The sequence below is a fragment of the Periplaneta americana genome, chromosome 8, assembly GCF_040183065.1.
Source record: "Periplaneta americana isolate PAMFEO1 chromosome 8, P.americana_PAMFEO1_priV1, whole genome shotgun sequence".
NCBI lineage: Eukaryota > Metazoa > Arthropoda > Insecta > Blattodea > Blattidae > Periplaneta > Periplaneta americana.
In genome coordinates, this window is record NC_091124.1 from 105810872 (window position 1) to 105955050 (window position 144179).

Genomic DNA, 144179 nt, shown 5'->3' on the forward strand with positions numbered 1-144179 from the left:
AGCTGTCCAGAATCAAGTTTACTATTTTACGGTGTTTGTTTCCTTGTATGAATTATATTACGTATTTTCTTTTTCTATTTCCAATAACATCCACTTTCTTTGGATATCAGTCTGATTAATTACACCATCGGTTTTTTACTGATTTGTGTTTTTATCTTATCAGCATTCAACTTTCAATTTTTGTGATACTTAAAATACGTATGCAGTTTAAACAGTTTCTTGTGTTTTCAAGACAGTAAAAACTTTTCTTACCAAAGATCGTATTGCCTGATAATGTCCTTTAGGGGAGACCCGGGCAAAGAGAATAATGCATATTTCTTAGAAACGCCAACAGTTAGCGCTTTCTGCTATGTTGGGGAAGAATCCCTATCAGAATTTGCTGCTGGAACTGTCTTGTCATTCTAGCTAGTGAGAGAAGAAGTCTGCGTGTGTTTGAAGAAAATTGACTGTTTTATTAAAATATTTCAAGGTAAGAGAAACAAATGCACAACACACAATACTGCAGAAACTTTTTGTTGTGTGATAGTAATATATAGGCGATACGATTACTTCTAAAGTGCCGTATACGAAGAAGATTATTGACGTTTATGTTTGTATAACCTTAAATGAAAAGCGAAATGGCGTCTGCGGGCAAAGTGAATAGGGAAAGGTGGATAACTTATCCGCTTTGCCCTGCCACCTTTACAGTATTTGACTATATAAGTGTTAGCTGTATTTTTGTATGTATTTGTCTATTGTAATAAAGCGTGTTAGATCATTTTACATAGCTGAGGCATTAAGTCACACTAATTAAATTATAAATCAGTAACACTGATCTTAATTTTTACTTAAAAAGGTCGTAATGTGTTTTCAGATGGTTTAATTTTTCAAGAGGAAGACGGAACAAGCCAAATGGTCTGAAGAAGCCATGAAGAAAGCACTTGAAGAAATAAAATCTTCCAATCATTGGTTCTGCTATCTGGCCATACAACCATAATGTGTTTGTTGATGAAGATTTTGCTCTAGATCAACTTACAGATCGCCCACTTGAGATAGAAATCAGCGAAACGACAGCTGGCTCAGATTTAACAAATTCTGCGGTGCCAGCTTATTCAGCGGCTGAAGAAACAGTTAATGCTCACTCAGAATCAACCACCTCTGTGATGTCGTTATCTTCAGAGATTGAAGGAATATTCAATACATCAATTACACTCAGATTTTCAGTTCCGTTTACACCAAAACCCTCAACATCGTCAGCAAGGGAATCCAAGTCAGTCCTTTTGATTTAGACCAGTGCCAAAAGTGGATGCCCGAAAGATACGAGGTAAACGAAGAAAATGTCAGCGCTCTGAAGTTCTTACATCTATACCGATTAAAAACGTTGAAAGAGAAGTAACTTATAGGCAGGAGCAAAAGCAGAAGAAATCCAAGTCTTCAGTGCTAGTGAAACGTCGACTTGTTCAAATTTGTATTTTGTACTAATCTAACGTGCTGTAACGGGCTGTAAATAACATTTCCTATCGTCTAATATAACTCATTAACATCGTCTTTATGTGTTGATTTAATTTTATTATCAGTGAATAAAAATTAAATAGAAATGTGAAAATGTTATAGGGATATTCATTTTGCCCGGGTTAATTATTCGCGTTGCCCGTGTACCCGGGCAAAGCGAATAATTAACTATATTTTCCTTCTCAAATCATATCACTCTCCTTAGGTACGAGAAACGAATTGCTGTTTTTTATATATGTGGACAACATGTGTCACAACCAATGTCATGAAAATTTTATTTCGGGAGCACCAAAAAATAGCCTGTGGCATTGTTTGTTCTTAGCTTATCCGCTTTGCCCGGGTTTTCCCTATACTTTATTATGCATTGCGATACTCAGCGTTCATTGATGTTTCAGCCAGTGGAAAGGGGTAATATCTGTCAAGGTTGTAGTCAGTGAAACGTATCGGCTTACGACAGTTACAAGAAAATAAGCGCGGTTCCAACGCGTTACTTAAAGAAGAGGCTAGTTAGTATTCTTCACTTAGAAGTTGAAATTGAATTGTGTGTTGAGCTTAGTTAGCCAGTTCTAATCATGTGGCGAACTTGGGTATTCCTCGGCATATCTCAGTTGGTAAGACCATTGAGCTCGTAGAGTTGAAGACTTGGATTCGATCCCCGACGTCGGAGGGAAAATTTTCCTAAAATAACATATGATACGGTAACAGAAAAAATTTGTAGGGATATGATATATTATATGGCTAATAGAAATATTTAGTCGTGCAACAGTATAAACTGCTAAACAATACGAAAAATTTTGGAATATCTCGGCCATCAAAGTCATTTATATAAATAATGCTCTCCAGTGTGGTGACGTCTAAAGGCGTACTATGACATAATGTCATAACATGGAGTAAGACCAAGGGGAAACAGAGGAAAAATTCGAGCAGGTACTGTGGACGGGCCCCCGGAATTTCTCATTTTATAAGAACATTCAGCGCGTAGAGCTGAAGTTATGGGTTCGGTCCTCGGTGCCGGAGCGAAAATTTTCTCGCTAAATAACATAAACATATGTTAACATGACTGAAAATTTCTGAAAAGTAAATTGATTTCTGTTTATGTTCAGTTTAATGACATAATATACTACAGAAGATTATAGAACACAAAACAATTCGCAATTGTTACACGAATTCATGATGTCTCTTAGTTAATATGGGTTATCATTACACAAAATCCTATTACAACTCTCTATATAAGGGTTCAATACATAGATTTTATTGTTCTCTTTTATAATTAATTTTCTGACATTTGGGAGATCTCGAGCCCACTGTTTTTCACTTGTTATTGACTTGGCGTCGTTCTCCATTGTCGAGTGTTTACCATTCTTATCATTGTAACCCAAGTTTGTGTATTCAAAATAGGTCGTGGGCGATAGATTTTAAAGGAGGTATAGGCCTAAATCCTTTACATGTTTTCCTTCACAAAGAAGCAAACATGGGGTTTCATGATTTATGGGGAAAAAAACCTCTTATAGGCGACTTCAGTAAAAATTTACCGGCCGCTTCTCGCCCACGTGAAATTGAAAGTTGCATAATGAGCCGATCAGTGGCTTAATTATTCGTGAGCTTATCTCACTTTCCAAGTACAATCCATATTAAATACATCATAAACCTGACTCATATCTTTACATAATACTTCTGACACAATTATATAGGCTATTTTTTGCAGTTGGTAAATCCTTGTGCTCCAGAATAGGCCTGTAGGAAGGGAATCAATTTCCTTTACTTCACTTTCAAACATAGGCCTATGATAATTATTGCTTTATGTCTTATACAATGAAAATGTGTCTAGAACATGATGTAATATACAGGGACATTATTTTATTTTTACTTCAATTTTTATTGTACCTAAGTTTTTTAATGTACTTCACTCCCACCCCTTCTACTAATGAAGTTCAACCGTCCTCCACACAGATCCAAGACCGCATATATAGTCATAGTAGCCTTACGGTCATAGTAAACAGTACGTTCCAAAAATATGTTCGCGTTTTCCAGTGACGAAAGAGCTTTCAACATTGCATCATTTTCCATTTGCCTACATCGCATCCCGGTTTCCCCCACCTGCTTCTATTCGCCTCTTTGTAAATGCTAGTGGCTGGGCTGTCGTAGCTCTTTTCTGGGAACATTAATTTCTGTAGGAATTGGACGCCTACGTAATAATATACCCATTCAATTGTTTAAAATAACTTAAATAAAAGGGCCTCGTTAAGTAATTAACTGTCACGTGATTTCCTCCCTTTCTACGACGCTACGATGTAACCACTTGGACGGACAGTAGATAGCATGTCTGAGTAATTTTATCTTTTCGGATCGGGCAGAAGTGAAGACTGAATTTACAGTACGTAAGGTCTCTTTTGTAGAGTATGTACACAATTATTTCAACATGAGTTACTGATACGAAGTACGAACCTGGTAATTGGAATTACATAAAATAGTCTATAGTGCGATAATATGCACATTAGAACTGAAGCCTGTATCGAAATGAACGGCCACCATTTTAAAAAATGTGTTTAAATATCCATATTATGATTATTTTTCAATTTAACTTCATTCTCTAAATGGTACGCTAATGTGTTGTAGACAGCATAATGTATATTGCATAATGAATACGTCCGCATGGAAAGCTCAGTTCGTGAGTAAAACACTCATTGTTAATACTGTACTGTATTTTGATTAAACAAAAACCTAATGAAAATTATCAAACTCAAAATCGCGATATTTCCTCGTTTACGTAAATGGATGAACTACTTTTCTTCCCTTCTATACCTAATAAAGTGATTTGTTTGTATATTACGCCAGTATCATCGAACTCCAGTCGTGGAAGGAGGTAGTAAACGGTGTTTCCGGTTCTTAATCGTTGATCCAAAGGTATAGCCAGGTTAATATTAGAAATGTTAGTAAAAATAAAATGATGTCCCTGTATAATTTTCATATTGTCCTGACAATCGAAAGGTTAGTTTACGACACAATTTTCAATTTGCGTGAAAATGTGACGATAGTGTCGAATCCTACTAAGATACAATATATATATATATATATATATATATATATATATATATATATATATATATATATATATTCATTTATTCTGGTGTAGTTAAGGCCATGAGGCCTACATAGTATGTATACATGAATTATACATGTTAGTTTGTATTTATATTTCGGTTTCGAGGAACATGCAAGCCTTGTACATAGTTGATGGGATTCTTACCATTCATACTTGTACATCTATGTACTTTTAAAATATAAAAATTGAGCGCAGGAAAATCTAATGTTTTAGATTCTACTATCAAGTATATAATGATATTCAATTTTCTTTCAGCCATTTTATCCTTAAGTTGGAAAATGAAATGATAAAGAGAGACAAATTTGAAGCGTTATTCAAAAATGAGAAGCTTGAAGTAAATGAAAATCTCATAAAAGAATTAATGAAGAACTTTGCAGGACCAAACAAACGAGTAAATCTAATAACCATGAAGGAATATTACCTCAAATTATATCCTGGCACTACATTTCCTCTTCAAAGGAAGGATATGATGAAAGATAAAAAAGGAAACAAAACAAAGTTGGAAGACGTATATCCAGAGATTTCGCCGTCTGCGGTTACAAGGCGGAAGTCACTGCCATCTCTACCGCAAACAGCCTCGAAAAAAAATCTGCAAGCAGCATCTCAGCTTCTGTGAGCTCATGCTCCATTACTCCACCACTCCACCTGTCTCATCAGGTGCGCCACCATATGAATCTGATTCAGCTTCACGCCCACACTTAACATCATTGTCAAAGTAGTTCGACAAACCAACTTCTTTAACATTATCATCAGAAACTTTGAGATATTAGATTAGAATGTCGACATAATTGAGATAAAGGTTCGTTCGTGATTATAAAATAAAGAAATACTGTACTTTAATATTATATAAAATTTACATACAACTAACACTGTATATTTCTGTTAGTATAATTTGAAAAAATATTTAATTTTATTTAATAAATTATGATAATTATTTTCAGTTTATACTAGTCACTTGTGTTGCTGGAGCTGCAATGTTATACACTCCCTTGACGTAGGTAAATTACTTTATACTATATTTACTTTTTATCTTAAAAAAATCCACTACAGTAACATTATGTAAATTTTTCCTTAATTTGATTATTGTGCTGCGAAATGCCTTATATGCAAGAGGCCGTGAATATTGAAACATAGATTATTATCATACACCGCAGTGAATTTTCCTTTCGTTACCTCAGAAAGTGGAAACTGCATTAGCAACATGGTTTACATACTTTACTGTACACAATGCTTTTATTTCATAGTATGTCTCATTTCACTAATTTATGGTCTCACAAAATGGCCGACAAACATAACATTAATTCACAACGGGACGTCGCTATCGCCAACATATGAATAAAGTCAATAAACCATGGCAAACTTCATTAATAATTTCAAAACTAAATAAGTAAGGTATCAATAAAAAATATACAGACAAATCCTTCTTATTTACCACAGTATAATACCAAGACCATCTCCAATACTCAGACCTTAATACAGAAACAAATATGGCCGCCGCTGCGGTCCAAACATTTCTTCATTTCCATATAATTATATAGAGTGAGTCGGGGGGAGATGACTATAGGGGGAAAATGCTTATTTCTTTGTAGTTTCACATTCTTTCAAGAAAGAACGCTGCCCGCATGTCTTCATGATCACTGAGACAGTTGAATGTCTCTAGAGTGGAAGCTAACTTATTTTGTCACGTGTTATGAGAAGAAGAAAAGGGAGAAAACAGCTCATTTTTCTGGTATAAAATAATTTCAAAGGCGTGTTAAAAGTTTAATACATCCTTGAATTCGTAATAACTGTCAAACCTTTGTTATGAATATTGTAGTAAAGGTTCTAAAGTTTGTATTGTTAACAACCAACTACCTTGTTCCGCCATCTTAGGTTGCGTCATAACACTAGGCATCTTACCCCGATATTTGGGGAAGATGATCACTTTTTTCGGGGTAAAATGACAACTTGTTGCAAGAGTTTTATTTTTTGTTTTATTGCAGGGAATGTGTAAATATTAAGTAAGATCCTTTGATAGAAGTCAGTGGATTGAGGAAAGTCTTCAACTTGCGATGGAACATGTTATAACAAAGGGTATGAACTGTTTTAGAACATCACAATCATACGGGATTCCTTACCGTACCCTTAAACGCCGCCTAAAAAAGAATGATGACAAAAAAATTACTGGACTGAATTCATTGTGTGCAAGAAGTGATTTCACGTGTCTTGCATACGGCGATAAAATATGTGCACTGACTGTGTTGATAAGTAGTAATAAGCGAGTGAGAAAGTGTCCATGAGCTTCTGATTAAGTCATTTTATTATATACATGTATCAAGCCATGTTCAGGTAAAATACATATATCAGTAAATGTGTTAATTGCATTTGCCATCTTACCCGACTATCGGGGAAAGATGCCTACAGTGCAGGCAAGAAGAAAATCTGTATCTATAAAGAAGGTAATTAATGTTTCCTGTTTTGTACCAAAAATATAGTTTCAAAATAGCTTCCAGACATTGATATTTCAACATGAAATTCAAAACTAAATGAACAGTATCTTAAATTTTGAATCAAAGAAAAAGTCGGCATCTTCCCCCCCCCCCCGATCCACTCTAGACGGTTTCGCCATATCCTTATGTCAAAATTGTTATATTTTTCATATTTATTAAGTCGAATTACTAAATTTTGTCTTAAATAGACGTCCAGCGATAATTTATGAGCAATGTTAGGTTCAATTTCAAAGGCGAGACAACAAGATAAGTACGGTACGAGTAGAAACACATTGCTATAAAGTTATGAACTTGACAGTGCAAACACAGCCTGAAAATAGTTTTCAATAAGTTGAAAATCTTACCCTGAACTCCGTATAAATTTCTGCAGTAAATGCAAACGTTCACTAATAGTGTTGTTGGGCATACAAAAGGATAACACATACTACCCAAAATCAATAACACAATTAAACAAGGTCAGCCAATATTAGGCCCACTAGGTCTATTAATACGAGCCTTACCACGCCGTAGCGGAGAATTGAGAAATGTGTTCCCAAATTCAAGCAGCGGAAAACCGCCATTTGTTTGGAATAAAACGCGCGGGATTTCGAAACCGCTATTTGAATAACTTTATAGCAATGTGTTTCTACTCGTACCGTACTTATCTTGTTGTCTCGCCTTTGAAATTGAACCTAACATTGCTCATAAATTAACGCTGAACGTCTATTTAAGACAAAATTTAGTAATTCGACTTAATAAATATGAAAAATATAACTATTTTGACATAAGGATATGGCGAAACCGTCTAGAGTGGATCGGGGGGGGGGGGTGGGGAAGATGCCGACTTTTTCTTTGATTCAAAATTTAAGATACTGTTCATTTAGTTTTGAATTTCATGTTGAAATATCAATGTCTGTGTATCCGAAAGCTAAGTGTTTTTGATACTTCCTTTGCGAGATACCTTTAATACCGTTTTTCTGCTGTCAGCAGAGTTGCTAGGTTTTCTGCGAGGGAAATCGGGATATCAGAAGCTAAGTTAAGACATTAGACCTATCAAGACTTTAACATAAGATTTATAGTCGTTTTCTTCAAAGTAGTGTTCACGTGCTTTTTAATGTAATATTAGCTTCCGTGAGAAACACTAAAATACGAAGGACACACAATACAGTGAATACAGTAATCTTTTTCTTTTATTAACCACGAATATTTTTTAATTATTCGCTACTAAATTAACTTTGCAACTTTTCTTTTTCGGAACCGGTGCGGCAACAGTTTCACTATCTGACGGTGAATCCTTGTTTAAACGTAGTTCACTAAACTATAAAACACAGTAGCTACTTGTGCACGCGGTATAGACTGTATGAGAAGGGGGCGTGCAAAGGCTGGAGTATGCCTCTGATGTAAACACTGAGCAGTATACTGCGATTACAATAAAACCTTTATCCTGCATTCAAGAAATATAATGAATGATCATTGAGGTAGCAAATGTCTAAACATTTAAGTACACAATTATTTTATAGTGAGATATATTAACTCTTAAAATTTAATGTAAAATACTCACATAATCCTTGAATATGTACATTACAATGAAGAGCTACGTACATTTTGATCGACTGCAAAGTAACCTCCTCCGACGGTTATTTAAACAGTTTTTATATTGGGAAAATGTACGTTCAACATCACACGATGTAATACGTGCATATTTGAAGAACGGAAAGTCACTGCTTTTTAGTACACCAAATTCAGATGTCTTGTCGTGACCTGATAGTACATCATTTATAATACGAGATTGTGAACAGACAGAATTTTTAGCAATAATGTTTCTCAACTTACATTTCACTTTTTCTGAAATTAGTGAATTGTTATTTTGGATAATGGTTTGTGATACTTAATCCACTATATTAAGGGCTTGTGAGAGTTGTAGTTCAGATGATTCTAACAATATGATGCTTTAGGACACGATTTTAAAATTAGAATTAATGAACAGAATATCTTCCAATAGCTGTTCAGAAGGTAATGATTTTACAGCTGCAACAGCGGAACTGTCTGTGCTATACAATGCATCAGTTACCTCTATTATTTTGCCGTAATGATCTGCATAATAATTAACAGCATCCAACTACGTTCCCCAACGGGTCAAGACTGGCTGCGGGGGTAAGGGTATTTCAAGGGCAATTATTTGGAACAGTAACATTCTCATTGTAGTATGTTTGATTAAATTCTTGTCTGCACTGAACGAATGTTAAGCTTTGACTATTCCAACCACAGTAATGCAAAAACAAGTGCCTACATAGGTAGAGCATTAGCTATAGCTGCTTCGTCTATTTGGACCGGTCACAACTCTTAACATGAACTGCTGCTACTACGAGACCGGGAGGTCCCTCACCTCCTCTATACTACCGTACATCGGCAACCTGATTGCATGTTGCGTGTGGCAATTCAACGAAGTCTAGTTATTAGTGTAAAATAGTGAAGTGCCACTTCGCCTATTTACGTGTAAAACACGATTTTATCTCTTATTAATCATTAATTCTAGTTAACTTATTCCCGGTACCGTATTTCTAAAATTAAAAAAAGTTTTCTTTTCAGTCGTTATGAACAATGTTTAGTTCTATAAACAGTACCTGTAACCGTCCGCTGGATAGAATAATGTCAACTGTTACGAGCGCTGAGCGGTGTCTATTGGAACTTACAATATTGTAGAGGTGAAATTATTTGGGCTCCCATTCTCATACAGCACTTGGTTTCCATGATAACGTGACGTCACGCACTAAAGAAAGATTGTATGAGTGAAGTACGTTTCTGAGTCTTACAGTTACAGAGAAATGCAAAAGAGAAGGGTTGAAGCTGGTCTCCAAGGCCGGGGGCTATTATTTAAGGGCTGTGAATTTTGCAGTACTACAGTATGTACTACCTGACTAGAGAATAATATCCTCATTCCTTCTGTCCAAGCAGCCACCCCTGCAATGGTAAATTAGCTGACTCTATGTTATTTTGTCAGGAATACACCCCACATACATTCGTGACATGTATTATTTCTTCTCATGAGTTCATGAACTTGCCAATTTTGTTCCAGGTCTTGTATTTGAAAGTTTAACGCGCATTAAAAGCACACATGTAGTTTAATACCGTGTACGTATGTAGCCTATCAAATTATTATTTAATGTATTTAGAGTGTATTAGTGATAAGTGTATATAGTGTATTAATCCTACATCATAGTGTATATTATATGTTCAATCACTATAGTGCTCTCAATCTAATGTCTGTCCTCTCAGCCCACTCTCTGTCGTCTCATTTCACTCTCTGTCCTCTCAGTCCAATTTCTGTCCTCTCAGTACATTTTCTGTCTTCTCAGTCCAATCTCTGTACTCTCAGTCTACTCTGTGTCCTGTCACTACACTCTCTGTCCTACCAGTCCACTCTCTGTCCTCTCAGTCCACTCTCTGTCCTCTCAGTCCACTCTCTATCTTCTCAGTCCACTCTATGCACTCTCAGTCCAATCTCTTCATTTCAATCCACTCTTTGTCGGCTCAGTCCACCCTCTGTCCTCTCAGTCCAATCTCTGTACCCTCAGTCTACTCTCTGTCCTCTCAATCCAATTTCTGCCCTCCGAGTCTAATCTCTGTCCTCCCAGTCCACTCTCTATCTTCTCAGTCCACTCTATGCACTCTCAGTCCAATCTCTTCATCTCAATCCACTCTTTGTCGGCTCAGTCCACCCTCTGTCCTCTCAGTCCAATCTCTGTACCCTCAGTCTACTCTCTGTCCTCTCAGTCCAATTTCTGCCCTCTGAGTCTAATCTCTGTCCTCTCAGTCCACCCTCTGTCCTCTCAGTCCAATCTCTGTACCCTCAGTCTACTCTCTGTCCTCTCAGTCCAATTTCTGCCCTCTGAGTCTAATCTCTGTCCTCTCAATCCACTCTCTGTCCTCTCAATCCACTCTCTGTCCTCTCAGTCCACTCTCTGTCCTCTCAGTCCAATCTCTGCACTCTCAGTCTACTCTCTGTCCTCTCAATCCACTCTCTGTCCAGTCCAGTGTTTGGTCGTAGGTACGAAAGTACTCCCCCCATCGAGGCTACTATATATATACGAGCTCGCAGACTATTTCCTTATCCAACTGCTCTGAAGATGACCACAACACAGCGGTCGAAACGTCAGCCACCAAGACAACGCGGTTGAAGTCCCGAAGCTTATCCACAGACCAAAACTTATCTTGCTTTCGTCTTTCAGTTCTTGTTTGCTTATCATCAAATCTAATCAAGGACAGAAGTTCTCCAAATCGAATACGACTCATTGGGCCATGTGAATAAAAAGTAGCTTTTGCTTTTGGTAACAGTTTTCAAGCTAATGCTAGTATTTTTGTGAATAAAAATTAAGCTTAAGCTTTTGCTGGAAAGCTTTAGTTGTTTGCTCTAGCCAAAGACTAAATTTTCCAGTGTTTACTTTAAATTCTGTGAATAAAAACTAGCTTTGGCTAAATTTTACTAGCTTTAACTTCTAATTTTTCAAGTGTTCTTCTGACCACACTAGAAATCCACTTTATTACTGAATGTCAAATGAAATGGCTGCATTTATTAATCTACGTGCTCGTAAATGTTATCGGAAACGAATTACAACACGTGAAGAAGATTATCACAGTTTATTTAGGTTCAGAGAAGAAAATGTTGAGTGGTTAGCTGAACATTTCCTTGACGAAACAACTGAAACAAGAGGCGGAGATGTAAGTTCTAAACGAAGAATGGAAATATATTTACGTTTTGGAAATGATCCTGGTTTTCAGACAGACATTGGAAAAGAGTTAGGTGTTCATTGTTCAACCGTCTGCAAGACCATAAAAACAGTATCAGCGAAAATACTTGACAAAGCACATTTGTGGATTAAATTTTCAATGTCCTTTGATGAAATAAACGCAGCAAAATTGCAATGAAATAAGGGCTATAATTTTTCCTTTGCAATTGGTGTCATAGATTGTACGCATGTGCCAATTGCGAAGCCCCAACTATATGGTGATGAATATGTCAACAGAAAAGGCACGTGCTCAGTAAATGTGCAGTGTACCTGCAATGCTAAAGAGGAATTTACAAGCACTGATGCCCAATAGCCAGGGTCTGTCCATGACAACAGAATTTTGAGAAGATCAGATTTATTTCTCCAGATGAACCGGTAGAGAAGTGATACTATATTACTTTGGGACAGTGGATATGGTATTACCTCCTGGCTACTCGCTCCTTATAGGAATCCTCATGTCCTCGAGGAAAGAGAATACAACATCTTGCTTAAGAAGGAACGAGTGATAATCGAGAGATGCTTCGGTCAGCTTAAGCGGAGATTTCCTTGCCTCAACTATCTCAGAGTGGATTTGACAAAAGTGCCTTCTGTGATAATTAGTTGTGTTGTTCTCCATAATGTTGCCAAATACTTAAAAGACCCATTACATGAAGAGAAGTATGAAGGATATGAGGATGATTACCTGGAAGTGGAAGATGGACAGGATGTTGATGCAGCAGAAATGAGATGCAGAGGTCTTCAGAGACGGGAGGAAATAATGAATATAATTCATGCAGGGTATAATGTTCAAATGTCCAAGCGATGTTTTTTCAGATACTTTATTTGAACTTGAATATACAGTTGCGCGCTTTTTAAAGTCTTCAGAAAAAGGTATATATTGGCATTTCTTCATTTTCCTGGTTATTTTTGTCACCAGAACTAGACTGAAGGCGTCTTATTATTAGTTCTTCCTTCTCCATCTGAACTCTTATTAATTTTAATTGCTCCAAAAGAACCAGTCTCTGCAGTTCAGAAGTAGATAGGTTTTTGGTTTCATCTGGCTCTGGAAGTAATTACTTAATTCTTTTTGGTGGCGGTGGCGGTGGTAATTGTGACTGATTTGGACTCTCAGCAGGATGGCCTGATGTTCCAACAATTAAGGCTGCTATGAAAAAAAGTATTGTGAACTAAAGTAAATTTAAGTTTGACCCTATTTCACTTTTATTTCTATTTTATATATTCTAGATAGGCATTAGCTTAAAATGGGAACTTACGAAAATATTTCGTTAATTTTTTTGTTTTGGAAAAAGTAATTAATTTCAAATGGTTAATTTCGCCTTGTTAACCTTTGTGAATTTTTAAAACTGTAACTCCTAACTATTATACTCTTGGTGACTTACCTGGATCTTTACAGAATACCGGGTTTTCTTCTGCTGATAGATGTTCCATGAAATGTTTTTCCCACTCCTTGAGCATAATTTTTTTGTTACCTGTCGCATTTTTATGTCTTCCATTTTAAATAATTTTCCATATTTTGAATTTTTTCCTCAGTTGTTTTTCACTTATTTCTTTACCGAAAGTTCTTAAGTACTCACTCTTCAAAACCAACAGAAATTTTTCTTTCGAATGTTTAATGTTAGGCACCTGTGATTTATTAAACAAAAGTTTGAAATTTTGTAGCAGTGACACAAATTTAAATTGCACATCATTTGTTACATCGCGTTCATGATCTGACTCGTGTTCGAACTCTGAATCAGACGTCTGTTTCTTTTTAAGTACACTCACAAACGTTACAATTCCTTGCTTGCTCCTTTTCATCTAACAACAAATCTGATATGAAATCAATTCAGTTGTTGAAAATAACATTTTAAGTCAAAAATGAAGGAGATTCATAAAACACTTGTTCTAACAATGAAATATTATATTAATAGGCATACAGGTGTTCACTAATCTCAAGCGAAAGCTGGAATTTTCCAGCTTTAGCTTTCTAGCAAGAGCAATATTTTATTCACACAATTGCTAGCTAAAGCTAGTGCTAATACTGAAGACTAGACAGCTAAAGCTAGTGCTAATACTGAAGACTAAAAAGCTAAAGCTAGTTTTTATTCACATGGGCCATTGGGCCATGTGAATAAAAACTAGCTTTTGCTTTTGGTAACAGTTTTCAAGCTAATGCTAGTATTTTTGTGAATAAAAATTATGCTTAAGCTTTTGCTGGAAAGCTTTAGCTGTTTGCTCTAGTCAAAGACTAAATTTTCCAATGTTTACTTTAAATTCTGTGAATAAAAACTAGCTTTGGCTAAATGTTACTAGCTTTAGCTTATAATTTTTCAAGTGTTCTTCTGACCACACAAGAAATCCAGTTTATTGCTGAATGTCAAATGAAATGGCTGCATTTATTAATGTACGTGTTCGTAAAATATGTTATCGGAAACGAATTACAACACGTGAAGAAGATTATCACAGTTTATTTAGGTTCAGAGAAGAAAATGTTGAGTGGTTAGCTGAACATTTCCTTGGCGAATCAACTGAAACAAGAGGCAGAGCTATAACTTCTAAACGAAGAATGGAAATATATTTACGTTTTGTAAATGATCCTGGTTTTCAGACAGACATTGGAAAGGATTTAGGTGTTCATTGTTCAACCGACTGCAAGACCATAAAAACAGTAGCAGCGAAAATACTTGACAAAGCACATTTGTGGATTAAATTTCCAATGTCCTTTGATGAATTAAATGCAGCAAAATTGCAATGGAATGAGGGCTATAATTTTTCCTGTGCAATTGGTGTCATAGACTGTACACATGTGCCAATTACTAAGCTCCAACTATATGGTGATGAAAAGGCACGTGCTTGCAATGCTAAAGAGAAATTTACAAGCACTGATGCCCAATGGCCAGGGTCTGTCCATGACCACAGAATTTTGAGAAGATCAGATTTATTTCTCCAGATGAACCGGTAGAGAAGTGATACTATATTACTTGGGGACAGTGGATATGGCATTACCCTCTAGCTACTCACTACTTATAGGAATCCTCATGGCCCCGAGGAAAGAAAATACAACATTTTGCTTAAGAAGGAACGAGTGATAATCGAGATATGCTTTGGTCAGCTTAAGCGGAGATTTCCTTGCCTCAACTATCTCAGAGTGGATTTGACAAAAGTGCCTTCTGTGATAATTAGTTGTGTTGTTCTCCATAATGTTGCCAAATACTTAAAAGACCCATTACATGAAGAGAAGTATGAAGGATATGAGGATGATTACCTGGAAGTGGAAGATGGACAGGATGTTGATGCAGCAGAAATGAGATGCAGAGGTCTTCAGAGACGGGAGGAAATAATGAATATAATTCATGCAGGGTATAATGTTCAAATGTCCAAGCGATGTTTTTTCAGATACTTTATTTGAACTTGAATATACAGTTGTGTGCTTTTTAATGTCTTCAGAAAACGGTAAATATTGGCATTTCTTCATTTTCCTGGTTATTTTTGTCCCCAGAACTAGACTGAAGGCGTCTTATTATTAGGTCTTCCTTCTCCATCTGAACTCTTTTTAATTTTAATTGCTCCAAAAGAACCAGTCTCTGCAGTTCAGAAGTAGATAGGTTTTTGGTTTTATCTGGCTCTGGAAGTAATGACTTAATTCTTTTTGGTGGCGGTGGCGGTGGTAATTGTGACTGATTTGGACTCTCAGCAGGATGGCCTGATGTTCCAACAATTAAGGCTGCTATGAAAAAAAAGTATTGTGAAGTAAAGTAAATGTAAGTTTATCCCTATTTCACATTTATTTCTATGTTATATGTTCTAGATAGGCACTAGCTTAAAATGGGAAATTACGAAAATATTTCGTTAATATTTTTGTTTTGGAAAAAGTAATTAATTTCAAATGGTTAATTTCACCTTGTTACTTTTGTGAATTTTTAAAACTGTAACTACTAACTATTATACTCTTGGTCGACTTACCTGGATCTTTACAGAATACCGGATTTTCTTCTGCTGATAGATGTTCCATGAACTGTTTTTCCCACTCCTTGAGCATAATTTTTTTGTTACCTGTCGCATTTTTGTGTCTTCCTTTTTAAATCATTTTTCATATTTTGAATTTTTTCCTCAGTTGTTTTTCACTTATTTCTTTACCGAAAGTTCTTAAGTACCTGCTCTTGAAAACGAACAGTGATTTTTTTCGCATGTTTAATGTTAGGCACCTGTGATTTATTAAACAAAATTTTGAAATTTTGTAGCAGTGACACAAATTTAAATTGTTACATCGCGTTCATGATCTGACTCGTGTTCGAACTCGGAACCAGACGTCTCTTTCTTTTTAAGTACACTCACAAACGTTACAACTCCTTGCTTGCTCCTTTTCATCTAACAACAAATCTGGTATGAAATCAATTCAGTTGTTGAGAATAACATTTTAAGTCAAAAATGAAGAAGATTCATAAAACACTTGTTCTAACAATGAAATATTATATTAATAGGCATACAGGTGTTCACTAATCTCAAGCGAAAGCTGGAATTTTCCAGCTTTAGCTTTCTAGCAAGATAATTCTTCTGTGTTTGTAAGTTTTAGATTCCTAATACTAGCTTCTCCGTTAGTATGATGCACAATAATGTTCATTATTTCAGGAGTTATATACTTTTTGAAAGAATCTAACGCATTGGAGGTCAAACCTTCATTTATCAAACCTTCATGATAACTCACTATATTCTGTACTCATTTGCGGACTTGCCTTGGAGGTACAGTAGTATATTCTCCACCGCTTCTTGCTATAACAGCGATGTTAGAAGTAGACGCGTGCTGCTCATCAGGTGATGAACTTCGCGAACTTGAGTCACTTTCAATTTCTCTGTGATATTCAGTGTCACTGTCGTATGTCACAACATTATCATCTTCTTCTGGATCACTTGCATTATCTACATTATCTTCGTTTACCATAGCTGTCACCTCTTTTTCTGTGAGAAAACTCTGAGACATTTTGACACTCTGATTATTACGAGACATTTTCACACAACTAATTTCCAACTGTTCCGGTTTGAATAACAAGACAGTTATTATTTTAAAAGCAACAATGCCAACATAATTTGAATTAAATTTGTATATCCAGTGGTACCAACAATCAAACAATGTATCTTTTTTCTTCTGATTATTGATAAATATTTTCAGACAGAAAAATTGTCACACCCATGTCTAAGGGGAGGAGGCAAAAATTGCCCTCACTAAAAATAAAGATTGTAGGCAGATTTAAATAATCCATAAAAATAATAAATCTATGTCAATACTTGAGATATTAATCTACAACTACCTAAAATCTTGCTTCTTCAGTTCAACAATTACATATATTACACAAATAAAACCAATAGTGCGGGCAATTTTGCCCCCCTTAGCAGTGCTAGGGGTAACGACCGGCAGATCAAAGAAAAGGTTAACAACAATAACAGACCTGTCGATTGCATACTGTTCTAAAGCGATGTTGTCGCGTCTTTTTCAAACTCCAGGGCGTACAAACGAGAAACACGATTATTTTATAACTAATATTATATAATAATAATAATAATAATAATAATAATAATACTTTTATGCTATCTAACTGCATTAATTAAATAAATATGTAAATTACAGTTATTAATTACCTGACATCCTAGCTCTCATCCGAACTGTCACTGTCACTGTCACCTACCCTTATAATGAACGAGTCACTGTCACTGTCAACTACGCTTATAATGAACGAGTCTCTGTCGTTTTCAGAATCGCGAACAATATATTGGCGTTCTATGTCTCTTGTCCTGTTAACACACTTTGTCCACAATTCCGACTTTATAAGTTCAACACATTCTCGTATAGTTCTGCATACACTGTCACTACGTGATTGAGTCTCAGTTCGTTTTCGAACTTCATATTTTAAGCGCACTCAAATAAGTTCAATAGCATTTAAATTACAGTGATATGGGGGCAACCGCAATTTTGTCAATGACAAACTCTCTACTGATGTCAGCTTCTTTTATAAGTTCAAGCAATCCAGATATAGTGGGGAGTGGATTGGGTACTTCTAGATTGTGTTGCACCATGAAGCTAATAATATCATAGGCCTACTTTCTTGTGGATCTATTTGGTAGCCTAAACTGTGGCCTGGAATGATAAGCAGCGTTATCCGTTACAATTATACATGGAGGGCTCGTTGGAAGATTTTTCATTAATTTGTTTGTAAACAACTGCTGAGCCATTTATACCCGAACCCACGATTTCAGAAGTCGAAATTGCGATAGAAAATCTGAAAAAGTACAAGTCTCCAGGTATCGATCAAATTCCAGCAGAATTAATACAAGAGGGTGGAAGTGCATTATATAGCGAAATTTATAAACTTGTACTTGCTATTTGGGAAAAGCAAATTGTACCAGAACAATGGAAGGAGTCCATAATTGTACCTATTTTTAAAAAGGGGGACAAAACCAACTGTGGTAACTTTCGAGGAATATCACTTTTGTTGACGTCGTACAAAATTTTGTCCAATATTCTTTTGAGGAGATTAACTCCGTACGTAGATGAAATTATTGGGGATCATCAGTGCGGTTTTCGGCGTAATAGATCGACTATTGATCAGATTTTTTGTATTCGGCAGATAATGGAGAAAAAATGGGAGTATAAGGGTACAGTACATCAGTTATTCATAGATTTCAAAAAGGCATATGACTCGGTTAAGAGGGAAGTATTATATGATATTCTTATTGAATTTGGTATTCCCAAGAAACTAGTTCGATTAATTAAAATGTGTCTCAGTGAAACATACAGCAGAGTCCGTATAGGTCAGTTTCTATCTGATGCTTTTCCAATTCACTGCGGGCTAAAGCAGGGAGATGCACTATCACCTTTACTTTTTAACTTCGCTTTAGAATATGCCATTAGGAAAGTTCAGGATAACAGGCAGGGTTTGGAATTGAACGGGCTACATCAGCTTCTTGTCTATGCAGATGACGTGAATATGTTAGGAGAAAATACACAAACGGTTAGGGAAAACACGGAAATTTTACTTGAAGCAAGTAAAGCGATCGGTTTGGAAGTAAATCCCGAAAAGACAAAGTATATGATTATGTCTCGTGACGGGAATATTGTACGAAATGGAAATATAAATATTGGAGATTTATCCTTCGAAGAGGTGGAAAAATTCAAATATCTTGGAGCAACAGTAACAAATGTAAATGACACTCGGGAGGAAATTAAACGCAGAATAAATATGGGAAATGCGTGTTATTATTCGGTTGAGAAGCTCTTGTCATCCAGTCTGCTGTCCAAAAATCTGAAAGTTAGAATTTATAAAACAGTTATATTACCGGTTCTTCTATATGGCTGTGAAACTTGGACTCTCACTCTGAGAGAGGAACATAGGTTAAGGGTGTTTGAGAATAAGGTGCTTAGGAAAATATTTGGGGCTAAGCGGGATGAAGTTACAGGAGAATGGAGAAAGTTACACAACACAGAACTGCACGCATTGTATTCTTCACCTGACATAATTAGGAACTTGAAATCCAGACGTTTGAGATGGGCAGGGCATGTAGCACGTATGGGCGAATCCAGAAATGCATATAGAGTGTTAGTTGGGAGACCGGAGGGAAAAAGACCTTTAGGAAGGCCGAGACGTAGATGGGAGGATAATATTAAAATGGATTTGAGGGACGTGGGTTATGATGATAGAGACTGGCTTAATCTTGCACAGGATAGGGACCGATGGCGGGCTTATGTGAGGGCGGCAATGAACCTTCGGGTTCCTTAAAAGCCATTTGTAAGTAAGTAAGTATTTGTTTGTAAACCAGTCCTCGAAAATTGCAGAATTCATTTCATCGTGTGAATCTGCTTTGGAGTCACCTATACTTCCAGCTGAAAGGAACAACACTTTGGAACCCAGCCATCACTACTACCTGCGTGCTAAACCATAATTCGTTTCCCGCGAGATCAGGGGCATTGAAGGCACATGAGCAAATCCCATCATTCCAACCTTTTTTTAGGAACATCATGGGTGTCATACCATGTCTCGTCCAAAAATATAATTTTATGGCCTGCCGATCTTTTAGAACGAAGTGTGTTCAAATATATGTACCTCCACGTTACTATTCTCGATGACTCCATTATCACGCGTCTTTTGTTAAGAATTCGGAACCTGAATTCTAACTTTTTCAATAATTCTCTCAGTGTTGTTTCTTTGTAGGGAAATTCACACTTGTTTTAAAGTTCTATTAATATTTCACTAACTGTTGGCGACTGTCCATTTTTTTTTTTAAATCTTACACCGTTCGACGAACCAGATCGCAGGTGAAGTTATCAGCTTTTTCAAATTTCTGTTTTTTATTTTTACATTTTTTGGGTGTTTTAGGACCTCTTTCTACAACTTTGCTTACGGCTTGCCTACTTAATCCAACAGCATTTGCGGTCTCTGTATTCGGTCCCTTGCCCAATTTATTACTTCTGACGTAGGCATACACATTACAAATTATTTTTGAGACTGTTTATTCAATGTCCCCATATATTTGCTTCATGTAATTATCTTACTTCTACTAGTTGAAGTAACACACGCATTTACATTACTTTCAACTTCATCATCGCCTTCCCACGGCCTCCACATCTTAAAATACAAACTTATAACTCCCACTTGAAATGCTTTACTAAACTGAACGAACATTTGTTATTAAAAGTGGCAACCTTGGTTCTTACTCCACGTGGATTTGATATGTACACGTCAAAATTCAATCCTGGATTGCCATTGGCGGCAACAGTTTTTTTTTTTTTTTGTAGGATATGATTGGAGCGGTGGGACTAAAAGAACCACAATCACAAGCGACAAACAATGACTTATAAATATGAAAGCCTCGTCGGTCATTACTCCGGCTGGCGCAGCGATTATACAACTTATTGGCTTTTCAAATATATGATAGCAGCCTTTCTTTCATCGCTAAGTGGTGTAATGTTGGCTGCCATCAACGAGCTAGAAATAAGAATATAGAGAGGCGTTCAGTCCGCATCAACGAGTTAGATACTATAGAGAGGCTGAAGACCTCTGATAAGCGCTCCCTGCGGAGGCCAACAGTACTATGGATCGTTCCCTAAAAAACATGGCGGTCTATAGTACCGCCAGCCTCCGCAAGGAGTGCTTATCAAAGGTACACTGCAATTAAAACTTTAAAATGTCCAAAAATGTCTCATTCCCTCGGATTTAAATGAAATGTACCGTAAATCATAATATTCGTTGCTGGATAATTAAACTCTCTCAATACAGGTACCATTGCCGCAGAGAATTATTAGATAAGACGGACTGAGCATAAGCGAAATATCTGTATTAATAAGTTTGTACCATCAAGAGTTTAGTATTTATTGTGTTTATAGGGCCTACTCCAATTTTCTTTTTATTAATGCGTAGGGCTCTTTTTGTTAACAAAGAGGAAAGTTAGCACTTGCATCACACACAATTTGTCATTATTGTTCAAAATAATGTAAGAACAGTTTTATTCTGAAAAAGCCTCTGCCTAGTTGCGAGACACGTGTGAGATCAATGTTTGTTTCAAATTATATTAGACTACACGATGTCTCCATCACGCGACAATATTTGTTTCAAATTATATTAGACTACACGATGTCTCCATCACGCGAAAAGAAGTGTAGCTAGCTGTGGCTCCTGTTGTTTCTGATAACAATGTTAATCGTAAGTATCTTATCGTTTCAATAAATGTGGTGAGTTATGATCATGAGTAACTTTCTATTAGTGTCATTCTTTAATTATCATGTTGCATGCTAAGAGGTTATTTGTAGTTTTAATAATTGCAGTTTTCAAAAGTTCTCTGTATTAATTCCAATTTCAAATTAATTTTTCTCAATAACTTAATTACTGGATATATTTTTTTTTTTAATTTTCGCCACTACTTTTCCTATATTTTACTCCTATTAGTTACATACATCATCTCTCTTGAAATCACCTGGTGAGCACTGAATTACATGATTTCACATTAGGTTAGATTAGCTGTAAGGTAATTAAATTTGTGACGAAGTCAAAAAATTATTTATTTTTCTTCTGCCGATTAAATTCATCCATCTTTAGGTGCTTTGCTTTGGTTGCATCGAGTATAGCTTGTCGTTTAATATCTGGCCTATATTTAGTGAAACTAATAAAACATAGGCCTACAGCTGTTATAAAACGTAAAGTTTTGTGTGTATTTCACTTTTTACTTATTAACATAGTCTTAATATGTAACTCAATTCACAATAATACTAACTTCATCACAGTCATTTCCTACAACATCCGAGCCACGCCCCTTTATTTTGACTAACCGAAACATGGCGGACCAATGTTCAATTGTCTTCAACTTTCTGAGGTCTTTGGCCTCTCTATAGTATCTAACTCGTTGGTCCGCATCAACGCTCTTCGTGGTACTAGCTTGAACTACCGGCCGCCATGTTTTAACTGGTTAGCTCGCTTTAGCAGAAGGAGACGTATAAGCACGTGGAGATTTTTAAATCTCGTAATTAAGATGCCTCTTTTGTGCTCTGCTTATAACTGTAGCTCATTGGCTGCCATGCATACATGCATAATTTCATTCACGTAATAGCCTTGCGCTCGTCCGCCATCTCGCCGCGTATAGAGTGAGATTCGGCAATATCGAGTTAGAAAGAGAATCTCTTTCTAACTTGTTGTCAACGAGTTAGATACTATAGAGAGGCTAAAGACCTCTGATAAGCGCTCCCTGCGGAGGCCAACAGTACTATGGATCGTTCCCTAAAAAACATGGCGTCTTTAGTACCGCCAGCCTCCGCAAGGAGTGCTTATCAAAGGTACACTGTAACGAGTTGGTACATGTATTATATTTTTCATATACATCAATATTTAATTTAAACATTTCGCTATAGGTTTTGTAAAAAGCTGATTTATAAATGAAAAAGTAATAATTAAGACTTTAAAATTTCCAAAAATGTCTCATTCCCTCGGATTTAAATGAAATGTACCGTAAATCATAATATTCGTTACTGGATAATTAAACCCTCTCAATACAGGTACCATTGCCGCAGAGAATTATAAGATAAGACGGACTGAGCATAAGCGAAATATCTGTATTAATAAGTTTGTACCATCAAGAGTTTAGTATTTATTGTGTTTATAGGGCCTACTCCAATTTTCTTTTTATTAATGCGTTAGGGCTCTTTTTGTTACCAAAGAGGAAAGTTAGCACTTGCATCGCACACAATTTGTCATTATTGTTCAAAATAATGTAAGAACAGTTTTATTCTGCAAAAGCCTCTGCTTAGTTGCGAGACACGTGTGAGATCAATGCTTGTTTCAAATTATATTAGATTACACGATGTCTCCATCACGCGAAAAGAAGTGTACCTAGCTGTGGCTCCTGATGTTTCTGATAACAATGTTAATCGTAAGTATCTTATCGTTTCAATAAATGTGGTGAGTTATGATCATGAGTAACTTTCTATTAGTGTCATTCTTTAATTATTATGTTGCATGCTAAGAGATTACCGGTATTTGTAGTTTTAATAATTTCAGTTTTCAAAAGTTCTCTGTGTTAATTCCAATTTCAAATGAATTTTTCTCAATAACTTAATTACTGGATATTTTTTTTAATTTTCGCCACTACCTTTCCTATATTTTACTCCTATTAGTTACATACGTCGTCTCTCTTGAAATCACCTGGTGAGCACTGAATTACATGATTTCATATTAGGTTAGACTAGCTGTAAGGTAATTAAATTTGTGACGAAGTCAAAAAATTATTTATTTTTCTTCTGCCGATTAAATTCATCCGTCTTTAGGTGCTTTGCTTTGGTTGCATCGAGTATAGCTTGTCATTTAATATCTGGGCTATATTTAGTGAAACTAATAAAACATAGGCCTACAGCTGTTATAAAACGTAAAGTTTTGTGTGTATTTTACTTTTTACTTATTAACATAGTCTTAATATGTAACTCAATTCACAATAATACTAACTTCATCACAGTCATTTCCTACAACATCCGAGCCACGTCCCTTTGTTTTGACTAACCGAAACATGGCGGACCAATGTTCAATTGTCTTCAACTTTCTGAGATCTTTGTCCTCTCTATAGTATCTAACTCGTTGCTTTTGTTCGGCAATCTCCAACGAGCACAGAATACATATAGTAGACAAAAACAACTTGGAAATGAAGCCAAGATTGCGGAAATAGCCATCACGATGCTACCAAAAATTACCTCCCGCTTAGCATATGGATAGTTGATTATGGTGTTAAATTGTCGTTTTTATTCATAAATTAACTAATTTCAAGATGCCTACATATACTGCGTATGACTGCACAAACAGATTTCCAAAGAAAATTACTGCAATAACTTTTCACAGCTAAATATGCTTGTGTGGAATGTACTTATTTACAATGATTTAGCCTAGGTTAGATTCGTATTGTTCATGTATTAATCTAATTAAAAGAAAGGATTAGTGTACTGATATTATTGTAATCATTTTTATAATCACGACACCACAAAATCGAACTTAAGCTTTGCAGACTTTAGCATTTACGAGCGAAGCTAACCTAACTTAACCCAAGTTGAAAGTAAGCCAGCATTGGGTGTACCGAGGTTTTCCTTCAATCGAATGCAATAAAAATATAAATAATAAAGGTGAAACTACCGTATCTCCTCACACTACACAATTCCTGAGCCTCATATCGATTAAATAATCCCCTCAACTAATCCATTAACCTTGTCACATACTTGGCTTAATGTCACTTAACTATCACCTCATATAACAAATGAAGAAACTTAAATCAGACTTCAGTCCGGTGTGTGGTGTGCCAGAATAAGTAATCATATTACAAACACTCGAGATGATATTGTTTTACATAAATAAATCATTCAAAAGTCATTAGCATCATACTTGTGATATTCATTAATGAGTATTACATTACATATACAGTACCGTGGAACTGTTATTAAACTGGAAACGATTATATTATTAAATAATAAATAACAGTCAAAATCAAGTAACTGAAGATGACGACATACTTCCGTCAAAACGATCCTCCTACCCATACAGGTAGGTGTGTTATATTCGATTTTAGTTATTTCTATATAATATATTTTATTTTACATAGATACTAATAGAAAGAATTGCAACCAGCAGTAGAAATTAATTTCAATATTTGTGAAAGCTTTTATTTCATACGTTATTTTCATTCGCAAACATCAATAATAATGCAATAATTATGGTAACATTTTGTATTTTGTACATAATGAAGTTGACAATAAAAAAATGTTATAGCAAAACAATTTTAACGAAGATCCTATCAATTTTTATATGGTAAAGGAGATTCTATTTTCTCTATACAAAACCGGGACATCTACATGAAATACTGGCAAAAGGAAAAGAATGATAATCTGCATTAAGGAACCAGTTGCATTATTAACTCAAAACAAATGGATCAACCTATGAAAGTAATTATTGTAGGGTTAGCATTTTATTTGACTAATGGTAAAATAAGGTCATAGTGTTTTTTTTTTCTTTCCAAACTATTTAATACCATACTGCATTTTGAAGAGCTATCAATTTAAATAGGTTGTATGTATGTGATTTATCAATGACAGTTTCCAACTTTTGCTAAAAATACGTGCCTAGCGATTCTGTGTTACGATAGAAAAAAGAAACTGTGATTTCTCCAGAAAATTAGGGACATATGGGGTTCCTATTATCATAAGATCCTCTATAACGTAGTAGCTACTTTGAAATATTTTGGTAGCAACAAGATGGCGTCAAATTCATCAGAGCGGCTTCACTCCGTCCAATGGTATTAAGATGTTACCACAGTCTAGTATATACAGTCACGAAGCTCAATACGTAGGAAATATGCATCCATAGATAGTTGCTAAACATTAGGATCGCTACAATCGCCTCATTACAGACAATGCGAAATAGTACCGGCACACAGTTACCACAGTCTAGTATATACAGTCACGAAGCTCAATACCAGGAAATATGCAATCATAGATAGTTGCTAACCATTAGGATCGATACTATCGCCTCATTACAGACAATGCGAAATAATACCGGCACAGTCTACTGTTCCTAGTACCCTCACAACTCAAGCTTCGTGATTGTATATACTAGACTGTGATGCTACTGTCTACTCTATGTATTCTGTGCTCGTTGGCAATCTCATCCAAAGAGTTTGTAATACTTACCAGAGAGACATACGCGTGAGTGGCAGGCGAGAAAAATGTCACATATTGAACCGGCTAGCATCCGTCATCAAAGGGAGTGTTTGCGGCGCGTCATTTGAAAACAGTACCGTCATTTCCCATAACTATGGTTCAAGCACCCAACCATGGTCCAAAATGCATTACATAATACTTAGTCCCTCAGTAGTTCGGTGTTTGCCATTTGAGGCGCCACTGTAATGGGATTATGTCCCCCATAGATGCTTCCTTCTACCATTACACGTGGCAATGATATGGATGCTTAGCAAGGTCAGTGTGCATCGTTCTATTGAATGTGTGAAGACACGAAATCATTCAGTTTGTGTTTGTCTGTTTTATTAAGCTCTCTTCTGTAGAACCGGTAAGTTATAGATATGTGATTGTTTGTACAATTAAACCTGACTATATAGTGTTTACTTTCACGTAATAATTAGACTGGCAGAGGTTAAGGACTCTGCGAGAAAAATGTTTAACCTCAAGGCTAGAAGTCAGTCCTCAACACTATGTACCACAATTTTTCGTGGACCATACTTGTATTTCATTTTGAAATATTTGTTTTAATAAAATGTGATCAATGTGATTATTTACTTCTACAAATACGGTATCTCAGTATATTCTAAAACACCATTTAATATTATAGTCCAGTAAATAAAGAAACAGGCTGTTCCAGCATCAATGGTACTAGCACGAATGATGGTCCGGTAAAACGAAAACTTCAGTGTAGAAGGAAAACAACCGTCCCTGTAAGTGACTATGAGAGCGATGAAATTGAATTGGATACAGATTATGATGTTTCCGGTGTTCTCTCCTTATTTACAGACAGTGAGTCAGATGTGGAAAAGAAGACGAAATCTGTTAAATTAATGCTAAAGGCACATAGTTATATGGTAGTTAATTATAAGGAGGAATTGTGGCCAGGGAAAATTTTGGAAGTGAAGAACAATGGAGTTGTTGTTTCATGTATAGTAAGAAGCGGCAATTACTGAGGTGGCGAGAAATTGAAGACATTTTATTCTATAGAAAGGAAAACATAATAAAACAAATTGAAGATCCCAAATGCGTCCAGAAAAAAGAGAGATCTATTTTCAATTTCAGAATTGCAAGAGGAGTGGAGATTCAAAAATTCGAAATAAGCCTACTGAATGTAGTTCTCAGTATGGTAAATAAACATTATCAGTGAATTTATTTGCATAATATTTTGCTAAGAATGTTTTAGTTTATTTTGATACCGTACTTTTGTTCTTTAATATACACTCACGGGCAAAAAAAAAAACCGGGCCAACTACATTTTCTTTAAAATGTATGAAAATTGTGGGATTTTTTAAATAATTGTAGGTGTGCTGAGGTTCATTTAGTTATTCATTTATTTTGTGATACGTAACAATGTAATACTGAATACGGGTAATATCCTAGAAGACGGGCAAAATCCAACATGGCTGACGAAAACTATCAAAAACATTCTACCAACTATGAAGTTCAAATGTCACCAAACATCACAAAATCAAAGGTGGAAAATCACATATTTATATTTTAAAAAACAACAAGCCCTCCAAAAAATGAAAATATATTTAATATTTCACCTTCGTTTTTTTGGCGTTTGGTGGCATTCGAACTTCATAGTTGGCAGTACATTTCTGGCAGTTTTCGTCCGCACTTTATCCCCAAAAGTCAATAAAACACAAAACAAAACATAATAATTTATCACCTTATCAAATAAAATTCAATTCTCATCGACGTTTTCAACGACAACCACTTCACTTCCAGTTATATGACACAGGCTTTAAAGCAATGTAAACTTAAACCATGCAGGCAACGAAGAACTAAACCAACACTTTGTCGTACAATCAACTTTGCATAAATAAAGTGTATATTTACACTAAATGAAATTCTCTTGGAACACTTGTTACACCGTCACTTATACAGAAAATTCAGTAAATAATTCCTTTAAACCACAGAAAACAGTTTTTTCCTCAACATTCAACACAATTCTTATCCACCAGCGAAAGAACTAAACCAAAATCGACACAAAATTTAATAGATAAATTTCAGAACACGGATTCCTTCCTTTCCCTCGTACTTCAAAATTCCAACCTTGTGCACACAAAATAAATTATTGGCACTGAAAAGTGCTTTTCGTAAGCATGATGATGCGCATTCGACAAATGCAGACAAATCTACAATATACCACCACTCACTTCAAACAACCAAGAACAACTGACAACGTCATTATCCATTCAAAATTAACGAAAATTCTATAACAAATGACAACTATAACCAATCACATCCAAAGAAAATCACAAAAATAATAAAATCACAAATTTTCAATAGCTTTAGCCATCAGACACAACATAACACCACTCACGTCAAACAACCAAGAACAACTGACAACGTCATTATCCATTTAAAATTAATGAAAATTCTAGAACAAATGACAACTATAACCAATAAAATTAAAAGAAAATCACGGCGACACCTAGTATAAAAACTTAGAACTAACATATAAAATTCACTAAAAGATCACTAACATTTAACTCTGAAATAAAAAAGTTGGTAATACTTACTACATTCAACCAATTCTATGAATTTACCGAATATGTAATAGCCAACAATGATCTGAATAGAAGATTCATTCTTCTTGCAATATTGTGTCTAAACTTCTCGAACTCATTTCAAGCTAAGCTAAGAAGTCTACAGACTGGTAAGCTCTTTTGAAGCAGTATTGGAGTACTTCATTGTATACAGCACTGGTTGCGTACTTCAGCAGCAAAAGTAAGCTCCGTATTTGTTAAACAATTCAGAGGTAAAACGGTATTTTAATTGGAAAATATTAATATAAACTAAATATTTAACTTTTTTCCTACAGTTACATATATAAATTTCATAAATACGTAAAAACTAAAATAGTTATAATTGAATATTAGTTACTGGACTCCCAATCAGCTGATCCGGCCGCCATATTGAAATTGAATAGTATCTGACCAGTGCAAAAGCCACTCTGACTCATTGTCACAATAGTAATTAATTGTATTTTTGCTGTACACATTTATATTTTATAATATTGAACTGCTGTGAAACTACTTGTAAAGAGCAAAATATATTAGGTAAGCGGCGAAGTTAAATGTAAGAATAATTTCGTGTGTTATTATAGTCTAGGCCTAATTTAGTTTAGTATAGTAAAGCTTAGAAGTGTTTGTGATAGTATCGTGTGCCGTGTGAATAATAAAAGTAAAGTGAAGTGATATATTAAGAGGTAAGGTTAAATATAAGAATAATACAACTTCGTGTCTTGTTATAGTTTAGGTCTAATTTAGTTTAGTATAGTAAAGTCAAAAAGTGTATGTGCTAGTGTGAGTAATAGAACATTAATGAAGTGAAGTGAGTGAAGTGAAAATGTGCATTATGTCAGATAAGTGTGGTGCATGTCGAAGGAAAGTGTGTCAAGGTGTAAACTGTATACAATATAATATATGGTTTCATTGGGACTGTGCAAATACTAATGCTGAAGATGTAAATAGTCAATGGAAATGTAAATATTGTATACAATTAGATATTGTAAAGGAACAGGCGGAAACCATCACCCATTTACGCAGACAATTAGAGCTTGCTAATGAGGAAATTGCAGCCTTGAAATCTATAAAGCCTAAAGTTAGAAGTAAATCACCAGAGTTTAAGGTGGTCTTTAATCAGAAGCGTAAAGGGAAGAGTTCCAGTGTCCCTAGTACTGCCACTGCTACCTCTAGCACTGAAGTGGAACTGAGCAACAGATTCTCTTTTCTGGATTCTCTAGAACCTGAATCTGATGCTCCTTCCAACTCAGTATCGGAGCCCAAGCGTAGGAAGAAGATACTTTTGTTAGGTAGCAGCCATGGTAGAAAAATAAGTCAACGGCTCCAGGCTTCATTGGGTGAGAAATATGCTGTTACCAGCTTTTTCAAACCCAACGCTTCTCTGTCCAATGTTGTCGGGGATCTATCTGCGCTTGCTAAAGATCTTGATAAAGAAGATCATGTAATTATAGTGGGGGGGGTGCAGGAAACAGCCTAGACAGGAACCTCAATTATTCATTTGATGGAGATATACACAACAATGCACGGAAGAGTGGCCATACGAATGTGGGTTTTGTAAACCTTTTCCGGAGGCATGACAAGCCGTGGATGAATAGGAGGGTTGAGAGTGTAAATCTGCGGATTGACTTGGCTCAGTTGGAGAGGGACATGGCCCACATTAATATTATAGACACATCCTCCATTGTAAGAAAGGAATACACTAATCATGGACTGCATTTGAATTCTCGAGGCAAGGACTCGCTAACGCGTCTCATTGCTGACAGTCTTCAATGTGACCATGGCAAGTGTGAAATTAAATTCCTGTTGTAATCCGTCATAGGTCTTGTCCTTTTTTTAGGGTAAATAAAAAAAGTCAAAATAACAATAATAATAATAATAATAATAATAATAATAATAATAATAATAAACAGAATCAACAAATCGTAATACAATCAACATTCAGTGTATTCCATCAGAATATAAGAAGTATAATAAATAAGACTGATGAACTCCTTGCATCCTTAGTTTCCGAACATTTAAATCCGAATGTGCTATGTATTACCGAACACCATATGAAACAGCAGGAAATACTGTCTCTCTCACCGGAAGGATATCAATTGGGTGCTAGTTACTGCAGACAAACTCTTGAGGATGGAGGCGTGAGTGTATTTCTCAAATCTGACCTTAATTTCAAAAATATTGATCTTTCACATTTTTGCTAAGACAGGGATTTAGAAATTTGTGCTGTTGAATTAGAAAATGAAACATATAATTTCATTATAATATATCTAAATAGAGCACCATCTGGAGACTACGAAAATTTTATTCATTTATTGGAAAAGGCATTAGAATACTTACAGAAACTGAAACGTGAATGCATTATTTGCGGAGACATCAATGCCGATTATCTAACAGAAAGCAATAGGAAAGATCAACTAAATTCATTGCTAGCTTCTTTCAATTTAATTTACACAGTAAACTTTCCGACCAGAATACAAGGGGATTCAGCTACTGCAATAGACAACATATTCATCGGAAAAGAAAAAATAGGAATATCTTAAACAACCCCAATAATTAATGGTCTTTCGGATCACGATGCTCAACTCCTAAGTATAAATATTAACATATCATCCAAAAAAAAAAACAACTAAAGTGAGATTCAGAAATATACACAGGGAATCATTAAATAATTTTTTTAATAAATCTTAAAAATGAAACATGGGAATCAGTATATACAGTCAAAGTGATATGAACAGTAAATTCAACGAGTTTCATAAAACATTTCTAAATAATATTTTTGAATCCAGTTTTCCTGTAAAGTATAAAAATGAAACAATATGTAACAATAAATGGATTACACAAGGTATTAAAATCTCATGCAAAACCAAGAGATCATTATACATACAGAGCAGAAATAGTAATGATACAAACTTAAAACAACACTATAAAAATTATTTAAAAATATTACACAAAGTAATTCAAAAAGCTGAAGAATTACACTATAATACAACAATACAAAACTCTGATAATAAAATCAAAACAACTTTGAACATAATTAAAAAAGAAAGTCGACGATCAAAAAGTAAAGTAACAAACTATACCCTTATATCTAACAATACAAAAACGTCAGACCCAAATGAAATTGCAAACATATTTAACAAATATTTTCTTAGAATAACTGATAACTTCAACATCCTCCAAGATAATGTCACTAACAGTTTAGATTCTTTAACACAATATTTTCCGACAAAATTCCCAAATATTCAAATATTTCCAACAAACAAACAAGAAATAATTGCAATTATTAAACATCTAAAATAAAAAAACTCCTCAGGGTATGATGAAATAACAAGCAAAATATTAAAAGCGAGTTCACGTATTAGCTGGACCATTAAGTTATTTATGTAACTATTTAATGTTCAATGGTATATATCCCGAGAGACTAAAATGTTCAGTGGTTATTCCTATCTTCAAAAAGGGAGAAGTAATGTATAAAAGATTATATCATCATCTAGAAAGGTACAACAGTTTAGTCCCAGAACAATTTGGATTTAGGAAAAATAAAGGCACAGAAAATGCAACATTTAGTTTAACTGACAAACTTCTGGAGGCAGTTAATAAAAAATCACAAGTTGGAGGGATTTTCTGTGATTTATCCAAAGCATTTGACTATATAAATCATAAAATGCTGCTAGATAAATTAGATTACTATGGAATTAAAGATTTCGCACACCAATGGTTCCACTCATATCTCATAGATAGGAAACAGAAAGTTGAAATGAATACAACTATGAAATTCGCATCGACATGGGGAACTATTAGTAATGGAATTCCTCAAGGATCAATATTAGGTCCTCTACTTTTTCTAGTGTTTATAAATGATCTTGCCGTCCTAATAAAAGATGTAGGTCATCCCATATTATTTGCAGATGACACAAGTATAGTAATTACAGCCAATAACTCCAAAACATTCCAATCTTCAACAGAGGAAATTCTCTTCAAAATATGTGACTGGTTCTCAGCCAATAAATTAGTATTAAATTGTAACAAAACTAACATAATTCAATTTAAAACCTGTCCAAATTCAACGTCGCAAATTTATAGCGCCATAATTAATAATAGATCCCTATTAGAAACAACAACAAAAAAATTTCTTGGCTTAAAAATCGATAATGTGTTAAATTGGAAACATCATATTAAAGAAATTACCCTCAAACTAAATTCAGCTTGTTTTGCTATTAGATCTATGCAAAGGATAGTAAATATCAATACCTTAAAAACAATATACTTTGCATACTTTCACTCGGTAATGAGTTTTGGAATAATATTCTGGGGAAATTCCACAGATAGTAACAATATATTTCTATTATGAAATAGAGTAATTAGAAAAATAGTAAGTGCCAAATCTAGGGAATCGTGTGTAGGACTGTTTTCAAAAAACTACAAATAATGCCCATGGCTTGTCAGTATATCTTTTCATTAATAATCTTCCTCATATGTAATCGTGAAAACTTTGTAAATAATTCAACTGTTCATAGCATAAATACACGTCAAAAATGACTTTCATACTCCATCGGCAAGTCTATCGTGCTATGGAAAAGGAGTGTGTTATATGGCAGTAAAAATTTTAATAGCCTCCCTATCGATATAAAAAATGAAACTCAAAACATAAAATTATTTAGGGCCAAATTAAAGAAGTATCTAATTTCTCACGCCTTCTATTCTGTAGGTGAATTCATGACATTCAATAACACTTCATGAAATTGATACTAAAACTATGTGTTGTACTAGTAGACTATAATGTAAATCTCGTCTATATATATATATATATATATATTTCATCTAGACTGTGACTATAAATTAAGATTTTATAATAGTATTAAGTTTTTTGACTTGTACCATATTCTAGCTCTAAACATGTATGAATACCATGGAATGTTAATAAATATAATACAATACAATAAAAATGTCACTAAGTCCTACCGATTCAGCAAAAGTGGTTGCATTGAAAGAAGATGGGAATAGTCAGCGTTATGTGCCTGCAGTTCTTGGGATTCCTCGATCGACCGTACAACGAGTGTACCATCGCTTTAGAGAGACAGGAGGTTATGCCAGGAGACCCGTTCAGGGAGAAAACGAGTAACTTCGGCTCGTGACGACCATTTTATTGTCCTAAACACATTAAGAGATCGCCATTCCACAGCTATTGAGACCAGAAGAGCCTTCCAGAAAATAAGGCAAGTTAACGTGAGTGAGAGAACTGTAAGAAGACGTCTGGATGAATGTGAACTGAATTCCAGAAGATCTGCTAAAGGCCCAGAATTTCTCCAGCAACATCATGTTGAACGATTACGTTTTGCTCACGTCATGCTAATTGGAACCTGGGGGAGTGGCGACGAGTGCTGTTTACAGATGAATCGAGATTTAGTTTACAGATGGACGTGAAAGAGTGTGGAGAAGAGAAGGAGAACGTTTTTCTTCATGTACCTTCAGTTCACGTGTCAGTTTCCGAAGTGGATCAGTAATGGTATGGGGTGGCATTTCGTATGAAGGTCACACAGAACTTGTTTTCATTAATGGAGGTGCTTTGACTGCTCCAAGATACATCGAAGAAAGTCTAATTTAACATGTGGTATCATAAGCCCCACTTATTGGTGAACCGTTCCTGTTAATGCATAACAATGCTTGCCCTCATGCTACAAGAATCGTGGATGAGTTCCTCCACGACGTTGGATTGAATAGGATGGCATGGCCAGCAAGAAGTCCTGATTTAAACCCTATTGAACATGTGTGGGGAATGCTAGGGAAGTGAGTTAGAAGTCGTCTAACTCCTCACAGCAACTTATAGCAGCTCCGAAATGCTCTAAGTAAAGAATGGAATAGAATCGACCAGACTGACATCCAGAATCTGATCGAAGGGTTGAATCGGCGAATGGTAGCAGTCATACAGTCACGGGGAGGCAATACCCGCTATTAGCAACAACTGGGTGGCCACAAAATCAGTTGAACATTTGGAAGAAAATTGATACAATTTGTAAGTTGTTACACCTTTTAATTATATCCATTGTTTGGCGTTGAAAATAATAGCGCAATTGACAATAAAAAGGGTTTTTTTTCTGGGAAGCAATGTTTTCTTCATTTCTTAATGGGTTTTCTGATTCTCACCTCATAAAAAATTGAGAAACTTTTGGTGGCCCGGGTTTTTTGCCGAGTGTAGTTGTTCATTATTGCAGAAAAATGACTTTCAGATTTCACTTGTTTATTGTGTGTTTATGCAATGTGTACTAATAAAAAGAATCCATATACTTTTAATTTACTTTTAATATTTCTGTGCTAGATTATGTATCTACCTTTAAATTAGAAACTCAATGTATTGATTTACGAATAATTACAGCTCCAGCTATAGTCCATTCATGCTTTCAAGCATGAATATATAAGTGGACCATAAGTTGGGCAACTCAGAATACAACTATGTACCAATGCTTATTATTTTTTTAACACTTGAAATTAAATAAATTCAAACACATATGTCAATATTTATTTAATATACCTACACTTACAAGAGTCCGAAGCCAAAATTTCACTTAATCTGGATGAATAGTACTGAATATACAAAGAAAAATGTGAAAAATGTGGACCATAGTTAGGGAAAACTACGGTACCACACTACATTGATATAGTCTGGTGACAGATACTATTTTAAACTTCTTTTACCAAAGATGGGTCGTGATGAAATAAATATGAATGGCTGAGGAGTGCTATATTTGTTGAAGTATTATATGACTCATCTTTGGCAATAATATAAAATAAATAAAATCATCCATATATATACTTGGGATAAGTAAGTGAAATACTAAATAATGGCAATGCCAACTGAATTTTCAGTATTACCGGTATTGTTTTAAGGGCATAATATTATATGTACTGTAATAAGGGGAAGAGGAAGAGAAGAAACCAAAGGTAGGAAAGTATGAGAATTACATAACTAAAAGTGAATATTAGGGATATTGAGAGCAGAATACAAAGTGTTTTTGATAGGGAAATGGAAGAAATGTGAAGAATTTTGAGAACATAATACTTAGTGCTGTGGAAGTAGCGATGAAGGAAAGTGAGAAAAACTGAGTACAAATAAGACAGGGGTGAAAAAAAGGTGATAGAATAATCACAGAGGCGGTGACAAAGAGAGAAGTAACTGTAAGTAGTGAAGTGAGATTGATGTGGAAACAAGATAGAGGATAAGTGATGAAGTATAAAAAAAATGAATAAATATGGATAAAAGGTTAGGATGGAGAATGTAATAAAAGTGGTTGTTAAGAGAAATAGTGATATACCTCGATACTGAATAGGAATGATAGAAAGTAGTAGGCAAATTGTAGTAAAGTAGAAATATAGAATAATATTAGAACAAGTACTAAAGTAGAGACTAGAGTGTAGATAAGGTATCAGGGGCGTATTTTGCGGACTACCGGGGCTACCGGCGGTAGCCCAAGGAAATTACAAAAGAAAAAGTTTATAATATAACATAATGTAATAATTTTGTATTATTAGTTTTACCATAGTAATTAAAATTAAAGTAATTGTTAGATTTATATGCGCTCTCTGCTCTCGAAAAGAAACAAGTTGTCAAGGCGGCATCGCTGGAGAAACCGCTTGCTACGTGAGGTAGCCTGTGACCGTACCGCGCACGCTGTCCTGTCGCACAACTGCCCGTCCCCCCCGCTCCCTTCCGTTTCTATCGTGCAGTGTAGGCGGGTGAGTTGCCGCTCTCGTGATCGGTTTCTTCGAAGGCGCAAAGCAGCAATACGCTTAATACGCTAGCAATTGAATGTGATTGTGTTCTTGCAGTGCATTATTTTAAATCTGTGATTTGTTCGAGTGTCTAAGAGTTATATTAATTGTGAATTATTAAGTTTTTAATTTCCCAATTAAGTGATATTGTGAAAAATATGGCAGAACAAGTTTCTGGAGAGGTTTGTGTTGAAAATGACTGTGTAATAGAAGGTTTATTAAAAGTGTCTTTTAACCGTCGTACATAACAACGAGAAAGTTGAAATTGTGAAAATGGAAAGACCAACTCCTGAGTTAAATTTGTCCATGGACGTAAAAGAAAAACAGCGTGAGTACACACGCCATTTCACTTCAACATCATATGGTAAGTGGAATTGGTTGTGTGGTACTTCTAAACTGTCTAAACTATTTTGCTGGCCATGTTTGTTATTTAGCCGCGAAACTAATGTGTGGTCAAAAGAGGGGTTTTCTAATATGAACTCCCTTCGAACGGCGGTCCTAGAATACGACAAATCAAAAGCTCATATTTGTAGTAGCATGAACTTTGCAAACTTTGGGAAGACAAGAATTGATTTACAGCTAGATAAGCAAAAAGCTCTACACATCAACCAACACAATGCTCTTGTGAAAAAAAAATCGAGAGATTTTACTGCGTCTTATTAACGCAGTCTGCTTTCTAGGAAAACAAGAATTGGTTTTCGGGGTCATAACGAGAGTGTGGAATCAGACAATATATGAAATTATATTGAATATTTAAGTTCCTTAAGTGAATTTGACCATTTACTGGCCAATCATCTTGAGAGTTCAACAGTATTTCGTGGTACTTCTCTCGCAATTCAGAATGACTTAATATTTGCTATAAGTGGGGTTATGATAAAGAACATAAAACCTTTTGTGGCCATTGTTGTTGATGAAACAAGTTACTGCTCTAATCAGAGTCAATTGTCCACTGTTTTAAGATACGTCGACAGTACTGCCAATGTTCAAGAACGGTTTATAGGATTTACAAATGTCAGTTCGGACAAAACTGCTGCTGCTTTGTTTCAGCATGTGGAAGGTGTTATAGCAGAATACAATGTCGGCAATAAGTTAATTGCACAGACATACGATGGTGCTTCAGTTATGGCGGGAAATATTAATGGCTTAAAAACAAAAGTTCAAGAAAAGTATCCTCAAGCACTATTTGTCCATTGTTACAGCCATGTTCTCAATTTAGTTTTGCAACAAACTACTTCATCCATTCCAGAATGCCGCATTTTTTTCAAAACACTGTCGGGTTTAGCTGCATTTTTCTCATCATCTCCTAAAAGATCAGAAAACTCAAGGAATTTATGAACAAGAAACTCCCAAAAATAGCACCAACTAGATTGAATTTTACATCTCGGCTTGTAAATACAGTAAAGGAATACAGAGAAAAACGGACTGCTTTCTTTAAAAATATCATTTGTAATGACTCTGAAGAAAACTGGGATGATGCTGTAAATGTGTAGGCTCAAGGATATTTGAATTTTTTCACACAGTTTCAGAATATATTTCTTCTTGAAGTCTATGCTAGAGTGTTCGCACATACAGATGTGCTGTACAATATTCTTCAGACAAAAAGTCTAGACATAGCATACGACTTGCAAGAGATATCAAAGTTAAAAAAAAAAATACTATATCCGAGTTCAGACGTAGTGGGTTTCCGTCCATATGGAATAATATGGAAAATGAAAAGTCTTTAGCCAATACAATGGAACCACAATTAAAGCGAAGAAAAGGAGATGATGAATTGAAATACAGGCAGCTGTACTACAGCATACTAGATCGTATGCACATGGAAATTACTGACAGATTTTCTGATTATGGAAAGCTTCAGTTCACACATCTTCTAGATTCTCAAAAATTTTCTGCTTATAGAGAAAACTTCCCGAATGAGGCACTAAACAAATTATTTCAGTCCTATAACAGTCACTTTGATCAAGTACGTTTGAAAAATGAATTAAGTGTAATATATTCAGCAGAAGTCTTTGATTTTTCGAACAAACCTATCCATGAAATATTATCAGCCATATATGAAAACCAGCTGAACCAAGTTATTCCTGAAGTCCTTAAATTGGCAACATTAATTGTGACAATACCAGTTACGTCAGCATCGGTAGAAAGAACATTTTCTGCGTTGAAGAGAATAAAATCCTACTGTAGATCAACTCATACACAAGAACGTTTATCCGGCTTGGCACTAATATCCATTGAAAAGTCATTTCTACAGAAACTTTGCAAGTGGCCCAACTGTAATTTCAAGGACGAAGTCATCAACGTATTTTCGTCCCAATCAAGACGTCTGTAATTCACATAAATATGTTAGGAATTTTATTATAGGGATTTTAAAATATATTTTGTGTAATAATAGGGTCAGTGGTAGCCCAAACCCTTTAACCAGTATACGCCACTGTAAGGTATAAAGGTTAAAGGATATGAGTACAGAATCTGAGATGGGGTTGAAGTTGAGAAACTAGAAGGGAAGAGGATATAAATTTAATGGGTGAAATACAAATGAAATGTTAAAATGATAGTAATACAAATGCAAACAATAAATTGTGTTGATCAGGGTGCGAATTAACGGGGGGATGGGGAATTCCTCCCCTTGTTGGAAAGTTATCCCCCTCTCATAAATTCATATTAACATCCCTGCCAGGGATAACTTCTATTCCCCCCTCAGAAAATATAATTTAATTGTTTTAATACGAAAGTATAAAGTACTCAAAGCCTGGTTCAGACGGAGCGTGTTTCTGTGATGGATTCCAAGGTGGCTGCACGGATGGGTCGCCTGCGTGCTGACTGGCTGGCTCCCTTGTTGCCTACGGTGATGGTAGTTGTTCACACGGAGCTGGCTCTTTTCACAGTTCAAATTGAAAAAACATCTGCTGTTTCATCTGTTGCCAACACTCATGGTCAAAAAGAAACTAAACCGTGAGTGGAAAAAACTAAAGTCCTACATTAACAGCAGTATATGTCGTAATAAAGTAATTAAGCCATAAGTGCAAAACAGCTAAAGTCCGATATTTAATTGTTGTTTCTTAGAAACTAAGAATATAGAAAAAAAATAGGTTTAGTTGGAAAACAACGAACATGGCGACATGGTTTCAGTGGTGATATTATATGATCATCTTTGATTTCCAGTCTGCAAACCATCACGAAATATAGCAAGGAACCTACCCTCGAAATCCAGCAAACTAGCCATCCACGGAGCCACCAGATGGCATTTCTTCCGGTGAGTGACCACGCAGGCGACCCATCCGCGCAGCCACCTTGGAATCCATCACAGAAACACGCAACGTCTGAACCGGGCTTTAATATTGATGTATTATCATCACCTGCAAGCTGAAAACAATCAATAACTTAGGAATTACACATCTTATCTTAAGCCTGTTCATGGATATAATTATTATTATTATTATTATTATTATTATTATTATTATTATTAAGATGCAAAACAAGCAACTCAGTGCGACCAAGCATTGAACTGTATCGAATGAGGATAATAATAATTTTATATACGGTATTCTCTATCTAGGATTCTATCCCCCCCTCGCAGAAATCTTAATTCGCACCCTGGTGATGATGACACCAAATATAGAACTGTGAGGGCCACCACTACATGTAGATATATGAAACAGCTGTTGACATTCATATGTACTGTGATATATATTTAAAGTAATATATAATTCAGTCCTTTCATGCAAGGGAAGAGGAAAATATATGATTTTAGGAAATGTTTACTGGTGAATTATGAGATTATCAAAATTCGAGAAACACTGAAAATAAATTTAGCTAATCATAAAAAATCTATTCATTGTACAGTTGATGACCACTAGGTTAGAGGTTAGTTCAGGCTTTTTAATGCAGTAGTAGTAGTAGTAGTAGTAGTAGTAGTAGTAGTAGTAGTAGTAGTAGTGACAAAGAGTAAATTGGTGGGCGTCAGCTATATTTTCACTAATTTGTTTGCATGTAATACAACCAAAAACCAGAAGTAATGTACAAAACGGAAATTACTTAATCAATTCACTGATTCTGAAACATAGTCTTATACAGATGCTGTCTAACTTTTGGTGCACTTTACTATTATAATCCACTGCAATATGATGACACCTAACCGTTACATACATTGTTGAAATCAGCCATATAAACTTGATTAAATTGTTTTCTGGAAAAAACTTTATCCGAGAAATGATCTGATATTTCTGTAAACACATTCAAATGAGAAATTGCATTAAGAACACTCTTCCAAATATTAAGAGATGCATGCTTTTCTGGTTCCGGTAATCTTATAATAATGAGCTATGTTCGAACAATTTGGTGCGGCGCAGTATTTCACCATTGTTTTACTATTTCCCTTCAAGTGTACATATATTTATTCATATGCCTCTAATAAGTAGGAACTGCTCGCACTCCCGGCGAAGCATAACTCTCTTTAATGTCGGCCAAACAGTGGTTCAATTTTGTACGCTACACTAGCGCCGTTGGTGTCCCTACTGTGTAACCACCAGCTCAGCGTCCCTGGCTGGAATGCGGCGACTACCTGCTAGTAAGACAAGGACAGAGGTTTGTTGAGGTGAAACATGCGTGCTACTACCAAAATAGAAAATATTACTCACATTATATTGCTCATGGCGAAAGTGGTGTTGCTAGATCCGATAGGTCCGACATGCGCAGATGTGAAGAAGTTTGATCGTCACTTGTATCATAGTTATCATTATAGTCACTATCACTGTTATTCTCACTATCACTATCAGTGCTGAAACCGTCTCCAGAAATGATAATGCTGTCGATAACATCAGGTAGTCTTCCATCTGTTTCCCAGTATGAGTCCTCCAGTTTCTTCACGTGGTCACAGCAGCGTTTCCAATCGTCTTTCGTTATGGACGCTATTGCATATTTTGCAATATTATTCAGCGCCTGTAACGACAAGTCGCCTGTAACATTATTTTCTCGCACTATGCGCTTCATTTGTGCCCAAATGAGTTCAATTGCACTAAGTTCACACATCGTCTCTCCTGTGGCAAACTAGCGAAAGAGAAAATAAGCGCCCCTGCACTTAAGATCTATATTGTACTTAGTACAATATAGACCTTAAGTGCAGGGGCGCTTACTTTCACTTTCGCTAGTTTGCCAGAGGAGGGACGATCATGTAAGGGGGTAGTCGCAATACAGTATGACCATGTGAAGCAAGCATGGTGTCTATTTTATAGGATTTCTGCGCTGGTTTGTTTGCAAGAACTAACTTGTAAAGGTCTTCCTTCCGCATGGATGTCACAGTGCACATTTTTGTTCTACAGCCATGTTATAATATCCTGTTTCACAGCACACCGTGATGGAACTTTGTCAATTTGGATACTGTGATATGGAGCGTTATCCATAATCACTACAGCTTGGGAAGGGAGATTTGGAATTAGTTTTTCCGTAACCCACTTCTCGAAATTAACATGGTTCATTTAACCATGATAGTCACCAGTAGACATACCTGCCTTATAAATCAACTCAGCATTTTGAATGAAACCGTTGCTACTGCCCGCATGAACAACGATTAACCTGTTTTTGGCATTTACGTCCATATGAATACCTATATCACTATCATCTTGCCAACATTTCCTGAAAGTCAAGTTACTATCGATCCAACTTTCGTCCAAGTAAACCAGCTCACGACCAACTTCCCTATAGCCCCGAATTTGAACTAAATATTCTTGCCACCAACTCAGAATATCAGGTCTCTCTAATAACACTTTACGTTGACTTCGACATTTTTTTCCACTTAAATCCCATCCTCTTCATAAGAGTTTGGAGAGATGATTTACCCCCTTGGAAAGTGTATTTTCTGTCGAATAATGGGCAGCAGTTTCGGCACGGTTGGAACTTTCTTCTCTTTTAAGTAGGTGTCGTGTACAGTCCTGCGAATGACACATTGATCGAAGTCATCTACTTGCATTGTCGTATGAGGTGGTCTAGTTTTGCGTTTCTTTCCTGGAGTAGACAGAGGTTCATTAGGAGAATTTATTTCTCGTAATTTATTCTCTTTACGTATATTTTAAATTATAGTTTCCGATTTATTGCAATATAATGCTGCCCTTTTTGTTGCCTGATTTATAGGAAATGAAAGAGCATTATTCCTAGCTTCTTCATCGCACTGCTTAATAACGAAACTAATAATTTCGCGGCCTTCGGAATGGATCACTTTACGCTTCTTTTCTGGCGGCATTTTAACATTACACCCTTTCAATATAGCTTACTATTTTATTTATAAGTCACAATCACAAATAAACACAAGAAGAGAAAAGAGAAAATGAAAATACACACACTAAGAACAACACTATCGCTATACAGCACGCTGGCCTACTGGTTGAGCAAGTGTTTTTGCACGAATACTACAGTCACCCCTACCCCAGCTAACGGGACTGATAATCTACCCCTTACTTCCCCAGCTCTCAGAGGTGTCGAGATGCTGGCCAGACAGTAGTTATATACAAGTCCCTACAGTCTCGGCTGCGCGGAACGGGAAACCGGGGCAAATTGAACGTTGCGCTTGCCGCCATGATGATGGAGAGCAGACGCATAATAGCAGTAAGTAAATCACACAATTTAACGCTGTGATGATCTAAAATTGATAGATTATGTCCATTTTCGACGTTTAACGTAAAATTAGGACGAAATAAATATATTCAAAGTTTCATTAATATGCATCAGAGCATTAAAGGAAAGAAAATACGTACGTAGCAATTGACAGAAAACATACTCATAGATCCATAAATAAGCCTACACAATACACATTATAGAATGTATAATTTTACGTTAATCAGCATATTGTTAGGTTTCAGAGAATCGAAAATTACATTAACATAATTATATTATTTTTAGATCACAGGACATAAATATATGCATCTTTATTACACAAGTTCTTATTCTAATCAAATTCTTAAGTGAAATAAATATGTGATAATCAGTATAGACCTGTTGTTAAGTTTTATGTATTCATTTCCTTACATCTGAAACATAGCGTGTTCTCCAACAAGATGAAACTCACGGCTGGCTAATTTATTAATCTAGTTAGGCCTAGGCCTTTTGATCATGAACCCTGAACCATAAGTTCACAAAGTAGGCTTAGCTATTATAGCCATTTATTTATTTATTTATTTATTTATTTATTTATTTATTTATTTATTTATTTATTTATCCACATAGAGATTTTGAATCGATGTTTATTATCCTGCAGATAAATTATTTTACATAATAAAAACAAAAAGTTATCTTTCCACTAATTGTGTTGAATATCTAATGTGTAAGTAAGTCTAAATAATTCACTCAGTGGGATTTCTCTACAGTCTGATATACTTGCACTAACAATTAAGTATTCTTTATTGTCGTAAACTACTGATTGATTTTTAATGATATTGATAGTGTAACAACAGAGATAATATATCGTTCCTGTTGCAAATGGCTTAGAAAATTAAACAGGGATGGTACAGCATCATCTTTCAAAATTCTATTGTCATTACTTTTCCAAAAATCTATGTCTTTAAGGGGGAATGGAAGGCAAAATTAAAAAAAAAAAATTCTTTCAGTTTTTATGGCATTAAATACTACATTCTTTTCTGTTTAATTTTATATATATATATGAAGACCTCCCACAAAGAAGATTGTAAATCATATGAAAAAGTAGGCCTATATGATATACAACCTTCATATATATCATTATTCTATCTTCTTTCTAATCATTTCTAAAACATGTGTCAATAAGGTCTTGGAATGTACTAATAAGTTTAGTGTATTCTTTAAAGCTTATTTTCTGAAATCAAATTAATTTATTAGTACATCAATATTATTATTATAATTGTACATATAAGTAGATATTAATTTCTTTAAGATTTGTTGTTTTTTATATATTATTAAAGTGATCACGTAGGATTAAAAATATTATTTTGGACTTAAACCACTAGTATAAACAAAATGATGAGCATGCTTTCTTTAATTGAAATTAGTTTTGTAGAAAAAATATTGTTATTTAATTGTTTTCGGCCAAATTTTGATTATATAGATAGATCATTTAACACAGCGTCATGGAGTAGAGAAATATATAAATTAGGTACCCATATGAAAGAAAATAGTGTATATAGAACAACAAATTTGCAACATTTCTGCAACTTATATCGCCTGCACATAGTACGCGTAGACTGACATTCACTATATATATATACAATCTGTGCATAATAGAAGTTAGAGCAAAACCGGGGTATGGCCAGACCTCGGTCGCCTACTTGTGGCTCATATGGCGAGCCTGCGGGTGTCTGTAGTTCGCTCTTGAAGGGTTAGCATCTAACCAGTGACATGGAGTGGGTTTGATCACTGGTTCCTCTCTGTTCTCTTAGTTCCTTCTCTATATCCTTAGTGCTCCATCTATCTCAGTCTACTCTCTCTCCACTCTCTGTTCCTTCAGTTCACTCACTGTCCTCTCAGACTACTTGCTGTTCTCTCAGTCCACACCTTGTCTTCTCAGTCCACTCTCTGTACTCATAGTCCACTATCTGTCCTCTCATTCCGCTTTGTCATCAGTCCACTCTCAGTCAAATCTGTCACCTCTCTTCCACTCAGTCCACTCTGTTCTCTCAGTCCACTCCCAGTTCCTTACTCCACTCTTTATCCTCTCAGTCCACTCTATGTCCTTTCAGTACACTCGTTCCTCTCAGTCTCCTCTCTGTCGTCTCAGTCCACTCTCTGTCTTCATTGTGTCCTCTAAGTCCACTCTCTGTCTTCTCACTCCATTCTCTGTCCTCTTAGTCCACTCTCGGTTTTCTCACTCCAATTTCTGTCCTCTCAGTTGATACTCTGTCCTTTCAGACCACTCTCTGTCCTCACTCCACTCTCAGTCCAATCTCTGTCACCTCTCCGTTCATTCAGTCCACTCTCTGTCCTCTCAGTCAACTCTCAGTTTCTCACTCCATACTCTGTCCTCTCAGTCCACTCTCTATCCACTCAGTCCACTGTCCTCTCAGTTCTCTCTGTCTCCTATCAGTCCACTCTCTGTCCAATCTCTGGTCTCTCAATCTACTCTCTGTTCACTCAATCTACTTTCTCTACTCTCTGTCCTATCAGTTCACTCTCTGTCCACTCTCTGGACTCTCAATCTACTCTCTGTCCACTCAATCCACTCTGTGTCCTTTCAATCTACTCTTTGTCTCCTCTCTGTTCTCTCAGTGCGCTCAGTTTATTTTCTATCTACTCAGTACGCTCTCTGACCTCTCAGTCAACTCTCTGTCCTATCAGTCCACTCTTTGTCTTCTCAGTCCATTCTGTTCTCTCAGCCCACTGTCTGTCTTCACTCTGTCCTCTGAGTCCACACTCTGTGCTCTCAGTACATACTCTGTTCTCTCAGTCAACTCTCTATCGTCTCTGTCCACTCTCTCCTCTCTCAGTTTACTCACTGATTCCTCTCTGTTCTCTTAGTTCCCTCTCTATCCTCTCAATTCTCCATCTATCCTCTCAGTCTACTCTCTCTCCACTCTATATTCCTTCATTTCACTTTCTGTCCTCTCAGTGCTCTCTCTGACCTCTCAGACTACTTTCTGTTCTCTCAGTCCACTCCCTGTTCTCTTAGTCCACTCTCTGTACTCACGGTCCACTCTCTGTACTCTCAGTCAACTCTCTGTACTCTTAGTCCACTCTGTGTACACTCAGTCCACTCTCTGCACTCTCAGTTCATTCTGTCTTTTTTGTGCCTTCTCTGCCCTCTGCCTTCCCTCTGTCCATTCTCTCTCGTCTCAATCTTCAGTTCATGAAAGGATAGAGAAGACTGAGAATGAAACAATGACTGAGAAGATAGTTATGACTAAAATTTAGTGGAAGGGGTTTATTATGCAAGGTTTTTCCAGCATATCCTTCATACCCACATTAATGTATTTTAATTGTAAAGGGTTCGAACTATGGAGATAACACGCTCACTAGGTTCAAGCTACAGTCCTATATTTAATGGAGGAAGTTCATTATGTGTACAAGTTTAATTTTTTCCTGCAATTTTTTATTCCTACAATAAACAATTATACATTTTCGCGGCTCGAACTCAGGAAGTAATTCCGTCATTGGGTTGAAACTACAGACTGTAATTTGGCGGAAGATGTGCATTATGTATACAAGTTTTAAATTTTTCTTGCAATTTTTTTATGCCTCTAATAAAGAATTATGAATTTTCGGGGCTCAAACTCAGGAAATAATGCCGTCACTGGGTTCAAACCACAGACTGTATTTTGGCAAAAGATGTGAATTGTCTTTACAAGTTTATAGATTTTTCCTGCAATTTTTTATGCCCCTAAGAAAGAATTATACATTTTCGGTGCTCGAACTCAGGAAATAATACCGTAACTGAGTCCAAACTACATATTGTAATTTCGCGGAAGTCTAGCATTGCAGTGTATATGTTTTTGGACTTCTTCTGTAATTTTTTATACTTATAATGATGAATTATATATTTTCGGGGCTCGAACTCAGCCTTAATTGGTTTCTATGTTGGCGGTTCCATAGATGAACCGTTCCTACTACAAACACAATATTTGTAATAAGACAGCAGTCTTTTATACTCTTTGCGCGTCTTGTACTCTCTGCTCGACCTGAATTGGTTTTTATCGAGTGGAAGATTGGCATAAGTAACAACTTTCGTTACAGTGGAGGCAGATGAGTTAAGGTTGGTAGCGCAAAAAGCGCAAGAATTATGTTGGCACTCCTTCAGATGTTAGAGCGGGACAAATACTGCAGTTGAGCCGATGACAGCAGTGCTAATTCAAATAATGTGAACGAAAATTACGTTCAAGGCTCACAAAAACGTACTGTGTTTCGTAAATATGAAGTGATGAATACTTGCAATATGGCTTTACGCGGCGTGTAGATGAATATAAACAAAATCCCGAGTGTCTTATATGCGGAAATGTTTTATCAAATCAGTCCTTGGTGTCAAATAAACTAAAAAAAACATTTAGAAAGTAATCATTCTCCTGTAGCTTTCTAGGTGTAAATCAATGATGCGAATGGTAGAGCTTCAAGACTAGCTTTTTTATTGAGGATGAAAAGCCAGAGTATGTTATACTTTTGGAAGATAATTTTTTGTATGCGAGACTAGCATATCTTGTCAAAACTTTCGAGAGACTGAATTCTTTAAATACAAGCATGCAACACAAAACAGAAACTATTATTTCACCCACAAACAAAATTAAAGTATTTTACAAAGAAAAATTGAAGTTTTAGGAGTCTTCGATTATTGCGGGTAAATTATTGGCCTTTTCTTTAGTTGAGAGTTGAAAATCGACTTGCTGAAAATGAAAAGGAATATATGAAGAAGTTAATAGCAGAACACCTAAATGTGTTACAAAGTTCCGGGACCTTTTTAGTGCATTTTTCTTCATGGAACCCAAATATATGTGAATAACTATGTTTTAATATATTTTTTTAAATTCCACTTAGACCTTGAAAGACTTAGTTGGGCGAAAAGGAGGTTAAAAACGACAAAATTCTCGTGCAGTGAATAGTAATTATCTTCTCGAACGCTATAAAATAACCTACACAGAATTTCACCACATTTTCTCTTAAATAAAAGCACTGGTTGTTATTATTAACAGGAACAATAAGTGTGTCGCAATATCGTGGGCGTTCAGTAAAGTGTGTCGTCAGTCAAAAAAGGTTGGAAACCATTGTTTAACCTTCAGTAAATATAGCTAAAAGTTCCATGTTTATGCTGTAACTTTAAAAGGAATATGAGTGGATTCTGATAACATCTATTTAAAACTTGTTGAGCATTGAAGAGTTATTACGGAACAACAGTATATGTTGAAAAAGATTTTGAAAAAGCAAATCCTTTTGGATGTCTCTGTAGCAAGTCAATTTTACATACATACGAATAGCCACTTAAACCACATTATGAAATCAATGAGTTACTAATAAATGCTAATGACAATTCTTCTCTTGACATGGTGCAGATACCCGAATAAATCTGACCACTGTTTGATCTCGTTTCATTGCTCTTCAGTTGATGCTCGGTTGAAACCGGAACTCTTCAGGTGTTGTTTCTCTAGCATATATTTACAAAGTCTTCTTTCTTTATAACAGAAGAAAAGACTTTACCATCTTGTCAGCCTCTTGTTTGCTTTTCAATGCTTCCTCTAAGATCTGTAGGACAGGATCATGCCCAAGAAGTAGAGAACTGAAATTATGGTTCCAAGGATCTGGAAATAATAGAAACTGAAATAAACAAAGTAAATGTTATATTCTTCCTTTAAACAAACATACTGGGTTGCTATTGAACAAACAATACTTCATTGCACTGGAAGCAAAAAACTTTAGTCACGCTGACGCCTGCTCAACACTGAATATTGCTTGTGCCGAGTGCGAAACCTTGAAAGTGCTGGCGTATGTGATCACGTTTACAGACGACGCAAACGATGCTATCACCGCACTTCACTTTGTAAGCAGGCACTCTATATTTACGCACCTTCTGTGTCTATCACTGAAATGTTTTGCGCAGTGAAATTTTCATTACAAAATGTTACCGGCACCACATATTACAGGGAAGGAAAATAAACTGTTTCAATGGGATAACCTTTTTTTGTCTCCAAAGATATGATTTATATTTTCTTATACCGACTCTTCTGAGCAAATAATTTCTAAAAATGGGTAAACAAAAATAAACAACACTAAAATGATTTATTTAACTTACTGATAATGACACTCCTACTCTGTTTATTACGGAATAAAATAACGTATAGTAGTAGGTGAAAGACTATTCTAAGTTTCAACCCGGTCTACACAAAATATATGGTTGCTAGGTTTTTAAAGCAAAAACAGGAATACTTACAAACAAAACAATGCTTCCATTAATAAATTCAGTTACATATTTTCCCTTGTATTCATGCGCGAAGAGAACAGTCTCTGAACACAAACATTCGACTCTATAATAATCATGACAACGCACAAAACAAGTTCCTAAATTTGGTAAATTGATTCCTTCAGCAATACGTTCAGGAAATATTCGAACCCATTTTTATAAAAATTATCAGAAAAATGAACGTTACAAAATAATCTTCATACAACGGAACTGATTACAAAAATTATCCCCATTTAATTCTAGTTCAAACAACTGAATAATATTTCATTAATAGTATATTATGAAACAAGTTTATAATGTTGTAGTTTATTAACTGAGTAAATGTTATGAAAGTAAGTTCATTTCATAACTTTTACTAATGTAATAATTGTACAACTTCATAAATGAGTTTCATACACTATTTTTGTATGACAGCATTATAAAACAATTAATAAAATATAAGAAAGAAACAACATGAGATTTGTAATGGTGGGAAGTTGCTATGACAAATTGGCAAATCGTTTCATAATGTTAATTTTATGATATAAGCTACGCCTTCTTAATAGCAGTCATAATGTTTTAGTTGTCATGGTAATTTTATGGCACTAATTCGATATATAGCATATTATGTACGCTTGTAACTAACGATAATACAGGGCGGTCTATGACATTCTCTACGGCACTCGGCGACAAGCGGGCACGGCATCAGCGCTTGTCATTCCCTGTAAACGGGGTCCGCTGCAGTCTATCTCTCTCTTTCCCTGTCTTCAAGGACACAACACATGGTCACATTGCAACTGATAGCTGCTATTCAGTAGCCTATGAGCTCTGTTGACTTTTGTATTGATGTACGTACCCCTTAGTTTGAAGATCGTGGCTTAATTTGACAGCACAGAAGTTTAAATTACAACAAAGGATTTATCTTGTCGTGTGTTACTTGATAACGAAGAATTGTGGAACAGTGCCACGACCTTTTGCAACGCAGTTTCCTGGTGTTCTCGTTCCACATAGGACGACTATATCAAACCTCGTAAAAATGTTTAGAGAAATAGGATCAGTTCTGAGTAAACGTGAAAAGAGAAACCCAAGTGTACTTACTGAGGAAGAACTGGATGAGATAGGAGAAAGGTTATAATATTCTCCTCGAAAATCTCTCCGCCGTCTCTCACAAGAAAACCACAGTATTTAGAGCCACTAACATTTTTAAATTTAAGCTCTACAGAGTGACAATACTGCATGAATTACAATCTAGGGATAATGTGAGTCGTGTGAATTGTCTAACTGGGTTTTAAAAAGTGTTGCCGATGGCGTTTTGAATCCTATAGTAATTATTGTCACAGATGAAGCATGGTTTAACTTGCATGACCATGTTATAATGCAAAACAATAGATAGTGGAGTAGTGCAGTATAGAAAATCCTCATCTCATTCATAAAACTCCTTTACATTATGAGAAGATTGGCGTATGGTGCGCTAGCCTATAACTGCACATAGGATTATAGACCCTATATTTTTTGACGATACAATCAATGGTGACAGATACAGAACACAAACACTCAACCCATTTTTTGCACAGTTAGCCGATATTGAGTGTCAGAGTGCTTATTTCCAGCAGGATTCAGCAACTGTCCATATAGTAGCCGAAACATTGAATTTGATAAGCAAAATATTCGAGGACAGGGTTATTAGTAGAGGATTATGGCCTTCTAGGTTCCTCGATTTTTCAGCCTGCGATTTTTATTTATGGGGAAATCTAAAAAAAATAAATTATACAAAGATAATCCGCACACAATCCATGAGTTAAAGACAGTATTGTACGAGAAATCGGGAGAATTACAGAAGAGGAACTTGCACGTGTAAATGCCAATTTCCTTTGGAGATGTCAGGAAAGTGTTGCAGCAGAGGCAAGGTTAGTAAACAATATGAATACTGTAACTTTAATAGCCGACTCTAGCGGCTCGGCTGTAGCGGACCCTGTTCATCGGGAATGACAAACGCTGACGCTGGGCCCACTTGCCACCGAGTGCCGTTGAAAATGTCATAGACCGCTCTCTAGTATATTAAGAAACAAGTTTATAATGTTACACATTATGGTGTGAGTCAATGTTTAGGGAAAGAGCGGAGAGAGTTTCCTAATTTTGACGAATTCATTATAAACGTGTTTCATACATTATTTTTGTACGACAGCATTATAAAACAATTAATAAAAAAATAACATCAGATTTGTAATTATGGGTAGTGCGTGATAACAACAATGATGTATTAAATATTATAGCATGCAAATTCTTTCATAATATTAACTTTATGCCACAAGTTATGCCGTCATAATAGAAGTCATGACGTTTTAAGCCCGGTTCAGACGGTGCTTGTTTCCGTGATGGATTCCAAAGTGCTGCGTTGATGGCTACCTTGCGTGCTCACTTGCTGGAAGTAATGCGCTCTGATGGCTGGTTTGGTGGCTAGCTTGCTGGATTTCGAGGGTAGGTTCCTTGCTATTTTTCGTGTTGGTTTGTAGGCTGGAGCCAAAGATCATGATATAGTATCACCAATGAAACAATGTCGCCACGTTCGTTGTTTTCCAACTAAATCTGTTTTTTCTATATGCTTTAGTTTCTAAGAAACAGCAATTAAATTTCGGACTTTAGCTGTTTTGCACTTATGGCTTAATTACCTTATTACAACATTTATTATTGTTAATGTAGGACTTTAGTTGTTTTCCACTCACGGTTTAGTTTCTTTTTCACCATGAGTGTTGGCAACAGATGAAACAGCAGATGATTTTCCAATTTCAACTGTGAAAAGAGCGAGCTCCGTGAGAACAACAACCATCACCGTAGCCAACACGGGAGCCAGCACCGTACCGACCACGGCACCCAGCATGCTAGCTAACAAGGAAACACGCAGAAAAACAAGCACCGTTTGAATCGAGCTTTAGTTGGCATGGTAACATCACAGTCTAATAGGTACAGTCACGCAACTCATACGTATAAAATATGCCAACATTTGACAGCTGGCACGACAGTAGCCCTCTAGCGGCAGGCAAGTTAAAAGTGTGCACACGACATATGATAACACATCAGAAAACGGGTTTTGCGTAATTTATTTTATATGTTTATGCTATACAATAAGTGTATATGGTTCTTATTAATTCTACTTTAGAATCCTGGAAGAATTTCACACGCATTTAATCTGCAAGTTTCAGAAGCTGGGAATAAATGTAATTCTTTCTGCTCCTTACAACTGAATCATAGCCCTGATCACGTATCATGGTTCGTGCGAGGTCGGTTAATTCAGTTCATTCCTAAATATATTTATGTATCATTGGAACTTTGTATTTCCTGCGAGAAGAGTAAAAATTAGTAGCTTCAAAATTGTAGGGCATATCTCTTAGGGTACATCGCGTGGTGAACGCCTCTCCCTATTTCCTGAGAAATTAACGATTTTGCATACCGCAAATTGGGGTAAACTCGGCCGCTGAGGTAAACTTGAAAATAAAGAAAAGGGGAGGATTTAAACATTAATATGAAGTTCATTATTTTTCCATTTCTTAAGAACCGGTATTTTCTTTATTATTTTGAGTCACAAATAGTGCTGATGTTATGGTTTAAATTTGTATGGTAAGTTTACCGCATTTTACATTACATTTCCAGTTTTCACACATAATGCCTAATTTTAACTTATCCTACCTATATAATACGTAATTTACATGCACTTACTGTTAATATGACGTAAATGAACACACAATTTTGTTGAAAAAATTGTAACTTCAATTAACTCGGAAAATGTAGGCCTAATTTTATTTTCAGAGCAGAAGTGGTGTAAGTCAAAAATGAGTAATGAGGGGTTAAAGTAAACATTCTGTAAAATACAGCGCAAAGTGGCAGTTAATATTGAATGTATTTAAACTATTAATTGTCAGTGAATAGCACGAAGGATATATTAATTGCTACTTTGCGCTGTATTTTACAGAATTTTTACTTTAAACCTCATTATCTGATTTTGACTTACATCACTTCTGCACTGAACAGCTCAAATAATCACTGGGAATGTAAAATCAACACCAATAACAGTCATGCAAATTGTTACAGAAAAGATTGCTTTTTATATTAAATTTAAAAAGGCTCTTTTATTTCTTGAGAACTTAATAAGTCTGCCACATGAATCTACACCAACACATCAGAAATGTATCGACACAGTCTAGATTTATTCAAGAAGTGAATATTTTGCAAAAGGATTACTATACTCCATGAATTCTTGCAAAATTAACACCATGAGACCTACTTGAATGCTATATAACATTCTTGAAAAATATAAAGAAAAAAACACGAATACAAAAATTATGGAATTACTTGCATTAAAAACTGTAGATATATTATCCAAAATCGGAATGGTTACACATTTACACATATGATCTCTGCAAAAAAAAAAAAATAATATACTGTAACAGGTATTTACTTCGTTTTTATTTAAACTGTCCTTCCTGACATACAAATAGGTAACTGATAAGCAGGGAAAGGATTTATATGTAAATACATATTTACTTATAAAGCTAATATAATTTATATTTTGCATTATCTTTATGTTTCACAATGTGTAGGGTTGAAAAATCCTACTTTTATTTTCCATATTTTTCCATATTTTAGAGTTTAGTACATATTTTCGTTAATTTCCATATATTTTCCATATTTCATATAAAACAGTCCATATTATATTAGGTTTAACAATAAAACAAAACAAAATTCCATTAACTTTTAAAAATACATTTCAACAATAGAGATTTAAACACATGTTCAGTAATCCCTTTAACATCAGAGTTATTTGAAAATTAGCAGTCCTATCAACAATGGGAAAGTAAGTTACAAAACTGTATTAATTTAATTTAAAATTTTTAACAGACTTCAGTTGTGCAGCTCAACAGTTAAATGCCAGTCAGAGTACACATAGGTTCAGTTTTGTAAATCATACTATAAAGACGGTAAATATGCCAAAAGTACGTCATTCAGTCAATTTAAAATCAAAACTAACAAGTTACATTTCAGAATTTAAAGAAGATGGTTTATCAACTGACAATAAAATATTATTTTGTAATTTGTGTCAGTGTGCAGTATCATCTACACAAAAGTTCCTGGTGCAACAACACATTACAACTAGTAAACATCAGGCCAACAAACAACTAAATTCCAAGCAGAGACAATTGTTTTTAACACAACCAACAACATCGAATGTAAGATCTGAGTTTAACATCGACCTGTGCCGTTCTCTCATCTCTGCTGATATTCCTCTCTACAAACTAAAGAATAAGGTCTTCAGGGAATTCCTTGAAAAATATACTCAACATACAATCCCGGATGAGTCAACACTTAGGAAGACGTATGCTCCATCCATCTACGATGAGACAATACAGAAGATAAGAGATGAAATTAAAGATAGTTCAATTTGGGTTTCCATTGATGAGACTCCCGACAAAGAAGGTAGACTTGTTGGTAATGTAGTTATCGGTTTGTTAAGTGAACAATATTCTGAACGAATTCTTTTACATTGTGATGTTCTAGAAAAGTGCAATAACAAAACTATAGTTAAACTGTTCAACGAAGCTATGGGTATCCTGTGGCCAAAGGGTATTATGTACGATAATGTGTTATTCTTTATTAGCGATGCTGCCCCTTATATGGTCAAAGCTGGACAAGCATTATCTGTTGTATATCCTAAATTGACTCATTTTACTTGTGTGGCGCATGCATTTCATCGTGTGGCAGAAGTGGTCAGAGACAATTTCCCTAAAGTAGATTTGTTGATTTCATCAGTGAAAAAAGTATTTCTCAAAGCTCCCAGTAGAGTTAACGTGTTGAAAGAAATGTACCCTGAAATTCCATTGCCACCAAAGCCAATTTTAACTAGATGGGGTACATGGCTAGAAGCAGTTGAATATTATGCCGAACATATAGACTCTATTAACAATGTTCTCCTTGCATTGGACTCTGAAGATGCAGTCTCAATTGATACTGCGAAAACAGTTACCTGTGACATAAGTGTGAAGAATGACTTAGCTCACATTCAGCATACATTTTCATGCATCATAAAAACGCTCAAAAGTCTCCAAAATAGGCACCTTTCACTATCTGAAAGTTTTGAAATTATAAATAGTACTGTGGAACAACTGAATCGTGGTAGAGGTAAAGTTGCAGATGCAGTAAGAGCTAAGGTGGACACTGTACTTTCAAAAAACCCTGGATATGAAGAACTACAAAAGGTTGTTGCTGTGATGAGTGGTGAATCAACAGTGAAGATTAACTTGGACTTATCCCCAGCAGACATTGTGAAATTGAATTATGTACCAGTTACTTCTTGTGACGTCGAACGCTCTTTTAGTCAGTATAAATCTATCCTCAGAGACAATAGAAGAAGATTCACTTTTCAGCACTTGAAAGAAATGTTTGTAACCTATTGTTATGGTAACAGACAATAAAAATTGTGTTTTGTTGAAACTACATTGGAAGATAAGGTACGTCCATTTTATTTTTTGTTTAGTTTGATTAAAATGTACCAATATTTAACGTACATAGTCATTTTTTTATAATTTTAAGTCCATATTTAATTCCATATTTTGGTAAAAATCCATATTTAATTCCATATTTTGGTAAAAATAACTACATATATATTTACATATTTCATATATTTTTAGTCCATATAAATCCGTTCCCTGCTGATAAGTAATAAATGTTTTATAGAACACAATACGTAGGCTACCTACAACGTGGATTATTGGTTATGACTGAGTTATGATTTTCTCTTCGTCTTTAGGGAATCTGAAGAACGACAAATTCGGAGATTTAAACTTGTTGTTACTGCAATTTTCGTCATTGCACACATTGCCTTTATTCCGACGCATGATTAAAACGTTATTATAACATCTCGCATCCCTTTAAAGCCAAAGACGTTGTTTAAAGCACGTGCTGGCTTATCAACCCTATGACCAGTGCCTTGCCTGCCGCTTGGGCGCTAGTGTCGCGAATGTTGGCAAAAAAGTGTTGAAGTTGCGCGACTGTACGTATTAGACTGTGGTAACATTTTACGGCTCTGGTACAACAATGTGGCATATTATGTACGAATTTTCACTAACGATGAAGACTGTTTATAATGCTGGAGTAGAAAATAGACTGTTTATATTGCTGATGTACAAAAAAATATTTTTCTCTTTAGAAAAGGAAAACAAAGGCAAGTTCTGTAACAATTAAAATTCTTATTTAAAAAGGATGAAACGAGAGATGTACAATGTCGATATCTGACGCCTACTTCGAGACGAAACGGCTGACCAGAATAAACCAAGGAGGATAACAATACGTGAGGCAGATACTAAATACTGCGGACGAAGGATTAGGGAAACAGCTGGAAGTGTCTGAGGTCAGGAGCATAGATGTGTTGATGTTTATTGACTTTACTGGCTTTGAGCCAGAGGCCGTTTTAGGGTCTTATACGCGCAGGATGCCCTCTCCAGCCATTGTACATAAATAACCATAAATATATATTTACATTCTGTATATGACACTATTTCTGGCATAAGTGCCAGTAGGTGTGTGAGTGCGGTGATTGGCTTTATATTAATTTTATTTTATTTTTTACTTTATTTTTTTTTATTATTTTGGTGTAGGCCTAATTTGTTAATTTGGGATGCTTAAGGAATGGTGACTGGGACAAGAGTTCGGGGAAAAAGATATCAGTTGATAGACAGCATTAAAGTATTTTATGGGGAGATTAAGAGGAAAGCAAGAAAGGGAAATGCTGGGTTTGCAGTTAAAGACCTGCTCTTGGGCAGAACACTGTGCATACATACATACATTTTTAAGTTTCCCCTTCCGGTGGCAGAAGCGTCTGAATCGTTATGGAGACTTTCATGGTGTGGTGTTATTTTATTGATCTGCCTCTCTGTTGCTGTCGTGTGTCCTCTCAGACAGTATTCAAATTTCCAACAGTGTTTGCGGTTTTGTTTGTGTGTTTTAGTTTGGTGGTGGGGGCTGGTGGTAGTTGTAGAGGAGTTTCTCCAGTGTTGTTCTGTTGTTTGTGTTCGGGGGATTTGCGAAGATGTATTGTGTATATACGCGATTTACTGCCGAATGTGTGTATTTCCTGTTTATGTTGTTTAGGTGTGTGAAGAGTGACTTTGTTTTTGTCGTAGTGTAAACTGTGTTATTTCTGGTCCGTCTGTGCAGGTGGAAGATTTGGCGGAGAATTCTTCTTTCGCGTGCTTCAAATTTCGATAGGAGCATAGACAAGACTAATGGAGGAAATGCAAGAGAAGACGTGAGAAGAACGAGTGAAGGAATGAAGCGACTACCAGATATTACTGATTGTGAGGACAGAATAGATAGAGCTTTGGAGAGTATTAGCGAAGAAGAAGAGTGCTAAAAAGTGAGTGCAAGAAAGTTAGGGTTGGCAAAAGTGTAAGAAAAGGAGCAGCGAAGAAAGTGTTCTATAACCGTAGGAGTATTATCGAAATAAATATATGGAAAGAGATAATACAATAGGAAATTTAGGAGCGAAGCGAAAAGAAAGAGATAAATATGTAAATAATCAGAGGATAGAAAAAAAATAAAAATAAGTGATGTAAGTGTTGAAAAATACAGTAAACGGAAAAGTCAGCAAGTAATGTAGGAGAAAATAGCGAGAAAACAATGATTAAGAGTAGGTAGGATTTGAGGGTAGAGAAGAAAATAAATAAATAACGCAAATTATTAAGGAAGGAATATGCAATATTTAATAGGTGAGTGAGAAATGGAAGAGAGACAGTCTAGGTAGGAGGGAGAGAATAGAAGAGGATAGAGGGGGAAGGACATATAGCAATTCAGTCATAACAGAACGTTAGAAAGTAATCAAGAAATTCTCGGCAAAGAATACATTAATAGAAAAGAGTTATATGTAGGAAGGGATGGTGGATCGAAAAACAGAAATGTGAAGGTCCACCATAACTGTGAATTGTAAAGTTGAATGACAAATAAATATCAAATATCAAATATTTAAAAAGGAAGGAAGTGCCATAAAATTCAGTGAACTATTGTAAGTTTGCTTTTTACTTTAGTGCCTATTAAATTCGAAACTTTATGAGCAGGACCTCTAAAAAAATTTCCCATTTTATTTATTTATTTATTTATTTATTTATTTATTTATTTATTTATTTATTTATTTATTTATTTATTTATTCATTCATTCATTCCTTCATTCCTTCATTCATTCATTCATTCATTTATTTATTTATTTATTTTTTTTTTTTTTGCTTTCAGGAGTACAAAATACTGATAAGATTTAGAAGATTAGATTTAAGAACAAAAGTGTGGATTATTTTTATTTGTAGATCTACAATAATATCACATTTGTTCGTTAAATCTAATCTTCTAATACTTACCAGTATTTTCTACTTCTAAAAGAAAAAAATAGAAGACGTAAGGTGGGCAAGTAGCCTAAAGGCAAATAACCTGTAGTAGGGTAAACTAGGATCTGTTGGACAGTCGGGCATGTTGGACACTCTGTACTTTAACGTGTTACCTCGCCACTTGTGGGCACCACATTCTGCTAGAAGTCAATGACGGAAGTAGCCATGAGTGGGGCTACTTCCGTCATTGACTTCTAGCAGAATGTGGTGCCCACTAGTGGCGAGGTAACACGTTAAAGTACAGAGTGTTCAACATGCCCGACTGTCCAACAGACCCCAGTTTACCCTATTACTTTAAATAGTAATATGCGTTACAAGAACGGTATGTTGAAGTTTTCATATTCGAGGAAAAGTTTGAAAAAGCGAAACGTAGTTGAGCTTTTTTAATTTCCGAGAATTGAAAGAAAACATACCGCTCGTGTATCGTACATTATTTTGTGCGAAGATCGTTTATTACATACCTGAAAGAGGAATTTCTAATTAGTTGCAATGAAATCTCCATCTTGGTTTCTGTTCAATGACGGCAAATTTGGAAAACAAAAATATCTATCTTCAACATTGTTGCTTTAAAATGTTTTCTGTGTTTACTATACTCCAGCAGGCCGTGATATACGTCTGTCTTTTTTCCCCCCAGTCTATAAATGCGAACTTAAAACTAACGGTAAGGTTATGTAATGATTTAGAGTTTACTTAATTTTTGTAAATATTTAAAAACAATAATTAACAATGCAATTTAGGTGAAATTGCAGTGGTAAGTTTCCAATTTATAATTATTACTATATTGAACGTCTCTAAATATAATATGTTAAAAGCCTAAAGCAGTAAAATCAACATGTCACTTAAGCGGTAAGAAGAGGGAAATTGTTATATGTGTTAGGTTGGGAATACTGAATGTGGAATTTTATACTTTCCGCGGATTGGTTTTGTGGAAACCAAGCAAATACGTACGATCTCGCACAAAATAATATTTCACCGATTGTATGTCTTTTTCCACATGTACAGTATTCTTTCTGACATACGAATAGATAGCTGATTACCAATAAGTGTTTTATAGAACATAATATTGCCGTGTTGGTTATGATTATGAGTTATGACTTTATGACCTCTCTTGTTTTCAGGGAATCTAAATAACTACAGACTCAGAGAGATTTTAGTTTGTTGTTACTGCAGTTTACAGCACTATACACATTTATTTTATTCAGAGACAGTATTAAAAGTTATTAACAACCCACACCCTTTTCATAAGAACGTGCGGGCATTAGCAACATTGGTCTTTGGTAGCAATCCTATGTATTATTGCTTCACCTATTGCTACAATTTATATGTTAATTGAAATTAAAATTTATTCATCAAACCTGTGCATTCATTTGTTCGCACGTACGTTATATTAGCAGTAAGTGCATGTAAATGTACGGTATAAGTAGGATAAGTTAAAAGTAGGCCTATGTGTGGAAACTGGACATGTATTGCAAATTGCGATAAACTTACCATTAAAACATTACCCCTATTGTGGTTTAAAATAATAAAAAATATGTCAGTACTTACGGAAATAAAAAAAGTTAACTTCAAAATATATTCAGTGCATCTCATATGGGTTAAATCTCCCTTCATCCGGTTTACATCAGCCCCAATTTATGGTATGGAAAATAGTTAATTTCTGAGGAAATAATGTGGAGTACGCCACTCGATTAAGTTCTGCCATAAAAGCTATTGTCCCTCCCCCTAGACTAAGACTGAAATGAAGTCCTTACTTTTGAGGCTACTAATATTGATTTTTCTCACAGGAAATATGTAAAGTGTTCAACTGATGCATAAATATATTTAGAAATGAACTGAATTCGCTATTCTTATACGTAGGCCTACTATGATTCACTTGAAAGTAAGAAGCAGAAGGATTTAAGCTTATTCTCAATTTCTCGAACTTATAACGTTTTCCAGATTAACTCGGTGTAAAAGTCTTGTAGGTTTCTAAAATAAAATTAATAGGAACCAGTGGCGGCTCGTGAGTTGTAGGCTAGGTGGGGCCAGATTAAAAATAAACTCATGTCTTATACCATATGTCTCTATAGGCGCCTCTCGATATGCCGTTATAGTTACATCACAACATACCAATTCATATTATCAATCGTTGGACTAGAAGAAATACTTCAGAATAAAACATGCAAATTAAAATATTTCTACACAATAATTAGTACATGCATAATTAATAAAACAATAATCAAGTTAAACAAATCAACAAACTTACAGTGACCGTTTATTTGTTCAGCTATGCTGCTTTTCTATTCTTCTGATGCGCAAATTTATCAATCACTTTCGAATTATAGTTCCTTATTTTGTGAATGTAGTCCTTGTCAATAGGAAGAACAGCCAGTGAATTTAATCTTTCTTGTATCATAATGTTTCTCAAAAAAGGTTTTATGCACTTAAGGATACGTTCCGCTTCGGCAGTAGCCACAGGGCTTCCAACAACTTTGTTACTTCCTGGAGTGTGTCTGTAAGGTCATTTTCATTGAGTAACAACATTAACGCACTAGAGATAGGTACGTTCCTGAACGTGGAATTAGAGTACACTGCACTTGGTTCATTTCTAAGTATTTCCTTATTCAGTATATTGTATTGCGTAATAATGGTTTGAAGCAGTGACTCAGGGAAATTATCACAATAAACAGGGAATTTTTTTAGATAAACCATCGAAAATGTAGAAAAAATTCCCGAACGTTGGAATCTGTCACTTATTTGACACGTTATGATGTCACACGCTTCTTTTGAATTGACACAACACCTAAAGTTTTTTAACCTGTAGCATTGTTAATGTGTGTTGTAGAATTTTCATGTGATTTTACTGTCTCAGACAAAATTGCTCTAATCTGTACACTCCTTTTTAGTTCACAGAGTTTCGACCCCAAATAGCAGACAATGAAAACAATATAACGATTTTCATTTCTCACATGCCGTTAACCATTCCTTCTTTTCAAACCACTCAGAACAAAATTCTCTACATTTCTTTCCGTCCTGTTGAATGATATTAATACTTTTAGTTACAATGGTTATTGAAGGAGGAAAATTCACTCCGGCGCTGGCGGTCCTACGTTCTAAGGACTCAGGTTCGATCTCCGACGTCAGAGGGAATTTTTCTCCTTTAATAATTCACTAGGGAACAACTGTTCTGCGGTAAAAAAGAAAGTTGGTTACTGGTATGGAAACCGATGCCCTCAGTTCGAAAATAATTTTGTTTTTTAGTTTTGTCGCAATTTCATTTTTTCGATAAGTATCACCGCGCAGTATTCACTATACGTTAAGACGAGGTGCCTCCTCGCAGATGGCACTAAATATCCACAACTAAATATTTTTGTTCTAATATTTATCTCAGAATGATGTTTCATCATCCCATGCCCTATTACCTCATCCTCATTCTCATTTTCCCGGGAAGTTGTTTACAGAAAACACTAACAATTATATAGTTGTTAAATCTTGTCGGTTGAGCAGTTGGCTTACTTCAGTGAACACGTGTGAATTTTGTTACAGTGTTGTCCCTAGAATCGTAGTGCAAAAGCGTGATTTTAAAAACTGAATATGGCGAGTTCATCAGGATTGCGTACGAGACAGTGTGTACAAAATCCTCAGACGTTTTTCTATATTTGTGAGTGTTATATATTCGAAAAGTAGAGTGGATCGGGAGAAGATGCCTGACTTTTTCTTTGGTTGAAAATATAAGATACTGTTCATTTAGTTTCGATTTTCATATTGAAATAGCAAAGCCTGGAAGGTATTTTGAAACTATATTTTTGGTACAAAAGAGAAAACAGCAAGTTTTCTTCTTGCCTGCACTGTAGGCATCTTTCCCCGATAGTCGGGTAAGATGGCAAATGCTATTAACACACTTACTGATATATGTATTTTACCTGCACTTGGTTTAATACATGTACATAACATAATTGACTTAATCTAAAGCTCATGTACACTTTTTCACTCGTTTAACACTACTTAGAAACAAAGTCATTGCACATATTGTGACAGCGACGTGACATTCGAACTCACGACCAGCGTCCCGCAAGAGAGCAGATCGCGCGTAAGTCGACACGGGCTCCACGGAGCACTGAGGGACGGCGCGCGGCGGAGAGAAGAGAGGGGAAAGGGCCTACGCGGCGAGGGAGTGTGCGCGCGCATCTGTTGCTGGCAGAGACGAGAGGGATCTGGATTGTTCTCTGGAGTGCTATCTCTGGACACGCGTGGAACTTTCCAGGCTACGTCGCTGTGGCTATAAAAGAAGAAACGCGAGCGAACTTCAGCAGTTTTCAGTTTATTCAGCCAGTCAGTAAGCTAGCGTTGTGAACAGAGCAAGCCAGCCAGTCTTGTGTACCGGAGTTCGACTTGAGTGTGCGTCCGCAACTGTGTCAGCATCCGAAGGCCTGAGTTCGAGTGCAGTGGACCGCAGTTGGAGGGACCTGAGTTCGAGTGCACTGGATTGTCTCTGAAGGTCTGGGGTTCGAGATTCTGTGAACGCGAGTGACTGAGTCAGAAGACCTGTGAACTGAGAACTGACAGTTCTGATTTGTAAATAGTGCTTTGTAAATATTAGTTAAGATTAACAGTTCATTGTTGTTCGTAATAGTCCAAGTAAATTGTCATTGTCGTTTGTGGAGTGCAATAACGAACACTGTGTTACTGTGTGGAGAGCAAATCCTATTGTTGAGTAGTAATAAAATTTACAATATTTTGTTACCGTGTGCAAGACTCGTGAAATCACTGCACACAATGAATTCAATACAGTATTTTTTTTGTAATCAGTCTTTTTAGGCGGCGTTTAAGGATACGGTAAGGAATCCCATATGCTTGCGATTGTCCAAAACAGTTCATACCCTGTGTTATAACATGTTCCATCGGGAGAAAGGAGAAAGTTCAGCACCGCATCGACAGAAGACTGATTGACGTCACCAAGAAGGACTGCTTTCCCCTTCCACGAATTGACGACACTTTGGACATCCTGGCCGGAGCAGAGTGGTTCTCGACGTTGGATCTCAAGTCAGGATACTGGCAGGTGGCGTTACATTCTCAGGACAAGGAGAAAACGGCATTCTCTACAGGCCAGGGACTATGGCAGTTCACCGTTATGCCGTTCGGCCTCTGCAACGCCCCGGCTACATTCCAGAGATTACTGGAGTCCGTAATGAGAGGCCTGACATACGACACCTGTTTGCTGTACCTTGATGACGTCATCGTGGTCAGCAAGACTTTCGGTGAACAACTGTCCAACCTGAGGAAAGTGTTCGAGAGACTGCGACAAGCCAGGCTGAAGATGAACCCGAAGAAATGTCATCTATTCCAGAAGAAGGTCAGCTACCTGGGGCACGTAGTAGGGGCCAACGGAGTGGCCAATAGGGGCCAACGGAGTGGCCACAGACCCGCAGAAGCTACAAGCCGTCAGAGGATGGCCGAGACCGAGGGACAAGCAGGAGCTGCGCCGCTTTCTCGGCCTCTGCACTTATTACAGAAGGTTCGTAGCTGGGTACGCCAAAATCGCTAAGCCTCTAACCCAGCTGACTGAGGAGAAACGACAATTCTAATGGACGGACGAGGCGGAGTCATCCTTCCAGTCACTGAAAGAGGCGCTCTGCACTGCTCCTGTACTGGGACACCCCATCCCTGGAAGGAAGTTCACACTTGACACCAACGCTAGCAACGTAGGCATCGGCGGAGTACTCTCTCAGGAACAGGACGGGCAAGAGAGGGTGATTGCCTACTTCAGCGGAACATTATCCAAGGCTGAGAGACACGTAGAGAACTTCTTGCCATTGTGGAAGCCCTGAAGCATTTCCACAAATATTTGTATGGCAGGAATTCCATCTGATGACAGACCATTCTGCACTCACCTGGCTATTAGGCTTCAAGAATCTGGAGGGGCAGACCGCCCGTTGGGTTCAACGTCTGCAAGAGTACAACTTCACCTCTGAACACCGCCAAGGGAAGAAACATTCCAACGCTGATGCCTTATCACGACGCCCGTGCCCGGATGGCTGCAAACAGTGCCTGAAAGTAGAAGAGCGAGATGGCGCCCACGCAGTCCGAGCAATTGCCGCCCAGCCGAGCCCAGGATGGAGCTGGAGGACCCAAACATTGGACAGCTACTACGTGATGTGGAGTCCGGCCAGAGACCAGTATGGGCCGATATCGTCAACCGTAGCACCACTTACAAGAGCTACTGGGCCCAGTGGGAATCCTTCACTGTCAAGGACGGTATCCTGAAGAGGATTTGGGAGTCGGCCGATGGAAAGGCCCGCATAGAACAATTTGTCCTGCCCAGGAGCAAGGTGAAGGAAGTGCTGGAGGAGACTCATGCTGGAATGACTGGAGGCCACCTGGGAGCCAACAAGACGCTGGACAATCTAAGGCAGAGGTTCTATTGGTTGCATCAGAGAACCGACACGGAACAATGGTGCCGAAGATGCGACACCTATGCGGCCAGTAGCGGACCAAGGACACGCAGCAGGCGAGCCATGCACCAGTACAACGTGGGAGCTCCCTTTGAGAGGATCGCCATCGACGTTGCTGGACCGTTCCCGGTCACGGATCGTGGGAACCGCTACCTGCTAGTCGCCATGGATTACTTCACAAAATGGCCAGAGGTGTACGCGATTCCCAACTAAGAGGCTTCGACGGTGGCCGACGCGCTTCTTGACAACTTCATCTGCCGATTCGGGGTGCCCCGGGAATTGCACAGCGATCAGGGACGCAACTTCGAATCCAACCTGATGGGAGAATTGCTCGAGCGTCTGGGGGTGTATAAAACCAGGAACATTCCCCTCCACCCACAGTCTGACGGCATGGTGGAACGATACATCAAAATCGTGGAGGAGCACCTGCGGAAGGTGGTGTCCAACCATCAGCGAGACTGGGATGCCAAAGTTCCACAGTTCCTCTTGGCCTACAGAGCTTCGGTCCACGATACATCAGGGATGACACCGGCAAACATGGTCTTCGGGAGAGAGCTGCGCCTGCTCTGTGATCTGCTGTTTGGCACGCCACCCAGCGCCGACCACCAGCAACTGACTATGTGGCAGAACTCACCGAGAAGTTGAATGGAGTCCACCAACTGGCCAGAGAGCACCTCAAGATGGCCAGCGACAGGATGAAAGTGCGCTACGACAGATTAGCCAACTCTGCAGGATTCCAGGAGGGCGACCTGGTGTGGCTGTATCGACCTACCAGGACCAAAGGAAAATCACCAAAGCAGCAGCGTGCCTGGGATGGACCATACCGCGTGGTGACCCGGATCAACGACGTGGTGTACCGCATCCAGCGACAACCCCGAGGGAAGATGATGGTGGTGCATCTGGACCGACTAGTAGCCTACCAAGGGACTGCCCGGGACGAGCAGCCCTAAGGAGGGAGCAATGTGACAGCGACGTGAGATTCGAACTCACGACCAGCGTCCCGCAAGAGAGCAGATCGCGCGTAAGTCGACACGGGCTCCACGGAGCACTGAGGGACGGCGCGCGGCGGAGAGAAGAGAGGGGAAAGGGCCTACGCGGCGAGGGAGTGTGCGCGCGCATCTGGTGCTGGCAGAGACGAGAGGGATCTGGATTGTTCTCTGGAGTGCTATCTCTGGACACGCGTGGAACTTTCCAGGCTACGTCGCTGTGGCTATAAAAGAAGAAACGCGAGCGAACTTCAGCAGTTTTCAGTTTATTCAGCCAGTCAGTAAGCTAGCGTTGTGAACAGAGCAAGCCAGCCAGTCTTGTGTACCGGAGTTCGACTTGAGTGTGCGTCCGCAACTGTGTCAGCATCCGAAGGCCTGAGTTCGAGTGCAGTGGACCGCAGTTGGAGGGACCTGAGTTCGAGTGCACTGGATTGTCTCTGAAGGTCTGGGGTTCGAGATTCTGTGAACGCGAGTGACTGAGTCAGAAGACCTGTGAACTGAGAACTGACAGTTCTGATTTGTAAATAGTGCTTTGTAAATATTAGTTAAGATTAACAGTTCATTGTTGTTCGTAATAGTCCAAGTAAATTGTCATTGTCGTTTGTGGAGTGCAATAACGAACACTGTGTTACTGTGTGGAGAGCATATCCTATTGTTGAGTAGTAATAAAATTTACAATATTTTGTTACCGTGTGCAAGACTCGTGAAATCACTGCACACAATGAATTCAATACAGTATTTTTTTGTAATCAGTCTTTTTAGGCGGCGTTTAAGGATACGGTAAGGAATCCCATATGCTGGCGATGGTCCAAAACAGTTCATACCCTGTGTTATAACATGTTCCATCGCAAATTGAAGATTGTCCTTAATTCGGTGACTTCTATCAGAGAATCTTACGTAATATTTACATATTTCCTGCAATAAAACAAAAAAAAAACTCTTGCAACAAGTTGTTATCTTACCCTGAAAAAAGTGGTCATCTTCTTCAAGTATCGGGGTAAGATGCCTAGTGCTGTGACGCAACCTAAGATGGCGGAACAATGTAGTTGATTGTTAACAATACAAACTTTAGAACCTTTACTACAATATCCATTACAAAAGTTTGACAGTTATTACGAATTCAAGGGTGTATTAAAATTTTTACATACCTTTGCAATTATTTTGTAGCAGAAAAATGAGTTGTTTTCTTGCTTTTCTTCTTCTGACAACAAGAACACGTGGCAAAATGAGTTAGCTTCCACTCTACAGACATTCATCTGTCTCAGTGATCATGAAGACATGCCCGAGGCGTTCTCTCTTGGAAGAATGTGAAACTACAAAGAAATAAGATCTTCCCCCGATAGTCATTTATCCCCGATTCACTCTATGTAAAATAAATTAGTTTGTAAAGAAGCTATATTTTGCGTACTTCAAAGTAAAAGTTGTTGACATGGATAAATCCTTTGCACCTCATAATGCGTGTAACAGTCGTGTAGAAGATTATGTTACTGGTATGCAGGAAAACGAAAAGCAATGGCATTTGCTATACCAATGGTATGGCGTGAGCAGAGGAATCACTACGATGACTTTTATTTTTGTATGTGTAATGTTACTGGTTACAACAAGGAGAACAAGAAATCAATTAAGTATCCAAATCTTCAATCAGCTTTGAGGCCTGTTCCTAATGGGCCCGACTTACTTGTACCTACACCACCAACAAACTTAGATGACAGTGAATCTGAAAGCATTTCTCCAAATGCAGATACTAAGATGTCTTCTGATCTAGACGAATTTGAAAATTCACCGAAAAAAAAATTACCCAACCCGAGCTGAATGATTTGGTAAGGGAATTAGGACTCACCAAAAAGAAAAGTGAATTACTAGACTCTAGACTGCATGAGAAGAACATGTTGGTAATTATAGTTACATTTTCGTGGTACAGGAATCGTGAAAAATTTTTCCGGAAATACTATACACAGGAAGATAGACTGGTATATTGTACAGATGTGAGAAATCTATTAAAACGGTTGGGAGAAGAAGTATATGAGCCCAAAAGTTGGAGGCTTTTATTGATTCTTCGAAAAGAAGCCTTAAAGCAGCATTGCTTCATAATGACAATAAATTAGCGTCCATACCCCTTGCACATTGTACAGTACTATCGCAATCATACGAAACATTAAGGTTGGTTCTTGAAAAAATTTAATATCATGAACATGAGTGGCAAATATGCAGTGACCTGACGTTTGTTGGTTTACTATTGGGACAACAGGTAGGATGCACTAAATTTCCATGCGAGTGGGACACCAGGGCCAGGAACAAACATTGGAATATTGTATACTGGCCTGAAAGAAAGAAACTAACGCCAGGAGACAAAAATATTAACAATGTTAAGTCTCGTTGCTCGTAAGAAAATTATACTCCCTCCGTTACATATAACACTGAGAGTTATGAAGCAGTTTGCCAAGGCACTAAAAAAATCTTCCTTGCTTCCAGTACTTATGTACGAAGTTTACTTCTTTGTCACATGCTGAAATCAAGGAGGGAATATTTGATGGCCCACAAATTCGAAAGCTGATGATGGACCACAATTTCACCAGTAAAATGGACGAAACAGATGAAAGTGCATGGAACGTGTTCAAAGAATTTGTGAAGAAATTTCTTGGTAACGTGAAGGATCCACGGTACAAAGAAATTGTAGGAAACATGCTGGACAAGTTCAAAGTGCTCGGTTACAACATGAACCTAAAGCTTCACTTTCTATTGGCTCATATACACTAATGCGAATTTCCTGCGAATTTAAGAGCCCTAAGCGAAGAGAAAGGTGAAAGGTTTCACAGGATCTAAAAGAGGTAGAGCGACGCTACCAGGGACGTTGGGATGTAAATATGATGGCCGATTACTGGTAGAGTATTGCACGTGATGACTCTTCCAGAGAATACTCGAGGACTTCACACACACTAAAATTCAATGGAAAGAGAAAAAGAGAAACCGAGGACGTCTAACATACATTCTGAAGATAAGCTTTCTGCTCTTATAATTTCGTTCAGTAAGATGTTTTCCTTGTATATGGGCCTAATGTTTCTGTGAATTCTTAACTGTTTCTTTTATTGTTATACAACATAGAAAAAAATAGATGGACGTGTTAACGAATCAGATACACAAAATAATTATATGATTTCAATGAACACGCTGTAACTTATAATTTTATTTTGTGGCAAAATAATGTTTTGCTAAATTGCCAAAAAAAACCTGACGTGATACGGCAAAACAAAATACATTTTTGAATTCAGCACACCGAAATTAGTAAAAGTGCCATATTTATATTTATACAGCAGAAAAAAAGTTTCCATTTATTCCCTAGTGTAACCATTGTTACCATAACATAAAGCCTGTAGAACCAAAAATTAATCTTTACGTAAATATTTTTAGGCTGAAAAGGTCCTGGAGCTTAAATTGTCAATTCATCTTCTAATTTTAACCGCGAGAACGGAGTTTCAATCAAACTGTCTAATGTATTCATTCTTTCAAACACTTTTGCACACTTTATAGTAGTTTTACTTAATGGTGTATTCTTATACACACTTTTGCAAACGTACCTATCCACATCAAACGCTGTACATACACTCACACGCACTTTACGTTGAACTTAATGTATTATAGAACTTCAATTTTAACTCAATACTACAACTCAAGTAACGCTGCAAGGCTTTGAGGGTGGTGGGGAAAGGGGCGGGGAAGAACTGCTAGTGTGTTACTGTCCAACTTTTAATGGCAAAATGAACTACGTACAGGGCGGGCTCTCACCGGCCCAGTCAGTCCATTCTCTCGCAGAATTGCGTCAATCCATAATATTTTTTTTGTATTGAAAACGCATTAAGAAAGATGACTTTAATATGAAACATACTGCATTATATTGTAATTTACGTTCTCAAAAATGGGGACCGGGGCCGGGCCCCATTGGCCCTTAAAGAGGATCCATCCCTGATAAGAACCATATACAGTCACTGTATGGCATAAAAATATCAAATAAACTACACAGTATTATTTCTCTGCTGTGATAGCATATGTACTCATATGTACTCCACACACATTTAACTTGCCTGCCGCTGGAGTGCTACTGTCGCGCCAGTTGTTAAATGTTGGCATATTTTATACGTATGAGTTGCGCGACTGTGGTCTAAATAGAGCGGCCTTGAAAACTGCTTTCGCTGTGTAAATACCCTGCACAGAGAACTCGCATATACTGTTATCTCTCATTATTTGATTACAGCTACTCTAAATTATTCAGCTGAGTTGAACTTTTTCTTTAACTCTCGCGAGAGAAGAAGTAGAAATGGCGGCCAAGAAACAATGGAGTGTGAAGGAGACGAAGAGATTGATTGAAGTACATGAATTCGAAAGTTCTTTGTGGAATGTGTTTGAGAATAATCACAAGAATAAAGACCTGAGAAATCAGCCATTGTCAAAAACTGCTGAGACGGTTCAGGCAACAGTGGAAAAGGTACAGCGAAAGCTCCATAACCTCCGGTAAGTATACGAACTATTATTATTATTATTATTATTATTATTATTATTATTATTAGTATTATTATTATTATTATTATTATTATTATTATTATTACATTGGTCATTCAATGTTTAGTGGCAACAATGTTTGTATGAGGTACTATCAGCGGTATATGATGCAAGCTGATAACATTGAGAAAGAAGAGCATCTGATGTGAATTTGAAGGCAATAATGTCATTTATAAGATATTTGTAGTGAGTTGGATTTGTAGACTGTTATCTGTAGTGCTCTAAAATGTTTAGCAAATACGAACAAAAATGCTTCATTAAAATTCAGATTGCAAGAGGCAAGAATGCTCGACAATGCGATACAACAATACTGGAAGCTTGTGGTAGAGAGACTTCACCATATCGTACCGTGGCTAGGTGGGCACATGCATTTCGCAAAGGGAGGGAAGATATTCATCAAAAACGTGGAGCTGGCAGACCGCAATCGGCAAGTGATGATGTGCATGTGAACGCTGTAAGAGCGCTGCTGGAAGAACACTGTTGTTGGACTTGTATTGAACTAGCAAGGCATTCTTCACATACTTCTGGTACGATTCTTCACATACTTAAGAAGTTAAAGATGAGGAAAATCTGCGCTCGGTGGGTTCCACACCATCTTAAACATGTGGCAGAGAATGGAAACGGCGAGATTGCACTTAGAACGCTATGGACGTGAAGGCGAACGTTTCCTTCGACGTATCATAACTTTAGATGAAACCTGGGTTCGTGCTACCAACCAAAATTGAAGAGACAATTGTTCGTATTTGCTAAACATTTTAGAGCACCACAGATAACAGTCTACAAATTCAACTCACTACAAATATCACATCGGATGCTCTTCTTTCTCATTGTTATCAGCTTGCATCATTTATCGCTGATAGCGCCACATACAAACATTGTTGCCACTAACTATTGAATGCCCCATGTATTATTATTATTATTATTATTATTATTATTATTATTATTATTATTATTATTATTATTATTATATTGAATCGACGTTTATATTCTAAGATGGAAGGACAGTTGGAAAAAGAGTAGTTTGGCTTCAGGAAGGGAAAAGGTATGAGAAATGAAACTGGACTGCTACGAACAATCGGCGAAAGATAGGGCCTACCTACAGAAGAATAAAGAAGTTTTGCTGATGATGTGGCGTTTTGTTAGCAGTAGAGGAGACGATACTAAGGGATATGCAAGTGGAACTAAATGACATCTGTGAGCAGTATGGGATGAAGATACATGCAACAAAAGGAAGACCATAATTGTCGGAAGAACAATAAAGAGCGTAAACGTGCGAATACTAAATGAGGCAATAGAGCAAGTGGACAGCTTCAAATACTTGGGGTGTACTATAAGAAGTAACAAAAGCTACTGTAAGGACGTCAAAAGAAGGATAGAAATGGCAAATGAAGCTTTTAATAGAAGAATAAGCATCTTCTACGAACCATTGTAAAAGAAACTAAGAAGAGACTAGTGAAATACTTTGTTTGGAGTATGTCATTCTATGGAGCAGAAACATGGACATTACGACGAAATTAAGAGAAGCGACTAGAAGCATTTGCAATATGGATATGGAAAAGAATGGAGTATGTGAAAAGAACAGACAGAATAAGAAATTAAGCTGTGTTGAAAAGAGTGGGTGAAGAAAGAATGATGCTGAAAATGATCAGGAAGAGAAAAAGAAATTGGTTTGGTCACTGGCTGGGAAGAAACTGCATACTGAAGAATGCACTGGAAGGAATGGCGAACAAAAGAAGATTTCAGATGATAGACGACATAAAGATTTATGGATCATATGCGGAGACTAAGATGAAGGCAGAAAATAGGAAAGATTGCAAAATGCTGGGTTTGCAGTAACAGACCTGCCCTAGGGTAGAAGGCTATATGTATCTACGTATTATTCATAACTTCTTGTATTAAGAACAATAAAATCATGTGTTTAAGGTATAAACCTGTTGCTAGGAAACGTAATGTGACCAACAATCTTTCCTGTATACTAATGGTAATGCTCATATTTTTGTCTTTTTTGCCATTTGGAGGTCCAATCAAAATTATTGTTTCTTCTATTTTTGATGTGACATCCTAAGAATATTTCTTAACCGAATTGGATCTTCCATCCACAACTCATTGACGAGGGACGTGTAAGCGCCATGCGTGTTCCGACATGATATCAAAGATTTTCCCCAGATAGTTCTATTTCTTTTCTGCCTTCTCTTCAGAAGAATTATTGCAATAACTACAGCCACAGCAATACGTTATGCTTCTGACATGGTTGTTTTCTCTAAATGCTCTCTCTCAGCACTTTCTCTCACTCTAAACTGTCTGCACCATGTAAACGGTCTGGAGAGTAATATTAGAATTTAGAATTATATAATTTATTCTAATGAGAGCTCTCTAATGGGTTTAGGGAAACTATGTTCTATCACCGTGTAAACACCCTGTTAGGTAGCTTTCCTGATACTTTACACCTTTTCTAGCTCTAAACTGTCGCCGTGTAAACGTAGAATAATAAGTAATAAATGTGCAATGCTGCCATATTTATCCATATCCATACAAAATTAGGCTACCAATAGAAGGAAACATTTTTACTTTAAGTACAAGCAAAATGAGGGTGAACACGTCAAATATGGAAGGCATGGCAACCCTAGCAAAATGTTTTTCCTACAATCGAAAATGGTTTCCAAAATAACAATTATATAAACATAATGAACTAAAATTATTATATGTTCTTTTCATCAATATCATTACTAGGGCTCTGATTTGTATGTAAAAAAAAGATTTTTTATTCTAACATGTACATTCCTAAAATAAAGTTTAATATCCATATCGAGGTCCGACAAACGTAAATTCCAAATTTTATTTTACATAAAAAAGCATATTTTACAAAAAAAGTTATATGAATAAATATTTTCGATATTTTCTTCATAAATACATATTTTAGTACTTTTCCTCATTCTCCTTTAACATTTTACAACAAAAATTTGTATCTCAAAAAAATTCACTTCCGCTCGAGGTGAGAATGATTCACTTGCACGTGCTTAATCGGGGAAGAACAGAATTCAATCTCAAGATTACGTCATACAGGGACCTCTATGTTAATGTGCGTGCTGTTTTTACTTCTGTAAACAGTGACTCATTGCAGTGAGAAGGATATTCTTACCTGTTTGTTAGTTAGAATCAGATCACTAGAGCAGTTGGTTTATTTTGTGAAGTGTAGCTGTGTGAATTAAAAATGTCTAAAGTGAAATCGTGTGTGAGCGAGCGTCGCAACAGTACCTACTACAGTTTCAAAACACTTTTACCACCGATGGAAAATATTATTTTGTGAGCCATGTGCAAAATCAGTAAGTGCAGATCAACGATCCCAGGTAATACAACATACTGTATGTCAGGAAGTAAGCACATTGCAGCTGCATTGCGTGTTCTTATAGGAGAACAAACGCCATCCTCATCTTCCAACATTCAAAAACACTCAGATTATTATTCATATTTATGTAGAGCCTTTCTTCCAGCTGACATTCCCTTTTATAAGGTGAACAATCCCGAGCTGAGAAAGTTTCTTACTAAATATACGAACATAAGTCTCTTGTGAGTCGACGCTACGGAAAAATTATCTTCCAAAGAGCTATGATGAAACATTACAAAACATTAGGTCTACATGTGAAAACAAAAAAAAAAATCTGGTTAAGTATTGACAAAACTACCGATGCCAGTGGTCGAAAAGTGAGAAATGTAATAGTAGGTGTACTTAAAAATGACGAAATAATTTCCAAGCAATTTTTCTTGCTAGCCTGTGAAGAAATGTCAGCTGCAAATCATGCAACAATAGCTAGGCTATTTAATCAATCTTTGGAGGTTTTGTACCCGAGTGGTGTGAAATATGACAGTGTATTGCTTCTGCTTACTGACTCCACGGCATGTATGAAGAAAGCTGCTGAAGGTCTTTGTGTAAGTTATCTTAATATGATTCATGTAACGTGTGTCGCTCACTCCCTGCATAGATTGTGTGAAACAAACCGATCATTTACCCTAATGTGTACAAGTTAATGTCCAACGGAAAAAAAGTCTTTGTAAAATATCTATCATGGATTGATCGTTTCAAAAAGATAAATCCTGATTTTCCATTGCCTCCTATACCTGTAGTCACGCCTTGGTGCACCTGGCTTAATGCCGTGTTGTACTCGTATTATGCAGGTCATTTTGAAGCATTTACATCTGTACTACGGTAAGTGAACTGGACAAAGATGATGCCTCTGCAATTGAGATTATTCAGAATGTAATAGGGGAGATGGAGGCAGGTTGGCTACAGAGGCACGTTGGCATACAAGTTTTATTTCGGTAGTTATGCGACGGATTGCAGCACCACGCAGACATTATGATTCCTGCTTTATAAAGCATGCTCCACGGAAGCGTCAGACTTTCGTGGCAAGCGGTAGAAGAGGAAGCCATGAAGTTGTTTTTGCAGCAAGATAAGTAAATTTTCACCATCTCGTGATTCTTTTTTTTTTTTTACAAGGTACATATGTAATATTAGGTGAAGTTTAAATACATCGTTGCAAAATGCAATCAATTGGCTTTGTTTCGTGTTAATTTCATTTCGCATTCATTACTCTAATTCGTAATTTTAACACAAATCAAATATCCACACGAGAGGCAAGTTGGCACAGTTGTTAGGGGGCAGATTGGCACGATGTTTAACCTACCTCGCTGTGTTACTTTAAATGATTTTATAAATTATACAATACGTAAAACACTTATTCATATAATTTGTTATTATATAAGTTAAATTTAATTGATTGTAAATATAAAACATATATGTTCATTGCAGTAAATGAGAAAATGAAGACTTCAAAAACCTGATAGAGCAACTACGAGCTGTCAGTGCTGTAAAGTTAGAAAACAGAAATGTGGCCAAGGGGCCAAGGATTTTAATATCCAATTCCAGTCTCCCACTCAGTATTGTAGGTAAGCTACGGATGAGAACATGAGGGAAAAATTGTCTATTGCGATATTTACTGACTCTCCAGGAGGAGAAGATATCGAAAAAGGATAATGAATTTGTTCAGCAAAAATACAAGAGGGGACTTTAGTAGTGAGAAAAGGAATCTTAAGCCCAGTCGAAAGACAAAGAATAATTCAAGAAGGGAAAGTAACGAAGAAGACAGAATGACATATTGCCTGTATTATGTTAATTCTTACTCAGAATGTGCACTAGGTGACAGTGCCTGGAGTGTAAGTTATGGTAGATAAAAATTTTACAGATGGAAATAGAAACTTTGTATGCATAAACTCCTTCTCAGATATGTATGTAGTCATTTACAAGTTCAAAATTAATTTTTCTACCTGATTTTCTAGGATTCAGTTCTTCTTTTATCTAAGTGTTTAACTTCATGGGTATATATTTAGCCTATGTGCGTCCATCATATTAAATCATTTGTCTATATAAACAAATAAATTTTAAATTTAAAAAAGTCTAGTCTTATATGCAGTTTGCCTTTATTTAACATGTAGCCAATTTACCCCATACCATGTGTCAATCTGCCTCTAGGGCGAGGTAAGTTTATTCAATCTGCACGTTTCAAAATAATACAAAATTTCAAATTTAAATCGTGATGAAATCTAAATTCAAATATCTCTCCACATAGCCAAAGAACCATGCAGAACGACCATCTTTGAGGATTTCATAAAATGCTATACAAATTACGGAAAAAAAAAATGAAACGTAATATTTGAGCTATCCTGCTCCCTTTCCCCTATGTGATACTACTTTAAAATATGACTTGGCCTTCATATCTGCTAATTTTAGTTTCTTGAGTCACTCAATAAAGAAACAAGAAACTACTGTAGATTTATTGAGTAATCCAGTTAAATAAATATAGTATGTTGAAAGGCAACCTAACGCTATCTCAGGTTCGAAAATAGAAGTTCTAAGAAAAAAAATTTAAGGGTCTATGTTTGAGAAAAATAGTGGCTACGAAACCTTCTGCAAAGTCGCTCAAGTTTTGGAAGGCCAAAACATAAGTGAACTTGATCGCACGTGTGTTAGTAATATACCCCTCGTCAAATATGCAAGGTTAACATTGTGTGATGTAGAACGTTCCTTTTCTCAATATAAGGCATTGTTCTCTGATAATAGGCAAGGATTTGCGGTCCACAATCTGGAGATATTTGTTGTGCACTACAAGTCCAGTCAGCATTTTACATCTGATGTTTAACTGCAATTGGTGAGTTTCAATACAATTTTTTCTTGCAAGTTACGAAACATTCTGAGGTTTTTTTTCATTTTCAGAAAATATTTCTCTAGTTTTAACACATATTTTTTCAAAATTTTTAGCACATAAAAATAAATATTTTTAAGTTTTTAGCACATAAAAATTCGGGCCCTAATCACTACTGTGACACAAAATGTTACCATACTTTCTTAATATGATGCAATTCTTAATAATAGCGAATATCAGAACATTTTCATGTATTTTTTTACGTCGAAGATATACACAATTGCGCTACCGAATACATCTAAAATCATGGATGAAGAAAAAAAATACTTTTTTCATAATTTTTAGAATGTTACACGCAAAATGCACTTCATGTAAATTCCGACTTCAGTTACATCAATATCATTATGCATTAACTTTACTCCTCACGTAAATATATAGCAGCAGTGATATACACACCCCAACAGCCAAGAAGAGGTCGTAGTAGTAACCGTACTTGTATGACTAAATGTCTCTCTCCTTTATGGAAAGAATCAGCGTTATGGATGCAGGCAGGTACAGCGCGAACGCCATGAAGTTGTATAAAACTCCCTATAACACAATAATAGAAGATAAATCAGTACTCTCGGCTTTTGTTTGAAACCTTTTTAAAAGAAATAAAGAGAAAGGAAACGGAGAAAGAAAAGAAAGTAAGAAAGAAGGAAAGAAACAAACAAAGAAGGAAAGAGATAAGAAAGAAGGAAAGAGATAAAGAAAAAAGGAAAGAAAAGAAAAAGAGAAGAAAGAATGAATTTGAACAGAGCTCTGATTTTGAAGATTTCGAAAATTCAACATTAGCCTACTAGTAAACTTCAGTTTCTGTTTGTAATAATGAAGTTCATATTAATATTGCCCCATTACAAGGCCCCTAGCGATTACCTGTGTTTAATTCTGGCTTAGTAACTTTATTTTTTTAATTTATTTCCAACCGACATTCCAATAGAACGGAGATTGGCGAACTGTTCATTCTGAATGTATATTTTTTACTACAATTTTATGAAGTTAAAATAATAAAACATACAACCTACTGACACAGAAAGGAACACACCACATCGGTTTTATGACTTACTGCAACAAAAGTAAGTAATTATTATAGGACATTTAAATGCCAGAGTTGAAAACAATAAACTATTCTAACTCAAGATTGTAGATAACATTTGATGAAGATATAATTAATGGTAAATGAAAATAATTACGGAATTGTGCAATAGTTGAAACATATGAACTGGAAGCACAATCACTAGCAAGGAAATGTAGCCTAATGTGCTATATAATATGAATGATCAGCTCAAGGAAATATATTATTGATAAACTGTGTCACTGCGAGCAGGAAAGTTCAGTTATTGGGCATGAAATACACAGATCAGGCTTTGAGTTTAAGCCATACACGAAATAAAAGCTATGTTAAAGGGATCTTTGTTTGAAGTGCACATTTGCGAAACACATACTTATAATATTATTACCGACGCAAAAGATAACTCATGCTTGAATCTAGATATTATTTTGCAATGCTTGGGAAAAGTGGCATAAGTCAGTTTCCACAAACTTTTTTTATTAATTTATTGACAACTTACGGAACATCTGCTCGCTTGGGAAAAGAGACGTAAGTATTACTCCATTACAATAATTCATACAGAAGAAAATCAAATCGATATAAATCAGTGTGAAGGCAGTTATTTTTTCCTTCTCCTGTAAAATTAACATTTTTGACTTGTGCCACTTTTCCCGAGCGCTACAGATTTAGCTCCCTACTTATTTATTTACAAGAGTGGAACTGTATTACACATCACTTTATGGTACACGCTTGTAATATCTACCTTATAACAAAAATAAACACACTCTTTTTTTAATTTAGTTATTGCTTGTAATAATAGTATGACAAATCTTAAATATTAGACAAAGAGGGAGATTATATTAGAGCAGATTCCGAATATCTTTATCTTTCAACAGTACATTTCTTATATCTGATACAGATTCCTCCTCGATGAATTGACGTTTAGATATTGAATATGAACGAATTTACGTAACCAGTTTGAAAGAAAAGGCTGAAAGCAATATGCAGCATGTTAAGAACAACTTCTCAGATAAGACAGATTCTCAAAGTGCTCATTCCTTTGACAAATCTTCCTATAATGATTAAGCTAAATTGTAGACTGCTAATAGGCTGCGAAATCCAGTGGCTTAATTAAGTACCCAGGCACCCTCCCCAATATCGTCCAGTTTCGAAGATGCCTCGAGAAAAAAAGAGAATCGAAGTGGTATTCAGATAATAGGTGGAGACTATCGATATTCAAAAGTAGTTTCCATATTATCACATAGCATAGGCGGAACTGGAGAATTTCATTAATGGGCGCTCCTCATACCCCAATTTTTGTGACCTGGAACTATACCTGGGCTTTAATGAAAAATGCCCCGTTTTCTTACATATTGCATATTGTATTTATTAATTTTTATATCCAACAAATAAGAAAAAAGTTATATTTTCAATAGGCATTTTCAAAGGATAGCATCAGCAGCCTCTTACATTCAAAGAAAAATACCTAAATATTTGTTGTACCTAGTTATTCTATTACTGTCTGCATTACTTGAAACATGGCATCACCAGTGATTTTATTGTTTTTATATTCTGAGGTCAAAGTATAGATACCGGTACCTATAAAAATCGGTAAATTTAGTTACATTATTTTATATTGGGTGTAAGACAATTAAACTTGTGACAAAACCAAAAATTATACAATTTTAATGGCGAATAAATCTTTCTAGTTCAAAATATATGTTTCTGTTTACTACCAGTACTACACTACAGTATATGTTTAAAACTCTATGAATATAATTGTGTATTTTTCTTGTATCTTATTTAACTTTTATTTTAATTTAATCTTTACTATTCATAACCTATATTTATCCTCATCGAGAGTAGTGCATGTAAATATGTGGCCTAGATAAGGCAAGAGATTTCTTTTATATACTGCATTTGTCTCTGGTTTTCATATTTTCATATTGGTACGGTAGTATTTTTTTAAGTTAGAAGTAATGTAGAGCACATTATATACTTAATTTCATTTAAGATGTTTACGTAAAAGTTTAGAGAATTCATAGCTCATATTAAATTAAAAGAAATAGTTCAAGATAACCCACAATATAAATAATTTCAATACGCATACACGGACTTGGGAGGTAACATCATTGTAGCAACTGTATTAGAAAGAGAGAAAGATTCCCTCACCAACATGGCGACGCGCGAACCTAGTGGCACGATATTTTAACATACGGTGTTTCCTCCATTTTAGTATAGAGCTCAATGGTCATAACTAGGAACGAAATTGAGCAATAGGAAATGATAAGGGTCGAAAGAGGTGACGTAGTGTATCGAAAGACGTTAGAAGATGACTTCGAAAAATTTATTTAAAAATTTACGTTATCTAACAATTCCAATTTGACAAAGGGTATAACAAAACCGACCCATGATGATGATGATGATGATGATGATGATGATGATGATGATGATGGTGGTGGTGGTGGTGGTGGTGGTGGTGATGGTGATGACCATAGCTGTATTGGTAGTTGTGGTTGAGTTCATGATAATGGTAGTGATGGTGCTAATGATAATGATGATTGTAGTAGAGTACTACTGCTGACGGTAGAATTTTCATTTTCCTTCGTGAATGTTTTATTTTTATAAAAGTTTTTTTTTTAATTTTCCATTTTTCAAATTAAGCCTATTCTCTCCGCAAATGTTTGCGTGTTTGCGTTCGAAATGGTTTTAAAAGTTACAAAGAATATTATGAGAAACTTACATAACTTAAAATTGTACTTCGACATTTACGTATATTTAGGTTCTCCACAGCACATATCCAATTTCTGTACAGAACCGATATGAATATACAGGATGTTTGAAAAGGTTGTAAAAACCTTCGTAGGGTTGTATGACAGGACATTTGTAGCAGTTTGAGATAGGAAATGCATGTTCGCCAAATCCTCCTTTCATAGCTGCGTCATTGTAAACGTGCTAACTCCTGCAGTCAGACAAGCTGCTTGAAATTAAAACCCTTTTGATGCCTAGTAACAGTTGACGCCGACTTGTAAAATATATTGGGGGTGGTCACTCAGAAAAGGAAAACCACTTTCAAGTTATATATATATATATATATATATATATATATATATATATATATATATATATATATAAAATTTATGTTGAAACTGTTGCAACAAACGATATTGTTAGTTGGTAAATATAAACACTGTTCATAGTTTGTATAATCAATAATTATTTCATTATTAACAACACTACGATTTTTCATGATGATTAATAAAATCTTAACATGTACCACAGAAGGGTGGCCCTTTTGCGAATTACGTTTTCATGTTTGCTTGCAAATTTCATTTCTAGTGATGATCTCATTTGCTATTCCATCCAAATCTAAATGCAGAGCTTCTTACTCTGAGAATGCATGATAACTACATCATTCATTCGCTATTGACCCATGGTAGACTTAACGTAGGATGTAAGTCTACGGAAAGAGGAGAATGATCGCTCAGCAGTAGAGGTAGACACTAGTATTGTAAGAATAGTCTTATGAACTAACAAGTTCTGGTAGCATGTCACGAAGAAAAGCTTCTTTCCGAAAGAGATCAAAAACAGTCTGCAAATCTGTGATGTGGTGCAGTTTTGATCTTGCAATATCTAATAACATGTCCCTGTGTAAAAGTAGTTTCTCCTTGTCCAAGTCATCTCCATGAAATGAGAGAATTTCTTCCTGTTCCTTATTATCGTCATTCAAACCACCAATTAGAAAATTCTCACTCTTAACAAGAAAATCTGCAGTAAAAGTGTCAGTGCGATCATCCAAGAAGTTCACAATATTGTCAAGAACTTCGTAAAACTATCTACGATACAAATCATCAGGAGATGATAGTTGTGGGAACTGGGAAGTCTGTATAGAAGAATATTGGGGACCCCCAGTAATTATTTTGGGGGTGCTCAAAATGCAAAGCATCCCCAAGTCGGTGCCAATGCTAGTAACTGTATCCGTGTTTCAAATAGTTAAAAAATACTTCGATGGGTTGTAGGGCAGAACATTTGGAGCCAATTGAGAAGTGAATGCAATACGCCGAAGCATGTCTATGTATTCCCGCCACGTATATCGTTCCATGTTATTGGGATGAGTTCATTGTGCACTGTCAACTAGTGTCCTGCAATGTTCCAACATGAGAGAGGCAACCAATGTAAAATTCGTCTTATTCCATATAAAGAACTAATCTCAACATATGTGCCAATATCCTTAAGCAGTTGAAACATGAAAGGATGGATATGGAGAACAGCGACTATTTTAAAAGAAGGCCGAACAAACATGACAGGTCGCCTTCTGTAGAGCGAACGTCGGCGAATATTGAACTTGGCCATACTCGACAAACTTGAACCGAACATAGCGTCTGTAATGTATGATGCCGTCAACTACAACTCAATTTATGAAATATGAAACAAATTTTAAGTCTCCCAGTTCGTAACAAATTAAATGTAAACAACTCACCATGTTTCGCTGTTCTCTTGTCGCCGCTCCATTAGTTATTGATCTGAAGGAGGAACAGCAATGATGATGCGTTAAATGTGCACTGTCAGCAAAGACCACAACTCAGGTAAGAAACGACGAGGTCATATTACCCAACTTTCGACTCACGGGGGAATGCTAATTGCCTCCTACAACCAAAATGTATCTAATTCTCGACCTCAGTATTGCTTGCTTATTATTTTCCACACGGACACAGTTACTAGGTACCAATTAATTCATAGTTTTCTGCCAAAGGGCAGACCCAGCATTATCCAATTTTTCCTATTTTCTGCCTTTCTCTTAGTCAGCATATATGATCCATATATCTTAATGTTGACTGTCATTTGATAGCTGATATTATTTAAGACCTTTAATTTCAAGTAACTTGTCTTCTGTGGTTATCACTTTTACAACGACGTAGCTCTGAAAGGTGGCTTTGACGGACATGCATTCCCTATCTCAAACGCCTTCAAATGTCCTACCCTACAACCCCACGAAGGTTTTACAATCTTTCCTAACACTCTGTATGCAATATTGAAGGTATCTACAGATTCGTAAGATGTTGGTCTGCAGAGGCATTTATCGGTAAAACAGTAAGCTTGTTGGGCGAGAAATGGCTGGTACACAGAGTGGTGTTTACTCACGTAGACAGTCTTTGACAGGAAAGTGGCCGTATTGAAGGAGAGCACGCACGACAGCAGCACGCAGAGCGTGTTGAGCAGGAAGGTGGTCACCACCAACAAGAAGAACATGACGGGCTTCCACACGTCCAGCTGATCCTTGCTGAGGACGAAGTTTATCCACTCGGCGGCCTGCGCGGCGGGCTTCCACATGCCCAGCTGATCCTTGCTGAAGACGTTTATCCACTCGTCGGACTGCGCTTCCAATTCATAGTAATAGCGGCTCCCGTAGAATCCCACGAGGCCCAAGCACATAGCTCCCAGCACCTGTACACAAAGAAACACATGGTATTGGCTGTCATCTAGAATCACAGATTTATCCAGCACGTTCAAAAATGTCGGTAGCTTCCAATAAATGAGTTGGGATTATTCGAAAAACAAAATCGACGGATAGCGATACTACCACAATTCCGAACAATACCGTTACCTCGAAACATAACACTCAATACTATACCCACAATTCCACAGTCAAATGTTCGTGGTTTCCAATGTTTGATACAGGTATATCGCTTTTGGTACTGGTTACAATGATCGTCATTACGCTCGAAGTTACCCTCTTTTCAGCTCAGTTGGCAGAGCGTTGGTTTATGAAGACCACGGAACCGAGTTTAAACCTCGGCGATATCGGAGTTATACCTATTTACGGTGGACAAAACTAAGGTGGCTATTGTTTTCTTGGCGTTCTCCCATTTTTCTTTCGTCATTCCAGCAAAACTTGTCCCAATTCCCTCTTTTATCATTTGTATCAAACAATAGGACACTACTTATATTTGTGTGACGACGAATCGATCACCCACCATAGTGCGTGTTCCTCGCGGTTTGTAAAATGATGATAGATGATATTTGCACAAGTGGCACCGAAAACCCCCCCCCCGGTTCTTAGTTATCTGACAGGAACATGACGACCAACGAGTTAGACCTCTGATAAGCGCTCCCTGCGGAGGCCAACAGTATAGGGAAGACCAGGTAACTTGATACTCTAAGGGTGAAACCTAACCATTTTTCCCCCATTACTACAAATGCTAGTGGATTATGGTGATTTTCTAGTTTGAAGGTTGAATTTTCTTTTGCCAACTTCGTTTCGAATTTCGATACTGACAAATACCATAAATGGTAGTGATTTTGTAACCGGTATGTTGGCAGCTGAGGCAAATATCGACAATATTTGCCGGTACTGGAGTTCCATGAAATTAAAATTGTACTAGATTTCTCAGCCGGTTACTGGAAGATAGTGAAATTCGAACTTATTAATAATTAATTAATATTAGTATTAATATTAATACATAATAGTTATTTTATGTGTTGCGTTGTGGTTATAATTCAAGAATAGTCAGATAAGTACGAATGAATATAATATACTTGGGCGTGATAATGCACGTGGGTAATGGATAGAAATATTATTTCAAATTTTAATGAATTTCTTTCGTGTTTAGATTTTTATTACTATGTCAAAAAAATGAAATAGTGTTGCAGTGACTCCTCCAAGGAAGAAAATGTGTGGCATTCAGAGTACGCTTCAGAAATCTGTCACGTGTATAATGAGTTGAAGAAAGAAGATAATGAAGAAGGAATTATGCTAACGGAGACAGCAATTACAACCAGAATAGGACAATTATTAGGAGTAAGTATTCTTAAGCATACATTTCAAAGTGGTATTCAGTTTTAGGAGTTTGCACTAATAATTTCATGATTGTGGTCAAACAAAACAAATTTTTAGGTTAGGCCTACATGTTTAATCAAGTCAGTGATTTTCATATTGCCAAACTAAATACATTTAAGATACTGTAATACTGCAGTAGGTGATAGCTTAAATACATTTACAAATTAGACGAACAAGTAATCAAACAGCACGAAAGTAAATTTCCAGTTTTCTCTTTTGGTATTAAATTAACCGTTCAGATCACAATTTACATGCCACATCGGCCGAAGAAAATACAAGTCATATTGTAATTATTAACTTGATATTGCAGCAAATATTACATGAATGTTGGCCTGTTATGGTGCTTAAAAATAATTCAATTTTATATAATAACTATATAACATACTCTATAAAGCATAGGAACGTTGACTCTGGCTGAATAATTTATTCATGACTGGTCTAAGTAATATTAAATATGGTGTTTCTTCAGAAAAGCTACCCCACCCAACGTACTTGTTAAGATATAACACTCGAGAGGACGAGGACGCACTACTGGGAAACTAACCATTTCTCTTCGTCCTGGACCTCTCGCATGTTATATTGGTAATTAGTAACACGTTTGAGGGAGGGACTACAACAATGCATTAGAATATACAGGTAAATGTCAAAGGATTTTTGTGCTGAAAGTATTTGTGGCTGTGCACTAAAACCACGTGTTCATCACTATGTAAATATCACAGAAATCAATTAAACAAAATAAAATTATGCCTTCTTTGATGTAGCTTTTCTGGAGAATTACCTAAATATTAGCCTACTTAAACCTATCGTAGATCCAACCTAACATGTTGATCATTTTCTATTCATATAGCTGTAAATGTTGGTATCATGCATGAATTTTATGATATAACAATTTTTAGAAGTGTTATGTTATTGTTTGTTATTACAGCTTTGGTTTTACTACAGCCACGAAAGTGATAAATTCACAGAAGGGGACCCCACTTGTGACACCAGGAAAACATAGACTACGTAAACATCCAGTGACTGATGCTGATGATTTTACGAAAGATGCAATTGCGAGATTTATTTATGACAAGTTACATAAAGGTAGGGAAGTTACAGGAATTATTGTGTTGATTTATGCAATGTAATTCTGATATTAGTCATATGTATAAAAATATGGCATAATTTTCATTTACTGTTACAGGGGAAGTACTAACAGCAGCAAAAGTTCTGGAACTTATGAATGATGATTATGAAACATATTTATTTAGAGTATCCTTATCATCGGTGAAAAAATTTTTGAAAGAGATGAAATTTCTATGGAGCAAAGGGGATCCTTATACACATGTACGAGAAAGTGATGTTATTCGTTTTTAAGAGAATAAATAAGAAATGTGGAGCGTGAGAACCCTAAACCCGTAGTATTCTTGGATGAGACTTGGATTTTTATGAATGGTAAATTTCAATGTATTGTGAGACATTGAGTGATTGAATTTTGTACTAACAAATAGGTTAACACTTATGTGGAATATGAAATTGCAATTAATATAGGCTACTAGTAATGAATTCAGGTGGGAACAACATGTTTTGCAATTAATAGTTTCATATTATAACTAGAGGCTAGTTATAAAATTCTTGAACGGTTTTCCTGTCTTTAAAATTTTTGTGTCTCTTAGAGTGTCAATGTGAATTGCTTTTCTCTCTCTGTTTTTTTTAAGTAGGATCACCCACTTATTCATGAAATAAACCAGGTGAAGTTTCCAGTGACATGAATGGTGTTATTCGTAGACCAACAAATGAGGGTGGAAGATTAGATGCCAGAACGAAAGGTGGATTTATACTCGGTAAGTTATATTGATTTATATTTTACATAAATTTGGCAAGAGTAATTTTTTAAATCAGGGTACAAAAATATAAAAATTGGTGACTAAATAAAAACGTGGGAAAGCCTTTCACCAAAGAGGATCTCATGTCATGTCATGTTATGTTATGTTATGTTTTATTTTCTTTATTTAAATGCTGTGAATTCATGTGACGTAATTATATGCCCAGGTATAATTTTTATTGCAGGTGCTGATTTAATTTTTTCATGCAATTGAAAGAAATGTCAGGACTACCATAGTGCTATGAATAGCCCTGTAGTTGAGAAGTGGGTGCAAACACAGTTGTTAACCTGAGAACATTAGGGCAATGCGTTATTGTCATGGATAGTGCTGCATATCATAGCAGACTTGTGAAAAATCAGCCAACAACAAAATGGAGGAAAGAACAGCTACTGGTGATTGCAACTGAATATAATAGATTTGTTGTACTAAATGATAAGAGTTGATGGTGTGAAATCACCTTTTGATATTACATTGCAATATTAATTTCCATACTTTACAGTCATTATTATTATTATTATTATTATTATTATTATTATTATTATTATTATTATTATTACTACTACTACTATTACTACTATACTATTACTAATACTACTACTACTACTACTACTACTACTACTACTACTACTACTACTACTACTATTGCAACCGTTTCTCTTATTTCTCATAATTAGGCATACTTATAGATGCTACTTTTTTCTTTCAGGTGAAATTGAATCTACATAAGAATCCTAAAACAACAGAGCCTTGCCAATTACTGTTCTGAAGCGGCCTTGTCTTATGTGTTGTGTCTATATACAATTAATTCTTTCAGTTTTTTTTCCCCTTTAATGTAATGAAGTTGTTGGTTGATTGATACCAAGTGTTCAGCAGTTGATGTCATTTGTTATCTTGCACTCCAATATTTAACCAGATGATTGAAAGCTGTGTAAAGTTAAACAGTCAAGACAATGATCCATATCTTCATTGAGATTTCAGAAATGGCATGGGGAGATTCTGAAATATCAGTTCTTTGTAAATATTTGAGACAATCATGGCCTGTGATAATATGAGTACTGCCACTGTAGATTTTCATAGAAGTTCAGTTATTAAATTAGGTGTATTATTTTTACTATGTAGTGTACTATATTTTTGTTTCGCTTAATTGATGAATTATATATGCTGTAAATTGAATAGTAGACTGTAGGCCTATAGCTTAACTGATGAATTGTATGTGCTGTAAATTAAATAGTAGGCTGTATACCACAAGTGATGAATTGTTTATGCTTGTAATGTGAAGTAATTTGCATGATATTTATTATCAATTTCTGTATATTTCAACTGATTGAAATGTTTATACTTTTAAATTGAATTAACTTGCTTGCTATGTATTATATTTTATAGCTTAACTGATGAATAATTGTTTAGGTTTGTCAATTTAATAATCTGAGTGCCATGTACTTCATATTTTTAGTGGAGCCACCAATGTAGCTTAGTCGGTAGACTCGTTGGCCTGCAAATTCAGAGCTGCACTCGAGGGTAGTTTGGATCCCCCATTTGGTCAGATTAGTTGGTTTCTTCTGAGGATTTTCCTCCATCGTGGAGTGGATGCCTATTGCAATTTTTTCATTTGCTTTAGAATCATTCCGATTTTTGTTACCACATTGTCATGTTCTGATCTTGTTTGCCTATTGCAATTTTTTCATTTGCTTTAGAATCATTCCGATTTTTTTTACCACATTGTCATGTTCTGATCTTGTTATTCTTTTAACAGTGTGGTAAGATGCAGGTATAGATAACCTTACAGTAATTTTGCTACCTTTCAGCTACCTCATTACCTCCCACTCCATAAAGTTCATGGATCCACGGAAGTACCAGTCGTCGATGTAATTCGACCATTTTGCTTAAAATATTAAAACACTGTAAAATATTGAGATTTCATGCTGTTACGTCCAATACTGCAGCAAGAATATCTGATTTTGAATCTGATAGTATGACAGCCTTCTCAGATTTATGAAGTCGATACTGGAGATTTTGTAAGCTTAAAAGTGTATCTAAATTTTCACTATCAAAATTAGTCAGTGTTTGAAGTTAGTTAGTTAGTTAGTTAGTTAGTTAGTTAGTTAGTTAGTTAGTTAGTTAGTTAGTTAGTTAGTTAGTTAGTTAGTTAGTTAGTTAGTTAGTTAGTTAGTTAGTGGCGTTTAAAAAGGGCGCGTCAGCTACTATGGCTATTTGCGCCCTTATCTAAAATCTTTCACTAAACACAAACACAATACAATAACCAGAATGTTTAAAAAACTAAAAAGCGTTGTCACGGTTAAAATGGGGCAAACAAGTGTTTGAATATAATTCCCTGTAAAAGGGAATATACTGGTATTGTACTACAACACCACTACATCTATGGCTTGGTAAACAGGATCCATCTATAAAAAAAATACTGTATGTAGTCACTCACTGACCAGATCATTTATCGTTTCTAATGATTTTTAAAATGTCTGGAGAAGTATCACATTTCTTAACATCATCTGTTAAAGTTAACTTATATACTATTCATTTTGAAATAACTTGGGATTGTGTTTTATTAGTAAAGTTTCCCTTAATTGAGCAAGTTTGAGTTCTCCAAGTAGAGTCAAAAAGTCTGTTGTGATTTTGGCTCAGTTTATTAATATTTGTGGACTGTGATTTTTTGTTCTAGAGAACCATATTATCTGCAAATGATGAGATTATCACAAGATCTATTTCTTTAGTTAGACCATCGACATTAATATTGGAAAATGTATTCCTGAAAACAACAATGTGGGAAGCCCAGATGAATCTGTCTCTATTTACATATTTGTGACAATGAATCAAATAATCAAGTCACAGGCCCAGTGTAACACTTTATCATGGACACCCTAAGTTTGCAATTTCTTAAGTGATTTATATCTACAGAGCCATATGATCCTTGAAAATAAATTAAAATTGTTAAGGTGTTTTGTTTTCTGTTTAAAATATCTTTAATACCTTGACTAAAATTTAAAATCTGTCCATTTGTTGAATGCAATTCTCTAAAGTCAACTCAATAAGATGAAAGTTAGTTACTAGATTCCAGGAACCAATTCAATCTATGAAATCATCTCTTCCATAATTTTGGCTATCATACTAGTAAGTGGTATCTGTCGATAACTCGAAAAGATATTAGTTGAATAATTGCTTTTCAAAATTGATGTTATGATAGATTTTCTCCAGACAGATATTGTATTTCAGATGAGATTACAAGATAAAAGTAGTGAGTTTGCTTGTTTGCCAACATGTTTAAGAAAATCAGCATGTGTATTGTCTGGACTTGGAGATGTTTTGGGTCTTATGTTATTAAATTAATAGTAATATTCAGTTCTTGATTAAATATTGTTATATAAAGTAGATTGTAGATTTAATATTTCTTTCAGTTTTTCCTTAATAGTCTGACGTACACAGATAAAACTAACAACCACACCACCAACTAATCTAATAGAAATTAAAATATAATTAAATGTAGAAAAAGTAATTAAAATTATAAATACACGTAATAAACCATAACCCCCTAATTTCAACAATATACTATTTTATTCCCTTTTACAGCTTGTAGATAATTATTAATTATAGTTATTACTTATTAGCATAATATTTATTGAACTTATTGGCTATTTCACTTCGTTTGAAAGATGTTATTGTGTACAAAAAGCATTTTTTGATGATCGTTTCATGCTGTATGTTGTGTATAAATCTATGATTTCTGTCCATCTGTTCTGTGTAATCCATCTTTTGTATAGAATTAATAAAATACTCTTTTGGTAGTAATTGTTTTATTAATTGAGTATTTAATTTTCACCAGCTCACATTTCTTGAATCATTTGTTTTTTCTTATTTAAATTTAGGACACAAGAGCCAAAAAGAGACTTCACAGTTATGTATCATACATTTTTTCAATGACAGACGTGGAGTTGCAGAAATAATAAGTGTAAGTGTAACATTATTAAGCAATTTACAAACAAATGAAATCTTTAAAAAGGTATCCAGAAGTGAAATTACTTATGGCTTTTAAGGACCAAAATTATTTTTGTAAGTTGATTTATTATTATTTCAGTTTTAGCCTAGTTGTATTATCCATTTCCTTACTAATTTCAAAAGATAATCAGAAGTTCATTCGAATTCCAACCAAAACTCAATTGGCTATTAATTTATCTACCTTTAGGAAGTACAGTATATGTACGCTGGAATCTTTGAAGTGAAGTGACAATAATTTAATTGGTCTTGGAACAGATTTGATTCTTGAATATTATATACTATACTTTGTTGTATATTTACGTATAGTAACCTATTAATGCTAATACTAATAATAATGTAAAGGAATAAAAGAATAGAACATAGCAATACATTTCTCATTATTATTATTATTATTATTATTCTCATTATTATTGAAACTATTTAGAATAACCTTCCAACATTAAGGTAAAGTACGATGAGTAAAGAAGTCATTCAGTACATAGGATCGTGATTTTACTACATGTGGTGATATCTGGTAACAGTTGGCAACACTGACAAGGCGGAAATATTTGCTGTTTGGGAACTGAACTTACGTAATCCTCACTATACTATGGATCGTTCCCTAAAAAACATGGCGGTCTATAGTACCGCCAGCCTCCGCAAGGAGTGCTTATCAAAGGTACCAGCCAGAGCAGTGCATATTAGAGAGTACCGCATTCTCGGCGGCGGCAGCCATATTTACTCCTGGCTCGGCACAGAAACGTAAGCAGTAATGCTAGAAGGAAGGTCATTAAAGGCGATATCATACATGTTGTTGTGGTTTATTGAATACATGAGACGAGGATTAATAAACATTATTGTCATAGTGAAATGACTGATTAGAGATAACACTTTATTATTTATGTCATGTCCATTTCAATAGGGATAACATCAGCAATTTTCTATGCAGTTCTCATACTAACACTTCCGCTACCTAGCAGATTGTAATGCATTTGCTATAACAGATAATTTTCTCAACAATAAATACATTCTAGTTCTAAAATACAGTGATAAGACTTTTTCAAAAATATGACAAGTTGGGAACTTATGAGTTGAAGTGTTAATGAATAAAGACTTCAAATCCTTTAGTGTCAACTCATTTTCTACCAACGTTACACATTTTTCTACATTTAGAATTATATCAATCACAGATTTACAAGGGTATACAAGTGACATATCCTTGTACGACTTGAGAGTCACTAATGTGCTACTAAAATTTATAGATTCATCCCTGTCATCAATTATTACTATTAGAGATGAAAAACAATTTTCACAAATACTATATGCCTATAACTTATTTTGTTTTATTTTTTAACAAAACTGATCCCAACAAGTAGTAAAGAGCTTGTTGTTCACTCAAGTTAATATTTCTGTTTTCAGTTAAATTACAATTTAGCCTATATAAATGTCCTTTTGCTCACATTCATCTCCACTAGACCTTTCTGTTTCGGGTTTACTTACATTTGTACCTAGGAACTTAACTAATTGTTCAGAATCGCAAACTGCGTAATTTCCATGCTCCGTTTATGAGAAAAAAGTGAGAAATCGTAATGCAGTTTTGAATTCTTTTGCGTCCGGGATTGGATTTATGGAACGGACAGTAGTAAATAAATTTTCTAACGCATCCTGCGTGGATCTATCTAGCATAAGATATTTGAAGTTCGCTTTATTATGACAACTTTCTTGAGAATCAAGAACTGTTTTTGTTACCAGTATTATACCAGTTTGGAATGGTTTCCAACGTCCGCTTTTGCCCACCTTGATATTTTCAATTATAAATATCATGTCATTACTTACGGCTTTTAAGGAACTCGGAGATTCATCGCCGCCCTCACATAAGCTCCACATCGGTCCCTATCCTGTACAAGATTAATCCAGTCTCTATCATCATATCCCACATCCCTCAAATCCATTTTAATATTATCCTTCCATCTACGTCTCGGCCTTCCCAAAGATCTGTTTCCCCTCCGGCTTTCCAACTAACACTCTATATGCATTTCTGAATTCACCCATACGTGCTACATGTCCTGCCCATCTCAAACGTCTGAATGCAATGTTCCTAATTATGTCAGGTGAAGAATACAATGCGTGAAGTTCTCCGTTGTGTAACTTTCTCCATTCTCCTGTAAATTCATTCCTCTTAGCCCCAAATATTTTCCAAAGCACCTTATTCTCAAACAACCTTATCCTCTGTTCCTCTCTCAAAGTGAGAGTCCAAGTTTCACAACCATACAGAACAACCGGTAATATAACTGTTTTATAAATTCTAACTTTCAGACTTTTTGACAGCAGACTAGATGACAAAATCTTCTCAGCCGAATAATAAGAGGCATTTCCCATACTTATTCTGCGTTTAATTTCTCCCGAATGTCATTTATATTTGTTACTGGTGCTCCCAGGTATTTGAATTTTTCTACCTCTTCGAAGGATAAATTTCTAAGTTTTATATTGTATTTCCATTTCGAATAATATTCTGGTTACGAGATATAATCACATACTTTGTCTTCAGGATTTAACTCCAAACCTATCGCTTTACTTGCTTCAATTCCCGTGTTTTCTCTAATAGTTTGTGGATTTACTCTAACATATTTATGCCATCTGCATATACAAGAAGCAGTAACCCGTTCAATTCCAAACCCTCTCTGCTATCCTGAACTTTCCTAATGGCATATTCTAGAGCGAAGTTAAAATGTAAAGGTGATAGTGCATCTTCTTGCTTTAGCCCACAGTGAAAATATTATGTCGTTAAGAAATTAATCAATGAAGTATATTCCTCCTTTTGTTTGTGAGTTAATGCTAATTTTGTACATCGACAAATGATTACACATTGATTAACTGCACAACAACACGACATTCTTGAAGATAACAATGAAATATCACACTAGAAACCTGTGTTCCTACGCAAGTCTTGCATTGTACAGTCTCTCCGCAGGAGTAAAAATGGCCGCCGCGGCGGCATTTGTCGGATCAAAAGGATGCGGTACTCTCCAATATACACTGCTCTGGTACCAGCCTCTCTATAGTATCTAACTCGTTGAAAGGTACACTGCAACGAGTTGGTCAACGAGTTAGATACTACTAGCTGCCGTACAATGTGCAGATGGACATGTCAATATATTTCATTACAATAAAATTCTTGATCCGAATAAATATTATGAAAACAAATAGTCCTTTAACACCACCTTAAACTTATTACAAATATGAAATTATGTCAAGTATTAATTTGGTTATAAGGTAGCAAACGGAAACAACGGGAGACTTTGAATAGTAAGGTGTCCCGTAGTTTCCAATGAATACTTTATTTCATATTCTTGTATGATACAGTTTCAATAATAATATTTCGCAACATATCTAATATTATTATTATTATTATTATTATTATTATTATTATTATTATTATTATTATTATTATTATTATGTATTTCTATTAATTGTAGACTTGGGTCAGTGGAAGAGCACGCCTTAACTCTGCCACGTAAAATAAAATAAATTATTATATTTTTCAGATACATGAATATTTAATTTAAACATTTCCCTATAGGTCTTGTAAAAAGCTGATTTATAAATGAAAAAGTAATAATTAAGAATTTATAATTTCCAAAAATGTCTCATTCCCTCGGATTTAAATGAAATGTACCGTAAATCATAATATTCGTTACTGGATAATTAAACCCTCTCAATACAGGTACCATTGCCGCAGAGAATTATAAGATAAGACGGACTGAGCATAAGCGAAATATCTGTATTAATAAGTTTGTACCATCAAGAGTTTAGTATTTATTGTGTTTATAGGGCCTACTCCAATTTTCTTTTTATTAATGCGTAGGGCTCTTTTTGTTAACAAAGAGGAAAGTTAGCACTTGCATCACACACAATTTGTCATTATTGTTCAAAATAATGTAAGAACAGTTTTGTTCTGCAAAAGCCTCTGCCTAGTTGCGAGACAGGTGTGAGATCAATGTTTGTTTCAAATTATATTAGACTACACGATGTCTCCATCACGCGAAAAGAAGTATGCCTAGCTGTGGCTCCTGTTGTTTCTGATAACAATGTTAATCGTAAGTATCTTATCGTATCAATAAATGTGATGAGTTATGATCATGAGTAACTTTCTATCAGTGTCATTCTTTAATTATTATGTTGCATGCTAAGAGGTTATTTGTAGTTTTAATAATTGCAGTTTTCAAAAGTTCTCTGTATTAATTCCAATTTCAAATGAATTTTTCTCAATAACTTAATTACTGGATATTTTTTTTAATTTTCGCCACTACCTTTCCTATATTTTACTCTTATTAGTTACATACGTCGTCTCTCTTGAAATCACCTGGTGAGCACTGAATTACATAATTTCATATTAGGTTAGATTAGCTGTAAGGTAATTAAATTTGCGACGAAGTCAAAAAAATATTTATTTTTCTTCTGCCGATTAAATTCATCCGTCTTTAGGTGCTTTGCTTTGGTTGCATCGAGTATAGCTTGTCATTTAATACCTGGGCTATATTTAGTGAAACTAATAAAACATAGGCCTACAGCTGTTATCTAACGTAAAGTTTTGTGTGTATTTTCCTTTTTACTTATTAACATAGTCTTAATATGTAACTCAGTTCACAGTAATACTAACTTCATCACAGTCATTTCCTACAACATCCGAGCCACGCCCCTTTGTTTTGACTAACCGAAACATGGCGGACCAATGTTCAATTGTCTTCAGCTTTCTGAGGTCTTTAGCCTCTCTATAGTATCTAACTCGTTGATGACGACCCATTTAAATACGTGAAGTATGGCAGACCGCCACCAAAGGTATGGTATATGAATTTGAAGGCTGAAGAGGAATGCGTAGTGTGGAGAATGGAGGAAGATGGAGCAGACTTACCTGGACAGCAGACTTACCTGGACAGCAGAGTCGACACGCAACTCATTCCATCACAGATGTGCAAAAAAGCCTATTTGGACAGAAAACTTAAGGATGCTCTATGTCCCGCCCGACAAGCAGCTCTATACCTCTATATTTCCGAATTTCGCGGATTTAGATCCGGCAGATAGTGACGGTTATTTTATTGTTATTACAGCAGCTCTTTCAGAAGCGATGCAAAACCTGGAGGTCAGCCGTCCTCGATGGTGTAGGGGTTACATGATTGATATTGGACTATAAGATAATGATGAATTTTTTAGAAGAGAAAGATAGCCAGAATTGTTTCCTTCGAAAGGGGTGGGGAACAATATTTTATACGTCGTAAATTTATGAAGCCTATGTAAAAAATTTTTCCCGAAAATATTTACCAGCAGCTGTTTCTGATTTAAAAAGCGCCTTGATTTTGAGAGTAGATGTGTGTGAACGAAATTCTGGATTCAAATTGCAGATGACTTCGCAACACAATGTCTCGTGAGACAGAGTATCTATCGAGGACAAAGCGAGAAAAAACTACAATACACAATAGGTGTTCCAAGTGCTCGAGGTTTCGTCAGCCCGGAAGGATTCACCACTGTAAATTATATTTAGATTTAGAATACTCGCATAATATCGAAAAATAGAAATAAACACAACAATAATTTTCCATAGTAAGAGTTGGGGCACATATACGTCAATGTAATACATTTTATGTGTACATACTGCCCCCCCAAAAGAAAAACAAAAACAACTAAAATGAAAACATATCATTGCCAAATTGTTACACTTTTCTCTCTCTTCATTTCTCATTTTGTTCCAACAAGAATTTATCCCTCTTTACTCAACCCTTTCGTGCACTGTAGCTAATCAGAAGTGACTAAGTTTTGCCTAAGTGACTACTCTTTCTTTACTGTTCAGTCCTTCTACCCTTCGCGGCATGTTTCTTATAATTTCATTGAGAACTTCCTGTGGCTGGCACAATAACTTACTGAAAAAAAGTGAAGTAGATATGGACGCTAAAAAATTTCCTTCTTAAGTGGCACGTATATTCGACAAGATTTATGTCGGGCGATTGGGCAGGTCAGTCCACCCAGAAGGTGTTATTTTGTTGAAGATAGCATAGGACATCCGTGACAACGGGGTATAGCATTACCGTAGTTAACATGAAATTATTCCCCATTCGTATTCTGAAAATATAATAGGTAGGTACTGGAATCCTTATAACTTATCGTGGACCATTCAAGTTGCCAACGATAGGAATTAGGGATTTTCGGCAACTCATCTTGATTCCACCCCAGAACATGTAAGATCCATTACGAAATGGATCGACTTCTTGCACTGGCTGTACTGATGGCGGCGCCCAGATTGTCTCCAAGCCCTAGTACGCCTTGTATCATGCCTTAATGATACTCTAATTTCGTCACAGAATAAAACTTTACGCCACTCTTCCATCATCCAGTTTTGGTGAGCTAGAACCCAGTTCCTTCTATGGATCCGATACGCAGGAGCAGTGGAACACTACTATGGGTCTCCTTGAGTGAAAACTCACTTAGTGAAATCTTGTGCGTTTAGTTTGATCAGAAAATTTCACGTGGGCCGGGCGAGATCACTCTGTAGATATCTGGTGGTGTGGCTGTGGAGTGTGTAGCTCTACATGCTGCGATCTGCAGGCAGCAATGTTGCAGTAGTGTTGTGATGGGGGACGACCTGTCCGAGGTCCGTCATTCACACTGTGGGTCTGTGCTTATCTTCTCAATATCTGGACACATCAGTTTAACATTAACCCCATGAGCAATATTCTACCAGGTATAACCAGCCTATAGCAGAGAAACTGTATTGCAAACCATACACTGTCAATAATACTGTCAGCATTAACAAATAAAAACAACATACTGACAGTAATACTGATCATGTGTGGTTTGGAATGACGGCAAATATTGAAGGAGATCCGGATTTCCTAATATCGAGCATCAGTATATAATTTACTTTATTCCATAACGAGTATTTTGTCAATTGTTACACAATTACTGAAAACATGCAATAACTTTTACTCATTACCCATCTTCAATCGCTTGCCACGCCCAAGTACAAGAGTTGCATATAATCCAAATGTAATACATAAGCATACATGAGCTTTTCCAATGTGTATTCCGATTTTACCTAGCTTTTAATAATGTTTAAAAATTGTCGTACAATTTGTTAAGCTTTGCTTATGGAAGAAGACTGTTACGAAGTCCGCTACGACATCATCTGGGCCTACAGATAAGATACAAGCATCATGTTGGCGCTTCGCGGAGTGCATACGCGAATATAGGCACCGTGCAAGCTCCTCTGGTGGCGACTGTTGTTACTAACTGCGGGACAGCAGCGATAGAGTTGTGCTTGAAGCGTATGAATATACTTAACATCTCAGGTTAAATGATTAGAAATATGGATGATCCTAAAAAGCGGAAAGGTAACGCAAATTGCTGTGTTCTTGAGTGTAGTAATGCTTATAGGAACACACCAACCGATATTGATTTTATTCATTCCCAAAACAGAAAACTGAAGCGCAACGACGCTAATTGTGGATCTATGCAGTACGCAGACGAAAATAAATAAGGCTACACTGCTTGTAATCATAGTATTATTATATACTAGGCCTGATATAAAAAATAGAATGCACTGTATATAGTATTATGTTTATAAATAACCATTAAGTTAACAACAACAGGAATTTATCATTTAAATTTCAAAAAGTACATAATTACTGAGTTCTTTACATATACATTATGTGTAATATTAGCAACAATAAAAATAATATACTTATTTTTAAATGTATTCATATCGATATTTAATTCTTGATTTCAAGTGCTGATGGTTCACCTTGGAAACCAACACCCGCAGCACGAATTTGCGGTATTCATTTTATTGGGAACGAGATCAGAACACCCCCAAAACTAGCGTAACGTTCCCAGTATTTTTATAAAAGATTACACGTCGACCTGGTTGGCGAGTTGGTATAGCGCTGGCCTTCTATGCCCAAGGTTGCGGGTTCGATCCCGGGCCAGGTCGATGGCATTTAAGTGTGCTTAAATGCGACAGGCTCATGTCAATAGATTTACTGGCATGTAAAAGAACTCCTGCGGGACAAAATTCCGGCACATCCGGCGACGCTGATATAACCTCTGGAGTTGCGAGCGTCGTTAAATAAACCATAACATTTTAAAAAGATTACATTACATGCCGAACAGAAGTCACATAAGAAATGTTATGACAAGCGTTCAGGAATAGATGATATGTTTAATGAAATGCGAGGTTTCCGAAATTATTCTACAATAAAATATGGGACAGAACTACCAGACTTAATGGGAATGACATTTGTGGTTTCGAATATATTGTTAAAATTGCTGCCAATTGAAACACAATCATACCCGTAGAATCATAAGAAATATTTCTAATTCTATCATTTAACCCAAAAATAGCTACCATAGATAGTCGAAACGCCCCAAGATGTAGACCATACATATTATTTTTGCCATTTTTATTAGTGAATTTCACATCGAAAGCTTTCGAAAAATTCTGTCCAAGAGTAGGATTAGTAATAAAAATCTTCTACTCATATTTTGCAATTAAAATGAAAACTGGATTGTCGTATTCTGCTATGAGGGTGATGTTCGGAGTTAATCGTACCATTAAAATTATGATGTACAGTTACCCTTAAAAAGAATGAGACGATTCTTGGTTGTCGGAAGTTAAAGTTCCACAGCGCGGTTCACTCGATATCGACGTATAACGATAAGTACCATGACAAATAGAACAAGAATTGTTACAAGGACAAGGACCAGGATAAGGATCACGAAGAAGATAGCCATTTAAGGCCACGATTTCACAACATAGCTCGGGTAACAAAATATCATTGCTTCTCTGTACCGAATGGCAAATGCCTGCTATCGGATCTACATTCTGGACTGCGGCTGTCACTGTCTTGTCTCGGTAGCTCATATAGTAGCGTGTCGGTTCCACCGTATAACCGAAACGTTTCGTGTTCGATCCCAGGTTAAACTCTTTTTTTATTGAGGTGTAATTAATTTGTTCAGAGTACCTCGACCGTATAATTTGTTGAAAAATATGGAATAATTTATGCCCAATTTTTTGGTCTACAAGTGGGCTGAACATCGTCAAAAAATAAATAAATCTTACTTGGAAGTTAAAAGTATTCTTCCTGAAACAAAAATCATAAAAAAACAAAAAGAGACCCGTTAACTTAAAATCTTGTCCACATACCATCATACATTTCTCCAATCGAAATCCACTCGATTGGTAGCGAAGGCAAGATGGTTGACAGCTTGTGCTTCCCCCAATATTTCCATTTGCGCAGCCCTCCGGCTTCTAAAACCACGGTTCCTCAACCTGCTGATCACAGTCTATGAAGAACCGGGAAAGTTAGATGCTGCTCTTATTTCGTTAGCAGTCCGAATGGGGTCCAGTCGAACTGTCTCGAATAAGAGAGCATCCTCTTTCGACCTCCCCTGAATTTTGTAACGATGAACCCCCTCGCGGCTGTACTTCCAGGACCACTGACCAAACGGCCAGCAGATCTAGCCCCATATCCAGCCTCAACTAGAGCTATAACTCGCTGTCTCATGTCACGTCGGTTCGCCATTACGATGAGAAATGAGGGATGACGATAATACTTTAGTATAGACAATGACTATTTAGCGTGATATAGAATTAGTGAATTAAGGGGCATCTTGCACAGTAAGAGTTAATAAATCAACCATAAATTAAATATTTAAATAACAGGATATAACAGAAGTCCAATTATTGTGGCAAAACTAATCAAATTAACTCTAATTACATTAAGTAAACAAATCCCAAGTTATGACACCACATTGCTACAGCTAAATTCTAGGTTATTAACATTAGCATTGAATAGGTCCGTGCTTATGCGTTGGACGACAAAACCAAACGACGAAAGTTCGAATCTTGCAGCGGAATGTAACTTCTTGCTTTTTATAATGTGAATCAGACTTCTAACTACAATCATTCATATTTCTTACATTATTTATTAATATTTATAGCCAACATTGAATTTGTAAAGAAAAGACTTTAGAAATCTCATATGGAATTTGTGATCTGTAGTGACATAAACATAGATTATCTCTCGGAACTTTTCCGTAAAAGTAAATTAAATTCACTCCTTGAAACTGGAAACCTTAGTCGTAGAGTCATTTTCCCACCAGCATACAAGCTGAAGTAGCACAACCATTGATAAAAGTTTTGTACACAGAATTAGACTGAATTCCTATTCGACAGAACCTATAATCAATGGCTTGTCTGAACATGATAAACAAGTCCTAAGTGTTTCCAATGTCACTGAACAATTTCAAAATATTAATTTAAAAACTAAAAAAGGGTCGTAAATGCTGTATCTAGTGACTATTTACATTTATGTCTACAAAATGAATCTTGGAAAAATGTATATGATACTGGTACTACTGATATTAAGAGTAAATGTATTGTATTTTTCACTTTAATTTCAGAATCACTTTAGTGGATGTTCTCCACTCAATGTTGTGAAAAATTCCAAAAGTAAAAACATGTAGATAACGCAGGGACTTAAAAAGCTCATGTATTAAAAAGAAGAATCTATATGTATTGAGTTGCAATGTAATGATCCTCATGTTCTTAAATACTACAAGAAGTACGGTGCAATTTATCAAAAATTATGAAAGAGGGCAATAGAATACATTTGAATAGAAAAGTACAACATTCAGATAATGCAATTAAAGCTATTCGGAATATTATTAAAATTAAACTTATAGATATTCTAAGAAAGAAAATATGTTTTCATTAAAACCAGTGATTATAAACTAGAGGATCCGAAATCTACTGCAAATTCTTTTAATGTCTTATAGTATATAGTACAGAAATATTATTGACAGCTTAAACATTCAGGATATTGCAAAAGATACTGCAATTGGTTACTTAACAGATGCATTTAATAATTAGTATTAATATATGTAATTAGTCAATAACTGCAACAGTGCTTTTTCATTCAATCATAACACGAATAAAATTGAATGCACATTAAATTAAACACTATTGCAAACACGTAGATAAGATAGTTAAAATCAACTGAAGGGATGAGAATGAAATAATCCAAAGCCACACTTTTAACAAAAATTGTTTTGTGCGAGTGCATTTCTTACACATATGGGAAAGCTACTAATAAAATATTGTAATAACTACTCAATAAATGACATAGCCTAAGGACTCTAAACCTTTGTAAAAGTTTGTCTGTGTGGCTTAGGAATATTTTTCAATTTCATTTTAATTGTTAGTTTTTAATACATATGCATTTACATTGTATGTGTGTATGTAAAAGGCATTCATTAGATTAACGTTTACAATATTATAACTTGTAATTTTGTATTGTCTGTGATCATTAACACTTAATCTGAGGAATTTGTAAAACTCTATTTCAACATTATTTAGCTATTTCAAAGTTATTTAGACAAAAGAAATCGTTGTGTAGACTAGGAATCGAACTCGCACTCTTCTACACGAGACGCAAAAGTCTTAGCGTCTGAGCTATTGAAACGACACGAAAGCTTTCCTTTCTGTGCGGAGTGTCTATCTAGTCATGAAGGTCCATTGTCGATTTAACTACACGATTTATGTATATATTTATATTTTATTTACGTAATATTATCATATTTTTTGCAGTTTTTGAAGTGAATTTCGGAACGATGCTAGTAACAAACCAAATAGCCTGAATTCAAGTAATTCAATATTCGTTATCTTGTGTATCAGTGCTCTGGTCTCTGATCATGCGCAGTGTCTTACATCTGAGACTTAGGAATATTCAATCGTCTCATCCTTTTCTAGGGAAACTGTACCTATTTTACCGCCACTTTAATGTTGTTGACATCCACAATGGTTACTGTAATTTTGGGTTTCGGCCTAGAAGAGAAAGTATTCAGGAAACAATGCCTGCAATATTGAAAAATGTAGAGTGACAATTAATTGTTCAGAAGTGGAACAGCCACCCAACGCGGATCAGATGGTGGCCTTGAAATCTAAATGCTACCGTGGCAGATCGAGTGACACATTCATAACAACTGATTGCGTATTATTGACTTTATTAGAAGGTGGTGATGAAGTCAGGTTTTCCCGGAATAATAACAAACCTCTCCGATAAAGGGAGCATTGTTGTTACTCCACCGTATCTGCATGATGGTAAATTAACAGCTGAAGTAGTCAAAACTACTTACAGCGTTGCCAGTGTTCGAATTCATGTTGAAAGGTGCATTCAGCGAATTAAAATATACAGTTTAACATTTTACACAAATTATCAATTGAACTGCTTCCGCATGTTGATCATGTTGTTTATTCAACTGCCCAAAGAGAAGTCTGAACCTCATAAGTGATACCAACAAGGCACCACTTATGAGGCAACTAGGTCATAATATCATGGGGTAGAGTGGCCAGTTCCTTTTCCCTTCCATTGCATATATCGCCGACTAGCTACAAATTACACTAGTCAGACTTCATATGCATACAAACAATATTGTTCTTCCTCTGACACATATTGTCAAGTGAGATGTACAGCCTGATAACAGATGTACATATCAGCTAGAACCTCAATCAGAGGTAGTATGTTGATATTGTTCATATGTGTTGTGTTTTAGAGAATTTGCAGTCGCCCATTATTCAGGAAGTGTAATTAAGACTACTTTTAGAATTAAATCACATTAAAATACGTACGTAATTTATAGAGACATTACACACACAAATATTACAGACGTCATGACATAAAATATAAGTATATTAATGTTTACGTAATATGACTGTTCACCCTCATTCAATGGTCTGAAATCTGATTTAAATGCCAAACAACTTCACTGATATTTCAGGAAATTTGTGGTTTCATTTTTACACTCCTCTAGCAGTACTGAACTTTCCACTGAGTCTGGAGATTGCTGGGTTTGCAGTGAAAGACCTGCCCTTGGACAGAACATTATGAATCAATGAACCCATTCTTACTAATATTACAACTTTTTTACGGCAGAAAGCCGCATATAATTTCTATATCACACATGACTAGTGAATGACTGAGAGCCTGTAGTTAATTAGGAATTGAGACACAGCGCGGCGCCACCAGTACGATTTTGAGACCCATGCACGGTGCCTATAGGCCTATTGCAATCTATACTAATAATAAATCTGTAGCCAAAATGTTACTGGTAATTTTCGATTTTCCAAAAATAATTGGTGTTAACATGTATAATTAACCATCCTGAAACCGAAAATCGCTTTTTTGAATTTTTTTTTTTTTTGTATATCTGTCTGTATGTCTGTCTGTCAGTCTGCTAACTGTCCGGATGCTTGTTACCTTTTCACGCAATAATGTCTGAACGGATTTCGATGAAAATTGGAATTAAGTTCGTTGTAACTTATATTATAGGGTATAATATGTGATTCAAAATACTCTATTTAAAAGGGGGTTATAAGGGGGCCTGAAATAAATAAATCGAAATATCTCGCTTATTATTGATTTTTATGAAATATATTACATAACAAAAGTTTCTTTAAAAACTATTTCCGATACTGATGAGAGAGAGATGGAACGGAGAAAAATTCTCTCCGGCGCCGGGATTTGAACCCGGGTTTTCAGCTCTCCGTGCTGATGCTTTAACCACTAAGCCACGCCGGATACAATCCCGACACCGTTGAGAATCGTCTCAGATTAAGCTCCATCTCTTGGGTTCCCTCTAGTGGCCGCCCTCTGCACTACGTCATAGATGTCTATGCACGCAGGACCGAAGTCCATACATGTGTAGAGGTGCACTCAGATGAGTGACTGGTTGGCCGGGGTCCGACGGTATGGGCGCCGTCTTTAAATCACGAAGTGATTTATTACGCATATCATATGTACTTCGGTACATCAAAATAAATAAATAAATATTTCCGATACGTTTTACTCTTTACAAAATTCTGATAGGACTGATATTTAATGAGATAAATGAATTTTAAAATTGAAATACAATGCCATCTAAGGCGGTGTAATGAAATGAAAACAAATGACTTCGTCTATAAGGGGCCTTGGACAACAACAATCGAAATCTATGAAACATAGCTTACAGAGAATGTTTCTGTGTTTGTATCAAGTAATATCGGAAGCTAAATTAACCGATTTGTATAATTAATTATTATATCACCATTGGAAAGTGTAGGTTCTCTAGATGGACATAATGCTACAATGTTATTACAGTAACTTCTGAGTGAATCGAGGACAGATAAGATTAGAATAGCTTCTCATGCACAGAAAGCTTGATAGGCTATTCTGTACATTCGTTTCCTATATTTCTTAAAATAATATTTATGTAATATTCATTTTCATCTCAGAGAATTAACAAACAACGAGAGTGTATTAATTTAGTATGCAGTAATAGTACGTTAGCTTAGCAATCCATTATTTTATAATTCATATTTTAACTATGCTCTATTGAATCGTGTTAAAATACATAATATATATATGCAATAAATGCAATGTAAAAAAATTGGGTAATGAGCCAAGACAGATTATGTTGCACTGTTGTAAAATTTGTTCCTCCTGAGATTCAGGAGCCCCCACAATATATTAAAAATTTACTTATCGGAGTACATCCGTTATCAACACTCTTTTTTATATAATATAATATAATATAATATAATATAATATAATATAATATAATATAATATAACATAATATAACAATATAATATAATATAACATAATATAATATAATATAATATAATATAATATAATATAATATAATATAATATATACTAATAATAAATCGGTAGCCAAAATTTTTCTGGTAACTTTCGCTTTTCCAAAAATAATTGGTGTTAACATGTATAATTATTCATCATGAGACCGAAAATCGCTTTTTTGAAATTTTTGTTTGTATGTCTGTCTGTCTGTCTGAATGTTTGTTACCTTTTCACGCGATAATGGCTGAACGGATTTCGATGAAAATTCAAATATAAATTAAGTTCGTGGTAACTTAGATTTATATAAGGGTATAAAGGAATTTAAAAACGGATATCAGGCAAGGGTAAACGTGATCAAGGATGAGAATGGTGACTTACTTGCAGACTCTCATTCAATCCTAAACAGATGGAAAAACTATTTTGGGCAGCTACTAAATATACATAGGCCAAATAGAAATGATCAGGACGAAATTCAAATACAAACTGCTGAGCCATTCATACCGGAACCCACACTTCCTGAAGTAAAAATTGCGATAGAAAATCTGAAAAAGTACAAGTCTCCAGCAGAATTAATACAAGAGGGTGGAAGGGCATTATCTATCAAAATTTATAAACTTGTACTTGCTATTTGGGAAAAGGAAATTGTATCAGAACAGTGGAAGGAGTCCATAATCGTACCTATTTTTAAGAAGGGGGACAAGACTAACTGTAGTAACTTTCGAGGAATATCACTTTTGTTGACGTCGTACAAAATTTTGTCGAATATCCTTTTGAGAAGATTAACTCCATATGTAGATGAAATTATTGGGGATTATCAGTGTGGTTTTAGGCGTAATAGATCGACTATTGTTCAGATTTTTTGTATTCGACAGATATTGGAGAAAAAATTGGAGTATAAGGGTACAGTACATCAGTTATTCATAGATTTCAAGAAGGCGTATGACTCGGTTAAGAGAGAAGTTTTATATAATATTCTTATTGAATTTGGTATTCCCAAGAAACTAGTTCGATTAATTAAAATGTGTCTCAGTGAAACTTACAGCAGAGTCCGTATAGGCCAGTTTCTATCTGATGCCTTTCCAATTCACTGCCGGCTAAAGTAGGGAGATGCACTATCACCTTTACTATTTAACTTCGCTCTAGAATATGCCATTAGGAAAGTCCAGGATAACAGAGAGGGTTTGGAATTGAACGGGTTTCATCAGCTGCTGTGTATGCGGATGACGTGAATATGTTAGGAGAAAATTCACAAACGATTAGGGAAAACACGGGAATTTTACTGGAAGCAAGTAAAGAGATAGGTTTGGAAGTAAATCCCGAAAAGACAAAGTTCAAATGCATGAACTACTGCAAGCGACCTGTCAAACGACCGAGAATTTTTTTTCTCATACGTAACAAACGTAGACATAAAGAGAGCTATGAAACGGAAAGTACAAAAGCTGAAGGAGTTTACTCCATCAGCATTGTTCTACTGAGTAAAATCATTGACGTAATATTGCCAATTGTGACACACATCTTTAATGTCTCGCTTATGACCTTGACATATCCGACCCTATGGAAGAAAACTTATGTACATCTCCGTCATAAAAATAATAATCCTTCAAACCCAAACGATTATCAGCCTACCCTTCCTGTCCACCTTGTCTAAAGAATTGGAACGCATTGTTTTAGTAGGTTATTTTACGACGCTTTATCAACATCTCAGGTTATTTAGCGTCTGAATGAGATGAAGGTGATAATGTCGGTGAAATGAGTCCGGGGTCCAGCACCGAAAGTTACCCAGCATTTGCTCATATTGGGTTGAGGGAAAACCCCGGAAAAAACCTCAACCAGGTAACTTACCCCGACCGGGAATCGAACCCGGGCCACTGGTTTAGCGGCCAGACGCGCTAGCCGTTACTTCACAGGTGTAGACGGAACGCATTGTTCACAAACAATTGACGGACTTATTGATTGAAGACAATTTACTTGACGACTATCAGACAGGCTTCAGAAACTGGACATAAGACAAATAGAGCATTATTTTAAAGTTACGGAAGATATACGGGAAGCCTCCGACAAACAAAATTTGACCATTTTGACACTTCTGGACTTCAACAAAGCCTTTGACTCAGTTCATATAGATCTGTTACTATGCAAGCTCCGAGCCCTTAATCTATCAGAAAATTCAGTTTCGTGGTTCACTTCCTACCTTCAAGTACGCCAACAATGTGTGCGAGTCTGCGATCGGTTTTCTTCCTGGCGTACCGTGGGTGCAGGTGTACCACAGAGTTCAGTTCTTGGACCTCTACTCTTTACGATCTATATAAATGACATCTCACAATCTATTAAACACTGCAGACATCTTATTTGCTGACGACTTACAAATATATATATATATATATATATATATATATATATATATATATATCTGCACCTACACCGGTCAATAAATTACGCAATAAATGAAGTTAACAATGACCTAAAATCAACTATTTCATGGAAGAAAAAATTTTTACTAAAATTGAACTTGGAGACATCGACATCGAAAGATTGCAGTCTGGCTTCTCACCCACCAAGAAGAAGAGAAAGTACTGTATCTTAATACAGATGTCAGAATTTCTAGGATTGTGGAACGCTATGAGAATTATAAGAATAGTGAATTTTCTCGTGACGAAAACCATCATTATTATTTTATAATGTACCTATTTGCCCAACGTGACCAAAACACGCAGTGTGAACTATGATTGAAACAATATGTCTATCTGTAGCCTACCGTGGTGAAAACCCTTAGACCCGACATCATACCATTGTTAGAGGGTGGTCTTCAATTGTACAGTCCCAGAATTAAAAAAATGGCCCGACTCTTGGAGCTCCTTACAGAGCATGATTCACAACACAACGATTTAACTATTTTCAACGCATTATTATTTGAATAGCATTACAGGAAGATATTTCACAAACCTGAAAATAAGATTAAATGATTGCCTAAGAGTTATTAAACAAACACGATAGATAAACCAAAAACCCGATTATGACAATTCATCGTAATACAAAGGATAAATTGTGACGGTGTCGTGTATGGTTCCTAGGGTAGCTCAGTCGGTAGAGCATTCGCGCGGTAAGCGAGGGGTCCTGGGATCGATACCCGGCCCCAGAACATTTTTTCCTTGAAATTATTCAAACCTGTTTTACAGGGAGCTATTACCTGAAAGCCAGATTTGCTTAATAAATTCGTTACTGAGATACGTTAACAGAAAGCCACAATTTAAGTCACACAGAATATTATGTGCACTCATAGTTGAATTCTGGCGTCTTGTCAGCTCACTTGAGTTGTGTGAATGCAAAGGAAAAATTGTGACGGTGTCGTGTATGGTTCCTGGGGTAGCTCAGTCGGTAGAGCGTTCGCGCGCTAAGCGAAGGGTCTCTTGATCGACACCCGGCCCCGGAACAATTTTTCCTTCAAATTATTCAAACCTGCTTTACAGGGAACTATTACCTGAAAGCCAGATTTGCATAATACATTCGTTACTGAGATACGTTAACAGAAAGCCACAATTTAAGCCACAAAGAGTATTGTGTGCACTCATAGTTGAGTTCTGGCGTCTTGTCAGCTCACTTGAGTTGTGTTTATACAAAGGAAAAATTGTGACGGTGTCGTGTATGGTTCCTGGGGTAGGTCAGTCGGTAGAGCGTTCGCACGCTAAGCGAAGGGTCCCGGGAACAATACCCGGCCCCGGAACAATTTTTCCTTGAAATTATTCAAACCTGCTTTACAGGGAGCTACTACCTGAAAGCCAGATTTGCATAATTCATCGTAATAATTCCGATAGCTCTGTGCTAGCGTGTTTGCCCGCAGACTACAAAATTCAGGGTTCGGATACTATTGAGGAAAGATTTTCTAAATTAGTTATGCAGATTAATTTCCTTTACCATCATTCTATTTTACTGCACGATTTATAAATATTTACCTACTATTAAGAATAGATCCATTTTCATCGCATCTTTTCAAATGCCTTTCGGGTTACAACAATGGATTTAAAATGAATTTTAATAACTGCCAAAGCGATCTCGTGTGTACCACAGCTTTGAAACATTGAGCATGCGCAATTCAAGCTGTCATTTTTTTTTCTCTGGAAGTGTACATTAACCTAACCTTAAAATGTTATCTTCTACTTGATTATATTATCTTATCAAAAGAACCAGAAATATATTTTTAGAGTGATTGTAGCATTATATTCCGGCGCTGATTTCCGTGAATCGAGGTTGGTCCTGTAGTTAGAGACAGAGAATCCTTTTCAGTCTGTTAAGGAAGCTGTTATATGGCGATTGTGAAGGCAAACATGACGAATACTTCTCTACATCTAACCAAAAATGCGTTTGGGCGGCTCGATATTAGCAAGCAAAGGTCCCAGCCGCCTGACTTGGTACCTGCGGTCTGTAATGATATTTTAAAGAATTCTTTGCTTTCAACTTGATAGTATTCATTCTGTGAGAATACTTTCATCCATCAGTAAGGTAAGGCAATGGCCTCACATCTAATGTCTGTGTAGGAAGCACAGTGATAAAGTTCACCGAATCTATTTGGATAAATGTAATTTTTAATGTAACGTGAAACATCCTTGTTCTTTTATCAAAATATTTCTGAATATGGGGTGAATCTGCTGCTCTACTACGACCTGGGCGCATTATTATCTACACCGATCGACTGCGCTAATGTGTGCTACGTAACCATGGTTCTATGCAGGCAGCCCAAATGCCTCCTGGACTAGTCTCCGGCCAGTGACCGGAGGAATGCTCATGGAATGATAATGCAATGAAGAAATATTTTTACAGAATGATGAACTATATATTGGGAAAACGGGAGAATCTCGATAAAATAAATCGACAGGTCCATTGCTTTACTATACTGTATATCTTTACATACAGCTATGTGAGGATGTAATCACCATCTGTCGAAGATGCATAGCATTACTATGCTCATTTGATATTTACGTAGAAGAGGTTATTGAAGAGGGCGAGAAAAAAGGAGAGGGGAACATAAAGAGAACAACGGAAATTGAAGAAGTACAATGAGAATAAGGGTAATACAAAGATAGAACAAGGGTAATACAAGGAGAACAAGAGGGTTACAACAAGAACAAGAGGGATACAAGGAGAACAAGGAAGATACAAGGAGAAGAAAAGGAATACAAGGAGGACAAAGGAAAGGCAATGAGAACATGGGGAAGACAATGAGAATATGGGGAAGATAATGAGAACATGGGGAAGACAATGAGAACATGGGGAAGACAATGAGAATGTGGCGAAGACAATAAGAACTTGGGGAAGACAATGAGAACATGGGGAAGACAATGAGAATGTGGGGAAGACAATAAGAACTTGGGGAAGACAATGAGAACATTGGGAAGACAATGAGAATGTGGGGGAAGACAATAACTTGGGGAAGACAATGAGAACATGGGGAAGATAATGAGAACTTGGGGAAGACAATTAGAATATGGGAAAGTAAATGAGAATATGGGGAAGACAATGAGAACATGGGTTAGACAATGAGAACATGGGTTAGACAATGAGAATAAGGAAAAGATAAGGATGACAAGAGAAAGACAAGGAGAACAAGGGAAAGACAAGGAGAGCAAAGGAAAACAAAGGAGAAAAGTGGTACACAAAGAGAGGGAGGCAGATTGGCTCAAATTTTACGTTTCATTTTTTTTTTCTGTACTTTGCATAGCATTTTATGAAATCCTCAAAGATAGTCGTTCTACGTGGTTCTCTGGCTATGTGGAGAGATATTTGAATTTAGATTTCATCACGATTTAAATTTGAAATGTTGTATTATTTTGAAACTTGCAGATTGAGTCAACTTATCTCGCCCTGGAGGCAGATTGACACATGGTATGGGGTAAATTGGCTACATGTTAAATAAGAGCAAACTGCATATAAGACTATTTTCACTCTACGTCCTCACAGTCCACTCTCTGTCTTCTCAATCCACTCTGTGTCCTCTCAGTCCAATCTCTGTCCTCTTAGTCCACTCTATGTCCTCTCAGTCCACTCTGTATGCTCTCAATCCAATCCATGTGCCCTCAGTCCAATCTCTGTTCTGGGACTACAATCTCTGTGATCTCAGTCCACTCTCTATTCTCTCAGTCCACTTTATGTCATCTGAGTCCACTCTAATGTCCATTCAGTCCACTGCCTGTCCTATCAGTCCTCTCTATGTACCCTAAGTCCAGTCTGTGATTTGTCATTACACTCTCTGGCCTCAAAGTCCATTCTATGCATTCTGAGTCAACTCTCTGTCGTCTCAGTCCACTCTGTGTCTTCACTGTCCGCTCCTCAGTGCACTCTAAGTGCTCTCAGTCCAATATTTGTCCTACCAGTCCAGTCTCTATCCTCTCAGTTCTCTCTATGCCTTCTCAGTCCACCCTCTGTCCTCTCAGTCGACTCTATGTGCTCATAGTCCAATCTCTGTTCTGTCACTACACCCCCTGTTCTCTCTGTCCATTCTCTATACTCTCTGTCCATTCTATGTGCTCTTAGTCTAATCTCTGTACTGACACTACACTCTCTGTCCTACCAGTCCAGTATCTGTCCTCTCAGTCCACTCTACGTCCTCTCAGTCGACAGTATGTGCTCTCTGTCCATTCTATGTGTTCTCAATTCAATTTCTGCTCTGTCACTACATTCTCTGTGCTCTCAGTTCACTCTCTATCCTCTTAGTCCATTCTGTGTCATCTGAGTCCACTCTATGTCGTCTCAGCCCATTGTCTGTCCCCTCAGTCCACTCTATGTGCTCTCAGTCCAATCTCTGTCCCCTCAGTCCACTCTATGTGCTCTCAGTCTAATCTTTGTTCCTTCACTACACCCTGCGTCGTCTCAGAACACTCTGTCCTCTCAGTCCACTCTATGTCCTCTCAGTTCACTTTCTGTCTTCTCAGTACAATCTAAGTGCTGTCAGTCCAATCTCTCTCCTGTCACTACACTCTCTGTCCTACCAGTCCAGTATCTGTCCTCTCAGTCCAGTCTCTCTCTTCCTATTCCACTGTATGTGCTCTCAGTAAAAATCTCTGTTCTGTCACTCTACTCGCAGTCCTACCAGTACACTCTCTTTCCTCTCAGTCCACTCTATGAGCTCTCAGTCCAATCTCTGTCCTGTAGCAACACTCTCTGCACTATTAGTACACTCTCAGTCCTCTCAGTCCACTCTGTGTCGTCTCAGTCCACTCTCTGTAACCTCAATCCAATTTCTGTACTTTTACTACACTCTCTGTCCTCTCAGTCCATTCTCTGTCTTCTCAGTTCACTCCATGTCATCTGAATACACTCTGTCCCCTCAGTCTACTCTATGTGATCTCAGTCCAATCTCTGTTCTGTCACTACACTCTCTGTCCTCTCAGTACACTCCATGTCATTTGAGTCCACTCTATGTTCTCTCTTTCCTCTCTATGTCCTCACAGTCCAATCTCTATCTTCTCAGTTCACTCTATGTGCTCTCAGTCCATTCTCTGTCCTGTCACTACAGTCTCTGCCCCACCAGTCCAGTGTCTGTCCTCTCAGTCCACTCTATGTCCTCTCAGTCAACTGTCTGTGCTCTCAGTCCACTCTATATGCTCTCAATCCAATCTCTGTTCTGTCACTACACTCTCTATGCTCTCAGACCACTCTCTATCCTCTCAGTCCACTCTATGTCATCTGAGTCCCCTCTATGTCGCCTCAGTCCACTCTCTGTCCCTCCAGTCCACTCTAAGTGCTCTCAGTCCACTCTCTGTCCCCTCAGTCCACTCTATGTGCTCTCAGTCCAATCTCTGTTTTTTTTCACTACACCCTCTGTCCTCTCAGTCCACTCTATATCATCTGAGTCCACTCTATGACGTCTCAGTCCACTGTATGTCCCCTCAGTCCACTCTCTGTCTTCTCAGTCCACTCTTTGTGCTCTCAGTCCAATCTCTGTCCTCTCACTACACTCTCTGTCCTAGCATTCCAGTATCTGTCCTCTCAATCCACTCTATGTCCTCTCAGTACACTCTCTCTTCTCAGGCCACTTATGTGCTCTGTGTCGAATCTCTGTCCTGTCACTGCACTCTCTGTCCTAGCAGTTCCAGTATCTATCCTCTCAGTTCACTCTATGCCCTCGCAGTACACTCTATGTTTTCTAAGTCCACTCTATATGCTTTCAGTCCAATCTCTGTCCTGTCACTATACTCTCTGTCCCACCAGTTCACTCTCTTTCGTCTCAGTCCACTCTATGTGCTTTCATTCCAATATATGACCTGTCACTGCACTCTTTGTCCTATCAGTCCACTCTTAATCATCTCAGTCCACTCTGTCCCCTCAATCCAATCTCTGTACTTTCACTCCACTCTCTGTCCTCTCAATCCATTCCATGTAATCTGAATCAACTCTCTGTCCCCTCAGTCCAATCTATGTGCTCTCAGTCCAATCTCTGTTCTGTCACCATACTCTCTGTCCTCTCAATCTTCTCTATGTGCTCTCAGTCCACTTCATGTCATCTGAGTCCACTGTCTGTCCTCTCAGTCCACTCACTTTCCTCTCAGTCCCCTCTATGTGCTCTCAGTCCAACCTCTGTCCTGTCACTACACTCTCTGTCCTACCAGTCCAGTATCTGTCCTCTCAGATCACTCTATGTCATCTCAGGTCACTCTGTCCTCTCAGTCCACTGTCTGTGCTCTGTGTCCACTCTATGGGCTCTCAGTCCAATCTCTGATCTGTCTCTGCTCTCTCTGTGCTCTCCGTCCACTCTCTGTACTCTAGGTCCACTCTATGTCATATTACTCAGTCCATTCTATGTGCTGTGAGTCCAATCTCTGTTCTTTCACTACACTGTCTGTCCTCTCAGTCCACTCTCTGTACTCTCAGCCCAGTCTAAGTCTTCTGAGTCCACTCTATGCGTCTCAGTCCACTCTATTCCCTCAGTCTACTCTATGTGCCCTCAGTCCAATCTCTGTTCTGTCACTACACTATCTGTCCACTCAGTCCACTCTATCTCCTCTCAGTCAACTCTATGTTCTCACATCCACTCTCTGTCTTCTCAGTCCACTCTATGTGCTCTCAATCCAATCTCTTTCCTGTCACTACACTCTCTGTCCTTCCAGTCCAGTATCTGTCCTATCAGTCCAGTATCTTTCCTCTCTGTCCACTCTTTGTCCTCTCAGTGCACTGTCTGTGCTCCGAGTCCACTCTCTGTGCTCTCAGTCCAATCTCTATTCTGTCACTACACTCTCTGTGCTCTCAGTCCACTCTCTATCCTCTCGGTCAACTCTGTATCATCTGAGTTCACTCTATGTCGTCGCAGTCCATTCTCTGTTCCCTCAGTTCACTCTATGTGCTTCCAGTCCAATATCTGTTCTTTCACTACACCACCTATCCCCTCTGTCCAGTCTCTGTCCTCTGAGTCCACTCTATGCCGTCACAGTCCTTTCTCTGTCCCGTCAGTCTACTCTATGTGCTTTCAGTCCAATCAGTGTCCTGTCACTACACTATCTGTCCTCTCAGTACATTCTCTGTCTTCTCACGACACCACAGACATCATCACAAAACAAAACTACTTCACATACAATAACAATATCACACACAAACCGAAGGCCTACCCATGGGATCACCCATTTCCAGCATACTAGCTGAAATATTCTTACACCACATAGAACAGACATACATACTAAACAAAGACAACAACAAACACGCAGACAACATCATATATTGGCACAGATACGTAGATGACATACTAATACTATACAAAGGAAACAAAAGACAGATCGAAAACCTACATCAACACATAAACAAAATACAACCAAAGCTACACTACACATTAGAAATTGAAAACAACAAATCCATAAATTTTCTAGACATCACAATAACAAAAGTAGACAACTAACACACGTTCAAAGTATACAGAAAACCCACAACAACAACACACATACACAACACATCCAACCACCCCACACAACACAAACAAGCTGCATTCCGAACAATGGTACACAGACTACTCAACATACCAATGAACCAACAGGATTACAACGAAGAACTAAACACAATCAAATACATAGCACAAGAAAACGGATACAATCCCAACATAATAGACAACATATTACGTAAGACAAAACAAAACCACAAAAAACAGAAGAATACAACACAAACACAAGAACACAAAAAAATACATCACACTAACATACGAAAACAAAAACACACATAAAATTGCAACCTCACTCAAGAAATTAAATTACAACATCGCATACAGAACAAATAACATTCTCCAAAAACATCTCAACACACAAACAACACAGACAAACAAATACAACCACACAGGCGTATACAAACTCAAATGTAACACCTGCAACAACTTCTACATAGGACAGACAGGCAGATCATTTCAAACACTTTACAAAGAACACATCACAGCCATAACAAAATTACAAAACACCTCCACATATGCAGAACACATCACAAATGCCAACCACACCTACAGAGACATCAACACAGACATGGAAATACTGCACATCCAACCAAAAAGCCAGAAACTCAACACACTAGAACAATATGAAATATACAGACACACGAAAACACACCCCAACGATATTATCAACACACAACTCAATTTCAAAACATATACACTCTTTGACTCTACACTTCTAACGCACCCTCACAGGAAACAAGAGGCGCCAAGACCAACAACGACCAGTTCTGAAGATGACCCAAAATAGGTCGAAACATATTAACAAGGTACGTTAAAATTTAACACAAGAAAGTTCTTATCATACATATTCCGAAGTGATACAGTGTTAAAAGTTGTGTAATCAAGATGTGGAGAATAAATTATGTTATACACTCAGTTGGTAAAATAAATAATATTCACGACAAATATATAAAAACAGAAGAGATAACGAACCACAATATTGCCGACCGATAGCATTATGACAGCATTGTCTACGTATTCTAGTTACATTGGCTTCGTCTGGCCAGTCAGTGGCCGAACTCTGAATTCTATTCAATAGAAAAGCGTACTTTATCTTATCTCTTCGCTTCGCCCACGTGACAACTATATTTAGCTGCCTGCAGACTCCACTCGTTCCGAACTTGTCAAGGTCATATAGGCCCATAATATATTTATCCATGGTCTTCAGCTGTCGACAGTACATACAAACGAAATAATCGTTATAAACCGACCAGACCGGTTCAGAGTTCGTGTATATCGTTCGTGATGGTGTCATTGAGCTCTATACTAAAATGGAGGAAACACCGTATGTTAAAATATCGTGTCACCACAGTCTAGTATATACAGTCTGTTTTAAGTCAATACTTAATAAATATGCATCCATAGATAGTTGCTAACCACCAGGATCGCTACTATCACCTCATCACAGACTCTTTCTTTCCCTAGCAAACGAAAAACGTATTGTACTTTCGATATCGTGTTTTTTTTTTAATTAACATCTTTCTTCAACTATTGAAAAATGAAATACATAAGGTCTATATATTAATTTCATAAAGTATATAGTATATTATATTTTATAAACTTACCTTCCTGGATCTTTCGGAAGAAGGAAATCTCTCACCTCTTTTTCTTACAATTTATAGTGCTGCAAACGTCTCCTTGTCCCATAGTATTAGAGGTGGGGAAAAAATAACGTAACAGTTATTTTGGAAACTGTTCCTTGTTTGGAACTGTTCCAAAAAGTAACAGCACCTTGGAACACTATGTTGGAACTGTTCCAAAAAGTAACAGCACCTTGGAACACTATGTTCCAAAATAACAGTGTTGCTCTGAGCTAGTACGAAATACTTGCGGTTACAAATACTCATTTCACTTTGGAACTACATTATGACAACGCCTGTTCCACAGAACGGAACATATTTAGTACTATTGAAAGCAGTGACACCAACTTTTGGAAAACAGTGGGTGGGCTCAAACATTTAACGAGCCTTAAAATCTCACAACACGACAAGCCCATATAAGTTGGCGCTACTGTTTGAAAGCAGAATTGGGAATCATTTCGTTGTACTGAAATACATGTTGGAAACTAAAGTAAAAGATAAATAGTAAAGATACGAAGATCGTCTTTAAAAAATGTACACATTATCTTGGAATTGATGTTAATTGAGTATAGGATTCTATCAAATAACATAATGCCTGTATTATAGTAACTACATTGTGAATTTTATCAAGGGAGATGAAAATATATAGGTTATGTTTCATTTCCAAATACTTTACAGTTTTAGTTTCATTACCAATTCCTAAAATTAAACTAAAGTCTGTTGAAACATGACTGTATTATTGAAGTTCTTTTGTTAAAAAAAAAAGTACAACGGTAAATTTTCATATTTCATTACAATGAGATTATTATTCTTCATGACGGTACATTATTAATATGAAGTTTAGCGCGGCCGAATTGATTATAGCTTTTATTTATGCATTTTTGGAGAAATTGAACACTATTGTCACCGTTAGCTAAGCAGAAGAGGAAGAATAGGTTAGGTTTTATTTACCACTTGGATCCATTTCGATTTCGTGACCAATTTACAAATAATTTAAAATTACATTACATTTCCTGCTTCGAACAAACCTGATCTACGAATTCAATTTAGCATTAGAAAAGATTTCATTTCCAGGAATTCACATCTCGACTCATTATGACATCGTACTGCATCACATGGCATAGAGGGAAGTATGTGATCATTTAGCGTCCTAAACACCACTGTTATATTGCATACTAGTCGTACGTACGTAAATGTTCCTAAATGCCACTGTTACATTACGTACTAGTAGTACGTGAGCTCTATGCTCACTGGCCTGTTCCAAAATAACACTGTTACATTAAATACTCCTGTTATACAAAATACTTGCTGTTACAAAAATACTCGATGTTATGGAACTGCATTATGAGTTATGGTTATGACTATAAAATAACATAACGGCCTGTTCCAAAATACCACTGTTACATTATATACTAGTAGTACTGTACCTGTTATACAAAATACTTGCTGTTACATGTTACAATATACTCGATGTTATGGGACTCGGCCGACTTGATGGTCCCTTCGCGAAGCGTGTCGGCCGTGTATGGAACTACATTATGACAACCGTTGCTGCAGTGTTGTCAATTTAGCGACTTTGTCTCTAGATCTGGCTACTTTTAACAATTTTCAGGAACAAAATCAATACCAACTTTTAATCCTGAACTGGCGTCATGCATAAATATAACGTAACTGGTTTCGTGGTGTCAATACTGGACTTTCTCATGGCCCTCGACTTATACTTTTGCCTTTTTTACCCAAATGTTTGCATAAACTACTTTGACTAAAGGGTTTTAACATAAATAAATTGTGTCACACGCTTCACAGAATGACAGAACTGAATTTAGGGACTTGACTCTGGAGGAGTTTCGTTCATTCCTGGTGTGTTTTATTTTGGTGCAGTTTCCAAATTAAATTAAATTATATATATATATATATATATAATGTAAAAATTAATTTCTGATCCTACAGAATTTATCTGTTATGGTAACAACATGGAGTCAGGCCACAAAGGGAAAAGCACACTGGAGGAGAGGGATTCGATCCGTTGCTGTAGAGCGAACTTCGGCGTAGGCTATATAATATATTGTGGTACTGTTATTTTGGAACTGTTATTTGGAACCTATTATTTTCGTGGAACTGGAACAGTTGGAACTGTTACGAGAAAATAACAACTTTTCCCATCTCTACATAGTATTATTCAAATCATTGTGTTTTAGCCATTTATAATTATTACAATCGATAACGATCATTTCACAGTTTACACAACTTTTCATAACAATGCAAAATACGGCACAGTCAATGCCTTTTCGAGCTACGCCAGGCCGTAATGTATGTTCGGGTTTTCTATTTCAGTGTATGGAGCTCAGTGAAATATTATATTATAACTTTATTGCGTATCATTGCTATGTTTTATTTAGTGTATTGTGTCCATAAGTTCCCTACTTCTTGTTGCATAATATGTTGCAGAAATAATTACAAAACTGTGTTATTTTAATATGAAGAGAATTTTACACGTTAACAAAATCTGTTCGCATCAACATTTTACGTTTAAAATTGAAGCTATTTTGAGGTATAATAAAAAAGAATTTATATTGTGATTTTAATTTAGCACAACTAGCCTACCTTCTTTAATTGTAAACAGAAAATTTACCATATCACTCCAATGAAATTAGTTTACGTACGATTGTGTTGCTTGATCTCTCAGGTAATAGATACATACAATAATTCAGTACTCAATAATTGTAATATTAAAATACAGAAAAATTTAATTTCCGGGGCTTCATACATGACATTATGTTTAATTATAATGCATAATTGCGAATATAGGAATATAAATGAAATATAGTAAACATAACCTATAATTTCCATTATGACGTAATATACGTATGTAATGGGAGGGCATTGGAGATCACTAAAATTAGACAGAGAGAGGCAACTGGTACAGTAAACATAACCTATAATTTCAACATATCTAAATATCCGTGCGGTGCAACTGAAAATTATTGAATCGTGCATAAATGAATGTACAATAATTTCGCAATATTTAATCGAAATAAAGGCAGGTATTACACATACGAACAACGTAATTTTCATATCTAAAATAATATTCCTCGCAAGTGAATTATGTCTAAAGTGTCATAATCATTGTTTTAAATTTTATTAATGCAATTACACTAATTTTAGAGAAATATATGTTACTCTTTATGCATTCAAACTAATTTATATCGTTGAAACGCGAGTCACATTGTCTGCCTTACGCCCTGTATTAGGTCACGATGGCGGTGGCACAGTCTATTGTTCCTAGTACTCACAGCGCTCCAAGCGGCTAGCAACTATCGGGAGAAATGCAAAAAAAAAAATCACCCCAAGTTTCGTGACTGTATATAGTAGACTGTGGTGCCACTGGATTCACGCGTCACCATGCTGGTGAGGGAATCTCTCTCTCTCTTTCTAACACAGTTGCTACAATGATGTTACCACAGTCTAGTATATACAGTCATGAAGCTCAATACGTAATAAATATGCATCCATAGATAGTTGCTAACCACTAGGATCGCTAATATCGCCTCAATTACAGACAATGCGAAATAGTACCGGCAGAGTCTATTGTTTCTAGCACCCTCACAACTCAAGCTTCGTGACTGTATATACTAGATTGTGATGTTACCTCCCAAGTCCGTGTATGCATATTGAAATTATTTATATTGTGGGTTATCTTGAACTATTTATTTCAATTTAATATGAGCCATGAATTCTCTAAACTTGTATGTAAACATCATAAATGAAATTAAGTATATAATGTGCTCTAAATTACTTCTAACTTAAAAAAATACATACTGTACCAATATAAAAATAGGAAAACCAAAGACAAATGCAGTATGTAAAATAAATGTCCTGCCTTATCTAGGCCATATATTTGCATGCACTACTCTCGATCAGGATAAATATAGATTAGGAATAGTAAAGATTAAATTAAAATAAAAGTTAAATACGATATAAGAAAAGTACACAATTATATTCATAAAGTTTTAAACATATACTGTACTGTAGTACTGGTAGTAAACTGAAACATACATTATGAACTAGAAACATTTATTCGCCGTTAAAATTGTATAATTTTCGGTTTTGTCACAAGTTTAATTACCTTACACCCAATATAAAATAATGTAACTAAATTTTCCGATTTTTATAGGTACCGGTATCTACACTTTGATCTCAGAATATAAAAACCTGTTATACTTAATGTATGTAATATTAGAGCTGAGTTTCCTTTAAAATTTATTCCCTTGTTAACAGAAATTCACTAAAGTAAAAAAGCCAAGTATAAGCATAATAAATACTAAATAACGGTACATAAACACTAGAAGAAAAATTCATTACATCAATTTATCAAAATAACAATACACTCAAAATATTACATCATACGGTACCGCACCAAAAGATCAATAGTTAAATATGAAATATATCAATATTATATAAGAACAGCGGTGAACTTCTGCCTAAGCAAACCAGGCAGCTGCGTAGGGCTCTAAGTAGGAGGGGGTGCCGGCCAGGAGTAATAGTAGTAGTAGTAGTAATAATAATAATAATAATAATAATAATAATAATAATAGTGCTATTTGCTGTGGCAAACTTTTGCGTGGCAATAAATCTTGTTATAAATTGTTCTTTAGTCAACTGTCCGAAGACAGGTTTGAACCTCATAAGTGACACCAATGAGGCATCACTCATGAAACAACTAAGCCAAGAGATAATTGGATAGGGTTGTCATCTCTTTTCCCCCTCCATTGCAGTCATCGATGACTAGTAACATATTTCACTAATCAAATGTATACAAAAAATAAATTGTTCTTCCTCTGACATATAAGTGATGTACTGCTATTTATTAATATATATACTGTATATATATGTGTGTGTGTGTGTGTGTGTGTGTGTGTGTGTGTGTGTATACACGTATCAGCCAGAACCTCAATCAGAATTAATCTAGTAATGATAAATATAAAAAAGTATAATTGGTACTTGTTTATTTCATTTCTAAGTCTGCTTGTCTATTTTCTAAATTCAAATTACGTTAAATAAATCCCACTCTGTTAACTGCCTAGGGTCTCTGGGTCTCTATGTTCAGGCTTGTTTGGAAAAATAAAGTACAATATGTATATATATATATATATATATATAAAATAATGTACGCCTATATGTCATTTCTTTGTTACTCAGTCTTATGTACGGTACAGCCGTATGCTACATAATATTTCACCATTATAACGGCAAAATTAAATAAATATAATTAATATACATTAATTCTTTCAACAAAACAACCATTTCCCATGTGCGTTAGAAAGACAGAAAGATACGCCTCAGGTGTGCCAATAGTACGGAACTTACACGGCACTTTTTTTCACCATTTCTCTACATCTCACTTGACGATATGTGTCAGAGGAAGAACAATTTTAATGTTTGTTTGCATCTGAAGTCTGATTAGTGGGATATGTAGCTAATTGGCGAAGTATGCATTGGAGGGAGAAAGGTACTGGCCACCCTACCCCATTATCTCCTGGCCTAGTTGTCTCATGAGTGATGCCTTATTGGTGGTACTTATGAGATTCAAATCTGTCTTCGGACAGTTGACTGAACAACAACAACAACAAATATGAGTGTTAGGTATAATCTATGTTTTCATAAGTTTACATAGTTTTTATTCATTCGTCATCTTTATTTACTAGTTTAGGTTAGGTGTGCACAGCGTGGTAGTGCATATAAGGGTAAGTTCTTCATATAATTATCCTAGGTCTATACGTTTCAAAATACTTAGAAAATAAAAAAAAGACAGAGACCTGGTTCATTATTATCATCCCAAACTTTGAAGTCAATTTTCTCCACATTAATTTTCTGCAAATTTGCATTGCTAAAACTGCTACTCTTTCTACAGATTTTGTTCTACATCATGATTTTTTGTGCATAGATTTAGTGTTATTTTATTTGCAACATTGTTTTAATTTGTTACTTGTAATTTATTAAGTTCTTGTTGCTGTAATACCTACAACTGTGACGTTTATGAAGGAGTGTATTGAACACTTAAATGTATATTATGCTGTTATAATATTAAATGAAGTTTTTTTTTACATTAGTATGTTAACTGACAATAATGTTCTATAATGTAAGATGATCCTTTAGAAGTTTTTTCCCTTCAAATTAAAAATATCTGAGTTTTACTTTAAATATTCCAACCCCCAGCGTGTTGAAAAGGAATAATAATGGCAGCCGACTCGGTGATTGCGCTACTACAAAGAGTTTGTAATACTTACTAGAGACACATACCCGTGAGTGGCAGGCAAGAAAAATGTCACAAATTGAATCGGCTAGCATCCGCCATTAAAGGGAGTGTTTGCGGCGCAAAATTCGAAAACAGTACCACAATACATTGATGTAGCCTGGTGATAGAGACACTTTTTTAAACATCTTTTACAAAGGATGAGTCGTGATGAAATAAACATGAATGGCAGAGGAGCGCTATATTTATTAAAGTATTATAATGGTTCATCTTTGGCGATATTCTAAAAAATAAATTAAATCACCTATATACACTCGGAATAAGTATGTGAAATAGTGAATAATGGCAATGTCAGCATTAATTTTCAGTATTACTAATATTGTTTTAAGGACATAATAATGGATATTTACTGTAATATTTCAAGTGATCTATATTTCAGTCCCTTCATGCAAAGGAAGAGGAAGGTATATGGTGCTTAGAAAATATTTAGTGGTGAAATATGAGATCATAAAAATTCTGGAAACAGATTTAAAATATAATGAGAATAAATTTTATCATAAAACAATCTATTCATTGTGTAGTTGATGACCACCAAGTTAGAGGTCAGTACAGACTTTTTAATACAATTAGTAGCGGTAATAGTAGGCCTAGAAGTAGTGGTAATAGTAGGCCTAGTAGTAGTGGTAATAGTAGGCCTAGTAGTAGTGGTAATAATAGACCTAGTAGTACCGGTAGTGGTAATAGTAGGCCTAGTATTAGTGGTAATAGTAGGCCTAGTTTTTGTAGTAATGGTAGGCCTAGTAGTAGTGGTAATAATAGGCCTAGTAGTGGTAATAGTAGGCCTAGTACTAGTGGTAATAGTAGGCCTAGTAGTAGTGGTAATAATAGGCCTAGGAGTAGTGGTAATAGTAGGCCTAGTAGTAGTGGTAATAGTAGGCCTAGTAGTAATGGTAATAGTAGGTGCAGTAGTAGTAGGTCTAGTTTTTGTGGTAATAGTAGGTCTAGTTTTTGTGGCAATAGTAGGCCTAGTAGTAATGGCAATAGTAGGCCTAGTAGTGGTAATAGTAGACGTAGTAGTAGTGGTAATAATAGGCCTAGTAGTAGTGGTAATAGTAGGCCTAGTATTAGTGGTAATAGTAGGCCTAGTTTTTGTGGTAATGGTAGGCCTAGTAGTAGTGGTAATAATAGGCCTAGTTTTGGTGGTATTAGTAGGCCTAGTAGTAGTGAGATCTAGTTAGTAGTAGTGGTAATAATAGACCTGGTAGTAGTGGTAATAGTATGCCTAGTAGTAGTAGTCATAGTAGACCTAGTAGTAGTGGTAATAATAGGCCTAACTAGGCCATCAGCTATATTTTCACTAATTTCTTTGCATTTAATACGACCAAAAACTAGGAGTACATACTGTGCAATACGGAAATTACATTATTAATTCATTTATTGTGAAACAAAACAGTTTTAGACAGATATAGTCTGAGGATTTTTTATGCACTCTGCTATTATAATCGACTGTAATGTAATGGCACCTAACACTTACATACATTGTTGAAATCAACCTTGTAAACCTGATTAATGTGTTTCTGGAAAAAAACTTTATCCAAGAAATATTCCGACATTCTGTAAACACATTCAAAGGAGGAACTGCTTTTGGAAGATTCTTCCAAATATTGAGATATGCATGCTTTCCTGGGCATCCTACAATAGTAGCTATGTTGGAACAATTATTTGCGGCGCAGTATTTCACCATTTTCTAATTATTTCCCTTCAAGTGTACTTATATTTATTCGTACTCCTCAATAAGCACGAACTGCTCGCACTCCCGGCGAAGCATCAACTCCCTTTAATGGCGGCCGAACAGCGGTTCAATTTTGTACGCGAAACTAGCGCCGTTGGTGTCTCTAGTTATATATTACAAACTCTTTGCGCTACTCTGGTATATCCACGGACTCTGGGATGGTGTTGGTCATTGTGCCATCTGTTGACGATTATTGAACTACTCATAATTGCTAACTCCTAAACCTATACAAAAGACTCATCTGTATAATTCTATGACCTAGGGTTCTAGTTACAACAGATAAGATAGGAATAACATCATTCATACCGTTTCTGCAATCTGAATGATGCCGGAACCGCATGACATGTAGCTCCCATTGCAGACTCTGTGCGAAGATTGCGAACTGGTGAACCTGAATGTATTGGTGACTACCTGTGCCATCCTCACTCACAAGAACTACAATTCCAGCACGGTTCGGAATCGATTCTGAACTGCCTGCCCATACGCAATAGCCCAATGTGTGTTCCAACAAGACTAGAACTGATTTTGAACCGATACTGAACTCCCAGTCCCTTGTTCCAACGTGCTTCAGAACGAGTGAAATTGGTTCTCGATTAAGAGCACAACTGGGAATCTGCTAACGCATGCGCAAATGGTTCAATCTGAAGTTACGGTTAAAATGCTTCGAGATTAGGCAGGTTAAAATAGAAAATAGTCCATCATGATTGCTTTGGAAGGTGATAGTAATATATTTTATGATGAATTAAGTTCGGAAGATGAATGTATGGATAATTTTAATATGAGAAGAAACTCCGAAAGCCTTGCCATAACAGTTCAAGAAACGTTCAAACGACGTAAAATCCCATATAGTTCTGACACCGTACACAACTGGCACATGCGTCGAAAGAAGTTCGGTATTAGTTCGGAACGCGTTTCGAATTGCTTGCTGGAACAAACCTATTACCATTTCACAGAAGTCGCCACACGACTGGGGGATTTCACGTTTTGTGTCTTATCTCTGCGCGATACACAACTGTCGTCTGCAAGATCGTATGAGGCCAAAGCAACGAGTTAGATACTATAGAGAGGACAAAGACCTCAGAAAGTTGAAGACAATTGAACATTGGTCCGCCATGTTTCGGTTAGTCAAAACAAAGGGGCGTGGCTCGGATGTTGTAGGAAATGACTGTGATGAAGTTAGTATTATTGTGAATTGAGTTACATATTAAGACTATGTTAATAAGTAAAAAGTAAAATACACACAAAACTTTACGTTTTATAAGAGCTGTAGGCCTATGTTTTATTAGTTTCACTAAATATATCCCAGATATTAAATGACAAGCTATACTCGATGCAACCAAAGCAAAGCACCTAAAGACGGATGAATTTAATCGGCAGAAGAAAAATAAATAATTTTTTGACTTCGTCACAAATTTAATTACCTTACAGCTAATCTAACCTATTATTAAATTATGTAATTCAGTGCTCACCAGGTGATATCAAGAGAGACGACGTATGTAACTCAGGGGCGTATTTTGTGGGCTACCGGGGCTACCGGCGGTACCCAAGGAAATTACAAAAGAAAAAGTTTATAATATAACATAATGTAATAATTTTGTATTATTAGTTTTACCATAGTAACTAAAATTAAAGTAATTGTTAGATATATTTTGTGTAATAATAGGGTCAGCGGTAGCCCAAACCCTTTAACCAGTATACGCCACTGATGTAACTAATAGTAGTAAAATGTAGGAAAGGTAGTGGCGAAAATTTAAAAAAATATCAAGCAATTAAGTTATTGAGAAAAATTCATTTGAAATTGGAATTAACACAGAGAACTTTTGAAAACTGAAATTATTAAAAATTCAAATAATCTCTTAGCATGCAACATGATAATTAAAGAATGACACTAATAGAAAGTTACTCATGATCATAACTCACCACATTTATTGAAACGATAAGATACTTACGATTAACATTGTTATCAGAAACAACAGGAGCCACAGCTAGGTACACTTCTTTTCGCGTGATGGAGACATCATGTAGTCTAATATAGTTTGAAACAAATATTGTCGCGTGATGGAGACATCGTGTAGTCTAATATAATTTGAAACAAGCATTGATCTCACACGTGTCTCGCAACTAAGCAGAGGCTTTTGCATAATAAAACTGTTCGTACATTATTTTGAACAATAATGACAAATTGTGTGTGATGCAAGTGCTAACTTTCCTCTTTGGTAACAAAAAGAGCCCTAACGCATTAATAAAAAGAAAATTGGAGTAGGCCCTATAAACACAATAAATACTAAACTCTTGATGGTACAGACTTATTAATACAGATACTTCGCTTATGCTCAGTCCGTCTTATCTTATAATTCTCTGCGACAATGGTACCTGTATTGAGAGGGTTTAATTATCCAGCAACGAATATTATGATTTACGGTACATTTAATTTAAATCCGAGGGAATGAGACATTTTTGGAAATTTTAAAGTCTTAATTATTACTTTTTCATTTATAAATCAGCTTTTTACAAAACCTATAGCGAAATGTTTAAATTAAATATTGATGTATCTGAAAAATATAATACATGTACCAACTCGTTACAGTGTACCTTTGATAAGCACTCCTTGCGGAGGCTGGCGGTACTATAGACCGCCATGTTTTTTAGGGAACGATCCATAGTACTGTTGGCCCCCGCAGGGAGCGCTTATCAGAGGTATTTAGCCTCTCTATAGTATCTAATTCGTTGGGCCAAAGAGTGGCTGCAGACTATCGATTTTTCAGTCGATCGATTGTTTGTCGAGTCACGCCAAAGAGTTAGAAAGAGAATATAGAGCGGCCATTGCGCCGCCACGTTTGAAGAAAATTGAACGACCGTCCGCTCACGGCCGACTTGATGCTCGCTTCGCTTCTCCTTTACCGGCCTTGACAATTCATTTTGATCCCTGTGTTAAAACTGTAATCGAGAAAATATGAAATTCCCGCCAGATGGCACTGACTCCCAAGGTTTACTGAGGAGTGTGTGTATGGTTTCTTGTACGATTATAATTAGTAATATTGCGCTTCTTTCTACTGGTATGTGAGTTTATTGTGATATGATTCAAAATGACGTATTGTTGTGTACTATTGTGTACTTCGAATAGAAAAAAAGAGTGAGGAGCAATATCATTCCACGAATTTCCGAGTGACAGGGAAAGATGATTATATTTCGTGACCAGAATATTGTACGAAATGGAAATATAAAAATTGGAGTTATATCCTTCGAAGAGGTGGAAAATTTCAAATATTTTATTTTATTTTAGTAGGCTATTTTACGCCGCTTTATCAACATCTTAGGCTATTTAGCGTCTGAATGAGATGAAGGTGATAATGCCGGTGAAGCAAGTCCAAGGTCCAACACCGAAAGTTACCCAGCATTTGCTCATATTGGATTGAGGGAAAACCCCGGAAAAAACCTCAACCAGGTAACTTGCCTCGACCGGGAATCGAATTCGGGCCACCTGGTTTCGCGGCTAGACGCGCTAACCGTTACTCCACAGGTGTGGACAAAAATTCAAATATCTTGGAGCAACAGTGACAAATATAAATGACATTCCGGGAGAAAATTAAACACAGAATAAATATGGAAATGTCTCTTATTATTCGGAAGAGAAGCTTTTGTCATCTAGTCTGCTGTCAAAAAATCGGAGTTAGAATCTATAAAGCCAGTTATATTACCGGTTGTTTTGTATGGTTGTGAAACTTGGACTCTCATTTTGAGAGAGGAACAGACATTAAGGGTGTTTCAGAATAAGGTTCTTAGAAAAATATTTGGGGCTAAGAGCGATGGAATTAGAGGAGAATGGAGGAAGTTACATAACGCAGAACTGCACGCGTTGTATTCTTCACCTGACATAATTAGGAACATTAAATCCAGAGGTTTGAGATGGACAGGGCATGTAATATGTATGGGCAAATTCAGATATGCATATAGAGTTTTAGTTGGGAAGCCAGAGGAAATAAGACCTTTAGGGAGGCCGAGACGTAGATGGGAGGATAATATTAAAATGGATTTGAGGGAGGTGGGATATGATGATAGGGACTGGATTAATCTTGAACAGGATAGGGACCAATGGCGGGCTTATGTGAGGGCGGCAATGAACCTCCGTGTTCCTTAAAAGCCATAAGTAAGTAAGGGAAAGATGCGAAAATGGCTTAAAGTGATTTCACGCCGAGACTGTTCCTAAAGCAACTCCCCATCTTCAATCATTTGTAGTTTACATTTCAGGGAAGAAGATTATTATAATAATGGGAAATTTAGACTATTAAAACCAAATGCTGTGCCAACAATATTCCCTCATTATCCTAGGTATAAGTGACAGACAGAAGACCATGACGAACAGTTACTAAAACTGATCTCCCTCCACCCAAGAAACGCAAATCTTTTAGTAATATTGGTTTTTCATTATTTGAACAAGATGTTCCGAGTGGCTCAGCATCAGTTAATGACAGTCCCTTCTTGCCAGTTGAAAATGACCATAAAGCGACGCAAACAGACGTTGTCAACTTTGTGGAGCTAAAAAGAAATAATTAACAGATTGCATGTGAAAATTACACAACTTAATCAGGTGTTACAAGAGAAGTAAGATGAGATAACGAAAACAACCGAAAAACTCCAACTAACTGAAAGATATCCGTTACATAAAGAACAAGAAAATGTATGGAAAGAGGCTGATGAAGGCAGTATTCATGCAAAATTGATTCTAGATCGGCTGCTTAATCATCGAAAGAGAATACCAAACAAGAATATATTAGAAAATTTGTGTTCAGAAATTTAGCCGTTACTGTGTAGATGCCCTCTCTTGCAAAGCCAATTTGTGATGAAGACTGCCAAAACGGACTTCCTAATATAATTACTGTGAAATTTGTTAGGCCGCTTCTAGATAATATTGCAGCAGCTTTAACTGAAAAGCTTGTTCCTTCGAAGAATGCGGCTTATAATCCTCTAAGTCGCAAAATCTTGAAACTATGATTCTTGACTCTGCAATATCAAGTGGACATATCAGTGCAGTGAGTGAAATTATAAAACTCAGTACAAGTTATGGTAAATAATTACCCAAGTGATTACTTTGAAACATCGCAGTTTAGCCTAGGGGTGCTACTCAGCGAATTAACTACAAAATTACGCCTCTCTCATCATGTTACTTAAACTGAACAGGTTATTATGTGGTACCTTCCCTGCTTTTAAACTCACGCTTTTACCATAATTAACAGAACTAAACATAATAATACTTATTATTTTCTTATTTATTATTTATAAGTGTTATTATTAAGCTTACTCTTTAATCATTTATTTTAATTCAAATTCTTCTGTGGACACCAGAGCTTGACAGACAGCGCCTCGTGGTGGAATTGAGAAATTATCCAATTTCAGGAAAATATTACTATTGTCAAGACCGTATACAAAAAAGCAAGGGAACATCAAGTCGGCCGTGATCCGCTATAGGGATATCCTGAACTAGCACCAACAGATAGCGCACGTGTACTATGAGGGATGCGCTTTGCGGGTGCATTTGTTTTTCGGTATATAAACATTGAGGATATACGTAGTGTATTAGTATATTAAATACTCTTAAAAACAACTAAAAATATGGCAAATTTTTGTTATGTTCCTATATGTAAAAACCAGGGAAAGCTTTTTGTCTTGAATCAGGTCCCGAAATATTCTGAATATATGCTTTAAACCTTAAAAAATATAAGTAATGCAATTAGGCCTCGAAAGAGCTAGCTATTAAATAAAAGTAACTACTTCAAGTAAGGAATTGTTGACTATAGTTTCATTTTGGAAGAGGAAAAAGAAAAATTAATAAAAATATATGCAACCTCGACAGCGAGCTATGATGCAGTAGTTGTAGGAGTCTCCGAATTTTACGCCTGCAGTAAACTCTCGATAAACTGGAATGTTTATTATCCAGGACGATCCCTAGTGAAATCCATTTCGTGAATAATGTTTTTAATGTACTGTACCCTAATTATTAAAGCCATGTTCTAAGTTCAAATTTTCAAAATCAACCCACACAGTATTCAAAACTGCATGTCCTTAACCTACAAAACACACTACTAATCGTGATACTATTGCGATCATATTATATCATCCTATAAAAAATTGCATTTGATCTTTCTGCAACTACAGAAAAAATACAAGGAATTCAATCTCGATAGTCTCTTCCCTATAAAAAAAACACATTGGTGGCTGCATATCCTGTTTTTAGAGTACGGTTCTTAAATACTAATTATTACAGAGGGCAATATTCACTTTCGATATATTTCCTATTTTTATATTCGTGCATATTGTTCGCAAAGTTCTCGTTTAGGTTCATTCACATTCAATTTACTCGTATTTATATTCTGCATACTGCAGATTTCCCCACCCATCTCGGGGAATCGCTCAATATTATACAGGTTTACGTTATTATTTATTGTAAATTAAATTAAATTATGAGGTAAGAAAATATTATATTATATTAGGTTATACAAAATAACTGTAAATATAATTTTGAAACGCACAGAAAACCAACAAGCGGGAAAACGTAATCAACTGTAGCATATTATGACAAAACATGGCCCTACAACATGTTGCACCGCATGGACCACTCCTGCCATCTGACGGTAAAACTTGGCATAAGATATCCCTATTAGCTTAAGTGCCCAAAACAAAGTGGGCGTGGCGATAAGTAAGCGTTGGAATCGTGAAGCTTTCAAAATTTTGTTTGCATAAATCAGTTAAACTGAAGTGGAAAAACCTAGTGTTTCGTCAAATACGTCTTAATAACTTAATCTAAAATAAAGAACTTATATACGCTAAATTTAAAACACTTGAGCCATTCCTAGAAGGAAAGCTTAAAAGAATAACCTAAGCAAAATTGTCATGTAAGTGTGACAAGAAATCCTAGCAAATATACTGAAGAAAATGCTAATATTCCTATGTTTTTTTAATGCGACCTGCAAGTTTGCCTATAAAATGAACGAGTATGATTCGGATGATTTTATTAAATTGTTTTCCCAGTCTCTACACGTCACAAAACTATTTATTACACCATAAGATATAGACTGAAAGTAGGCCCTAACTGTAGTAAACAATCATTACCTGCAAGCTTGTAACTTGGGTAAAACATGACCAAACACGCTTTCAGTTTTTTTTTTGTTACAGTAGTGCATAATAATCGAAATGTGAACGGGAGGCCAACCAAGTAAGTATAACGTCATTGATGCCAACAGCCGGCTGGTCTGTCTGGGCTTTCAAGGGCTGTGGCACCACAGATTATTATTATTATTATTATTATTATTATTATTATTATTATTATTATTATTATTGTTATTATTATTACTATTATTATTAGTAGTAGTAGTAGTAGTAGTAGTAGTAGTAGTAGTAATAGTAGTAGTAGTAGTAGTAGTAAAAAAAGGTAAAGGTATCCCCGTAACATGCCAAGAAGGCACTTGGGGGGCATGGAGATAGAGCCCCATGCTTTCCATGACCTCGGCACTAGAATGAGGTGGTGTGGTCGGCACCACGTTCTGACCGCCTTTTACCCCCGGGAAAGACCCGGTACTCAATTTTATAGGAGGCTGAGTGAACCTCGGGCCATTATGAAAGTTTGGCAACGAGAAAAAATCCTGTCACCACCTGGGATCGAACCCCGGACCTTCCAGTCCGTAGCCAGCTGCTCTACCAACTGAGAGGAGTAGTAGTAGTAGTAGTAGTAGTAGTAGTAGTAGTAGTAGTAGTAGTGGTAGTAGTAGTAGTAGTGTATAATTGAGCATCTACATGAAATAATGGGGTAAGTAGTTACGAAATACATTCATACTTACCCCATTATTGCACGTGGGTGCTCAATTATGTTCTTTCATGTCCTTCCAGTCAAAATACTAACAACAATACCGTCTACCCCAGAGTTCTGCGGAATTTTTGATGCGAGTGTCAAAATACAATTTAAATATTTTATTGTTCTTAGTTTTTCACTCGGTTTGAAACGGAATTGTAGCATACAGGTTTTATCCGTATTTAGTTTAAGTCCATTACTAGTGAACCATTTATTTGGTTTATCGTTTGTTTTCGAAATGGGCCTACTTTTTATGAGGTACAGCACATCTTCGTCTTCTATAATCAGTAAGAAACGACACAAGAAGTGTCATGAACACAAAAAGCTATGCTCGGAGGGACACAATTTGTCACATTTCATATATATTACCCATTGTTTCACCAGTTCCTTTTTTTTTTTAAGAGAATCTGCAAGAAAAGAAAAATACTGTAGTATACACGGTATGTATGCCGGGCTTTGTTACACATTTATGCATGAAAAAATGCTGCTAATTAACAAAACTATGGACTTAACTTCATAAAATTTACCTGAAATATGATAATATATCAGTTATCCTTTTCCTTTTGATATTGCAGTTATATGCAGCACACACAACAGGCAGGTTTTTATTTTTTCGTAGATCTACCTCTGTACACACGACGTTGTAAGCAGACGACTTTTTACAACGGAAGGCGCTTAGTTCATATCTGCCGTGTTTCGAGGTGGCACCGCAAAGAGCGCTGTACAGGACAACATGGCCGCTCTATATTCCCTTTCTAACTCGTTGTTGGGCGCTACATTTATTGTTTAATACTATTTATTTGTCTATGCTAGTGACAGACTCAACGAGTTACAAAGAGAAGACTATAGAGTGGCCATGTTGTCCTGTACAGCGCTCTTTGCGGTGCCACCGCGAAACACGGCAGATCTGAGCTAAGCGCCCACCTTTGTAAAAATTCGTCTGCTTACAATGTTGTATAACGGAGGTAAGAAGTACAAAAAAACGAAGAAAAACATGCCTGTTGTGTGTGCTGCATATAACTGCAATGTCAAAAGGAAAAAGACAACTGATATATCATATTTCATGTAAATTTTATGAAGTTAAGTCCATAGTTTTCTTAATTAGCAGCATTTTTTTTTCATGCATAAATGTGTAACAACGCCCGGCATAAAAAAAAATAAATGATTCACTGGTAATGTACTTAAACTAAATACGGATAAAACCAATACAAATCCGTTTCGGACCCAGTCAAAAACAAATAGCAGTACAATATTAAAACTGTATTTCGACACCAGCATCCTTTATTTCTGCTCCTTCTGTCCTTACTGCTTATACAAGAAGATGATGAGCTGTAGCTTATACGAAGTAGGCCTATTTCGAAGACAAACGATTAATCAAATAAATGGTTCACTAGTAATAAAGTTAAACTAAATACGGATAAAACCGCTACAATTCCGTTTCAAACCTAGTAATAGCAATCAAATATTAAAATTGTATTTCGACACTCTCTTCCAAAATAACGCAAAACTCTGGGGTAGGTCGTATTGTTGTTAGTATTTTGACTGGAAGGACATGAAAGAACATAATTGAGCACCCACGTGCAATAATGGGGTAAGTATGAATATATTTCGTAACTACTTACCCCATTATTGTACGTGGGTGCTCAATTATACACTAATAATTATCTGTGGTGCCACAGTCCTTGCAAGGCTCAGACACACTAGCCGGCTGTTGGCCTCACGTTCACATTTCGATAATAATTATACTTTACTGTAACAAAATAACTGAAAGCGTGTTTTGTCATGTTTCACCCACGTTACAAGCTTGGAGGTAAAGGTTGTTTACTACAGATGCGCCTACTTTCATTCTATATCTTATGGTATAGTAAATAGTTTTGCAACGTGTAGAGACTGGGAAAACAATTTAATAAAATCATCCGAATCAGGCTCGTTCATTTTATAGGCAATCTTGCAGGTCGCATTTAAAAGAACCTAGGAATATTAACATTTTCTTCAGTATATTTTTTTAGGACTTCTTGTCATACTACATGAAAATTTTGCTTAGGTTATTCTTTTAAGCATTCCCTCTAGGAATAGCTCAAGTGTTTTAAATTTAGCGTACATAAGTTTAGATTAAGTTCCTAGCACGTATTTGACGAAATACTAGGTTTTTCCACTTCAGTTTAACTGATTTATGCAAACGAAATTAAGACAGCTGACGATTCTAATGTCAGTTATCACCACGCCCACTTTGTTTTGGGCGCATAAGTTCATTACCGACGGTCGTTCAATTTTCTTCAAACATGGCGGCGCAATGACCACTCTATATCTTTCTCTTTCTAACTCGTTGGACAGACTACAGTCACTAATCGCGATTATCGACCTATCGCGATCGGGGTTGTATGTGTCACCGTCCCGATCGCGATCAGGAGCTTAAACTGCGGTTTGTTTGCGTCGATCATCGCCGGGCGCACGTCGCTGCTATTGTCGTTTGGAGTTGCTAGCAGTTAAAATCAGCGAGTTATAAAGAGAATATAGAGCGGCCATTGCGCCGCCATATTTGAAGAAAATTGAACGACCGTCCACTATTAGCACAGTCTAATAGATATATATTAGACTGTGCTATTAGCTTAAAGCTACGGTTTGTTTACGGCGATCATCGCCGAGTGCACATCGCCGGGAAGTGGTTTCTTTATTGACGCACATCGCTGTAGATTCTCATTGGTTTATTCGTTCATCTACTACATATGGTCAAGTAAATTAATGTAGGCCAAGGACATAACCAAAAAATAATATGAATAAATCCAAGATAATGAAGTTGCTATTTATTCTAGAAGACGAAGATGACGATATCGGTATCGAATATGCGTATTATAAAAGGAAAAAGCTACAGACTAATGAAATATTCAGGAATAGGTTTACAGAAGGCTGTTTTAACACATTCATAATGAGACATCTTTATAACAACGCTACAAAATTTAAGGAATATTTCAGACTCTCACCAGACCAGTTTGATTATTTTTTGAGCTTAATTGAAAATGACATTGTGAAATTATCTACAAGTTTTGTTCAGACCCCAGTAACTCGAGCTGAAAGATTAGCAGCAACATTAAGGCAAGTAACTCAGGTTATGAACTGATTATTATTATTATTATTATTATTATTATTATTATTATTATTATTATTATTATTATTATTATACTGTATTACATTACATGGTGTATTCCAAACAATAATTAAAGAGACTCCATGTATTGTGGGTCCCTATCACCACGGCATGGCGCGTCCTCAGGTTGCGGATCGAGGAGACGGCCTCCAGATATGGAGGGTAGCTGTGAAGATATTGAATAAGCAGTCGCGGACAGCCGATGAGGGGTGGTCCTCCAGCTTGGGGGTTGGGCGATGGGCTAACAACCCATCACCGTAAAAAATAGCTTGTTACGAAACGTCCAAATAAGACTCGGAATGCCACTGATTCTCTGGCACGACCACAGCATAATAAGGTTTTCAGATTTGGTACCTGGAATTATACAAGTCTATATAGAACAGGAGGGGTAACACTAGTAGCAAAAGAACTAGCTAGATATAGAATAGACTTTGTGGGAGTACAGGAGGTTAGGTTAGATGGGAATGGCATAACACAAATAGGAGATTATTTGTTGTATTGTGGGGAAGGAAACGATAATCACCAATTAGGAACACGATTCTTTATTCATAAAAGAATAAAATCAGCAGTAAAAAAGGTCGAATTTATCAGTGATAGGTTATCGTATTTAGTACATAAAGGTAGATGGTGCGATATCGTAGTTATAAATGCTCATGCCCCTACAGAAGAGAAAGACGACCATATAAAGGATAGCTTCTATGAGGAATTGGAACAGACGTTTGATCAGTTACCGAGATATCACATGAAAATTTTATTGGGGGATTTCAATGCTAAAGTAGGACGGGAGGATATTTTTAAACCGACTATTGGAAAAGAGACCCTACACATATCTAGTAATGACAATGGAGTTAGGTTAGTCAACTTTGCCACATCAAAAAATTTAATTGTTAAAAGTACAACATTCCCCCATAAGGATATACATAAATATACTTGGACTTCTCCAGATGGATTGACACATAACCAGACAGATCACATCTTGATATATAAAAGAAGACATACTAGTATAGTAGACATTCGAACCTTCAGGGGGGCAGACTGTAATTCTGACCATTATTTGGTAATTGGAGAACTAAGAGAAAGACTAGCAGTAGCCAAGCGAGTAGAGCAACAAGTTAATATTAGAAGATTCAATATTCCGAAATTAATGGACGAGGAAACTAAGCAACATTATCAGGTCGAAATTTCAAATAGGTTTGCCGTATTAGCAAGTTCCGACGAAGTTGAGGAAGAGTTAGATTAATAGCATGTGGGAAAATATCCGAGATAATATCAAAATTGCAGCTGAACAGAGCATAGGTTATTATGAAACTAAGAGAAAGAAACCGTGGTTTGATGAAGATTGTTTCTTGGTAGTAGAAAGAAGGAAACAGGCAAAATTGAAATTCTTACAGAATCCAGTTGAGGTGAATAGAGATAATTATTTAAATAAAAGACGGGAAGCAAATCGTACGCTTAGGAATAAAAAGAGAGATTACTTTAAGGAAAAACTTAATGAGGTAGAAACAAATAGTAAAAATAAAAACATTCGAGATTTATATAAGGGCATAAAGAAATTCAAGAATGGATACCCGGCAAGGGTAAACGTGATCAAGGATGAGAATGGTGACTTGCTTGCAGATGCTCATTCAATCCTGAAAAGATGGGAAAACTATTTTGGACAACTACTAAATATACATAGGCCAAATAGAAATAATCGGGACGAAATTGAAATACAAACTGCTGAGCCATTTATACCCGAACCCACACTTTCTGAAGACGAAATTGCGATAGAAAATCTGAAAAATTATAAGTCTCCAGGTATCGATCAAATTCCAGCAGAATTAATACAAGAGGGTGGAAGCGCATTATCTAACGAAATTTATAAGCTTCTACTTGCTATTTGGGAAAAGGAAATTGTATCAGAACAATGGAAGGAGTCCATAATCGTAATATCTTTAAGAAGGGGGACAAGACTAACTGTAGTAACTTTCGAGGAATATCAGTTTTGTTGACGTCGTACAAAATTTTGTCCAATATTCTTTTGAGAAGATTAACTCCATGTGTAGATGAAATTATGGGATCATCAGTATGGTTTTAGGCGTAATAGATCAACTATTGACCAGATATTTTGTATTCGACAGATAATGGAGAAAAAATGGGAGTATAAGGGTACAGTGCATCAGTTATTCATAGATTTCAAAAAGGCATATGACTCGATTAAGAGAGAAGTTTTATATATTCTTATTGAATTTGGTATTCCCAAGAAACTAGTTCGATTAATTAAAATGTGTCTCAGTGAAACGTACAGCAGTGTTCGTATAGGTCAGTTTCTGTCAGATGCGTTTCCAATCCACTGTGGCTAAAGCAAGGAGATGCACTATCACCTTTACTTTTTAACTTTGCTCTAGAGTATGCCATTAGGAAAATCCAGGATAACAGAGAGGGTTTGGAATTGAACGGGTTACATCAGCTGCTTGTCTATGCGGATGACGTGAATATGTTAGGAGAAATTCACAAACGATTAGGGAAAACACGGGAATTTTACTGGAAGCAAGTAAAGAGATAGGTTTGGAAGTAAATCCCGAAAAGACAAAGTATATGATTATGTCTCGTGACGAGAATATTGTACGAAATGGAAATATACAAATTGGAAATCTATCTTTTGAAGAGGTGGAGAAGTTCAAATATCTTGGAGCAAGAGTAACAAATATAAATGATACTCGGGAGGAAATTAAACATCGAATAAATATGGGAAATGTCTGTTATTATTCGGTTGAGAAACTTTTCTCATCCAGTCTGCTGTCGAAAAATCTGAAAGTTAGAATTTATAAAACAGTTATATTAACCGGTTGTTCTGTATGGTTGTGAAACTTGGACTCTCACTTTGAGAGAGGAACAGAGATTAAGGGTGTTTGAGAATAAGGTGCTTAGGAAAATATTTGGGGCTAAGAGGGATGAAGTTACAGGAGAATCGAGAAAGTTACACAACACAGAACTGCACTCATTGTATTCTTCACCTGACATAATTAGGAACATAAAATCCAGACGTTTGAGATGGGCAGGACATGCAGCACGTATGGGCGAATCCAGAAATGCATATAGAGTGTTAGTTGGGAGACCGGAGGGAAAAAGACCTTTAGGGAAGCCGAGACGTAGATCGGAAGATAATATTAAAATGGATTTGAGGGAGGTGGGATATGATGATAGAGAATGGATTAATCTTGCTCAGGATAGGGACCAATGGCGGGCTTATGTGAAGGCGGCAATGAACCTACGGGTTCCTTAAAAGCCAGTATGTAAGTAAGTAAGTAATTAAAAAGACTGGCTAAACTAGTGCTGAGGTAGTACTCTTCGTAATCCGCTTATACACTTTACATGTACGAAAGTGTGATAGATTAGGTTTGGTTCGTTTAGGCTTTAGTATGTCTTGTATATACGATCAACTACATCTCTACAAGAAAAAATCCGCTATATTTCAGAATACCGCGTAAGTACTTATGTCCGAAGACTTTGCAAATTAAAAATAATTAAAAACATGTTTTTATTGTTGGTACAAGGTACATAGCTAAATAAACAACTACACAAAAAGAGATAGTTAAAACACATGTAAAATCAATTTTAAAATGTGTGTGTACATATACCCTAATGTAACAAAGTCTACCTTTTTTCTTTTTCTGATGCATATCTCTAAGACTTTTCCAGCGTTCTTGCATTCGGTACCTGAAGTGTAATAATAATAATAATAATAATAATAATAATAATAATAATAATAATAATAATAATAATAATAACAATAATAATAATAATAATAATAATAATAATAATTAATATTGATATTTTCTCTAATTTCAGGTACTGGAGAATCATTCCGCTCTTTGGCATTTGGTTTCCGAATTTCGCATTGTCATATTAGTCAAATAGTTAGAGAAGTTTTGAGATCCCTTTGCGAGAAGCTGGCTCCAATATTTCTACCAAATCCTACGAAAGAACGTATTAAATCTGTGGCCTCTGACTTTTATGAGTTATGGGATTTTCTTAATTGTTGTGGTGCAATTGATGGCAAACACTGTCGCATTGTGTGTCCCGATGTAAGTTGGTCTTTATTTTTCAATTACAAGTCATTTTATTCTATAGTACTGTTGGCATTAGTTGATGCAAGATACAGATTCATTGCAATAGATGTTGGTTCGTACGGCAAAGAGGGCGATAGGGGCATATACCATAAATCGAATTTTAAGAATGTAATTCCCCTTCTGATGCCTGAGGACTCTCCACTACCAGATAATATTTTACCTCATGTAATTGTCGGCGATGAAGCCTTTCACCTTTCCAAGAATTTAATGAGACCATATCCTAAATCGCAATGCTTTATCGATAACAGCAAGCATATTTTCAACCAACGACTATGTCGAGCCCGTAGGACAGTTGAGAATGCATTTGATATCATGAGTAAGAAATTCAGAGTATTCTATACACCGATTGCAATAAAACCAGAAACAGCTGATTTACTTATCACAGCATGCTGTTGTCTACATAATTTGATGAGAAGTTCAAATTTGAGAGAAGAAGAGGAAATATTACTTCCAACAGAAAATTGTTTACCACTAACTAGAGTTGGAGGCAACTGTACGGCAGAGGCTTTCAGAATTCGAGAGGAATTAAACAATTATTTCTGCAGTAGAGAAGGAAATATCAAGTGGCTTGAATAAAAAAGCCCTATTTGTAATGCAGTACACACTAACCTCAAATTTAATAAGAGTTCAACGACGGATCTCTCTGGTGGGGATGGGAGGGCCATTCGCAATAAATGCTCTTTAATAAACATTGAAGAGATATAAGTATAAATATTGTAGGCGTATTTATCGCTGAAGTGCGCTTTACGATTAATGACAATTCTTCATAATTTCCTTCCCTCTCACTCCCCCCCCCACCTCCAAATGCCAGAGGCACCCGAAGTTCAACTTTAGAGATCCCTTTACGATCACTGTTTCATCAAATGTAAAAGCTCAGGATTGGAATTAAACATTCGAGAACTTGTTAAATATGCATATTGATTTATGTATTGAAATTGAGTACATATGCATATTTGCATAATTTTTTATAATCATCATATCGATGGTGTTTAGGTAAAACGACTTATCCCACATAAGAGACATGGGATTTTTAGGAACAACAAAAATTAAATTTTAACACATTATTATGTTACCTACAGTAATATGAACGAATGTAAACATAATTGTCAAAACCATATCTTCACATTTTGTAATTAAATTTTAACTAATTACGGCAAAAAGTTGACTTTAAAAGAATAAGGGTTAAGACATTTTACCTAAACTTCATCGATTATGTCTGTAAAATTTGAAGTTATGGCAACCGAAATCTAGTGCAAGGGAACTGGTGGAAAACTTACAGAAGAGAGAATTTCCCCCTTACCCAGCATTCAACGGAACCTTCTGGGTGTGATAAAAGTGTAATCTGTAATGTAAAGGAATGATAATTTGTTTATTAATTCACATTTAAGACACTAGTTTTCTTTAAAATTTGACGAAGTCCTTGCCACATAAATTCTTCGCCTATGTGTTTTTATATTCCTTCAAGCTCATATTAAAAAGAGCATTATGTTGTGACACATATCCAATAATAATTTCGTCTTCAGACCGCAAAACATTACAAAAGTCTTGATTTGTTTTGCAGCCATAACGTGCAGACGTGATTAACGCGTACAGATTAAATATTCGATATTACAACATGACCTTCTCTAAATATTGAATCGATTATTGAACACGAATGCGGAGATGTGCGTCCTGAATTTGCTTCAGAAGCAACCTCCAGCTATCTGCGTCGCGTCCAACGAACTGCGTTGGCGATCTTCGCTGTGAAGAAACCGTGCGCATTCATTTCAACTGCTAGCAACTCAGGCGACAATCGCTGGCGATGTGCGTCCGGCGATGATCGCCGTAAACAAACCGTACCTTAAGCACCCAAAACAAAGTGGGCGTGGAGATAAGTAAGCGTTGAAATCGTGAAGCTGTCAAAATTTCGTTTGCATAAATCAGTTAAACTGAAGTGGAAAAACCTAGTGTTTCGTCAAGTACGTCCTAGTAACAATCTAAAACAAAGAACTTATGTACGCTAAATTTAAAACTCTTGAGCTAATCGTAGAAGGAAAACTTAAAAGAATAACCTAAGCCAAATTGTCATGTACGTATGACAAGAAGTCCTGGCAAATATACTGAAGAAAATGTTTATAATCCTAGGTCTTTTTAATGCGACCTGCAAAATTGCCTATAAAATGAACGAGTATGATTCGGATGACTTTATTAAATTGTTTTCCCAATCTCTACACATTGCAAAACTGTTTATTATACCATAAGATATAGAATGAAAGTAAACCCTAACTGTGTTAAAAATCTTTACTTCCAAGCTTGTAACTTGAGTAAAACATGACCAAACACGCTTTCAGTTTTTTTTATTACAGTAGTGTAAAATTATCGGAATGTGAATATGAGGCCAACAATCGGCTGGTCTATCTGGGCCCTTCAAGGGCTGTGGACCCACAGATTATTATTATTATTATTATTATTATTATTATTATTATTATTATTATTATTATTATTATTATTATTATTACTAGTAGTAGTAGTAGTAGTAGTAGTAGTAGTAGTAGTAGTAGTAGTTATAATTGAGCACCCACGTGTAATAATGGGGTAAGTAGTTACGAAATACATTTATACTTACCCCCTTATTTTACGTGAATTATGTTCTTTCATGTCCTTCCAGTCAAAATACTTACAACAATACGGCCTACCCGTGAGTTCTGCGGAATTTTTGATGCGAGTGTCGAAATACAATTTAAATATTTTATTACTACTAGTTTTTCACTGGGTTTGAAACGGAATTGTAGCATACTGGTTTTATCCGTATTTAGTTTAAGTCCATTACTAGTGAACCATTTATTTGGTTTATCGTTTCTCTTCGAAATAGCCCTACTTTTTATAAGCTACAGCACATCTGCTTCTTCTATAAACAGTAAGGAAGGACACAAGAAATGTCGTGAACACAAAAAGCTGTGCTCGGAGAGACACAATTTGTCTCATTTCATATTTGAACCGTTCAGAGCAAAAGTGGTGTAAGTCAAAATTGGGTAATGAGGTTTAAAGTAAAAATTCTGTAAAATACAGCGCAAACTAGTAATTATAGTCCCGTCGCTCTAATTTCCGGCAGCCAATCGCGTTGCAGGTCGGCTACATTTAAACGTGTACGTCTTGTGATTTGCTGATTCATTTCTTAAAGCTCGATAAATACTTAATATAATCGCCCGCCATTTTAGCTCTTTTTTTGGCGTTCGCAGAAAACACACGAAGACGTTATTTGCCGCTCAATTATTTGCTGAATTACATTGCGTTTGATTTATTATCATAGGAGCTACGACATGATAATGTTTAACGGTGCGGCAAACAGATTCCTCGTATGGTAGCTCGGCAATGTGAGAACAAAAATGGCGAACGATACTACCTACCTAGACTTCATAGAGCCTTTACTTTCTACGACGTAAGCAAAGGGGCGGAGTTACGCCGGAAATAACAGCGTCGGGACTATAATATGGCCTTCTTGCTATCCACTGACGATTATAGGTATCCTACAAGCAAAACTCAGCTCTACTCCTCGCGCCGTGCGTGCTATACCCTTCTTACCCCCCTGCAGTAGGCGGGTTCTTTAATAAGCGGCTATTGGTATAGCTATAATGGCTATGGTTGCGGACATGTGCACTCAAAGAACAGCTGTAACAATAACCAATAAAGTGAATATAACATTACAAGATGTCAAAATCGTCTCTTTCTAAGTCACAATCGGTATCTGTCTTCACTGGAACTGTCCTCATATTTTAATTTTAAATATTTAATTTAAATTAAATTAATATTTAATGTAAAAACGCTATGTGACTCCCTGACTCTGTAGCAAGTACACGTGTTCAGTTCAGCACAAGAAGATAATACGTGCGCATGCGCATAGTGTCGGTGGTGTGATTGGAGACGGGGAGCATGCTGGGAAGGGAGCATACGTCATATGCGCGAGACAGTCACGCCCGCTGGTTTCTGCGCACTAAGTTTTGTTTGTTGGATGCCTACAATAATGTGGCGGCAGGCAGGAACATTCTGGCCTCGTCGGGAGTGTACGCGCGCGTCAAGCGGAAAGGAAGGCGCGGGAGGCGAGGCTCGAGCTTCCATGGGCGCTGGGACGCGACGCGGAGAGAGGAGAACAAGGCTACGGGACAGCGCGACGCGGCAAGGGAGAGAGAGCTGCGGGCCCGGCGCGGAGTGGAGGGGACTAACGTAAGGAAACGTCT

At 36.3% G+C, this 144179-nt stretch overlaps 2 protein-coding genes, 1 long non-coding RNA gene and 1 other non-coding gene across 6 annotated transcripts; 2 read left to right on the forward strand and 2 right to left on the reverse strand.

Moving 5' to 3' along the window:
* Positions 1 to 43236: 43236 nt before the first annotated feature.
* Positions 43237 to 116930, reverse strand: LOC138704920 (uncharacterized). 3 transcript variants are annotated; one of them, XM_069833320.1, is made up of 4 exons: positions 116806 to 116930; positions 83071 to 83373; positions 77295 to 77426; positions 43237 to 48610 (listed from the first exon to the last, which is right to left on the reverse strand). In XM_069833320.1, exons 2-3 carry the CDS (start codon positions 83359 to 83361, stop codon positions 77340 to 77342), a joined length of 378 nt encoding a protein of 125 aa, XP_069689421.1. In that variant the 5' UTR covers positions 83362 to 83373; positions 116806 to 116930; the 3' UTR covers positions 43237 to 48610; positions 77295 to 77339. The 3 variants fall into 3 exon arrangements, with proteins under 3 accessions (XP_069689421.1, XP_069689422.1, XP_069689423.1); XM_069833321.1 differs by having other exon boundaries at positions 43237 to 48626; XM_069833322.1 differs by lacking the exon at positions 77295 to 77426.
* Positions 84109 to 90635, forward strand: LOC138704919 (uncharacterized). Its single transcript, XR_011333479.1, has 6 exons — positions 84109 to 84727; positions 85692 to 85849; positions 85950 to 86200; positions 86464 to 86589; positions 86816 to 87023; positions 87338 to 90635. It is a non-coding gene; the product is annotated as an uncharacterized lncRNA (long non-coding RNA).
* Positions 104172 to 104243, reverse strand: TRNAS-GGA (transfer RNA serine (anticodon GGA)). Its single transcript has one exon. It is a non-coding gene; the product is annotated as a tRNA-Ser (tRNA).
* An 18569-nt stretch (positions 116931 to 135499) lies between the features above and the next one.
* Positions 135500 to 140541, forward strand: LOC138704234 (uncharacterized). The gene is made up of 3 exons (XM_069832115.1): positions 135500 to 135805; positions 136702 to 136705; positions 139685 to 140541. Exons 1-3 carry the CDS (start codon positions 135500 to 135502, stop codon positions 140539 to 140541), a joined length of 1167 nt encoding a protein of 388 aa, XP_069688216.1.
* The last annotated feature ends 3638 nt before the right edge of the window (positions 140542 to 144179 follow it).

Bases quoted from the DNA above. Each gene is read 5' to 3' on its own strand.
- LOC138704234 (XM_069832115.1), top strand. From the start codon at position 135,500: ATGAAGTTGCTATTTATTCTAGAAGACGAAGATGACGATATCGGTATC.
- LOC138704920 (XM_069833320.1), bottom strand. From the start codon at position 83,361: ATGTGCTTGGGCCTCGTGGGATTCTACGGGAGCCGCTATTACTATGAA. The intron at 77,427-83,070 runs GTGAGTAAACAC...ATTGTGTTATAG, and splicing joins TCCTGTCAAAGACTGTCTAC to GGAGTTTTATACAACTTCAT.